Source organism: Melanotaenia boesemani, chromosome 23 (genome assembly GCF_017639745.1).
Source record: "Melanotaenia boesemani isolate fMelBoe1 chromosome 23, fMelBoe1.pri, whole genome shotgun sequence".
Lineage (NCBI taxonomy): Eukaryota > Metazoa > Chordata > Actinopteri > Atheriniformes > Melanotaeniidae > Melanotaenia > Melanotaenia boesemani.
This window is the reverse complement of record NC_055704.1, coordinates 3085332-3227058: the sequence shown is the minus strand read 5'-3', so window position 1 is coordinate 3227058 and position 141727 is coordinate 3085332. Positions and strand designations below refer to the sequence as shown.

Genomic DNA, 141727 nt, shown 5'->3' with positions numbered 1-141727 from the left:
GGTTTTAAAATCTATTCTGTGACTAACTGGAAGCCAGTGTAAAGATTTCACAACTGGTGTGATGTGTTCAGATCTCTTAATCCTGGTTAAAACTCTAGCAGCAGCGTTTTGCATGAGCTGCAGATGTTTAATGCTCTTTTTAGAAAGTCCTGTTATAGACCAGCACAGTAATCCAGCCTACTGGAGATGGATGCATGGATGAGTTTCTCCTGGTCTTTCTGGGAGACTAAACTTTTAATCCTGTTGATGTTTGAGCTGGTAAAAAGCCTCTTAGTAACAGCTTTGATGTGGCTGCTGAAAGTCAGATCTGACTCTAACAACACTCCAAGGTTGCCAACTTGGTCAGTGGTTTTAAGAGCCTCCAGCTTTATAAATGAGGCCCCTGGTGTCCAGATATCACCACAGAGTTCAAATATATCTTCCTTCCTGTGAAATCTAGTTTCAGGTTCTGAATCCCACAGTGGACTCTGTTGAGGGAAAATGGTCCACTAGAGTCCATCTGTCTGTATGGATCGAGGTGTCATGACTGTTTCTCCTGCAGTGCTGCCTGAGGACTAGAAGGCCGTGACCATCCAGCAGTGGTTTTCCTCCTTGTCCTTTCACTGTAAGTTTTTCACAGACTCCCTGAATCCTTTCCCAAAGTTTCCCTAAGTTCTTTCCAATCTGTCATTGAGAAATATTTATTAAACATATTGATGATTCTCGGATAGAGTTTGGATCAAAGTGGTGAGTGAAGCATCCTCACCTGTCACCAGTTAATCTGTTGGTTGGAGGGTCCTCCAGAAACATGGAGGATATTACTGGATATTCTAGAAACTTCCCTGTCCCTGAGTATCTTCTGTTATTTAAGAGAGGAGAGAAAAGCCAGAATTGATTTGAAGTTTCAGCTCTTTGTCATGGTCCAAACAGCATCAGGAGGGTCAAATATGTCCTGATATCAGCAGCTAGTCTCCATCACTAGAGTGCTGCTAACATTTTTATTTGGTTCATCAAATGGAAGCCTGGCAAACAGCGGCGCTGCCTGCAGATGGTGTAGAAACCAACAGCGTTTCCTGAGCTGCTGATGAAAAGATACTCTGACATTTGTAAGGACTCTGTCTTTAGACTTATGAGAGGTTGATGTAAATGTCAGCCAAGAGCAGTCGGAGAGCTGGCAGCAGAGATCAGAGCAGGAAGACGTACCTGCAGAAACACTGAGCTGAGCTTTCCGTCTGCTGTCACCTCATTAAAACCACGTCCAGTCTGAGATGATTCAATCTGTCTGAGAACACGTCGATTATGATGCCGCAGGTGTTATCTATTCACTGGGATGTCAAACTGAGCGCAGCGGAACACAGAAAGAACCAGAAAATATAAGAAAGACATTCATTAAGCGAATAAATCGTCTTTTAAATGTCTGAAACTGACTTCTGCTGCAAATTTTCAGCTTATTTCTGTTTCATATCAGCCCTCACTTTAGGGTTTGGACTGCCAGTTATCAGCCTGAAGAAATTAACAGATACATGCAGAAACCAAAGATATTCCATGTTTTGTCTCAACTTTATTTGCTCATATAATTTCATGTTTGCATTTCAGACCTTCAACATTAATCTCCAGTTTCTTGCTAAATGTGTAAAAACATAAATGAAAATTTAAAAACAATGTTCCTCAAAAGAAGTTTGGAAGAGATTTACAAATTTCTCCTTGTCCCTTGCAGAATATCATCAAACCATTCAAGCAATCTGTAGGAATTTTAGTGAATTTAATCATTTTTCTGGGTGCCTTGTGATGGGTCCTTTGCTTAGTAAATATTACACACACACACACACACACACACACACACACACACACACACACACACACACACACACACACACACACACACACACACACACACCCATATAAACTCTTCCCTCGCCCACCCTGCCATCTCCCCTGGGTGGGCTGGGTGGCTGTTCATCTCAAGCTCAGGTCCTCTGGGAGATTGAGGGTCCTGTTCAGTATCTGAGCTGTTCCTAGGACTGCACTCTTCTTCATGGAGATATCTGATGTTTCTCCATGTATCTGTTAGAGACACTTCTCCAGTGTGGGGGACATGGCCCCAGTGCTCCCACTATTAGGGGGATCTTTCAGTATCAGGACATTCAGGGTGGGTCACATCCCTCAGCAGTTGGTAATTTGTGCCGTAAGGCACTTATTGAGTGAAGTTAGCATCTATAACCAGTAGGTGTGGATCATGTCTGGGCCAGGAGCTGACCAGTTCTTCATCCCTGAGATTCTTTGCTGGATATCTGCAACTGTGATGGTAACTGGGCCTTGTTCAGGGAGGGAGCTGTGGTCCACTCTTAGTCCTTTTACCCACTGTGCTTCATTGTTACGTGATGCCCCCTTCTCCCATATGTTTTTGTTTCAGTATTGTTCAGTCTCCAGCCTTGGTAGGTTAGTGTATGTGGTATTAGCCTGCCACTGGAAATACACTTTAGCAGGGATGGTGGAGAACAGCCAGTTTATTTTCCTGGCCTCAATTTCTCTTGTGTATCTCCTCAGTCGTGCAGCAAATGCTTGGAGTCTTTATTTGGCAGTTACCAGAGCTTCAGGTATGGACACCTGGCTGTACCTCTTGGGTACCCCTTTTGTGGTGGTACCCTTCTGGAGTTCTGACAGTTGACTAACTTCCCTCCAAGTTGCCTTGACTTTAGCTTCCAACCTCCTCCTCCATTGTGCCTCCTTCTTGCCCTTCATATTGATGTTATGTTGGTCAAGCATCTCCAGGGTCACTGCTGCTGTGTTGTAGATATACATATTGGTTTCAGTGATGGGCGCAGTGGGGATTGTTCTTAGTGCTGCATTCACATCAGCTAGAAAACTTTCTGGTGGTACTTCACTCATTCTTGCTAGTCAGTGTCAGGGTTGACAGGCTCTCATCTTAGTCATGATCTTATCCCTCAGGTCTCTTATTCATCATTCATCATTGGGGCTCGGTATCCAATCTCCGTGTGCCAAGAGACTCGACCTATCGTCCTGGCTCCCCCTTGCCATAGCATTAGCGTGTTGTATCTTCTCAATCTCTAACTGTGATAACAGCTGCCGTTTGCGGATGTTGGAACACTGAGCTACGAGTTGTTTCCATGTCAGTGTAGAATGTGGGTTTCGAAGTATACATATATCCCACATTCTCTTTATGTAGCCCTGCTCACTAGGGTTACTAAAGTAGTAGCACTCCAACAGGGCCTTGTCCAGTGCTGTCTGTTTGTTCCATTAGTCCATATATTGCCCTGGCTCCTAATATATACAGTATATAGATATATATATATAGGGATATAACATCATATCTGGGAGGAATCTGGTCAGTCAGCGAGTTTATTATTGACACTTAAATGCATCAGCAACTTGTCTTTTTTCAACACTTACGTATGATTATAATGCTCGGGGTGTTGATATTTCTTTACCAACACTCCACCTTCTTCCCTCAGTTTTATAGCCTGCCCAGATCATTTAAAGCCTTATTTTATTCTGAGAATCCACTAAACCAGCTCTGCATGATTCAGACTCTCTCATTCTGCCTCTTTGTGAACTTTTGTTCAGATTCTGTCTTTTCAGCATCCATAACGTGAACAAAAAGACTGTATGCTGAGAAAGTCAAATAAGTGCATCATTGTAGTGTTAAAGCACCTGTCAGAGTTTCATGAAGCTCCTTGCAACCAGATCCTGACGGGAGGCTGGAAACTCTCCAGTAACACGGTGCTGGGAGGCAGTGACCCAGTTCTCTCACTCACAGCTTTTCTTTTTTTCTTCACCAGAAACCAACAAACACGAGTTTGCTGTAAAGTGGTTTTGGCGCCCGGCTGAGCAGATGAAGCACAAACACACAGCTCTGCTATTGAGCGAGTCGTACAGGAACAAAAGTAAGTTGACTGAGTCCCATTCTGCATGGAGGAGAAAAGTATTGTTGGGCTGGAAGTTGCCATGCAGAGATAATGTGCTGACAGAATAATGATTCACAGTATTTTTGTGTGTCAGAAGCTGGAAGATGCTGAAAGACAGCTCATGATGTTTCATGTTAAAGAAGCTGCAAAACAGCCAACGAAATATTCAGTAATAGTCTGGAACACCAATCACATCCCAGTTTTATAGTTCAAGCTTTCCTCTTCAGGAGGATGTATTGCTCAAGAAAAACATGATAAATAGTAATTAATATGATTTATAATTACATAAAAACAATATTGTTAATGTATTGTAGTGTATATATATATATATATATATATATATATATATATATATATATATATATATATATATATATATATATATATATATATATTCTTTTTTTCTATTATACAGTCATTTAGGAGACGTTTTTCTCCAAAGCGACATACATCAGTTAGGCAGTAACATTAAGGGTCTTGCCTAAGGACACAACTGGAAGGTGTAATATTTGTCCCTGTGGGGCTATAACAGTGTTGTTTTTGGCAGGCACCTCAGTTTTAGTCTCAATTTTAGTCTTCAAGATGAAAATGCTGATTAGTTTTAGTCACATTTTAGTCATTTCTAAGTTTGATAGTTTTAGTCCAGTTTTAGTCAAATAAAAAACAAAAATAATTTAGGTCAATAATATGTATTAAAAAGTGGAATCAAGGTTGACAGGTTATAACAAGTATTGTAATTCATAAAACAAGTTAACCTTAAGGCTTTTACATAATAACTAGATCCTTTAGCAGACTGAAAGCTTTAGCCGAGACTTTCCCATCAACAGGGAAGCAATGCTGCTGTGTTTTACTTAACTGCTGTTGGTCAGAAACATTTTATTTCTATATTTAAACTTTTTTCATGAATTGATGCCCTACTTCATCATACAAAAATGTCACACAAGAAAATAGCAGATCTATAAGTTCAACATATAACAACATTGTGAGCTTGTTGTTTGGTTATTTTCATCAATAATTAGAAAATTAAAAGGTTTTAAATTTAGAAGGTTTCCAACCAACAGCAGATACTTTCTGATCTACTTAGAGCTTTATCTGTGTATGTATAACCCTAAATGTGGAATCAATTACTCCTAAAAAGCAAAGGGCAACAACATCTTTACTTTGGTAACTGTTGCTTTATTTCTGAGAATTTTCTGAAGTGTAAAACTCCACCCTGAACATACACATGCCCAAAATATGAGCAAAGGATGAGGAACACATGCTCAACTTGACCTGGTCTGCCAGTGAAATTATGATGGATTATAGTTAAAATATGTCCATATATCGTTTCATCGCTTCCACCAAACCCCTTCATCCACGCTGTCGTCATGATTCATCTATGAATGAATGAGTGGTGGTGGTGGGCGTGGCCAAGGTGCAGCAGCATTGCTGACTGACAGATTGGGCTCACAACAGACAGAAATGTTGTGTTTTTTTTAATGTCGGACAATCAGCGCTTGAACATTTTAGTCTCATCTCGTCAATGAACTCTCACAAACGTCTTGTCATGTTTTCGTCATCAGAGAGACATTTTTAGCTCGTCACCATCTTCTTGTCGTCATGAAAAAAAAGTTTGTCAACTAAATTAATTCGTCATTGTTGACGAAAACAACACTGATCTATAACAGCTTCAACTCTTCTGGGAAGGCTTTCCACAAGGTTTAAGAGTGTGTTTACAGGAATTTTTGACCATTCCTCGGGAAGCACATTTGTGAAGTCGGACACTGATATTGGATGAGAAGGCCTGGCTCTCAGCATCTGCTCCAATACGTCCCAAAGGTGTTGAGGTCAGGACTCTGTGCACGCCAGTCAAGTTCATTCACATCAACTTCCTCATCCAGGTCTTTATGGACCTGCTTTGTGCCCTGCTGCACAGTCATGCTGGAACAGGAAAGGGTCATTCCCAAACTGTTCCCACAAAGTTGGGAGCATGAAAAATCTCTTGGTATGCTGAAGCATTGAGAGTTCTTTACACTGGAACTAAGGAGCCAAGCCCAGCTCCTGAGAAACAACCCCAAACCATAATACCCCCTCCACCAAACTTTACACTTGGCACAATGCAGTCAGACAAGTACCGTTCCCCTGGCAACCGCCAGACCCAGACTCTTCCATCAGATCGCCAGATGGTGAAGCATGATTTGTCACTCCAGAGAACGGGTTTCCACGGATCCAGAGTCCAGTGGTTTTCTACACCACTGCATCCGATGCTTTGCTTTGATTCTGGTGATGTGTGGCCTGGATGCAGCTGCTCAGCCGTGGAAACCCGATCCATGAAGCTCTCTTCGCCCTGTTGAGCTGATCTGAAGGCCACATGAAGCTTGGAGGTCTGTAGCAATCGGCTCTGCAGAAAGTTGCCGACCTTTGAGCCCCATGCACTTTAACACCCACTGAGGATGTATAAAATGTCAATATTGTGAACATTGAGTATAAACTATCACAGCAGCATTTTAAGGGTCTAGGTGGGTTTTTCTTGATAGTGCTCTGTCTGCTGGTTGGAGTGCAGCTCCCCACATGGCTTCTCTCACTCGCAGCAGACTGACAGCTCGCTCCCCCCATCCAGAAAACTTTCCTGTGTGTTGTTTCAGGAGACACAGGAAAAAACATGGAGACAAGGACTATGCAAATAGCTATCTAGCTAGTTTACAAGCAGCAAGAGATGGAAATAAATGCGAAATATCCATTTTAAACAGTAATTTCACATTAAAATTTATGTGGCATTATCCCGCTTATACCATGGTCCATTAAGAAAGAAAGAAATATTAAATAAATTATTAATGCATCAATGTTGTTTTTTACTGGTAAAATCGTAAGTTTTTTACAAGAAGCGGCTGAGTGGACTATTTCGTTGCCAAGGTAACCGGCTCTGACAGAGAACAGGCAGCTCCATCGGCTGCAGTTATGTTACGTGACACAAACATTTCAGAGGGCGGGTGCAGCTCTTACAGCTTGTGTGTATCCAGAGGATGATGTGACATGTTATTTCAAACAGTCAAAGTCCACAGATAGTTTCCTACATCGTTAAATAAGTCTGCAGGCTGCTCTCACAGCGATGCCCCGTCACAGATGTGATCTGCCGTGTCTCCAGCGACTCTTAACCGGCTCTAACACAGAACCTGCAGATCGGTCGGCCGCAGCTGTTGTATTAGACCAGATCAGTAGAGAGAAGGGAGATAATTGCTTAACGTTATGTCACGTGACACAAAGTGTCATTTCAGAGGGTGGGTGCAGCTCGTACAACTTGTGTGTGTCCAGAGGATGATGTGACATTTTGTTTCAAACAGTCAAAGTCCACAGATAGTTTCCTACATGTTCAATAAGCCTGCAGGCTGCTCTGATCTGGCATGTCTGCAGCCCGGTGTCCGAGTTTCTGTTGCCACAGTTACCAACTAATGTTTAGTCAGTGCAATAATTTACAGCAATAAGGCTATTTGGCCGGAACTTCCTTCATAGGTTTCCATTATCACTTTTTAATGGACACTTTCCAGCCAATCAGAATCTAGTATTCACCCAGACCATGGTATATATATATATATATATATATATATATATATATATATAATATTATTGTATTGTGTTTGAATTGTCATATTCAGCTTATTCTATTTATATATTTAACATATGTATTAATATTTGATGGAGGATGGATCAGTCTAATACATTTCGATTCTCTGATTTAATAATGTTCCATGTTTTTATTTATTTATTTTTAATTTTTTCTTGTCAGACACGGCAGACGATTTCAGCTTTTTAAGGGGGATTTTTCAGCCGAAGCTTCAGACTGTGGACAGTTTCAGTGAAAGCAGAATTAACTGATCCAACATGCAGAATCTATTAGATAAATAACCACAGAGCAGATAAATACTGTTATTAAGCAGCTTTTTGTCGTGCTGCCTGCTGCTGGTACACTGACACACATTTCTCTGGAACTCCTTTAATCCAAACTCCTGCAGCTCTCCTTGATAGGAATGAATTATTAATCAGGATAATTCAACCATCTCAGTCTAGGTATTCTGAAGTCTCTTCTGTGTTTTGAAGCCTATTGGTCCTATTAGAGCAAACAGACAGGGTGTAATCAGCAGCTTTAAAGAGTCTGAACTCATTTATCAGAAGGATATTTCCCCAGGTGGAGGATCGGCTTCACGACGGCCTGTTAGGAGCTCTGATCCACAGCGGGGGGGGACTCTCAAAAACATCAGACGGTGAGCAGTTAGAGCTGCATCCAGCAGCGAGGCATCAAAGACTCTTCATGAAGTTGCTCCAACCGAGCAGGAACTACAGGCTGCCGCTTGCTTCCTCCACCTGCCCCAGAACAGTCCACCACGCTGCAGCAAAAGGCTGTCATCATGCAACACGCATGTTAAGAAACTCCACCAGCTGAGAAACCAAAACCCATAAAACATCATGCTGCTTCTCTCTGCTTAAACTATTTGATTGATTGATTTAATTATTGCTAGATGAAGAAACATTTCATCGCACTACTTTTTCAACCAGTACAGTTAGAAATTTGACTTCTTTTAGTTTTTAACCCTTAAAATTCCAAGACTTTTTTTTCTCACCTGATTTTATTTTAAGATAACCCAGCCTGTAGAAGTTGAACCCTTTAATCCCAGCCAGCATCAGACATGATGTTTCCAGCCTCAGCTGTCAGATTCTGAGGCTAAAATGATGTAAAATGAATGTATGAATAGATTTAGCAGCATAAAGGCCGACCAGAAGAAGAAAGCAGAATTTATTACTAACAGAACTTTATAGAAATAACACACAGAAAAAAATATTGTTATTGAAACAAACACACAACAGAAACTATTTCCATGTTTCCACTTTTTCCTCATTTCCAGTTATTCCTGCTACTATTTACCTGCTATCCTCACTAAACCAACTCCAGCTCAGCTGCTTTGTGGCGCCACCGTGCATCAGAAACGTCTTCTTGGCTTCATTCCAGCCATAGAGGAACAGCAGACACTGATTATATGCACACCGGGCTCCAGCTGGAGCAAGTTCTTTCAGTCTAGAAACAGAAATGAGCTAGCTGATCAGGATGGATTAAAATTATATTATAAATCAATAATTCCTAATTATGGGGTGTGGTTCATGCTTGAGCCTTGAGCGCCACCAAGACAGCTAAAATAAACTTTTAGTTTTGCATCTGTGGGCCGCAATGCTGCGTGACTTATCAACTGAAGACATGAGACTATAATCCCGTTTCCGCCAACGGGTACGTGTCGGGATGCATTTTTTTGGCCTTTCCACCATAGACTGAATAAAAGATGGAGCCTCCATGACGTCACCCGTAGGTTTCTGAAGAGCAAAGTGAAGCTCGTTTCAGAGGGCGGGCCAAGATGGTGGCGTGTTAAGACAAACTTGTCGAGCTCTCAGCACAAACCTTCTTAAAACATATATTCTTCAGTATAGATGACGAAGTAAAGTTGAAGAAATAGCCTGAGTATTTTTTCTACTCTCACCCTGATACTGTCTCTAAACTTTTGCACCTTCGAAGATGCCCAAGTCAAGTAGAAGAAGTGACACTAGCAAAGTAGCCTTAGCATCTTTGCTAGCAAACACGACTATAGCAACAGGATGGAGTGTACTGCGGCTGTATCATTTGGTGAAGAATTCCCTCCGCTACCTGTCACTCCAACTAAGCCTCCACTGGCCAAAAAGCCTGCTCCTTCCAGACTCCACACTACAGACAACATGTTGGGATCTGACGACGCTGTCCGCTCACTTGCCAACCTAATCAACTCAAGGAGTGACGCGCTTGAGAAGATGATGGGCGCCATTCGGGTGGAGTTAAGAGTCATGAATGAAAAGATGGATATCATTGAGAAGCGTGTGGAGAAAAGTGAGGAAACTACTCTGAAATGCATGTCTCGTGTAGCCGACCTGGAAAGCTACAGAAGACGGTGGAACCTGAGACTCCATGGGGTACCAGAGGCCGAGAAGGAAAATGTTCGTGATGAGGTAATCCGGGTTTGCCAATAAGTGCTACTGGCTGAAAAGAGAAATTTCCCGACATTATTGATGTGGCTCATTGAGTGGGGGGAGAAGGCGGCAAGATGACCCTAAACAGTGCGGCATCATTATGACGTTCATCTCCCGGCGACATAAGGAGGAGCTGTGGAAAGCGGCCAAGAACAGCGCCTTTCTGCAATCCAAGGGTCTGCACTTCACTGAGGATTTGACAAAGGAGGACGGAGAAAACAGACAAAAACTGTGGCCTAAGATTAAGAAAGCACGAGACGAAGGGAAGACGGCCTATTTTGTAGGAGGAAGAGGTTTCATCAATGGTTCAGAAATACAGCCATAGTTGCGAGAAGTAACTTTTAATCTACAGGAGGAGGACCACTGGCTTGGTGCTCTCAGGTCAATCTAATCTTCTGATCTCCTATGGCGATGTGTTTACTTGTTTAAGATAACGTTCCTAATAACTCTAATAATAATAATAATTATAGCTAAGTAAAACAGTTTACTTAGCTATGTAACATCCCAATTAAAGATGAGGTACACTACTTAGGAATTCTAATAACAAAGGACCAAAACAGAAGAAGTTCCTCAAACTTTGAACTAATCATACAAAAAACCCAGCGTACATTAAACCAGTGGCTCTTACGAGACTTGTCATTGAGAGGAAGAGTACTTCTTACTAAAGCAGAGGGTATTTCTCGATTAACATACACAGCTCTCGCTCTGCATGTCAGTGATAAAACCCCAAAAGTGATTGACAAAATGCTCTTTGACTTTGTATGGAAAAGTAGAACTCATTATTTGAAGAAGTCTGTTATTATGAACCCTCACGAAAATGGTGGTCTCAACTTTCTGGATTTTCGGACTCTAAATAATATATTTAAGATTAATTGGATTAAACAAATTTTCAAAAAACCCACTTCAATTTGGAATATTAATCCTCACAATATATTGTCCAAAGTAGGTGGCATTAACTTTCTTCTTGTTTGCAATTATGACATTGATAAGATCCTGTTAAAATGTCTGCTTTTCATCGCCAGTTCTTTCTCTCATGGTGTCTCATCTACAAACATAATTTTTCGCCCCATAACTATTTAATTTGTAATAACAAAGACATTTTGTATAAACACCAATCTCTTTTTATGGAATACTGGTTTCAAAATAACATCAAATGGGTAGATCAATTATTTAACAAAGATGGTCTGTTATTAATGTATGAAGAGTTTCTTGAAAAATACAATATTCCTGTGACTCCTGGAGATTATGCAAAAGTCTTTGGAGCCATCCCCTCTGGTGTGTGTGTGCTTTTTAAATGTCATCAAAGGCTTGACGCTTACAACCTAAATCTTGTCTCTCCAGTTGACCCATCAATAACAACAGATTAATAAGAGATATTATTACACTTCCTCATGTTATTTCATACTGGAATGCATTTGTGGATGATGTACCGTGGAAGAGAGTTTGGCTGCTACCTAACAGATATCTTATTACTAATAAAGTGAAAGAGATATCTTTTAAACTTGTCTATAAATTCTATCCAACTAAATCATATATAAAGAATAAATTTAAATATATTGATGTAAATTGTAGCTTTTGTAATGAATGTCCTGAAACTGCTGTTCATTTATTTTGGCACTGTCCAGATGTTAAAATGTTTTGGCAAAAACTATGTGACTTTATTCATCTTAACATTAAAAAAGATTTTGTGTTGTTTTGGAAGAATGTAATGTTTGGTGTTTTTGAAAATGGCTTACAAAAGAGTGACTCAGTTTATTTGATAAACCTCTTAATTTTGATGTCAAAATTTCACATTCACAGTTGTAAATACTCAGGTAAAAAGCCATGTTTCGCCGCCTTTTCTGGCACCTTAAGGCAAAACATTTTTTCAATTAAATACTCTGAAAACCAAAAGGCACTTAAAACTGTTGAAATCTGCACTGTATACAATATTTTTATATGAAACCTGTCACCCCTGGCATTTGTTCCTTCCAACTCCTTTGGAATAGTTTCTGTACTGTCTCTGTTGCACTGTAATTACTGTTATGACTTACTGTTATAATTACTTCTAATAAAGAAAAGGAAAAAAAAAAAAAAAAAGTGAAGCTTGTTGGGCGTTCCCACAGTCGCCATCTTGGTACACCTATCATTAGTCCCGGAAATTCCAAATAATAAAAATTATTTCTTTGTGACTTAAACTTTAACATTGACTCACTCTAAAATGACTGCTGATGTACTATTTTATTTATTTATTTATTTTTTAATTATTATTATTATTTTCCTTTGCTCCTGAAGTTATGACTGAAGACACAACCACCATAAGAACCGCGCTGGGCTACTAGGTAGCAGTAGCTTATTGAACAGAATGACTGGCAGGTCAGATGGCCAATCACGTAGCAAGGAACCAAAAACGCAGAGCCAATCATATCAGTTGGGACGTGTTGTAAGACCAAACTTAGTGCTGTATGAAGGCGGATCTCTGAGCTGTTTGTGCAACAGAAAATGATCAGAACCAACCGAAGCTAACCAACTTCTAATTTAAACAAACCACATCTTCAATTTTATATTTAGCAAGAAAAAACATCTATGTTTTGTAACTGCTGTGCTCTGTTGCTGTTTAAGAGAGTTGTCGTATTCGAACAAAATGGAACTTTAGTGTCATTGCAACAAAAAATGCAACAAAATTACAAATACAGCAATTAATGTCCCATAAAATTAATACAAAATAAATTAATGAAATGTACATTTTCAATTTTTATTTAATCATTCATACCTATTGATATATTTAACTTAATTAATTTATTTTGTATTTATTTTATAGTATATTTATTAATTTCAGTGTATTTATTATTTTATTTTTGTATTAACATTTATTTATTTATCATTTATTTATATATACTTTAATTTGTTCATTTATTTATCAAGTTTATTTTATAATTGTATTTCATGATGGTTACAGATAACCCCACCCCTTTATTTGAATATAAAAACCCAAAATAAAAAGAGTTAAATAAAAATGGGACAATAAAATAAAAGTTATATATTTAATTAAAACTATTTTAAAATAAAAGTGATAAATAAACAAAATAAAATAAATAAATAAATAAAAGCATTTATAAATAGATAAACAATACAAAAATAATAAATTAAACATACTAAATAAATTAAATTAAATAAATCAGTAAGTGTCATTAAATTTTTTAGTCTAGAAAAACATTGCTCAAATATTAATAATATTAATAAACTACAGTAAATGTTGATGGGATGCTTACAGTCAACTATAATAACTATAACAACAATCACTGAAAATCTGCATTTAAAAAAATTCATTTCAGTATTTATTTATTTGTTATTTTTTATTTGTGAATAAAACAGCTATCCATAGTTGTTGCGTGTTCAATTAAAAGATCGTGTGCATGCTGCCCTTTGTGTGTAATATGGTTTCTATTATTGTTTGCACCTATTGTCTTCTTCTTCGGTGATGTCCACCAAGGTCAGGGCCTGTTGCAACGACAACCACCTTACAGGAACAGCAATCCAGGCCTGGACGAGGTCTTTTAGGAGTGATTTACAAAATCACTACCTGTAGGGGACGGCCAAACAAGCTGGACTTGGGCCTGTTCTGGACTTTAAGGCCTGAATAAATTTAGGCACGAAGGGGTTAATTTGGAGAAAGGTACAGACCCTATTCAGCCTCTGAATAAAAAATTAGCAGCAGTGAAATCACACAAATGTGATTTAATCATTAACTATGAGTAAACAGCATTTCAGTATTTTCAAAATTACAATGAAAAAAAAACATTTTTGACTCAACAGAAAACCTCTTTTTTCCCTTTAAAATCAAACTTAGATATCTTATATATGATTTTTCTTTTTTAATGGAGACATTTAAGAGCATTAAGAGACACGAGTTCTGCTTCATTTTAATTTGTCACTGTACTAATTACTGTCCACATGAGACGGTAATTAATTCAAGCCTATTACAGCTGCATTTGGGTCTAATTGACACGCAGATCTGAACAGACGATTAGAGAGGAGATGTATGAAATGTTGCATTAAATGAAGTCCCAGTCAGATCTTAATTATTTAATCAAAGATAATTAATCAGAAGCAGAAATATGAGGGCAGATCTGCAGCTGCAAAACATACAGAACCTGTTACCCAAACCCAGAGGTTCCTGGTCAGGTAGCCACCCCGGATATGCAGCAAGAAAAGGGATGGATGGATGGATGGATGGATGGATGGATGGATGGATGGATGGACGGATGGACGGATGGACGGATGAAGGGATGGATGGACTGATGGATAGATCAATAACAAGGACGATGCAACGATTGTCCCTTACAACCTGCAGCCATGCTGAGATCTCTGGGGCCCATCGCTGACTTCCGTGTAAAAAAAAATAAATAAAAGACTCACATCATCCCCCCTCCCCACCCTTTCGATCATCCCCCCTCCCCACCCTTTCGATCATCCCCCCTCCCCACCCTTTCTATCCCCTAAGAGGGGCCTCATATTAAACTGAGGGGCTCCAGTGAACACTGCAGGAAGGAGCTGCTGTCATGAGGAGGAACCAAATATCCGTCTGCTGTTACACTCAAATCACTTCAATCAGGGGTTTACAAAATAAAAATATTCAGCAAAATCAATGGAAACCACAGGGGGCAGTGTTGAGCAGGATAGTTGACGTGTGACCAGCGAAAGGATGGCAAGATGATATAAACACAACAGTTGTTTGAATGCACACCCTGGCTAATTAAGCAAGAGAAAGAGAAAGAACAAGAGATAAGTCAAGAGTCAAGATCAGACTGTCTTTTACTGGCTGGAGGGATCTCAGAGTGCAGGAAGGATGAAGACAGATGCTGGATTAGCCGTTGATAGGGGGGCATCACTGAGAAAATCTGCTAAAGTTCTGTTGTGCATCTTTAACTGTATGTCTGCCCTCCTAACTCCAGACTTATTTGATTTTTGGTCCACACTGGATCCACAGTCCACTGAACACAACCAACGTCCAGTTGTCTTTAGGCCTTTGTGAAAGATGTGACACAAGAAAAAAAATAAAGGTCAAATATCAGTCTAACGTGTCATGGAAATTCTTCCTGAAACCATCGATGAGAAATAAAATCAGAAACGTCATGGTTTATGTCATTTATGATGCTGCAGCAGGAAAATCAGGTTCAGCAGAGTTCAAGAGTCTGCAGAGTTAAGATAAGACATACTTTATTCAAAGTAGTAGTTAAAAACTACTATCAGTAGTACTAAAGTGCACATTAACATGATTTATTGTGGGGTTTTATAGCGGCTGAGATAAACGGCCTTCATTGAGAAGTCATTGCTTCGTTGGGTGACCACAGTGTCATGCAGGGGGTGACTACTGTTCCTGAGGATGGCCTGCATCTTGTTCCTAATGTGCTTCTCTACAAGTTCTCCAGCAGAGTCCACCCCCCTCCCCATCACTGACACACATCCTGATCAGGAGCCGTTTTCCCTCTCTGGCCATCATGCAGTTCCTCCAGCACACAACAGCAAAAAATTCAGCACCTGCGACCACCGACTGATTGAAGAGGTTCAGCATTTCGTTGCGGACTTCATAGGATTTCAGCTTCCTAGAAAAGAAGAGTCTGCTCTGTCTTTTTTTGTATGCTGCATTCACTGACCAGTCCAGCTTATGATCCAGGTGGACACCCAGATATTTATAAGTCTGGAGCACCTCAATGTTCTCCCCCTCATTTACTACAGGTAAGTGATGTACCTGCCACCTCCCAAAATCCACCATCATCAACTTGGTTTTAGATGGATTTAGGATTAGTTCACTGCACCTGCATCAGTGTGTACAGTCCGAGATCACGCTCCTGTATTCCCCCTCATTCCCTCCCTTCACGCAAGCCACCACCGCCTTATCATCAGAATATTTCTGTATGTGGCAAGATGGAGACCTGTAGGAAAAGTTTGGTGTACGCAGAGTGAAGAGAAAAGGGGATAACACAGTTCCCTGGGGGGCTCCAATGTTGCTGCTCACAGTCTCAGAAATTGAATTCCTCAGTTTGACTTACTGTGGCTTCTTTGTCAGGTAGTTACTGATCCACTCAATGAAGGCAAACTCGATGCACCGTTGTCTTACAATTCATTCTTCTTCCAAGAGCATTTTTACTCTAAGGCCGGGCTTACACCAAACGATTTTCACAGTCGCAGTCTTCAGGAAATCTTCGCAGTCTTGCTGGAGTCACAGCGCGCTCCCGTCATCTCGGTCGTTAGGTGTGAGATGGTAATCTGCGCTGTTTAACGTCAATCTTTCTCCAGTCTTGGATCTGCAACAATTTCTAACATGTTAGATATTATCGCAAGTCGCAGTGACGAAACATGTCAACAACCAATAGATGAGCGCTGACAAAAACGGAAACCTGATAGACAGTAAACAGTAAATGGACGAGCAAGAGCCGATGACGAAACGTAGATGGACTGTACAAAAAGAGGAGCGGATGGTGGAACTGTGGGCAGATCAGCCCTGCCTATTTGATATAAACTGTCCAATATCACGACAGAGTGGAGAAGGAAAAAAAATGGGCTGAGATCTCAGAAGCCCTGCAAATGCCCGATAAGTGCTCTAGTTATGCTAACAAGCTAATAGCATTACCTTTATGTTGAATGGCTTTCCATGCTAGTTACCTCTTGTGTGCTAGTGACGTTATTAAGATAAGGGAGTGAGCAAACTCTGTACACTGAAAAATGTGCTAATGCAATCCAATTTGTTTTGTAGTTGCTGAGGTTAAAACAAGAAGTCTTTCTCTGAGGACACAGTTTAGCCGTCTCCTACGACCTCAACAAAGTGGAAGGGAGGAAAAACCCCTCACTTCGAAACAGAAGTGGATCCTGAGAACAATGGACTTTCTCAAACCATTTGTGACCCCCCGCATCACTGAGACCAGCCTTGTTGTGAGTATGGACTATGCTCTATAGCAGGGGTGCTCAGACTTTTTCAGCATGGGAGCTACTTATGAAATGACCAAGTCAAAATGATCTACCCATTATATTTATGGAGATGCCGCTCCACATTTCCCTTCTTTGATATTGTAATGGTAGACTGGCAGATGAGACAAACGCACTTTGAAAATGTCATCGTGAAAAAAAAGTCCTCCTCCCATTCCATATGAAAGTGATTCGTTTTTTTCTTCTTACTTGGTCTAGCTCCCCAACTCATTTTTATATCCTGTCTTACTGTAAGTTTAAGAGGAAAAACCTGAAAGCGAAAATCTGGGAGCTAACTAAAGATTAGCTTGTTAGCTTTGCAGCGCTTAGGGGCGTTGTTTGAGCATGCACAGTGACCTAATTGTACGTAAAAAAAAATCAGATGTCATCAGACTGGTTGTCCTGTGTATCAATCAAGTGACGGGATGGATGATAGGCTGACGTCTATTTTTTATTCAAAACAATTCAACTTTATTTGTATAGCGTCAATTCATGACAATGTCACCTCAGGGTGCTTAACAGACAAGCCAAATACATAACAGCCTAGCTAAGGAAACAAACAGACCAGATCGAATCTTATTGTCATGCGATCTACCAATAGTACCTTGGAGATCGACTGGTAGATCGCGATCGACGTATTGAGCACCCCTGCACTATAGCATGTATCTTTTTTGTATTTTGTATATTATGTTCCCTTGAACGTTCCCTGTCAAACATTGAAGTGAATGTAGTGTATGAAAGGCCTTCTATTGGTAAGATTAGACCTCTTGTTTCAGTCCAAAAAGTCATATATGGATATAGCTTCATAACCCCCTTACTGGATATGGATGTTCTACACTTACCAGCACTGTATATTAAATCCAAAATCTTGGATTAAGTCTGTACATCAATAATGAAGTTAATTTATGTATAGAGATGGTCTGTGTATATGATCATTAAACTTTAGCTAATGTTAGAGTTACCAATTGCTTTTAGAATTACCACTTTTAAATAACAAATACATGTGTACAATCTTTTATCCAACAGATAGAAGACAGTGAGACAGACACACAGGGGACAGTGGCTGATGAGGCGGTGTCCTCCCTTGTTGAGGCTTCTACCCTGGACAAGGACATTGTAGAGTCTGTGCTCAGGCCTTGTACACTAGGTTCATCAAGGTCCTCAAGCCCATCCCCATCAGAGCCCAGCATCCACCAGCCATTGAACAAAAAGGCAAGACGTGTCAGTGAGAATGACATTGAGCTACAGAAGCTTGAGTTACTAAAAGAAATGTCCAAAACTGTCAGATGTGGTTTCAGCACAGAAAGAGATGGCAAAATAGAAGACGAGTCAGGTTTTGGACGGCAGGTAGCAGTTGAGGTCAGTCACATCAAAGATGTAACTCTAAAAACACGAGCAAAAAAAAAAGTCATGACTATACTGTATGAATTTCAGGAAGCAGATCAGCAACTAACAGGCAGGGCTCAATGCAGGCCACACTCTCATGATCACCTTAACTTTTGGCCACAGCAAACACCATTGCAATACATGACACAAGGTGTGCAACATAGTCAAGTCCAGCCTCAAAATTGGCCTCAGACATTACCACCACCACCACCACCACCAGCACACATACAGTGTACCTCAGGGGCAACCAAGTTCCATCAATCTCCCTGAAGACGGTGAAGATAATTAAATACATGTGTTTTTCATATATAGATGTTACATTGACATTGCTGATTGTTTACATGTTACAGTTGAGGTACTGTTTTTGGATTTCATTTGTTCTGTAATGTAAATTACATGATGCACATGTTTAAATAGTGATGATGGTCAGACACTTGCATAATTGAAACACAATGTTCAACTGGAATATATTTTTTGCCCTTTGAACTCAGCTCATGCGGCTGATTCAGCTGGTATTTTCAGTTTTTTTGTTCTTGCTGGAAATGACATTGTACTGTGAATGTCGCTTTTGTTTGTCTGGGAAGTTATATTTTGAAAGATTGTAAACCTTGTTTGCACAGTTCTGCTCCAATGTGGAAGTGCCTTGTTATGCTAAGGATAAACAAAAAATAAACAGATTTCCCATCAGTATTTGCTTTTTATTTAACTTATCTGTCCCACAAAAGAGTCACAACACTGAGTACAACAGAGGTTTTCTCTTATTTTAAATGAAAAAGGTAAACTTGAGCACTAGCATTTCCAGTATTTCCATACTACTGAGGGTTGTGTCATTATGAGAACACAGTTACAAAACATATCTTTTCATTGACATATATCATATTGAAGCACACATTAAATGTGGTCCTCCTGCCATGGAACTTGGCCTTCTGGTGAGTTGAAGTACTCCTTCATCACGTTCCTCAGGTCTTTAGCCTTTTGTTTTGGATTACGTAATGTGCTGCTTGTTAGATCACGGAACACCCCCTGGCCTTCTTGCCTCCAGGATCCAGGGATGAAGTCATGGTCATCTGTCTCTCGGTCTGTCAAGGTAGGTGGCAGATAGGGCTCTGATCCGCGTGCTCTCAAGAAATTGTGAATCACACATGAGGCAAGTGTAATTTTGATGACCTTGTTAGGATCTAGACAAATGGTTGTTCTGAAGACCCGGAGCCTGTTGGCAAGAATGCCAAATGCGTTTTCCACAACCCGCCTAGCTCTAGACAACCTGTAGTTATAGATTCTCTGGTCATGGTCCAGCTGTCGGTGTGAAAATGGCTTCTGCAGGTCAGTGCGTAGGGGGAATGCATCATCTCCAACAAGCATGTACAAGAGGCCTAAGTCGCGGCCTCTCAGCCAATCCCTGCTGAGTGCACGGACAGCGTATGCATGAAAACAGTTGGAAGTCGTCTAAGGCTGGGCTTACAACAGAAGACTTTTAAAAGATTTGCACGAGACTCTGAAAGACTACCAGCTCACATCTAAAGACCAATGTTTAGAGTCTTAAGTCTCAGCCTAGTCTCAGACTGAGATTTGACAAAGACTGTGAATCTATAGGGTCACAAATTACAAGACTGCAACTAGATTCTTTTGGCATTTTTTGTGACATGTTGGACAGTTGATATGGAACAGGGCTGATCTGCACACAGTAAAGCAAACAAGGGGAGAGTTTCCCTCCAGGAGGGAATTACACATCATCATTATTAAGTGTGGCTTTACATCTCCACCAGGTGTTACCCCGACTCATCAGAATCTGGAGGGATGGACGAGTTTTTATTCTCTTATTTGTTAGATCATTATATTGTAACACATAAATGATCCACAGCAGACATTTACTTCTAATAACCACCCGCTCCTCTTTCTGGACGCTCCACCGACGACGTTTCATCACCGCTTCTTGTTCGTCTCCCCCCCCCATCCTTTTTTGCCGGTGGTCTGAATGTCGGGATTCCTGTTTCTGCTTTTGTCAGAGCTCATCTATTGGTTGTTGATCGTGTTTCGTCACTGCAACTTGCGATAATATGTAACATGTTAGAAATTGTCGCAGATCCAAGACTGGAGAAAGATTGACGTTAAACAGGGCAGATTACCATCTCACACCTAACAACGAGATGACGGGAGCGCTGTGACTCCAGCAAAACTCCTAAGATTTCCTAAAGACTTCCGTTTTTAGTCTGCGACCATGAAAATTGTTTGGTGTGAGCGCAGCATAAACTAACTCTCACCTCACTAAGCTGCAGCTGTAGTTGGACTATAGCCTAAACCAACCTTCATCTGGAGTCAGACTGCAGAGTCTTCATAAACATACTTTGTGAGTGCCATCTGCCTGGTACTGCTCTCACATGTAACTTAACCTTAACGTTAATATGAAGATAGATTCCATATGAAAATAATCAGAATGTAAACTTCTCTAACATTAAGTTATCATATAACAATCATTTCAACCTGGTCCTGTCAGTTCCTGTGATGTGTTCCCATAAACCCCCATCCTTTCTCAGCCTCAGTCAGCTGAACTGTTCCTTCTACATAATACTCGTTTCTCTTTTTTCCACTGCCAAGTGTTTCCATTTCTGCTTGCCAGCTGGTCTGGGGTCTCCTGCTGCCGCCGGGGCCCACAGCTCACTTCCTTTTTTCTGCAGCACCTGTTCCTATTTGGCAAGGCCGGATGGCATCCTGAAAGCTTGGAGAGGAGCCATCTGCTGCCCAACTCTGAACCATTTTACCCCCAATCCCTTGTGTCTGCATGCATCCTGGTGGTTCGGCTCTGAAACACCACAGCGATGCTGAGAGATGGAGTGAAATCTGAAAAATCACACATTTTTCCTTTAGTGGAGGGGGAAAGATGTGTGCAGGTTACTGAGCCTGTTTCCAAAGAGTTTCACCTCTTGAGATGAAATGAATCAAAGTTTATCAGAAGTTGGACTTTGATTATTAAATATTGTCAGAATGAGTTGCATCACTGTGCTGCACTGATTTCCACACAGAACCTGCAAGAATAAGAATCTTACACGTTCCTAATTTCACATTTTTGTTGTATAAAAGTGGTTAAAAACACAGATTTGCAACTTTTAGTTGAAATATTTTAGAAAAACTGCAGATGCAAAATTCTGGACAGATGTTTCATGTCCTTCAGCTGCAAAAATATAGTGAAATGATCCAGAGAGCATGATTACAGGATGTAAGTCTTCAAACCATAATACTTCTTTCCAATGTGACACATTTAGCTAAAAAAAAAATGTTTTTAAAAAACTTTTTTATTTTTTATTTATTCAATTCGGCCTGGATGTGGATTACAGCAGGTCTCCTGTAGGCCAGAATTAGACCAGATGTCAGTTGTTGACCTGGACGTGGATTATTCATGGTCTTCTTTTTTTGATGTTTTTGGACGGTTGTAAACAACTTCTTAGTGGTGCATTACCGCCACAAACCGAGGTCAAAACACAGAAGTGAACTCTGAGCTTGGCACTGCCCATTTGTGGATGAACTGACGTATTACCCATGGAAACGTAAAAGACGCATGGATGTATGATGGCGGTGACTGTCCGTATTCTGCTATCTGTCTTCTGTGTATAGCATAAACGGGCCTGAACCCATTCTTCAGCAGAGTATCAGGTTCTTCACACTCAATATTCCAAATCTAGCATATTCAAACAAGACTTCAGTGTAAACAAACAAGGTGGACGTAAAGGAGGGAGCAATAGTTGTTTTTGGCCTCTTATTTTCTGAAAAACACAAACCAAAAAAAAAAAAAAAAAAAAGACTATGGAAAAATTTCTGCATATAACCTGTGATGAGAAGAATAGCATTGTCACGTTAATCAAAACACTCTCACTTGTGTTAACGTTGCTTTATGAGCCCACCACCGTTTGGTGGGTCCTGTCAAAACCTGTTGCTTGTCGTGTGATGTCATCCATAAGCGACATTGTAGTTTTTACATTCAACAGTCCACATAACAAGCATTACTAATGGCGTTCCTTTTCTCAGTAACGAGTAATCTAATTAATACACCCCCCCCCCCCCCCCCACACACACACACACACACTACAGGATCTCTAGTTGTAAATATTAAACATGATGTTCATTATCTACGATCACTCCTTCCAAGGCCCTCCAAGCCGATCGGAACGGACAAAATCACTCTTGACACACCCCACACCAGGAAAATCGGTCACGACGTTGTTTGCAAACATCAGAAAATCGGGTCTTTGCTGGTTTTGATCGTAAGGGGGAGATCAGGCCAAAAATCGGCCTGATTATCGTGTAGTGTGTACCTGCCTGTATGTGCTGGTCATGTGGCTGAGATATGGCAGCCACACTGACATTTAGTCAATGCTGCCAGTCAAGGGAACATTTGGGCCAGATGTTTTTGCTGTCTGGGTAGGTAAGTGCATACTGTGTATAAATAATGTGTGTATGATCTGTTAAAATGGAAATGAGTGAATTAATGTAAATCTCCATGTCATTTGTTAATGTTTGATAAATAAAAAAATTAAAATAAATAAAGAAAAAACTGTCCTGTTACATCAGAAATGAAAGTCAGTAGTTCGATTCCAGGCTTCCCCTGTCTCCATGCCGGAGTGTCTTTGGGCACTGAACCCCATGTTGCCTCCCTATGGACCTATCGAGGTATGAATGTGTGTGTGAATGGGTGAATGTGACGTGACTGGAAAAGCACTATGTCCATTTACCATTTAATAAGTCTTCTCCATAAAAACACATATTAAGATCTTAAGGATTTAAAACTCAAAAGTTCATACTGAAGGTAATGATGTCTCCTAAAACACACCAATAAGAAAAAGTTCATCTGCTACAACAACATCCAGGATGTGAATTAAGCCTCTCTTTATCCTTTTAAGACTATTTGAAAGGAAATTATTTGACAAATTCTGCATTTTTATAATTATATTTAAAATTAAACTTAGTGTTCAGATCAATGTTGTGATGAGATTACAAAAAGACCCCAACTCATAATTTTTAAAAAATATTTCACCGATCATTTTAGATCGAGAACATGTTTTTGTTTAATTATTTTTTTTCCCAAAGCTGAGAACACTATAATATCACTAATGAAAAACTAAAAAATAAAAACCCCGAATTTCCAGACGGTTGCTGAACCGCTGTCCATCTTTCCATCTGAGAGACTCTGCCCCTCTGAAATGCTCCTTTTATACTCAGTCATGTTACTGACTTGTTGCCAGTTAACCTGATTAGTTGTCAAATGTTTCTGATTTGTACCAGTTACTTTTCCAGCCTTTTGTTGCTTCTGTTCTTTTTTACGGACGTGTTGCTGCCATCAGATTCACATTTTCCAAGGAATGGTAAATGTGTCAGTTTTAACATATGATATGTTGTTTACCTTACTGGGAATAAAATGAGTAGATGAGATTTGGAAATCATTACATTCTGGTTTTATTTACATTCCACGCAGAATCCTAACGTTTTGGAACTAATAAATAAATAACAGGAAGAAGCTCTGTGTTACAGCCATGTTTGCTGCTCAGCTGTGATGAAAGCTGCTGTTTGCTGGTGTCAGCTTATTCTTTTTCTGTTTTGGGACTGTGATCTGCTCAGTCTTTTCTTTTGTTCAAACACAAGTGATTTTTCTGTCGCACGGGAAATGTCTCATTTCATGTGTGCAGAATGTGGTTTTTTATCATAGTGTTGAAAACTTCATGCATGTCCCTGGAAAAGATAAAGGCAGCAGATGTAAATCTTAGAGAAGTTTCATGCACTCACTGAAGAACTCCAACGCAGACCCCCTATTCCGTCACAGAACCCTGATCCTATCCCGTATCATTAGAGCCCTGGTCCGACGACATACCATAACAGAACTCTGAGTCGCGTTTGTTGGGGACTACAACTCCCAAAGTCATTCCTTCTGCGCATGAGCGGAAAGGTGGGGCGCGCGAACTCATGAAGATAATCCATTTCATAAAATGGCGGCGTGAGGAGGGTTGTTCAAAAATATTGAGTGGTGTTTCTAGTGAAGGAGTCTATCTAACGCTTCCGGGCGGTTAGTGTTACCGGGATCTGTCAGATAGTTACTGAGGAGAAGAAGTCGAGAATTACCTTCATCTAAAGGTACGTCACATTTGCCTTTTGATAAAATGACTACGACAACCAGGAGCTAGCGGCGGTTAGCTTTTAAACATGACGTTAGCCGCGAGCTGCTAACAGCTAATGTGCGGCCCGGTTAGCTTTATTGCGGTAAACTGGCCGCTAGTTTACCGGGTAACTGCTCAAACGTGGACCTTAAGCAGTCTAACGGGCATTTTAGTATCTGCTTCAATTTAAGATGAAGAACCTTTATTCTGCTGAAGTAATCATATCTGACTATTTAAATAATTTACCCATAGAGAAAAGCTAGCTAAGTTAAGCTAGATTGGGTAACTGCTAACTACCTGCAGGTATGGAGTTTTGTAGATAGAAACATCACACCGGACTCAAATCGGATATAATGGCCTTTTGATGGAGGCGGACACAAACGTGTTGGTTTAGCTGTCCATCACAACACAAAGAATTTGCCTTTAAATGTTGGACAGTTTTCTTAATCATGTATTTAAAAAAATCTGTGTGTTGCTATTATTGTAGGAAAAAAACGAGAAATTTCAGTTATATGGTCCTAAATATTCAACTGTACACACAAAGTGTTTATTTAGAAGAATAAATACTAGAAGATGAAGAAACTTTTTTTAAATGTACATTTAAATGTTTGAATGAAAAAAGTTATTCAACTGATTAGAAGAATTTAAACCTCTAAGCTAAATGTATTCTTTACAGCTGATTTTGATTAATTTATAAATTTTTGGAATTGGTGAAGTGGTAAATAGGTTTGTCTGTAAATGAGAGAATGTTAAATTCAGTGTAATGCTGTGAGGAAAATGAGGGATGTTTCTGAAAAGAAGACAGTAAAATAAAACCCGGCAGGAAAATCTTCCAGGTTCTTCTCACTCATGAAGCTACTTACACTCTTGAGCCAAAACATCTTTAAAATCAGATAAAGTTTTCTTGCATAACACCACCCTTCTATTAGGAAATTAAGCCAAAGTGAGTAGAGTGATGCAATAATGAAAGGTTGGTGTGTTGGTTGACTTCCCAGCATGCTTTGGGGCAAGTCTTTCATTGTGTGTGTTTTCTCATGGCTGTCATAGTGTTCAATGTGAAGCTGGCAGGCAAATAAAAACCTCATTGAAATAACCTGAAATTGTGACTCTGAGCCTTTAAATGATACTAAGTTTAAAGGTCTTCCTACTGATCGGTTAAATAAAGTGCAGAATGTGTTTTTGCACCATTTACAGTCCAAACTTTCAGGGGTATTTGCATTTTTGATAAACATCAGTTGAATTTACCACCGATCATGTTCAAACAACCATAACTGGGATTATATAAGCAGCCAGACGTAAATATGACCGGCCCTTCACTAATTTTATTTGAGCTTTTTGTGGTCTTTTTCTTTTTTATGTTTTTATTTTACATAGTTTTATCTTTGCCTGTTTCAGTTTAATAATTTTACAGTCCCACAACTTTCATAAATGAATATTGGTTTTAAATTATTCAGGGCTTCAGTCACACGACTCGTGGGGACGCTTCCGGACTAAAGTTGGTGCTTCACGTCAAATTTGACGTTCTTCAGAACATTTGTCCATCTACTAAACTACTAAACTCTAGATATTTTTATGTGGCACATCTCTTGTAGTTGACGTTTTTGATATGAAACTAGTTTTTTTTCTGACATCTGAGCCGAGTGAATGAGAGAAAACTGCCGAAGTGTTTTCAGCTGGTGTCTCAGTACTTTAATTATTGATCTGTTTTACCTCAGAGTTTTGTTGGCTTAATCTGAACTTTCTATGAAAACATGTTTTTGAAAGAGTTGTAGCTCTAGAAGGTTTTTAAATTACTCTGTGTATCTGACAGCTACTGCAGCTCCATGTTTAACAACTTTATTTAATATCTGATTTCTTTAAACTCGTCCAGTGGCTGGACGAGTGATTGGGAGAACTTTCTGGCTGATTAACAGCTGACTTGTTTTAGTTTCAGAGCCGGTGGGATGGCGAAGAGGATCGCTGATAAAGAGCTAACGGACAGGAACTGGGATCAGGAGGAGGAAGGAGAGGAGGTGAGTCTCGGTCTGAATCCATGGTGCTGGTTAGTGGAGGTGATGTCCTAACCTGCGATCTGCTGCCTTCCTTCAGGCCGGGACGTTTTCAATTGCAAGTGAAGATGTGTTGAAGAGTCGAGCGATTAAGAAAGCCAAGCGTAGAAACACTGGATCGGAGGTAAAAGCAGAAACAAACTTTTCTTTCCTGCTGATTTTTAGTGTGTTCTGCTGGACTATCGTCGTTCCACTGTTTTTATTCTACGTGTTATGTTTCAGAGCGAGGGTGGAGGAGCTTTCAAAGGTTTTAAAGGTTTTTCTTTGACCTCGCCGCCAGCGACCGCCGCCTTCATTCCCACCACCTTCTCTGGTTTTGGGAACGGTGGAGGGTTTAAAGGCTTCAGCGGTCTGACCAATGGGAACAGCACGGCTCCGTCGTTTGGAGGTTTCTCCTCTCCTGCAACGTCCACGGCTGCAGCTGGTGAGTGTGTGTGGTTTGTTTATCTCACATTTTCCATGATTAACTTTAGTTTTTCCTTAAGAACAATAAAGAACAACATGTTACGTCCAGCTGCCGGTAGTGAACAGTTCAGGCTATGAGTGTGATGACAGGAAGAAAACCAGTTCAGACAAATAAATCAGGGCTGGATTCACGTGATCTCTTTTCCCTCTGATGTAAGCGTTTATTTCAACCCTGGCTGGACGAAGGGGCTTTTAACTAATACGTTTCAGCTTCATGCGAAACATATTAACTTTAACATTTTCCTGCATAAACAGACACCAGCCGAACGAAACTGGAGTAAAAGATGTTCCTGTTCATCTGACCCCACCCCACTAGTTTTTTAAAGCTCTAAGCTGGATGGGGGGTAATTCATTGTTGTGTCTTCTGGTTTTCTTATTGAAGTGTAATGGAGCTGAATTGGGGGGGGGGGGGGGGGGGGGGGGGGGGGCTTTGATTCACATCACCATGTCGCTGCAGGGCAGGATGGGTGGGGGTTCCACCCTCCTCCTCCTCCTCTGTCTGCTGCCACACACATCTCTGCCCTCCTCTTCTCAGGTCTGAAGTTTAACGGCCCCTCCTCCACAAAGCCCACCACTGACATCACAGCCACACAGACCAATGGCTCCACCCCTGGTCCCTCTCAGAGTCCCGCCCCCTGCAGCAACAAGGAGTACAGCCGGCAGCTCACGGCACTCAACTGTTCAGTGCGGGACTGGATCACCAAGCACGTGAACGACAACCCTCTGTGCGACCTCAACCCCATCTTCAGGGATTATGAGCGACACCTGGCCAGCATCGAGCGGCAGTATGGAGCCGGGGCCACTGACGGGGGCTCGGAGGAGAAGAAGCAGCAGCAGGAAGGGAAGCTGGCAGCCTCAGCCACCCCTCCTCCTCCTCCATCTTCCTCCTCCAGCAGCAGCTCAGCAGCTCCATCAGCTGCTTTGTTCTCCTTCAGCAAAACCACGACAGAAGACTCGACTCAGAAAAGCTCTGGCGTTGTTCCGATCCCGGCTGGCATCACCTTCAACTTCGGTCAGAAGGTGGACAGCGCTGTCCTGGGCTCCTTAGGGTCCAAATCAACCGTCCCCAGCTTCTCCTTCTCCTCCTCCTCCTCCTCCGGCCAGACTTCCTTGTTTGGAGCTCCGGGATCTGCCGCTCCGCTCTCCTTCGGTGGGACGAAAACTGAGAGCTCTCAGTCTGCAGGTCAGAAACACGTCCGGTCTTTATTCAGACGTTTATTCTGCTTCACACAACAACCTGAAATCAACAACTCCAAATGCTTTTATTGATCGTTCCTCCAGTCTGTTGAAGATGTTGCTTATCAAAACAAATTCAAATCTTTTCTGCTTTTTAAAGAAAAGAAGCTATTCAGAGACGTTGGGAAGTTCAAATGGATCAATAATCCATCCGTTAATGGTTCTCTTGATTAAAAAGTCAGCAGCTGATTTATTTCTAGTCACAAGAAGAAAATCTGCAAATTTTTGGTGTTTTTTCCATGATTATCAAAATATTCAATTAAAAGATTCACAAATGTTTATAGACAGTATATGAACAAACTCCTGTCATTAATATTCAGGGTGTTTATTTAGTTTTTAATTCATTTTCCTAGATTAGATCATTTCTTTGCTTTTTGCATATCAAGATATAAAAGACAAGTTAAATTGCTGCATTCAGCTGAGATTCTGACCACAGCAAACAAAGCTGGAATCATCTCATTGGGTCAGATGTGAGTAGTTTTTATTTTAATTGGATTTATTTATTTAAATGAAAGCAAAAAAAAAAAACCTGTCTTGATTCTTCATTAGATTAAATTTGATATATGTTTATTTACACTTGATGTATTTTGACTTCTTTTAAGTCCAATTTGAAGGAAATTATCCAATTTTATGTGGAAAAAAGACTGAACAAAATGTTTGACCTGAGCATCAAAACAGAGGTCAGAATGAAAAATTCCTCCCAGATTTCTGCTGGGATTCAGCAGAGTTTCATGATGATTTCCATCATGGTTGCGTGTAAATAGAAAGGAAGGAGAAGAAGAAGTAAACTCTGTGGAACGCCGCAGCCGAACCGAGTTCTGTTACTGAGAGCACCGATTAACCGAATTCTTCCTCCTGTCTGCACTCGCAGCAGGTTTCTGGTCACCTGAACAAGTTGTCTCTAAAATCCTGTTTTCATTACTAAATGATAGAAACTGTACAGAGAGGATTTTCTCCACAGCCTCAGACTGAGAAGTTTAGAGATTGGTGGTGTTATGCTAACTCTCCACAAATTTACATTTTCTTTGTTTATAACTTTGTGTTCGTTAATGTATTTGTCCCCCTTTTTTAAAAAATAAGCTTTTTTTCCACAATAATGTATGAACTGGATGTTTTAAAACGGTCTGGAAAAGATCCAGACATTAAAATCTTTAAGCTAGTTTCAGGCTGAATTTAGTTCTCAGATTCTTGGAATAAATATTCAATTAAGCTTTATTTGTAAAGGGCCAGTTCACAATGACGGCATCTCAGGGCGCTTTAAGATCCGTAAATAACTGTAAAAGACCTTCAACTGTCTTCTAGGATGAAGTCAGCTGATCCTGACCTGATTCCTGATAAATCATTGTCTGATTCTCAACAACACCCTCTCCTACTGGACATTAATTTAAGCTAAACCATAAAATGTTCAGCTGCACCTGAAGTGGGACAGGTTGTTTTTTTATGTAAATTAGATGTGAAGTGTTTCCCTGTAGACTTGAAATGAATTATTCAGGTTAATTCACGGGTTTGGTTTATTCCAGTAAAAGCGTCATCGTCCTGGCATCTGCTCCATCTATAGAGGTTTTACTTTGACTCACATTTCTCCTGTTTGTTGAAACCCATCATCAATATGTTTTTTCTTTCTGCAGATGAGAACGGAGACGAAGAGACGGAGGAACCGCCCAAACCCGAGGTGAAAGAGGTGAAGGAGGACGACGCCTTTTACTCCAAGAAGTACGTCTGAAAATTCACCTCCAACCTGAGCAGAATCTGTCATTTAATACAAAGTTCGTCAGGCTGTTCGTCAGGCTGTTTATCAGGCTGTTCTGCTGCTTTCAGGTGTAAAATGTTCTACAAGAAGGAGTCAGAGTTCAAAGAGAAAGGAGTGGGAACGCTGCACCTGAAACGCTCCAGCGAGGGGAAGACTCAGATGATCATTCGGGCCGACACCAATCTGGGTAAACCAGAGCAGACACATTCAGTTCTTCACTCGAACCTTGAACCTGCAGTCTGAGGAGGAGCTGCTGTGCTTCCAGTCGGCCATCAGGGGGCGCTGCAGCAGAAAAACATAACGCCACCGATTAAGAAAATCCTGGCACTCCACATCATTTAAATCAATCATTAAGTGTTTGAAGGAAAACGATCAAGCTGACCCGATTCAGCCAGAAAACTTTATTTAGCATTAGTAGTTTTAGTTAATGAAACATTTAAAGTGTTTTAATCATCCAGTTGTTACAAAATTCTCAAAACCAGAAAGATAAAGTGGTGGATTAATCGATAATTTCAGCTCAGATTTATCGTCTGTGTTTGGTTAAAGTATTCAAAGATCAAGTTTTACCTGCAGAAATCCACTAAACGAAAAGCTGAAAGCATCTGTTTCATCTCTGAGCTGCTGTTCATCCAACAAGCAGAACAAAGAGTCGGAGTCAGCTGTGATCAAACGGCGCCACCTGCTGCTCAGACAGAAGAACTGATCCACCATGTTTACATGTTAACCAGTCCCAACGCTCCTCTTCCTCACTTTATAGAAACTTTAAACATATTTAAATAAAATTTAGCTTAATTTAGTTACAGAAGTAAACTTTTAAATAAATACAAACATTTCCTTCCAGTTTCTTCTATCTCACAAGTCTGGGATAAACAAAGGAAGGATTATTGTTTGGTTGAATGATTATTAACCAGCAGGAGTCTGTTGTGGTCTAATTTTCTTTAGCCTTCATAAACCATGTTCTCCATGTTTAGTGTGACCTCGCCTCTTTGATCTGGTGATTGTTTTTTCACTTTAACCAGTTTTATTTACATATTGTGCAGAAGATGGACAAATCAAATGTGAACTGGAAAAAACACCTGATTATCCCGCTTTACATCCAGATTCAGTAAATATTTCTGTGCTCTTTAATGTAAAAGGTCACATTTCCAGTTTTATGTGGTCTCAGAGTTTAACATGTGCGCCTTGGCGTGAACAGCGGCGCTCCAGGTGAGGTGGAGGTCATCTATCGTACAGCGTTTCTCTTTCTGTTGTATTCTGAATGATTATTGCTAATCAGGAAACTCGCACTCCTGTCGTCTCACCAGGAAACATCCTGCTGAACATCTTCGTGTCCTCCACCATGCCATGCTCGCGGGTCGGGAAGAACAACGTGATGGTGGTGTGTGTCCCGAATCCGCCTGTCGATGACAAGAACCCCAGCAGCCCCGTCCCTCTACTAATCCGGGTCAAAACCGCTGAGGATGCCGACGAGCTCCACAAGACCCTGGAAGAGAAGAAAGGCTAACCCCCCACCCCGCTAAGCAGATTCAGCTGCTCATCCTCAGACTCACCGGTTCCCCCACACACACACCCACAGAAACACACACCTGAGCTCAGCGGCCATTCGGCCGTCATGCTGTGAAACATCTGGTCGTCGCGCACTAACATTCCCGCTGGTTTCTTCACTGTGTCGGATTTTCCTGTCAGGTGACCGACAGCCGGACATGCAGCTGTTTCTGGGCCAGTCGATTTGGTTTTACAAATTAAATACTTGCAGTAAGTTAATTTTTTAATGAGCGTGTCGAGCGTCTGAGTGCATCTGCGGAGTGATTGTTCAGGAAACTATTTATTGGAGTTTTGCTCATTAACTGAAACGGTGTGTCAGAGCGAGACAGAACACGTTTACTTCCTGTTGTCCTGTAAACATGAACTGTCGCTTTCCAAGTGTCCTTTGTTCGGGATGAGGCACGCTGTCATCGTCTGACATTTGTAAAGACATTTATTGGGAATAAAAACAAACAAGCTGCTGCTTTGTGATTATTTTTCTGCTTCCAGCTGATCAGGAACAGATCTGCTCATCTTTTTCTGTCTTTGCTTCCTTTGCAACAATTCAGTTTAAAACTTAAATCTCTACCTATACTTCAGGTGCTTTCTGCCTTCAAAGACTGAATTAAACTAATTTGTCTGGATTTCCAGAGGATCCCTTCAGACACTGCCCCCCTGTTCAACTTCCTGTTAACGCAAACATCTAACCAGCCAATCACATGGCAGCATGTAGTTTCGTAGACATGGTGAAGACCTGATGAAGTTGAAGAAAAGGGATTTACAGTAAGTAACTTTGACCGTGGCATGGTTGTTGGTCTGAGTATTTACTGGGATTTACACCCACAACCATCTCCAGGGTTTCCAGAGAATGTTCTGAAGAAGAGAAAATATCCAGCGCAGCAGTTGTCTGGACCAGGATGCAGCAGAAGACACACCGGGAACCTCCTGCCAGCTAAGAACAGGAAACTGAAGCTACAATTCACACACACTCACCAACACTGGACAATAGAAGATAGAGCAACGTTGCTGGTCTGATGAGTCTCCATTTCAGCTCCACATCGAGATGCTAGGCTCAGAATCTGCTGGAAACATGAAAACATGGATCCATCCTGCCTTGGATCAACACTTCAGGCTGCTGCTGGTGTAATGGTGGGAGGAGATTTTCTTGGCCCACTTTGGACCCCTTAGTACCAACGTGGCCTGGTTTAACCAGCACAGCCTACCTGTTGTCGCTCGCTACCTGGAGCTGACATCTTTTACTGGTCAGTGTTGATGGTCTGTAGCAGAAAGTCTATTTAATTGCAGATATGTGGTCTAGTTTCTTTATTTCCACGGTTCCACGATTATTAATGTCAGTTGGAAGTCAAAGCTAGCCAGATGCTTTTCTTGCTTTTTAAAGAAATGTTCAAAAGCATATTTATAACGGTTTCCAGAAAGAAGCCTCCCAAGTCCAGGTAGAAGTCCCGTAACCTATCCATCTGTCTCTGTGTTAATATGTTTAGTTCTGAGTTAATAGGATTTAGTTCTTTACACAGCAGAGGAGATTTTACAGTAACTTTGTCATGTTGTTTTATATTGGCATAAAACAGAAATCAAACTTAAAGACCTACAAGGAGGGTTGATGTGGTTTTATACATCTGCAGTGTTGGTAAGTTAACACATAATTATAACTGTAATATTTTGGTTATTTCTGACAAAAAGTGTACCAGTGTAATCAAAAATGGAATAGAGCAGGATAATGCACCATGTCACAAAGCTCAGATCATCTCCACCTGCTTTCTAGAACATGACGATGAGTTCACTGGACTCCAACGGCCTCCACAGCCACCAGATCTCAGTCCAGTAGAGCAGCTTTGGGATGTGGTGGAACGGGAGATTCTCATCATGGATGCAGCCGACAAACCTGCAGCAGCTGTGTGATGCTGTCATGTCAATATGGAGAAAACCTCTGAGGAAGGTTTCCACCACCTGCTTCATCTATTACACCAGGATTAAAAAGGTCCGACTCGGTACTAGAAGCTGGTCCTGGCGAGGAGGACGACCCGGTAGTGGAAGGTGGATGGGGGGTGTAGTTTACAACTTCTCTGTGGAAGGTGATGAAGATGAGCTGATTGGGCTTTGGACTGTTGAATTGGACTGGTGAATTCTGTTCAGAACTCAGTGATGAAGCTGAAATGGTGGCGTTTGTCCAGCAGGTGGTGCCAGAGGACAGAGACAGTCGTCCTCTGCAGATGATTCCAGAAAACAGCCAACAAGGGAGTTTTTCTGCTAACGTGTATTTCAGTAAATAAAGGAGGAGGATGTACAGAGTTTAGAAAGAGCAACAGAGGAAGAGGAGGAGGAAGAGGAGAAATGCCAACATGCACAACAACCGTGTACAAAAGCTGTGACGTACGAACATTTTAACAAACAGCTTCCAAAAGGCTCTAAAAGCGTTTTACAGTGCAAACGTCTGATCAGCGTAGGTACATTCAGCCGGAGGATCTCTACACTACATCATCAATAACACTGATCATGTTTACACACCACCCAGGGAAACGTATTGATCAGCGATGGCTTCATCTGAGTGCAAATCAATCACCGATAACATCTGATCAATAACAGCTGACACACTGACGGTCCGTTTCCACGTCGCTCTAAAAACCAGAGACACCAGAACCTTCACGATGATCTGAGGAAATGAAGCGACACCTGATCAGAGTTATTGATCCGCATCCGTTTTACTCAAGTTTTGGTATTTTAGACTTCAGAAAATGAGTATTAGCTAAAATATTGATGAGTGATCAGAGGAGAGCAGCAGGGATGACGGGAGAAAATTCACTTTTCTTTGTTTAGACAAAGGAAAACATGGTTTGTGGTTTCAGAAGGAAACATTTACCACTGATGTTTTCTTTATATTATTAAACTATATATATATATATAAAAAAAACAGTTTAATGATTTCTTTAAATTTACATCTGAAATTTTATATTTTACTGGTTAAAGAATTTTAAATAAATTTATGTGAAGAAATTATTTAAGATTTTCTCAAACTGAGATAAAAAAAAAAAAATAGAAAAATGTCCCTTTTTTTTATAGAAAATGCGTGAAAGTGTTATAAAACATTTGGAAAAACACTTTTAGAGCAAAATTATAAATGTGAAGCAAAAAAAAAATTTGTTTAATTCAACTTATCTTAAATTCTCCCAGATGAGAAAATAAATCTTATAAAAGGTTTATTCTAAAAATGAGGCGGTAAGTTTGGCTGTGAACGGATTCTGGTGTTTCTGAGTTCAGCTGCTTAGTTTCTGACATGAAGTGAAAAGAGAAGAAAGTTTGGTCGTATTTAAGGCTTCGGGAGCACAGAGGGAGAAAATCTGATCTCTTTTCCTTCCAGCAGGTTTTAAAAACAGTTTTTTCCCTTTAAAGTTTTTCATTTGAGTCTCAGTTTGGAAGAAAAGTCGTCAGAAAGTCGGAGTCGGCTGCAGCACGTCGAGTCAAAGATCCTGAAATCTGCCTTTTAGTTTTTATGACAAAATTCACATCAAGTGAAAACGAACCAATCAGACAAGTTTAATTCTATTTAATAAAGTAAATATTTAAATACCAAACAACATATTTCCCACAGGATTAAGTTCTTTATGAATCCTTTTTGTTTTCTGACCTTTTCTCAACTTTTCAAAGTTTCTGTCAGAATTTTAATTATGTGAAATAACAATTTTTTTTACATTAATTACATTTTAATTTAATATTTAAATATTAATATTTTTTACTGCAGAATTCAGTCTGAAGTTCAGAAAATTTTATATTTTTCCATCAATTTGTCTGTTTTGTAAAAAAAAAAAATTAACAGTTTTAAAATGACAGTCATAATTAGATTTTTTTTATTCCATTTAAATTCCAGATTGAGTCAGATTTTATCCAAATCTTAAGTTTTTAACAACTATGTTAAAGTGTGGATGTTAGTTTTGTGTTTTAGTGAGCAGAAAAGGTGAACTCTGTTTGTCGTCCGTTTGTCGTGCTCCAACGTCCGAGTCCAACACGTGTCCCTTTCCCCGAACAAAGTGTAAAAAAACAAGAAGTCCACGACGTGTCAATAAAAGCACAACCTTCAGTCAAGGCGTCTCAGTGAGTAAAGCAGCAGGAATATTTACAAGAACACACACATTCTTCACTTCGCTCTCCTTCCTGGTCAGAGTTCAGCCAGTGCCTTCTCATGCTGAGGTCATGTGATCCTGATGCCTGGCCTGTTTCCGTGGAGACGAGCAGGAACTGGGCAGAAGAGGAGGCACTTCTCGGATGGCTGGTTTATCTGCGGAGCGTCTCCGGGTGAAGCGGGTGTTTGGTTGCAGGTCTCCGTCCGGACTCCGGGGGGCGCTGCTGATGTGTGGGTGGCCTGATGCAGGAGGCACTTGGTAGTGATGCTCTGAGGGCGTCTGGCTCTGCTATGTCATCAGGATGGGCTTCTGCCTCACCTCCAGGATGTCTGTCACACAAAAACAGCCGGTCAGAGACGGCTCGTCCAGCCAGTCTGGACAGGACAGGAAGTAGTTTACAATGAAACAGGAAGTTGTTTATTACGTTACAGGAAGTGGTTTATAACGTAACAGGAAGTTGTTTAACATAACAGGAAGTGGTTTACTACGTTACAGGAAGTCGTTTATAATGTAACAGGAAGGTTTACAACGTAACAGGAAGTTGTTTATAACGTAACAGGAAGTTGTTTACTACGTTACAGGAAGTCGTTTATAATGTAACAGGAAGCGGTTTACAACGTAACAGGAAGTTGTTTACTACGTTACAGGAAGTAGTTTACAACGAAACAGAAAGTCTTTTACAACATATCAGGAAGTCAGACCTTCCTTCTGAGGCTGGACAACTGAATGTTTTAGAAGACCTCATTAAGGTCTAATCTCACTGTATTAAATTTTCTGGTGTGTAGCTGCTGACGGCTTCATAATGTCAGAACTTCCGAGTTATTTTCTTCCATCTGATTTCCTGCGTGGAGGAGATGAACCTGCAGGACTGCCAAGGTCACAGTAACATTTATCAGGAACTCATTTGTTCCCTTTTTTAAATTTGTCATCAGAGACAGAAACAAGTGATAAAGAATGACTGATGTTTGTTAGAGACCAGTGGTTCCCAACTTGGGGTCCCTGACCCCCCAAAAGAGCACAGGGAGGCAGCGAGGGTCTGTGTGGTTGGTAGAATTAAGGCCATGCCCACACAGACGAGTTGTGGTTTATTTGCTCAAATTATTCATGATTTGAATGTTTTGTTCACATGGCAACAGATTTTTAGATCTGATAAATAATCAGTTGAGGGTTATCAAAATAAACCAGGATTTTAAAGCAAATATCCTGAGATAAAAATGAAAAAAACTTCTTCTTAAGCCTCATCTTGATCATCCCATCACTTCTGGTCCAGGTCCTGTGGTTTAGGAGGTCAGGGAGCAGGTGGAGCTACAGGTCATGTCTATCCTGATAACCTGCATCATTTTGTTAAAATAAAACAGCACAGAGCAGATGAGTCGTTGGTAGTCCCTTAACTCCAGTTAAATAGGACAGGACTCAGCTAAAATACATGTAGCAGCTAATGAAAGCATGCATGGTTTTTGGGGGGGTGGGGTGGGGTTGCATGAAGAGGTTTTCAGGGAAAACAGGTTGGGAACTACTTGTCTGGTGAGTTTGTAGGCTCATTTCTATCTACCAGATATCATCTAAAAACAGAGACACTCAACTAACGGGACCTTGCTGACATTTTACATGTGGTAGGTGGGAACATCCTTGTTTTCTTAACCTGTTGGTAGCGGACGTCGTTTCGGCCAGACAGAAAAAAATGGATGGATGCGTTTCTTTACTTCTACCTACTCCTTTTGGACACTTTGTTTTTGTTTTGTTTGTCTGTTTTAAGTTGTGTTTAACACATGAATAAAATAAAGAAAGAAATCTACAAATACCCAGAAATCTGTTCTCAGTTAAGGGACTTGAACCTGGGTACTCCAGCACCAAGTCCACCTCGCTGACCTCTAGACCACCATTCCCCACAACTCTGAGCATCGAGTTGCTCATTAGTAATAAAAAATCTTCCTCTTTGTTTTCTTATATATTCCAAACTAGCCAGAAAAGTTTTACTCATATTAAATCTTTCCATCACGTAAACACACAACTGATGGGATTTATCCATACTCCATGTAAACAAGTCAGCTGGAATCTGATCGGGTTGATTTCAGTCTGATAGAGGAAATATTTGTCCATGTAAACGTAGCTACTATGAACCAGATGTGTGTGTGTGAACTCTGACCTGTGGTGATGCGGTGCAGCGGCAGCGTGACGTAGGTCAGGTGTGAGTAGAGCAGGAAGTAATCCTCGGCCCGGTTCAGTTTCAGCCACGATCCGACCAGCGAGCGCCCGGTTCCCGACAAAGAGCGCGAGCGAAGGTTGGTGGCGGTGTGAAGATCTGAGGACACAAACTCATCAGTGTCCGCCAGGAAACAAAATATCATAAACAAAAACTATTTATAAAAGACAAAAGTAACAGGATCCATTTTCACTCAAACATTTAGTCGGACTTTAGACCTCACCTTCATCTTCCTCCTCCCTGAAGAACTCCTCACTGTCATTGGCAGAGTGAGACTTCTTCATCTCTGCGATCCGGTTTCGGGGCATTTTTCTTCTTAGAGATGGCGAGAAGAAGGACGGACGGTTCCTCTCCGGGGTCGGAGGTGTGCTGAACGACGTCACCTGCAGAGAAACAAACAGTTCAAATGCCAGCAATTGTTCAGGAATTAATCAGGTATTATTCCAAAATATTTAGACATTATTCAGGTATTATTCGGAAATATTCAGACATTCAGGTATTATTCAGGTATTATTCAGGAATTATTCGGGAATATGCAGACATTATTCAGGAATTATTCGGGAATATGCAGACATTATTCAGGAATTATTCAGGTATTATTCGGGAATATTCAGACAATATTCAGGTATTATTCAGGAATATTCAGACATTATTCAGGTGTTATTCAGGAATATTCAGACATTATTTAGGAATTATTCGGGTATTATTCGGGAATATTCAGACATTATTTAGGAATTATTCAGGAATATTTTGACATTATTTAGGAATTATTCAGGTATTATTCGAGAATATTCAGACATTATTCAGGAATTTTTAAGAACTGTTTAGAATCTGTAATTCGGTCCAGCTACATTTATTATTAATGATGACTTGTTTTTATCGTTTGTGGAAATGGAGCTTTGTGGAGCTCATACTAGACCTTCTGGGTCTCTGTTACAGTTTTAGAGCTGTTCACTTTGATTTGGTCCTCACCCTTTCGTGCATGGGGGACACCTGGTCCTCCTCGGTGTTGCAGGGTGAGGTGTCGCCTGTCGGCACCCTGCTGACGGCCATCTCGGCGTGACCTTTCCCCTGCGGTCCCTTCATCCTCACAAACTCCATGTTGTTGTATTTGTAGAAGCCAAAAGACATTCGCTGGGCCATCTTAGCAGCGACGCTCACCTGCAGCACAGCGACACACGTTAACCAAGTACTAACCTATCCAGAAACAGCCTGATCAACCTGTTTGTGTCTGGAAAAAGCTGGTCAGTGTTTTAGTAAAGATGATTTTTTTTTTTTTTTTTTTGGTCGCTTTAAATGGATTTCCTCTTATCTGGAATTTCACAGATAGCCAACTTTAATCAATTCATCATTTACTGACTGCCAACAAAAACAAACACTAGTAAACTGCTTATGAAAAACATTAGCAAACAGGTAACATAAACCAACTGCTACAGAAAAAAGAAAAGTAAAGACCCAACTCGTTAATTTAGCAAACTGCTGACATTAGCCATCTTCTGACAAGGATTAAAGTTAAGCAAAAACATATAAAAAAAAAACACTCACACACACACACTCGCTCCCTAACAGTAGACAGTTGCTAAGATTAGTCAACTGCTAAAAGTTAACGACCATCAGCATGACCAGAACTGCTAACGTCAGCCAACAGCTGACAATAACTAACACGACCCAACTATTAACATAGGGAATGGGAACGTGACCCCCGCAGTGGCTATGTAGTGGGTTGCCATGTCTGCACACATAATCAACAAAGAAAAAAAATAGCAAAATTTTATTCTTTTTCCTACATGGAAACAAAATCAAAAGAGTCTTGTGTCCTTAACAAGGAGACGGATGGCATGGATATCTGCTGTGAGACACACAAACACACATATCGCAAATATCCCAAGCTGGTTGAAAGTGTGCTCCAGGCATTTTCATTCGGTTAAGTGTGAACATTTTGCTTAGTGAAACGATTGATTTGTCTAGTCTAATGCATTCAGAGCCCTCTGTTGAGGGCCACAGATACAGCCAAAAATGCCTGGAAAAGTCACGGGAGGTAAGGTGTCGGGGTCTCGGGTCCACTCTTTAGCTCCCTGCCTTCGTGAAAAAGTTTCACTCCTGTATTACACATTTTGTTTATCGTGAACTTTCAACATTCTGGATATTTAAACTGTTTTCTATCTGGTCTAGTCGGTCATATGCACATCAATGGTCAAGTTATTCGTTGTGGCTTCAGAAAGATGAACCAGAAATTGTTTACACTGCGCAGTGATGTCGGTTCCCATCCCCTATTAGCCAACAGCTAACAATAACTACACTTTAACATTAGCTAACTGATAGTATCACTAAAACTGTTGGCATCAGCCAACTGATCCCTCCCCCGCCACCCTCCTCCAAAAAACCCCAAACCATTTAACAGTAGAAAATGGCTAAAATAAGCTAAAAAGATTCTTAATTCCTTCTGTTATCAAACAGCTAACATTAGCTGCTGCCAATAATCAACAACTAACCTATTTATTAAGTCTGCTAACATTAGCAAACATCTACCCCTTATAAACTAGCTTCAGCTGGCAACAATCTTGGTGTCACCAGGAATCTTGGTGTCATGGTAGACAACCAGCTGACCTTTAAGGACCATGTTGCCTCGGTTGCCCGGTCTTGCCGATTTGCTCTTTACAACATCAGGAGGATCAGACCCTACCTGACTGAACACACGACCCAGCTCCTGGTCCAGGCTCTGGTCATTTCACGCATTGACTACTGCAACTCCTTACTGGCTGGCCTGCCTGCATGCTCAGTTAAACCTCTGCAGATGATCCAGAATCCAGAGGCACGTCTGGTCTTCAACCAGCCCAAAAGAGCTCATGTCACTCCGCTGCTAATAGCTCTTCGCTGGCTTCCAGTTGCAGCGCATCAGATTCAAAGCTCTGTTTCTGGTTTACAAAACAATAACCCAAACGGCTCCGGTCTACCTTCACTCCTTAATCCAGAGCTACACTCCCTCTCCACAGTTACGCTCTGCCAGTGAAAGACGCCTAGTGCTCCCACCACAACGTGGCACAAAACCAGTAGCTAGACTCTTCTCCTCTGTTGTTCCCCGGTGGTGGAACCATCTACCAAACTCCGTCCGATCTGCAGAGTCCTTATCCACTTTTAAGAGCAAGATAAAGACTCAAGTAGTTTAAGGAACATTTCCACACTTAGATTAACTCTTCTACTCAGAATGAGTTAGAAAGATTTGTCCAGCTCTTTGGCTCAACCAAGTACTGAAGAAGCTGTGTGCACTTATGCCCAAGTTGATATTGTTTGATGAAATCGTGATGTTTGTATTTAAACAAAATGACTTACAAAAACTACAAAAAACTACAAAAAAAAAAAAAAAAAATTATATGCACTGCTCTAGCACTACATGACAGCACCTGGTCCAACTGGACTCAAAGCGGTCTGACTACCACTTAATGATGACGTCCCATCTTGTTTGAATTCATGCTTGTGTTGTTTTTACTCTCAAATGTAAGTCGCTTTGGATAAAAGCGTCTGCTAAATGACTGTAGAATAGAATAGAATAGTAGAACAATAACTAAACTTTTACATTAGCTAATGACTATACCACAGTCATAACATTACCACAGCTGTTAGCATCAGCCAACTGCGAATATAAGTCATCTGCTAAAAACTCCTTACCCCTCACACTTAACTGCTAACAGTAGCTGCTAACAGTGACCAACCACTAACCCACTCAACCTGCTAACATTAGCAAATGTCTACCCTTTAGCTACCATATATTAGCCAAATGCTAACATTAACCCTTTAAAACCTGCCATAGTCCACCAGAGCATATTTTTACATTTTGGATGCTGTAGTGTCATTTTCCTGAGCTTTTTATTTTGCTATAGATCAATACAATCCTTGTATTCCACATGTATGTTTAAGTACACAGTAACTAAATAAATTCCAAAAAAATGAAAAGTGCAGTAAACCTCAAAAAAGGAGAGAAAAAAAATTATACACATTTTTCTAAGTACAGAGATGTCAAAGCTTCATCCCTAAAAATAGTAAATGGCTGGGAACACCAGATGAGATGAGATTATAAACATGTGAATGGGACATGTAGAATGTGTGATATGCTATTCTAATTCCTCTGGTTTAATATGCAAAAAGAATTATTACTATGTCTTATGTGGTTGCTATTCTACAAGCATTCAAACATTGATATACAAAGTGGACGTTGTTACACACATTTACATGATTTCATTTTTAAAACAAGCTTTAAAAATCTAATCCATGTAAATGTGGATTTCATCTGATGGACAGAAAGCTCAAAACAAGCTTTCTGTCCATCAGCCTCATCATGGTTAGCATCATTCTGACGTTGCTGCTGTTAGCGCTGTACGTTGTGTTTGCTTGCCATCACTCACCCGGTTGTCATACACTTTCTTGAGCGCCTCATAGCGGATGGAGCCCTGGAAGATGACACCCTGGAAGGTGTTGCTCTTGTCGCTCGCCACTAGTTCCACGCAGACCATCTCGCCTTCACCCACGGTCATGTCTCTGAACACCTGCACACACAGCTTCATTTTACATGACTGACCAATAAGGCATGCTCTACTTTTCTCAGCTTTGAGGAAGCGAGCAGCTTCTTCTGACCTCTGAGGAAGCATCCATCAGGCCTGCGGGTCCAGTACACGCTTTAATCTCAGAGCTCACAGGAATTTATTCAGCTGCAGTGAAGCTCACAGTTAAATCAGGATTTTTAACTGGGGCAGAGTTTCTGCTGCAGCGAGGATGGATTTCTAGTATCGCAGGACGAAGAACTTCTGTTTATTTATAACTTGGTTTGTTAGATCTCTGTGTTTTTACGGACGGATTTCTTTATGAGCTGAGCTTTGTAACATCCGAAATAAACTGGAGGATAAAATCAGGCTCTTACAGCTGCAGTAATCTGAGCTGTTTGATTATTAATGTTTGATCATTTTTGCTCCTTTGTTAGACTTTAACAGATTTTATTCCAGCTTGTGAAAGACGATAACAGTGAAAACTCAGTTTGGATGTTACGTTTTATAATCTCCCTCCAGGATGGATGAATTATTTTCTAATTTCAAACATACCATGTTACACCTGCTTCCAGTGTAATATGATTTAACGCTACCATCTTTATTAAACTCAAGCTGTGAGAGAAGTGATGACATTAAACTGAGAATCTGTTTCCTGCACACAGATTTTATTATAATCTGATGTTGTACCGTTTTCATGCGATTAATTAAACCAACATGGAGGATGGATGAAACATGAAGCAGAGAGTGTGACTGAGATTAAAGGTGACTTCATTTCTTCTGGCTGGCGTTACCTCCTCGAAGTTGTCGATCATGAAGAAGATGTTGGGGTAGCTCATCTTGGACTCCTCTCCTTTGCTGTCCATGGCATGTTTACTGGGAGACGCAAACACTTCCTGTGAGAGACGGATGGAGGAAACACGATGAGTAAAAATCCAGCTGCGATGGCCGAGATGCTGCCGACCGCTGCAACTTCCCACCTGACATTTCTTCTTGTGGATGTGGATGTCTCCAGCGTCTGAGCGTGTGCAGACGGCGCAGGTGACCACGTAGTCCAGCTGGAAGACAACAGAGATCTGACTCACATCACAGTCACTGAAACTGAGCTTTCCAGTCCAAACCCAGTTTAACATGCAACCAGATCAAAGGATTGATCTAACTCCCAGACCAAAACAATTAAACACCAAATCCCAAACCAGTAAAAACTTAAAGAAATAACCAGTTTGGATTCAATTCCAGTACGAGTCTAAAACAACATCCAATTATTCTAAGAATAAAACTAGACTAAACCAAACCTAAATAAAGTCTAAAACTCTGAACCGGTCTACAACCAGACCAGATCCAAGTCACAAGAAAGCAAAAACTGGCTGAAATGAAAAAAGACACAAGTTTAAAGTCCAACACAGTGGAGGAGCCAAACGGCTTAAATTAAGAATAAATACAGAAATATAAAAATGACTCAAACATATTGATGCCAATAAATTATATTAAAAATATTTAATAGTTTTTCCATTAAGAAACTGTGAGAAGAATGAATCTTTATTTCTAGTCATTTTCTACAGTTTTAACTTTGTATTTATTCTCCTATTTATTTACTTTTCGTGTCATGTTTAGTTTATTTATTTGGTGCCTATAAAAATGTCTTTCCTGCTTTATTTTTATAACAATCCAGACCAGAGCCAGTCAAGATCCAGGTCCAGGAACCAGATCGGTCTTTCCTGTGAAGTTCCTCTGGTCTTTACCTTCTGAAGGATAAGATTCAGGTAGACACTCTCCTCCCAGTCGATGTCGGGGTCTCCGAGGCCAGGCAGCTTCTTGGAGTCCCTCCTGTAGACCTCCACCTCCACCTGAAACCCAGAGCGGGCCAGAATCAGAACCACAGCACGATGGTGTGTTCAGGCGTCTGAGCTTCAGCAGACAAAACATGAGGTGGCTCTTCAGGGCCGTGTGAGAGCTCTCTACATGCCAGGATTTTTATCCCTCACAAAGCATTTAGAGCACAGGAGTGGTTGCCATGGTTACACCTCTGTGTGTGTGTGTGTGTGTGTGTTTTCCTGCTTTATAAAGTGAAATAGAAAAACATGTTGCTCTTGAAGCTGCTCGCCAGCTGACTGGATGGCACTTAACTCGTCTTTCTTGAAAGAAGTGAAGGGTTTTCTGTTTTTCCTTCACAGCGGATGGAGGCGTCTTATTGGATGATGCATCATGTGATTACCATGACAACTTCCTGCTGCTGGCATTTTCAAACAAAAACAGTGATTTCAATTTTTTGCTGTATTTTTTGCTTTTCTGGTTGGAAACTGAGCAGCAGACTCAATGTTTGTTTATGTTTATAAGAATAATTTATTACATATTGTCATTTATTTTATTCCAGGCTTTTTTTCTGTATTTATTTTTTTCATTAAATTTAATCAAAGTAATTTATTAAACCATCAGAAAACAAACATTCAGGCTGAAAAGGTAATAAAATAAATTAAACACAGCCTTGTTTGTTTAAATTGATATCATCAGAAATCAGAGTCGTCTTCATCAAATTTAAATATACTTTTCAGCTCTTTAATCAGTTTTACTCATTCAGTTTTGTTTGTATATAATTTTTCTTTATTCCTTCTTATTTATTCTCAGTTTTCTTGTTTGACATCTTTTGTTTTATTACCTCGTTTTTCCTTCCTGATGAATTTATTAATCTCATTCTGGTTTGTTTGATTTTGATCTGCCTCCAGACCGGCAGCCTGTCTAGAAATGATGGACGTTTGATGCTGACTGATGGTTTATGTCTGGGTTTTTATTCCATCTGGTCAGAGTGACAGAACAGACGAACATCAGTCAGCTGCTGGGTCAAATCTCAGATCATCCTCTCAGCTGCGAGGAATCGACCAGGAGGGATGGAGGTGAATCAAGTTCAACATTTCCAGGATGTGAAGACGGTTATAAAACAGACAGTTTGGTTTCTGAGTCGGATCAATTTCCATCCAACGATCACTGGAAGAACCTGGAGTCAGAAAATTCTTGTCTCTGAACCAGAGTCCTGTCACCGGCCAAGAGTCGTGTCCCTGATCGATCTCCAGTCACCTGAAATATTCTGCGTAGGAACCACAGTTGTGTAAGTCGTCACCTTTTTGCCTTCGCTGTTGTCTGTGCTGACGTAGGCGAGCTTCCTGCGGACGTAGAACAGCATGTCGTCCTGGCGAGGTGCCCACTTCTCCATGAAGTATGTAGAGAACATCCAGGTCCAGAAAACGATGCGATCATCCTTAAAGCAGCCTGCAGACACACAGCAGAGACGGCAGGTAAACCAGAGAACCAGATCTACGTACAACCACATAAACATGATGCTTGCAGATCTGGAGGAGTTCAGAGTGAAACAGGACCAAATAAAAACAGTTATTTCCATCTTTGAGGTGTGGGGCCACCTACTGGAACATCAGTGATCCACCTTCTGTGGAGGTGAATCATAGAAAAATGAGGTTCATTTTTCTTTTTGCAGGGAAAACGTTCAGGATTTAAACACTAAAAACACCTCATTTATCAAACTGTAGCAAAGCAGACTACAGGTGGCACACGAAGGGAAACATGGCGCACAAAAACTTCCAGATTTATAAAAGAATATGCATGCACGTCCCAAACTTGTTTCCGTTTATAAATCAGAATCAACTCTAAAGTTGGTGCACATGAGGGAGCCCACATGGTGGCTATAAAAGGTCAGGTGAACGCCTATGATACATATTCATCATTTCCATGATGGCTGAGGAGGGGAAAGGAGGGAGGAAGCGGATTTTTGGGGAATGTGAGACTGAGATCCTGATGGACCACGTTGAAAAATGTAAAAAGGTTTTATTTGGTGGGCACGCTGTAGGTATTACCAGGGTCAGAAAGACAGAGAGGGCAGCAGGTGGCAGATGCTGTCAACGTCGTGTCAGAAGGCAAGACATGCCAGAGTCTCCGCATACCGGTAATGTAGTCTTTTTTTTCATTTATAAAATAAAAAAGTACAGATACATCTGAGATTGGTAGCAGTTTAGAGTTAAATAATATTTCTTTCTAGGTCCTGGTGTTCCCACTGGGTGGGCAGGGCTGCAGCTGTGGTTGGAGAGGGTGAGGCCGGAGACTCCTGCCACCACCGCAGCAGCTGTATCCTCAGAGGAAGTCCTGCAGGTGCAGAGGAAACCATCACCGCTATTAACCTGGTGAACAAGGAGCTGCGGAATATAAAGACCGTCTGGATGGAAACTGGTACACAGTAAAAAAAAGATGTGTAAAAAATAAAAACAACGCCACCTCTTACGTGTTTCATAAGTGCTGCATCACTTCTTGTACTGACTGCTACATGGTGGGATGACTTCTTGGCACCATAACGTAGTGCGGTTGTTACTTTCATTAGCCGCCTGAAGCCTTCGTCAACGGAATACGGCGCATATCCTTGCAAATGAAGTCACAATCACCTCTGTTATTGTGGACTCAGGCTGATGAGCCACAACATGGTGAGCAACATGTTGAATCACATGATTTGGACGTTTAGAGAATGAAATGGTTTGGTTAATGACACAGATTTTATCTCCAATTTGCCATTTTCCTCAGGGATTATTGTTACTTTTCATTTCGTTCTCACCTTATGCTCTTAGAGCTGTGCTCTTATTGCAACTGTAGTGCATCAATAGCAGCAATTACATCGAAGAAAGCGGACGTTTTGTTTGCCTGTTCTCCCCCAGTGTAGGAAACTTAATGCAACGTTGTGGCTGCTGTGATGGCAGCTGTGTAGGACATGGGTAGACTGGCTCCTGGTGTGAATGGATCCCCATGATATCGTTTCCTCACAGCAGCATCAAGCCAGATGTATATTGACTTTTAGTGTTTTATACTACTTTTAGTATGAGACAGAAATCAGGGAGTCATGTTTGTGCAGAACGGAGGGGGGGGGGCTGCTTTGTGTGTATATATGCATGTTTGTGCCTGCAACTGTATGAAAGACTGGTTTTTTTATGTAATCTCTAGATGCGTGCAAAGGCTTGTTTTGTTTTTAATGTGCAGAAATTGATTTTTTCATGTAAAACACTTTGTGTTGCCCCAGCATGAAAAGTGCTTTGTAGATAAAGTTTGATTTGATTTGAGGCCAAACCACTGATGTCGTCTATCTGGTCTGGCATCACACTGCTGAAGGTTTGCTGTGATATCTCCCACCTGAAAAACCAGAAAACCCAGTGATGTCAGCATTTGCAGAGGGACTGGCACGACCTGGTTCTTCCTGGTGAGTCTCTGTAGTCCGACACCATCACAGAGGTCCAACAGCACAGCACAGGGCAGTCGAAACCGGTTTATGAGCCATGCAGCAAGTCTTGCTGGTCTCTGAAAATCCACTCACTCTGGAGTCTCGCACCATATTGTCCAGCAGTGCCAGATGAGTCACTCTGCATCTTCACGCACTGGAGTGCCGTTTTATATCCAACCATCAGTTTTTTGAACAGCTACAGGTGGGAACATGTAGCAGCAGCCAGTCGCATGAGGCCCCGGGTCACAACATTCCTGCTGCCGGGATAATCAATCCGGGAAACTGTGCAAAGCACAAAACATCTGCTCCTGTAAATCATGTCAGCTTGTTTATCTAGGAATAGAAATGATGGATAATTACTAGTAGAAAAAGGAAAGGAGGAGCTGCGGCAGGAGAGAAATGCTGTGACCAGAAGAAAATCATCTGATTTGATCATTTTAATGTCAAACATTTTATTTTTTCCTAATCTTTATTTTTCTTTTGAAGAAAACATTTCATACAATACATACAGTTCATACCATGTGATCCTACAATTAACAAAACCTTACCTAATAATTCCCTTAACTAAAACAATATAACACCCTAAATTACACAAAATTAAATTAAAACCTTAAATTAATTAATAATCCTAATAATATTCTTTTCTCAAAAAAAAAAAAAAAAAAAAAAAAAAAAAAAAAAAATAAAATAGCAATTTAAGGGTAGTTATAATTTATCCATCTCTTTAAGTACAGGTGCCCATATCTCTTGAAATTTCTTAACTCTAAACCGTAGCTTTGCTGTTACATTTTCCATTCCCATTACATCTTTAACCCTTTCCCACCAAAGGTCCCTGCTAGGAGGTTGTGGCTTTAGCCAGGAGACTGTTATTGCTTTTTTTGCTATTGTGATAAGAATTTGAACAATTTTTTTATTTTTACTAGACACCGTTTTTGGTATTATACCCAGCAAAAATGTTTGCAACTCTAAATTTATTTTTTCCTTACAAATCCTTTCGATTTCTCTCTTTATATTCTCCCAATATTCTTTAAGTCTGGGACAATCCCAGAATATATGTATATAGTCTCCTGTCTGGCCACAGCCCCTCCAGCACTTGTCGGACATTTTACTATATTTGGATGTATTTACTGGTACAATAAAGTATTGCATTTTAGATTTCCATTCGAATTCTTGCCATGAAATACTATTCAATATCTTATATCCATCTTTAAAGGATTTCTCCCATCTTTCTTCCATTATTGTTATATTTCTTTCCTTCTCCCATTTATTCCTTATATCCCAGTTGTTGTCTGCTTCAATCTGTAGGGCTTTATACAATTTTGAAATTACCTTTTTGTTAGTACCTAAATTTTGCATTAACAATTCTTCTAATTCATTTGGTTTCTTCTGAATATTTTCCCATTCCTTGTGTTTATTAAGGTAATTTCTAATTTGCAAGAATTTGTAGAAATCTTGTGCAGTTAAATTAAATTCATTTTTCAATTGCTCAAAGGATTTCATCTGTTCATTATCAAAAAGTTGTCCAATGTATAATAGTCCTTTCTCTTCCCATTTCCCATATACCCCCTCCATTGAGGGTATAAAATCTGGATTTAAAACTATTTTAGTAGCCCTGCTGATTGAACCAGACATATTTAATTTTCTTTTCACTGTCCTCCATATTTTCAATGTTATTTTAACCCATTCATTTGTAATTTTTATTTTATTTTGAATTTCTTTTGTTATAAATGGCAAAGATTCTAAAGGTATCCTTGGACATGAATTTTGCTCAATTTCCCTCCATCCTGTCTCCTCATTGCTATCCATCCAAATTTTCACTACCTTTAGATGTGATGCCCAATAATATTTTTTAATATTAGGTAAGTTTAAACCTCCCTTTTCTTTGGGGCTCTGAAGTAATGTATACCTTATTCTTGGTTTTTTGTTTCTCCATATAAATTTGGACATAATTTTGTCTATTTTGATAAAGGTTTCTTTGGAAAGCAGGATAGGAAGGGATTGAAACAAGAACAATAACCTTGGCAAAACATTCATCCTTATTACTTCTATTCGTCCCATTAATGTCAAGGGGAGTATTTCCCATTTTATCATATCATTTCTAATTTCATCTATAACCTTTATATAGTTAGCTTCAAATAAACGTGATGGTTCTGGTGTAATAAAAATGCCCAAATATCTAAATCCCTCTTCTGTCCATCTAAATTTCACCTTTTCTTTTATATCAGATGGACAATTACCTGAAATAACCATAGCTACTGATTTAGATTCATTGTTCACATAACCCGAAATGTTCCCATATTCTTTCAAAATAATATTTAGTGTTGGCAGCGTTGAGGCTGGATCTCTTAAAAACAAGAGAATATCATCAGCAAACAGCGAGATTTTTGTTTCTATTCCCCCTTCATCTAAGATTCCCTTGATATTTGTGTCTTGCCTAATATATTCCGCTAAAGGTTCTATACTTAAAGCAAATAATAATGGGCTTAAACAATCACCTTGTCTTACACCTCTTTTTAAAGAAAAGAAGTCAGAACAGCATCCATTTACTCTTATTCTTGATTGCGGTTCTTTATATACAAGTTTGATCCAGTTTATAAAATTTGGATGAAAACCAAACACAGACAATACATGATACAAATATTTCCATTTCACGCAGTCAAATGCCTTTTGAGCATCTAAACTCAAAAGTACATTTGTACTTGCGCTTTTTTTGGCACATGATATAAGATTTAAAGCTTTTCTAATGTTATTGGTACCCTGCCTTCCCGGTATAAATCCTGTTTGGTCCGGTTTAATTAATTTTGATACATGTTTCTTCATTCTATTCGCCATTATGTTTGTTAGTATCTTTAGGTCATTACAGAGTAAGCTTACCGGACGATAACTTTCACATTGGACAGGATCTTTGCCCTCCTTATGTAACACAGAAATAAGAGCTTCTGACCATGATTTTGGTACACTTCCCGACTCCCAAACATAGTTAAATACTCTTTCTAATATGGGTGCAATGTCTTCAATAAAACATTTATAAAATTCCCCAGGGAACCCGTCAGTTCCTGGACTTTTATTATTTCTTAAATTTCTGATTGTGTCTAATATTTCTGTTAAGGTAATTGGTCCTGTCATTTCCATTGCTTGTTCCGTAGTCAGTGTCGGTAAGTTAATATTCTTCATAAATGTTTTCATTTCTCTCTCTAAATAATCCTTGTCTTTATCATCATATAAAATTTTATAATACTCCGCAAATGATTCTGCAATCTCTTTAGGTCTCATCTTGATTTCCTTAGTAACAGGATGTCTGATTTTTATTATTGACCGCTCTGACTGTTTCCTTTTTATTTGAAATGCTAATAATTTATTTGCTCTATTACCTTTTTCATAATACATTTGATTCATCGATCTTAGAGCATATTCTGCTTTACATGATAACAACTGATCTAATTCATATCGTTTATCTTTCAATTCTAACAAACTAGATTTTTTAAAAGTTTTAGCATGTTCTATTTCCAGTTTTTTTATTTCATTCTCTAACTGTCTCTGACGACGCTCTCTTGATTTTTTAATTCGAGATGTTATTTCAATAATTTTCCCTCGAATTACTGCTTTGCCACATTCCCACAAGGTTGTTAAGTTGATTTCTCCATTATCATTATTTTCCATATATTGCTTAATGCATTGTTTAATTTCTTGAACCACTACATTATCGGTTAGAATTGACACATTAAGCCTCCAGTATTTGAGAGAACAGAAATCTCCCTCCAATTCCATTGTAAAGTGGGTAGGTGCATGGTCACTTATTGTAATGGTTTCTATCCCGCAACTCTTCACTTTATATGCATCTTGCTGAGATATAAAAAGAAAATCTATTCTTGAATAGCTGTCATGGGGATTGGAATAAAATGTAAATTCTTTTTCTTTTGGATTGTTCATCCTCCAAACATCTATTAATCCAAGATCCTTTATTATATTATTCAGCATTTTTGACCTTTTTGTTGTTCCTTTTTCTGGTGGCGATCTGTCTAATTTCCCGTATTGTACTGTATTAAAATCTCCCCCCAATATCAGAATTCCTTTCCCCTCTTGTATAATTAAATTTGCAATCTCTCTAAAAAACTGTTCGTTTTCTTCATTAGGAGCATATGTGTTCATAATTGAAATAACTTTGTCTTTTATATGGCCCACCACAAAAATGTATCTTCCCTTTTCATCCTGTATAATCTTCTCTGGTACAAATTGCACCCCTTTTTTAAATAATATTGCTACCCCCCTCCTCTTCCCAAAAGATGAGTAAAAAACCTGATTTATCCATCCCTTCTGTAATTTCTTATGTTCCTCATCTCCCAAATGAGTTTCCTGTATCAATGCTATTGAAGAGTTCATTTTTTTAAGTTGATTTAGAATTTTTTTCCTTTTAATTGGGTTATTTAAACCATGGACATTATATGAAATAAATTTTAATCTATCCATAACATGAAACAATTCTCACACTCCCTGCACATTTCCTCTCTCTTACTTATCCTACCCTTAAAACCTAAAATAGTTATATTCCTTCTTCTTGAGTTTTTCATTACACAAATAACTAAAATATCGATAACAATAGAAAAAAGAAAAAAAAAAAAAAAAAAAAAAAAAATTAAAGTTTTTATACTTCCAACAAAGGATGCCTCTGAAAGATATAAACTCCTTCAGAGGTCTGCACTAAGTGCACTGCAACTTTCTTGCAACGAGTTGCTTAAACACTCAAATAGAGCAGTACTATTACTCTGCATCCAACATAATTTACCTTATATAAAAAGAAAAGCAGTACATATCTCGCTCCCTTCTTTTTCCCCATTCTTTTAACTCAATTACCTAGGCTAGTTTCTTTTACCTTTTTATTAGTGGGATCAGTGTCTTTCTTAGTGTCCATCTTTCCTTCCCAGATGTCTATTTCCTATTTGACGTCACCACATTCCAACGGCTACTCAGAAGATCTTTCTTTAACTTTTCCGTCTCATCATCCTCTTCCATGAAGATGCCCCTCTCTCTCAGCATTCCTGCTGCTTCCTTCAGATGTAAAAAAGTCTTTGTCTCTCCCTCCAGAAAAATCCTCAGCTGAGCCGGGTACCGCGTCTGTGCCTTCACGTTTTGTTCCTTGAGCTTTCTGGTGACCTCCCGGACTCTTGCTCGTTCCTTTTGTACCTCTGCTGTATAGTCCTGGTTGAAGTAAATATCTCTTCCCTGGTACACATTCCTTTGTTTCCATGCTGCTTGTATCACATTTTCCTTCACTCGATAGTTGCAGAAGCGTACTATAATTGCTCTCGGGGCAGTAGAGCGTGTCGTGGTCCTCTTCTGTATATTCCCGCCGACACGGTGTGCTCTTTCAATGTCCAGTTCGGTTAAAAGTTTAAGTTTGAAACTAATCAATTCCTTCACGAACCCCACCATGTCGTCCTTCTCAGACCCCTCGGGTACACCGCAAATCCTAATGTTTTTGCGTCTCTCGCGCGCCTCCAAGTCGTTGCATTTTGCCATTAATTTGGCCTCATTTTGGAGCAGATAGACCACGGCTTTCTCCAATTTGGTCGTCCTTTCTTCTGCGAGTCCAGCCCGCTCCTCCAACTCAGTCGTTCTCTTTTCCACCACCGACATCCGATTTATTACCTCCTGAATACTGTTTTCCACTCTCGAAATACCTTGTCTGTTCTCCGTCGCCGCTTGTTTGTGTTCTTGTCTAAGTGAACGTATTTCCCCAAGTAAATCCAGCTCTTCGTGTGTTGGCTGATGTTTCTCCCGGCCATCCTTCGCTTGTTGCCCACAAACATCTTGACACGCTTCTTTCATCTTATTATCCTTTTTTCTTTTCCCACTCTGTCGTGTATTCATCAGTTTTCCGTATTTATTGCTGCCTTAAGTAGCATTTAGGGAGCTTTTTGTAGTTGGCTTGTAGCGGAGTTTTTCCTACCACATGTTGCTGCTACCGGAAACGGAAGTCCCAATGTCAAACATTTTTTAAATGTCACTGAAGTGAAAAACTGTCAAAACGATCATCCAGTAAATCAGAAAACAAACAAGCAGCAGCACAGAATTTGGAAGATTCAGGATCAGTCAAACCCGAATGTTTGAAAATATTAAAAATTAATAATCAGTTCCACCGTAGACATAAAACAATCTGGACTGAGAGATGAACATCTGGTGGTGAAGAGGAGACCTTTGTTCTGATCAATCACCTGATCAACTGATCAGTCTCTGCTGCTTTTTATGTAAAATCTGATCAAACCCTGATCAGTGATGGAGGGTGAGGGTGTTTCAGATGTCCACCACCTGTCCTTCATCACTTCAGGGCCCTGCTGCCTTTCAACAGGCCCAGCCACCTGCCTGGTCGCCTGGCAACAGTTGCTAGGTGTCTGAAGGCTGACATGGCATTAAGTCTAACTTCCTGTGTGCGCCACTGCTTTCACTGAGCCCGATCAGATTCATCTGGTTTTATTAAAATGTTTTCATTTCAGAGAAAAAAGAATCCAAAGCAGACAGAGCAGCGGCCCACCGGCTGCTCTGTCTGCTTTGGCTGTCCCGGGCTTGGTACTCTGTGGATCTGCTTGGCCTTTGGGGCCTCGGGCTCCCCCCATCCCCCGCTGATGCTTCGGCGTGCGGCGTGATCGCGGCCCCCTTGCGGGTACACATTTCCTCCTTGTTGCATGGCCACACATGCATGTTAACACGTGCATGCTCACAAACGTGCTCGTCTCTCCATCCGCTTCTCACTAGATGTAGCTGATGTTTGTGTGTTGGTACGTTTATCTGCAGGTACGTTTGATGACTGTTGTAATTTTTTATATCATCATTCTATCTTTCTTTTGGTATCATGTAGTACTGTGGTAGTTTATGTTGTTTTTTTTGTGATATGTTCTGGGCAGCATAGACAACTGTTATTTCCACATTTTAATCCTGTCCTTCTCTCCCTTTTTTTTTCTCTCTCTCTCTTCCTCTATCTCCCTGTCAGGTTCGGCACTGACATATAAGACTAAAGAAAATGAGATTACAATAAAAATAATAAAAATATCAAGGACAGCCATGTATATAACATGTCTCCCTTGGTAGAGCAAATCTGTCAAGCAAATATGGCACACAGACCACCGTTCTGTATGTTAGGATGCTGGACAGGACAGGGTAAAAAAAAAAAAAAAAAAAACACAAAAAAGAAAAAAAGAAAAAAGAATTCAGTTTTAATAACAAATAATTCTGATTTTAAAATCTGAGGAAAGTTTAAATAAATGAAAAAAATCTTAACATAAAACATGTAATTATTCAGGAAGATGTTTGTGTTCCAGTGAGATGATGTAATGATTATTAGATGAATTACTAGCAATGAAAACATTGCTTTTCTTCCAAATGTAAAATATTATTTACCAGTCATTTATAAATCTCCACATTATCCCAAACGAAGCAACTTTCCCAGCAAACTGACAGGATTTGAATCAAAAAGGCTGGAGTGAATGGCTTCGCTTCTGTAATTTTAATGGCCCTTTACAAGGTTCTTGAGGTCATGACTAAGAGTTCAGAGATGGTTTTTGTGGTTCTAATAGTTTGAGGCCTGCAGGTGTCCATGGATGGGCTCCTTCAGGTTAGTCTAAGTCAAAACAGTTTCTTGGTTCTCAAGTGATAAAATATGTGTATGAAATACATAATGATGGACCTCATTGGTTGGTCATCTTCATTCTCTGTTCATCCTTGTAATGTCGGCCCAAGTACTCATCCTCTCCTCCACCCTCTCATCCAGCTTCGTGGAGCATCAGACATTAAACTGTCAGGAGGATGAAACCAGCTCACTTTCATCACATGATGTGATGGCGCGCTGCTTCATAACAGCTGATGTATTTTTAAAATGGGAAAGGCATCTAAAAATAGAGAAGGACTTTTATCAACGTCTCTGCTGCAGAGCTCCACACGGCTTCACACTTCACTAACAGCTCAGAGAAAACTTACATTTCACCAACACAACCAGCATGTCAGAGTCAGCATGAAGCAGATCACCTGTGACTGGTCCCACCTCAGATTTACTGAAGATGACTTGGAGGAGACTTTTTCCAGCTTTATTTCCATCAGATGGAACCAGTGCAGAAGCTCTGCTTGTTCAGGTCTTTTAGGTGGGTTTGGGGGTTGTCTTTCTATCAGTGGGTACTTCATGGTTAAATCATCTTTTAGTTTCTTCCAGTCATCCAGCGGGGATGTAGTTCTTTATGTGGAGCAGGAGGTCGTTTAGGTGGGGACGTTTAGTCGTTGTGGTGGTTGTCCTCATCACAGAGGAGCTTCTGGTGGTATTTCATGTAACTTTTGCTGCTCTTATGGTGGTTCTAGATCTCTGATGGAGACTGGAGGTGATGAGGAAGCTTGTACAGGTTTACTGGGAATGTTGGTGGTCCTTCTGGAGGAACATTGGGTGGTTTGACTGAACCGTGTGACCCCCTCCCCTCCCATGTCACTTCTGTCATGTGTTCAGGCTGAATGAGTGGATGACGTCATGTGACGAGTCCTTCAGGCCGGTCTGGTGCTCTCATGCTTTAGGTCTGGATAAAAGGATTTATCATGAAGATGTCACACAGATTAGTTGCTCTGCAGGATCCTCCAGCTGCTTCCTGCACCCACTAATCCACATTTCCTCCATCTTTTGTATCCAAGATGAAGTTTCTGATAGTTCCCGTCTCCTGATCGGTATTCCCAACGTTTCAGACAAGCTGCTGAAATGAGATTCAGTTTTTTAACAAACAGCTAAACATCTTTTAAACGAGGTTCCTGTGATGTAAATGTTGATTTATGTGATTTACAAAATCAACCGTTTTTATTTAGATTTTATTCAGTGTTGCAAATTTTTATGTGGGCTGGATGAGCAGAAACAGAATTTTTCAGCATCACATCTCATGTGGAGACGTCACAATTACTTACTTCTACTATAAATGATGATCTTAAATGTTATATAAATAATCCTAAAGATCATTGTTATCCTGACTTCCATGTGTGAGCCATGTGATCATATCAGGAAGGAAAACAAATTAAACAACATGAGTGTGTTAATGCTTCCGTGTTTTCGGCAGCGGGAGAGTTTCCCCTCCAAACTAACGGATTAAATCATCCCGCTGGGATTTCTTTGCTTCTAGAAACAATGAGGCAGGTGTGGATGTGGACGTCTCACCAGCCTGTGAAGCAGGACATAAAACAGGAAAAACATCCAACATGTAAAAAGATGAAAGCTAAATGTTAACACTGACATTAAATGTTATTCTGCTGCCGTCTTATTATCACACACAGCTCTGGTTGGCTTTACAGCAGCGTGATGCGTTCATTGACTGTTGCATCATATGGATGAGGAAAACTGAAATGTCCACTGGGTTTACTTTCATCCTGAACATGTTTTGGTCTTTACAGGAACTTTCAGGCTCTGAACATCACTGATGAGTCCAGGAATATTTTTCCAGAACGTTTTAACCAGCACCTGGAAAACCTCATTTTCACTGCATTAAATTAAATGAATTCCTGCAGCTAAAAGTTCAGGAACCTTCAGACGCTGTTCTTTGTGTCTACTGTGGGTGTCCTACTCTGACCCACAAAAGGTTCTCAGTACACCCAGTTACTATAACGCACCTGGAGGAGAGAGGAGGCAGTAAAAAGGTTAAATGACAGCCTCCAGTCAGTTTTCTTCTAGCAGGAGGCACAGTGGAGGTTTTTACATGTGCAGAATTTAAACTAATTCAGGGAAAGTAACTCAACAGAAGAAATCAGAGGAAACAGAATTAGAACTTTGTTTGATTCCATTTATTTAAACCTTTTATATGATTTTGAAGTTTTTATTTCATTTGTTGAAGGATTTGTCAGGAGAGATGAACGCAAATGGGTTTAGAGAAAAATCAGCTTCATGTTTGCTGGAAGACCTACGAAGACGTTTACGGTGTGAAGGCAGACGGGAGGCTTCCTGCAGTCACAGCAGCAATCCTCCGACTTCCCCGCTGGAGGGAACGCTGCTGCCCGACTTTCCCTCCGTCTCATCAAACATTCAGCAGCACATGAACCTGTCTGACTCAGATGAGCTATTTTTACTGTACAGTAACGGTTTGTGAAGAGCTGACCTCTGCAGACCTCTGGGGTGATTTATTCTGTGGCAGAACAACAAACTGGTGGACATTAAAGCAGCAAACGGATGCGGTTTGTTTATAGCTGGCAGCAGCGATTAAACCTGAATCATTGTTCATCTGCTGTTTCTGCTCCACACATAAACACAACCCTTTCCAGCTGATAACAACTGGAACTGATCACATGAACGTCTCACATGATGATTTTTCAGGCTCAGCTAACGTAGCTGAAAGCAAACATTTCCCAGCTTTACAGTTTAATCTAACACGTGCTGAGTTATCACACACTGATCTGAGATCTCCTGATCAATAGCCACGACTCTGCAACAGCTTCAACACCACAAACTGCTGCTCGGATTTCCATCAAAGAACTTTTAATTCATTCTTTTCTTTTCCTTATTCAGAATCTACTGATTAACAGCCATAAGGCCAGTTCAACCCACGGTCACAGTTAAAGACGCCCTACGTAACTTTCCAAACTACAAACCCCGCGTTTCTGAATCATTTGATGGAACAGTAGCATTTATTATGCACATTTCTGGAGCTGTCCTGTGGCTGAGAAACCACAACTTCTTAATCCGGGACGCTGCGTGATGTTGTAGCCAAGTTTTGCGTCACACGCTAGCAAGCGGCGGCCGTTCTGAACACACACCGTGGCTGGTTCAGCAAAACATAGGAAGACATCAGAGGAAGAGAGGAAAAGAAAGACAGAAAAGGACAGAACAAGAGTCAAGCTAAGACTGTCTTTTGCTGGATGGACAGGGCTCAGTACGGGTAGGATGAAGATGGATGTTGGAGCAGACAGTAGGCGGCGTGTCCCTGGGAAAAAATTCTTTAAAGTCTTTAAACCTCAAAACTCCAGCAGATCTCACCGAGGTCTCTCTTCTACCATCATCAGTGTCTCAGTGTGTAACTCTGTGGGGTAAACTGTGATGGATACCTTAGTGAGTGAAAACAAGCAGAGCAAGAAGGACTTTCTAATTGTTGTCAAACACTGCTATGCCTACAGTTGCCATGGTAACTAGCTTGGTATGCTAGAAGGGTCTTTGCTGACACAGCAGAGAGGGTCCGCGTCTCAACCTCAGGACGACCCGAGTCCGAGTCATAATCTCGGGACGACCCGAGTCCACGTCTCAACCTCGGGACGACCCGAATCCGCATCTCAACCTCGGGACGACCCGAGTCCGCATCTCAACCTCGGGACGACCCGAGTCCGCGTCTCAACCTCGGGACGACCCGAGTCCGCGTCTCAACCTCGGGACGACCCGCATTTCAACCTCGGGACGACCCGAGTCCGCATTTCAACCTCGGGACGACCCGAGTCCGCATTTCAACCTCGGGACGACCCGAGTCCGCATTTCAACCTCGGGACGACCCGAGTCCGCATTTCAACCTCGGGACGACCCTAGTCCGCATTTCAACCTCGGGACGACCCTAGTCCGCGTCTTCAACCTCGGGACGATGGGTCCTTGTTCTAAACAGGCTTTTGCCTTTTTTTGGTCCAAATTATTATTTATTTTATTTATTCATCCATGAATTTTGGGGGTTTTCCTTCTAACTCACATTTCTATTTATTGTATTTTTAATCTGGCCTCTAATTTTGTTAATTTACTTGGTTCCATTTTTTAATGCTGTGGATTAGCTGTTTATTTAATCTGTAACGTGTCCTCTAAGTAAAACGCATTGTTTATTTAATTATTTCATGAATGTTCACGGTTATTTAGTCTGCTGCTGGTATTCAAGATTGAAGAGTTTTACTTTATTTTCAGCCTTTTATTCAAATCTGCCTCTTGTGTTTATTCGTTTTAAATCTATAGATGATAAAGTCTGTGATTGATAATTGATTCCGTTTAGGTAAAAAATCTGAACCAACTATCAGTAAACAACCTGAAGCATGTCTTTCCCGCCTCCTCCGAACTTTTAAAGAAGACAACACATTTTATGGCAGAAAGCTTCAGAGCTGCTAGTTTTGTGTCACCAGAAGCAGATACAGACGTGGATCTGGCTGGAGGACGGCGGCTGGACACAGAGTTGGACATTTTCCTGCCTTCAGCAGCAGATGGGCTGACGAACACGGTGAAGTCATGGCTGCTAACAGAGCCTCATTGATCCATTCATCACAGGGACACAGAAACAAACTGCACAGCTGACACTTTTCTATCAGCCGGAGGCTTCGGCTGTTCTGGACGATCCAGTGATCCAATCAGATCAATACCAATGATTACGTGATGCTTCTGACTTTGTCAAAAGTCAGAAGATGAAAAGTTCTGGTTCAGATGGTCATTGGTTTATTTTGCAGCTCATTAAAATGTCTGTGGAACAAACAAGGACAAATTTTATTTAGCTTAAAAAAATATTTCAACAAATCTGCTTTTAAAGCTTCAAATAAATCTTAATGTTTGTTTCCATCCTTTAAAAAGATTTTACATCCGATTAACAACTCTGTTCATTTTAGCTCATTTAATAAACAATTCAGGGCGTTGTTAATCTTTAAGTCATAAAATGTGATAAAATCTTAAAAGATTGATGCTGACAGCTGTTTTAGGAGGAAAATCTGTACATTAAGCCAATTAAAATCCTTTAAAATCCCACAAATCTGTTAAAAATTTATTTAATCTTTACTGTGAGTGAGTAAAGCTTAAATCTGTCTCCTACTTGTGTCTTTAACTGATGGCCTTATTGATCCTGATAAACCGTCCTCGTCACCTTCTGCTGCTGAAAGACGAGAAACTTCTCGGCTTATTTTTCCTCTGAGCTCCTCATCAGTGTCAAAACTCCTGCAGCAACAGTTCAGTCTATAAAAAACGGATTTTTGTAGATAATAAAAGGTCTATTTCAGACTCGTATATAGATTGAGATATATAAGATTTCTTAATGAGTATATAATAAAGATGAAGCATTTGACAAGCTGAATAAATGTGTATATATATATATATATATATATATATATATATATATATATATATATATATATTTGTATGTATTTTTAATTTAAATCATCTAAATCTTCAACCTGATGAGTTAAATGCTGAAAATAAACTCTTCTCAGTAACAAATGACACCATCTTCCCTAAAATACAAGGGAACAGAAGTAAATCTGTGAAGCCGCTTTAGGAAAATATTATGAGGTAAAAACAGGAACCGTGGAGGGAAGCTGCCTTCACGTCTCCAGAGATCCTCATCATCGTTCCCGTTTCTGAGTTTTATCTGCTGAACGAGATGGAAACTGTTCCTGCTGCACGCAGCTGTAGGAGATCCGGCCTCTCAGCCCCTCTGATCCTGATCGCAGTGAGACGTCATGGTGAACCAGGAGCTGATGAACAGTTCACTGAAACTCTGTTCACAGTCAAAACTGAACCACAGCAGAATCCCGTCCTCTATGTTACCAGTCCACCTCCTGTCAGCGATAAATACAGTTTTAATATCTAAACTTTAACCCTTAAACCCCCAGCAGATCTCCCCGAGCTGATCTCTTCTACCATCAGCAGTGTCTTAGGAGCGGTGGTGTGTAGCTCTGTGGGGTAAAATGATGGATAGCTACCCTTTAGCTGATCTACACAAGTTTCCCAGACATTTCTATCCCGTCCAGGAGGTTTACAATCCAGCCACTAAATGTAGTTTTATTCAGAGACTCTATCTGGTAAATCCACAATGATCCATGATAACAGCATTATTTATCACATTTCACCATAAAAACATCACCATCACTACTATGTTGATAAGAGACCTCTATTTAGACCTGGACATGATGATGAAGCCACTTCCTGCCAGACTTTCCACCAATCAGAGAGCTTAGATTGACGGTAACGTCCAATCAGGAGCAGCCAAAGATCAACCAGTGAGCAGAAAGTTCTATGTGTGTGTGAAAAGAAGAAAAATAATGCTCCTCTATGGCTGGAATGAAGCCAAGAAGACGTTTCTGATGCACGGTGGCGCCACAAAGCAGCTGAGCTGGAGTTGGTTTAGTGAGGATAGCAGGTAAATAGTAGCAGGAATAACTGGAAATGAGGAAAAAGTGGAAACATGGAAATAGTTTCTGTTGTGTGTTTGTTTCAATAACAATATTTTTTCTCCTGAAAGCCAAGACTTGAGAGAACGATGAGATAAGAAAAGGTTTGGTCACTGTTGATCTGTGTGTTATTTCTACAAAGTTCTGTTAGTAATAAATTCTGCTTTCTTCTTCTGGTCGACCTTTATGCTGCTACATCTATTCATACATTCATTTTACATCATTTTATCTCATAATCTGACAACTGAGGCTGGAAACTTCATGTCTGATGCTGACTGGGATTAAAAGATTCTACCTTAGTAGTTTTACATGCGAATATCCGAAACCGTCACTTCAGGCACTTTCTGTAAGGAACCGAAAAGAATTGCTCAGACTGTGGCTCCATTGTGGTCTGAAGTCTAAATTTAGATTTGATAAACCTGCTGCAGGACACAGATGAGATGGAAACAAGATGCTGGGAGGATTCAGCCAATCAGAAGCCTTCTACAGTCCAGCTTCACCACCAAAAAGTACATGGAAATAGGAACCCAGGGTTTAATCTGTGAAGGTAAATCATCTCTGTTTGCGGTTAATCCAAAACTTCAATGTGCCTGTTTTCCTTCACAAACTCAGAAAACAAACCTAGAAAACTACAGAGAAGAAGCCATCAGTTCACCTGGATAACAGAGCGCAGCAGAAATCTGGCAACCTAGTTTGTTTCCCCTTACACTCAGCTCATGTGTTGTTTTCTGTTTTAGATCACAACCAGACACGGATTTAAACAGTTTTTCTCCACTGAATATGACACATCATGAGGTGAACCGAGGCCCCTGAGAAGTTGTTTGTTGCCCTGACTGGTAAACGGTTTTAAAGTTCCTCACTAATAAACTGGAAGAAAATAAAGAGGGGGCAGAATCCACACCTGTCCTCTGACTGGTTAACACACCTGAGCGCATCGGTGAAGAAATGAAGGTTAAACAGAGTTAAAGTGGTTAAACCGGCTCAAATTGCGTGAGAGCCACGGAGGATAAAACACGGTCACTCACCGAGTCCGCTGATCTCCTGTCGGCTGTTCAGTCGGCTCCTCTCGTCGGCTATGGCCTTCAGCATCTGCTGCAGGGAGCCGTCCAGCTCTCCGTTCTCCTCCTCCGCGGGCCCAACAGCCTTACACAAACCGGGGAAGGACGCCATCTCCGAGCTGGGATCATGACAGTCCGGGCTAACAGCGACCGAAGGCACCGGTTCACGGCTGCTAACTGGCGGCTAAAGGCGCAGCGCCGAGGATTCCTTCCCCGGCTCTTCTGACTCAACGTGGCGCTGCGGAAACGCCGGAGGTCGGGACCGGCGCGTTTTGCTGTGTTGCCCCAGAACAGCGCGGGCAGGTCGGTCTGCCGAGGGAGCCTCTGGGTCTTCTGTTGTTAGATCAGCTGGAAACACCCCTCACACTTCCTGTAACAACAAGACGTTTTTAAAGAGACAGAACAGGGGAACGGCGCTCACACAACGGCTGAACACGGAGCTCAGAGGGTGTTACAGAGGATTCTGTTACCCATTACAACCGATGACCAGGGAGGTCTGAATCCGCCTGAAAGAAATAATAATAATAATAATAACGAAATATTGTCATATTTTGAGACATTTTCTCCAAAACGCATTAACAATAAATATAAAATGTATGAAATATAATTAAATTTATTATTTTTTAGCCAATGCTAATTTGGAATCTCTAGTTTCCCTTTATTTTTAAATATTGACAAAGTATTTAATTATTATACATCTTTAATTAAAAAAAGAATCACTAAAATTATTTTAAAAGTCAATAAGGATAAGTAAAGTCAAAAGTATAAAATCCAAGAAAATTATACACATTTTTGAGTATGAAATTATTTGAAAATCTGTCTATGGTAACATGATAAAATAAATCTTAAATTCTCTGTTAAAAAATGGAGATAAAATCAAAACATTTACCTATTTAAATCAAAATTACATTATTAAAAATTGAAGTTACAAACCTGACTAGTAAAGGACAATTATTCCACAAGACAAACCTACATTTTTTTAAACACTGCTGCTGGGATCCTCAATCCTGGTCCTTGATGGCCAGTATCCTGCAGGTTTTAGAAGTGTTCTTGCTGCAACACACCCTACTCAAATTAATGAGTAATTAGACTTGTATCTGTATCTGAATCAAGTGTGTTGCAGCAGGGAAACCTTTGAAATCTAGAGGACATGGCCCTCCAGGACCAGAATTGGAGATCTCTGTACAACTGTAATGCTGTTTTCGACAAATAGAGTAAATCATATACCAGGGATAGGCAATATCCTTGAGGGCCACTGTCTTGCAGGTTTTAGTTGTTTCCCACTTCCGTCACACATGATACAAATCTGATGGATTCAACAGCTTGGTAAATTTGGACAATAACACAGTAAATAAATCAGGTATGTTTAACCGGGACCGACATAGACCATTCCAAATATAAACCATTCTTTGATTCATTTCATGTTAACTGTTCTCCGCATCTATCTACAATAAAGGCCTTTGGATATCTATGGTTCTCTGAACTGGATAGCAAAGTTACGTCATCGGGTACGTAGCGGCTCGCGAATCGAACATACCCCAGTCAGCGCAGCTGCTACTCGCCTGGTGAGCCGGAAGTCTCCACCTGTTCACCCGGCAGTGGCACAAGCTTGATCCGCTGCAACACTGCGGGTTGTGCTACACTGCTGCAGCTTATCTACCTACAACTAAACAAATACTCAAACGCTTCCTCCAAGAATCTATATATTTATCACTAGCTAGCTGCAAGCTAACGTTAGCTAAACCTCCCCGACGAAGTCTTCCTCAGAGGAAGCTTTCACTAGGAGAGTCTGTCTTGGGAATTTCGCGAATGTTCCACGAGACTGTCTGCACGCAGAACTGTTAAGTTTATTCATCTGTCCGTAACCTGCTTCGAGTGGGTGTTAAACCTGCCCCCCGTTGAAACCTGAAACTACACGCGCACCGGTTAAATACCGTTAAACTCATGAATAGTAAGGGAGTTTTTTTTATTAAATAACTATATCCACGGTCGTTTAATGTATAGTTTGATATCGTTTTGAAGAGGTCACGTTTTTCTGACCAGTGACAAAATTCGACGTTACATCGATGCTCCGCGGCAAACCCCGCCCGCCCGGGCTGCACCCAGCTGCAAATTAAAACGGTCCATTTAAACGAGTGCACCCATTGTTTAAAGACAAAAGATGACGTCACCTTTCCCACGAGCTCGAGGAGACCGGAAACAAATTAATTTTTAATCGTTTAACGTTTATTTTTGTTTTTAAATTAATCTTAGATGATAAAAAAAAATAGTTTACTTATTAAAGTCTTATCAGAAAAAAAATTAATTCAACATTTAGTTTTATACTGGATTATTTTCCATTAATTCATGCATCACTCCACTAGCAAAACACTGGAGTTAAAAATGTCAAAAGTAGAAAATTAAATATACCTAAAAACAATAACAAATTAGAACAAGTATGAAAGTATAACTAAAGGAGCTTATAAAAACAACGTGCCATTTTATATGTATATAATTGACAAATTACTTCAATATAATTAAATAAAACTTAAAAAGAAATTAATTTATTGTCTAAATTATAGAAACTAAATCTTTGACATGTTAATTATCTCTATGGACATTCCATTAACTTGGTGATTCTGATCCATTCTTCTAGTCCTGCTGCTACAGGCTGAGGCTCCTGGGGGACGTCCCATGATGCACTGGGCTTCTCTCTGCTGGGGGACGTCCCATGATGCACTGGGCTTCTCTCTGCTGGGGGACGTCCCATGATGCACTGGGCTTCTCTCTGCTGGGGGAAGTCCCATGATGCACTGGGCTTCTCTCTGCTGGGGGACGTCCCATGATGCACTGGGCTCTCTGCTCTCTGTGTGGAAATATCTGACGTTGTCATTCATTTGTGTTTCTCTTCTTCTTTCTCAGCAGAGTTCTGCTGGTTGACCCCTCTCTCTTGTCCTCTCTACCCCCAACCAGTCCAGGAAGATGGCCGTCCTTCCTGGTTCTGATGGAGGTTTTTCTCTCCACTGTCTCCTCGTGCAGCTCAGGATGGAGGACTGAATCTAAGAGAAGAATTGATCCAGTCCATTGGTTTTCTGAGCTCAGTCATTATTTTATGAACTGATTTATATAAACAGTTATTATAAATTGGAATAATGTGGATTATATGATGGGTTTGTTAAATTGGTTTTAATTAAGTAAAACTGGTTTTAATCCACTGCCCTGAATCCAAACATTTTTCATTCTCCCAGGAACAAATTACAAAAAGCAAAATGGAAAAATGAAGCATCACAAAATTCTGGAATATAAACAGGAATCATGTCTCGACATTTTCATTTCAAACAGTTCAGCAGTGGGAGGAGCTTCGCCTCATGCTCACCTTTAGGCCACACCCTCACCTGTCTGTCAGCTGATTTAAACAAAACAAACAGGAAGTGACCACACATGTTTATTGAGAGTCCTGGAACGAATCTTCAGATGAATCCTCGCCGGACGTCTGCTCGTCCTCCCAGCGGCGGTCTGCGCAGGGGCCGTCCGCCGGGATCTGCAATCGGGCCGATGGGGTCATAGCGGGGGCGGGGCAGCAGGCTGTAGGGAAGAGTCGGTCTTTGGTCGTACTCTCCCCCGATGATTCCTGGTATTGGAGGGATGAAGGGGCGGGGCGTCGTGATGATGTCCCGGTAAGGTAACGGTAAGTGGGGGTGATGATGGAGCACATGGCGGAGCCTAGAGCGGCTCTGATAGGTCTTTTTGTAGAGCTGATGGAGGAGAAACATCTGAGACATCATGTCTGTTTTCATCAAAATTAGCAGACATTACAGGTTTGTTATAAATGAAAGTAAAATATTCTCCTCAAACTTCCTCTCTGGAGCTAAAATCATCTGAACCCTCAGTGACGTTAAACTGAAACATTCAGCATCAGGACGATGTATCGTTAAACACACCCATCAAAGAGTTTCAATCTCATCGTTTCTGTAATTTAAATATAAAAATGCAAATAAAAAATATAGGAAGGTTTTTAAAAATCTGGACTGAATGTGGCGATTCCTGCCGATAACCTGAGATCAGCTGCAGAAACATCTGGAACAGAACCAAGTTCCTCACCTCCTTCCAGTCGGTGTCTCTGGACCTGCTGCCATCTGGATCTGAAAACAACAAACACAATTTAAACAGGATCATCTGGAACAAACAAGAATTTCTCAGAATCCTTCCAGTTCCAGCAGAACTCCTCAGTTCAGACCCAAAGTGAGCCGAGCTCTTCCAGAACCGTCTGGACTGAATGTCTGGTTCTAGTCCATCTGTGAGCTGCAGATGTTTGAACACACTCAAGACAAAAACCTGATGCCTCGTTGTCATGACGACTGCATCTCTCCTCCACATCTGGAAGTGGTGGTCAACAAGTTCATATCAGGCCAGATCAACACAGCAGAACCGGTACAGGCTGGTTATCGGATCCTGTGGACCTGAAGCTACTATTGGCTCAGAGAGCTGTCAATCAAAGCTAATACGGCTCAAACAATAAAGGGCCTTATTCATCAATGACCTCTTACAAATCTTCCTAAATAAGTTATTGAGATTTTTTTTTTAATGAAAATCCTCTAAAAATGTGGAAACGTGTTGGTAGACCATGAAATTGTTAATTTCTCTTATCTTAGACGGGTGAACACCAACCTCTCTGTAAGTTAAAGGATGGACCAGCTGCATCTACTTGGCCGGTAAACACCTGAAAACGTCCCTGTGGTCGTTGTGTCAGAAAATGCTTCACATTAAATCACAAATCAGAAGCTGTTTAAAAACCAGCTGGCTGAATTTTAAGGGGTTGATATGCAAACCTGAATTTGAATAAATGAAGATGTTTTATGGTGCTGATGATATTACTGGTTCTTTTCTGGCTGAGGTTGATTTAAATGGACCTCTGTGTTAAAACGGGCCAGTCTAACCTTTAAAAAGCCCCTAAACATGAAAATCCAAGTTCTTATTTCAAAGCTGTTTTTTAAAACATAAGAATAAAAAAACAACTTTTTTTTATTTTAAAACGTGTAAAACACTAAATAAAATTGAATAAAAACTACAAAAAAAAACCTTTGAAGCCAGAATATTTCAGCTGAAGTCAAATTTATTAATCTAAAATAATCTAATTCATTGCTGATATAAAGCTAGAAGACTGTCAGAGTCCTGGTCTCACCTGGGAAGTCCCGGCGGTACAGGTGTCTCCACAGCGTGGAGTCCGCGGCGGCGGTGTTGAAGTGGCGGCTGGCCGCCGACAGTCTGACCACCGAGCGGGCGTCCAACAGCCGGAGGACTCGGAGGAGGAGCTCCGGAGGAAGAACCGGCAGGCCGAACGCCACCGGCAGAGCCATGGCTGGAAAATAAAAGACAACCTGACTGGTCACATGATTTCATCTGATGAGGCGCAGAACTGAGCCACAAATTCACAGCCTGAAATCGATGTAAGCGTTTCTGTTCACTGGCTGTAATATAAAAATAAAGGGGAAAAAAGATTAAAAAAAAAATAACAAAACATGTAGAAACAGGCAGAAATTCAGTTTGTTTGATTAAAATAAGAAAAGTTATTTCAGCAGAAGAGGATTTATTTCATTTGAAGACACAAAACACACTTTTGAAATCATAACCCAAAATTAAATTCCATTTTCTTTCACTGTATATATTATTTATTTTTTATTTCTATATGTTTACATTATTTTCTCACATGATTAATAAGGTACCTACCTACCCACCTACCTACATACCTACCTACCCACCTACCTACCTACCCATCTATCCACCCACCCACCCACCTACCTATCCACCTACCTACATACCTGCCTACCCAACTATCTACCTATCTACCCACCCACCCACCCACCTACCTATCCACCCACCCACCCACCTACCTACCTATCTACCTACATACCTACCTGCCCACCTACCTACCTACCCATCTATCTTCCTACCCACCTACCTATCCACCCACCCACCCACCTATCCACCTACCTACATACCTACCTACCCACCCATCTACCTGCATACCTACCTACCCACCTACCTGCCTACCCACTTACCTACCTACCTACCTATACAACCAGAATTATTAAACTTGTTAACTACGTCGGGTTTTATTTAAACTTTTCTTGGAATTTCAGGATCCAAACATCATTAAGAATCTTTTCCCTAACTTTTACCTGAAGGTTTTTGGTGATAACACGTAACACAAACACAAACCCAACTTGTACTTTTTAGTGTAAAATAAAAATATATTTTTTCTGAATTATAAACAGTTTGTATAAGAAACTATAACAAGACAAATAAAAATGTGATGAAAGACGTTGGAGAGCCTCTGTAGTCTTTACCTTCTCTGGCGGCGGCAATCAGCGGGTACGCTAGCTGGTCTTTGAAGATCCGAGACAGTTTCTTCAGATCTTTGAAGGCTGCAGCTGCACTTCCTCCTGAACAACAACAGACAGACGGTAAACCACAGACGCGCCGACGCCGGGCGCCTTAAAGCGACCAATGACAGCTCTACCTGGCCACTCGTTGGTCACGTAGCTGGACACGTTCAGCTGCAGTTTTTGGACTGAATCGATGGTTTCTGTCACCTTCAGGGTCGCTGCAGGAGAGCGAACACAGCTGAGGTCAAAGAGGAGTAAAATTCCACCTGACCTGCAGATCGGCTTCCAGATGTAAAGCTGATACGGCGAGCTCACCGTTGACGACCAGCAGGGGTCCCATGCCGACGCCCACCACCGAGGCCAGGCTGTTCTCACACAGAGGATGAGTGTACTGTAGCCTGTAGACTCCGGATGCAGACCTCCACCCTGCAGGCATCTCCCCGGCCTTCACCTCGCAGCCCTGAACACAAGCAAACATGATTCCACTGTTTCCGTCCAGCGGTTCCACCGCTGTTCTGCAGCCTCACCTGCGGAGCGAACCCCGTCTCCAGCATGAGGAGGTGCGCGGCCACCATGATGGCGTCGTTTGGGCTGGTGGTCCGGGCCGTGTGATAGAGGAGGTCCAGAGAGAGCGGAGCCTGACCGTCCTCCACCTCGCTGCACAGCATGGGCTCCCAGACGGGTGGCGGCAGCCCAGAATCCTCCATCTCTGGGGTCTGTTGGGGCTCGGTGCCACTCATCAGCTGATCCAGGACCTGCTAAAACATGTTCACCAAACTCTTCTATCATCTATAAAATATACTTAAAATAACAAAATTTTGCAGAAAGAGAATAAAACTAAGAATCTAAGAGCTGTTTAAAGAAGAAAGGTTTGGAAAGAATTTCTCAGTTTTCTACAGAAAACTATGAAATTAGACATTTAGATGAATCTACCTTCATCTCTTTAAATCTGTTTAAGAGTTCAGACGGACGGAGAGGACGAGACGACCAAGTTTCAGTTCAGAGTCCAAACTACCCAAAAATGTTTAAACTCACTGTTTTTATGAAATCTAATAACTCTGCTGAATGTTTCGCTGATGAAGCAGTTTCACTTTGCTTGTAGGAACATAAATCTGAACAGTTTCTTCACTAAATCTCAACACAAAACATGTTTGATGGATTTGTTTTAACTGGATTTAACTGGGTTGAATCGCTTCTGTCTGTAAGGTGCCTTAGGATGGCTTTGTTGTGAATTTGGTGATATTTAAATTAAGCTAAATTGAATTGGTTTGTCTATGTTTTTCTTAAAACATATGAATCTGACAGGCTTTTATTAAATTCAGTCTGTAAAATTCTAGATAAAGGAGACAGGAGACTTATATATATATATATATATATATATATATATATATATATATATACACACCGCTGGACGTCGGTTGTGTTACATCTGGAGAATAGAAACTGAAGTTGGAACAAAACCCCTTTTAATGTTTCCTTTGAAATCCATTTGAACTTTTCCCAAATTCACAAGTTTTACATTTCTTTGCTCCTAAAGTTTACGTTTTATTTTGTGACCTCATCTTTTCCAGGGGAATGTATCTAATCATGTGGTGGGTGTATAAAACTGCAACTTCATTGGAAACATATCTGATTTATTTTAAGACTTTTTTGCCTCTAGAGGTCTTTATTGGACAGCTGCTTGACATGAAAGAAGGTCAGAGACGGAGGGGGTGACCTGCAGACCAAGATTTGAACCTGAGCTTGCAGCATTGAGGAGGTGTAGCTTCTGTTTATGAGCCGGCTGCTTAATCAGCCATAAGCATTAAGATTTTTGTGTTGTTGTTTTTTTAATACACAACAGTCTGTTTAGTTTGTAGTTTTCTCTACAATGATTGATTTTTGCTCCCACAGATTTTCTCCAGGACAGCCTATAGGTGCAGCTCAAACACTTGGGGTAAGTTTGATGGAGGCTGCTCTGGTTTTCTGGTGATGTTAATGAGCCAGTTTATTCTGCCTGATGCTTCACCACCCACATGCAGCTTGAGTGTTTTGGACAACTTCTGTGTCTTGGTGATCTCGGTCTGAGGTCATACGTCATCTTTCATTGTATCTGTTCTTTTATTTTCATCCTGATTTATTATTAAAATTTGTCGGAAGGACTCAGGTGGATGATGGTTTTATGTACCTCAGGACCATCCATCATTATGAGCTCTCTCCAGCATGAAAGTCAGAGCGGTTTATAGACTTTCGGATGTAAAATGCACTTGTCCTCTGAGCTCACCTGACCAGTGGTTTGGCTGGCAGTCTGCTGACTGTTAGTGGTTGTGTTGGTGGAGTTGATGGTCGGGTCTGAGGGTGCAACTGCAGCGGCCAGAGGCTGTGGAAGCAGGACACAGATCAGATCACCTGAGATGATGCCACAAGATGCCAGAGTCTGATCCAAGTCTGACAGGAGCTCCGACCCGTTCAGAGACAAACTGAAGTCTGTGTTGGCACTGGAAGGAAGGAGATGAACATGAAGCTTCACCTCGATGTGGACCAGGTCCTCGGTCCAAGCTGGGACAAGGAATCATGATTAAAACTGACCTGAGTCCATGAGAGGACAGCAGCATCTGCTTGATGAGATCTTTGAGTTCAGTCAGACTGGGTTCTTCTGACACCAGCTCCACCTTGCTGGTCTGCCGGTTGATCCGAACTCGCAGCTTCATGCTGAGGACCAAAACACATCAACGTTCCTCATGATCACATGACCTCTTATCACATAAACAGGAAGTGATGTTGCTGAATAAAGTTCTGGATTCAGCTTTAGGCACTTTTCCACCAAACTCCATTCAGTCTTCATTTAATTCTCTAAACATCAGTAACGGCTTAAATGCTCAAATGTTTGTTCAATATAACAGGTGTATGTTCAGCATTTATTCATCATGAAGCATGATTTTGCTGGGGTTTTTTTTTCTACAATGGTCCCCAAATTACCCAGAACCCATCGCTTCTGTCCATTATTTGTATCAGCACCACATCGCCTGTGGTTAAATCTTAGATTTCAGGTTAACATTTGATAAAAAGTTAAAGGAATTTGATGGCCATGTTTCACCCCCATTACCTTGAACGTTTAATACATTTAGTCGTTTATATAATTGATTTCACAACTAAATCTTTTACGAAATCTTATAATTTAAGTTTTTTAGTCGTTAACATTCCGCCTTGAGATTAACAATAAAAGAATTTCTTGTTAGCATATATAACTGAATTTACAAGAAATTATCCAAAACTCTTATTAAATTATTTTAACATTAACACCAATTATAGTTAAATAATATTTTAAAACAACATTTATACAGAATGAAATCCACCCAATACCTTAGCTACATAAAGTTAAATAACTGAAGTCAACAGAAAAACATTTCACAAGTGCAGTCGCTTTCTTTTCAGGACGTTAGCTAACTAAAGTTGCTGCGTAACAGTGGACACTGCTAAGTGATGCTAACTAACCTGATTAGTCAGCTTTTTAAGCTAGCATTTTTAGTACTTGATAGACCAAACCAAACGCTTCAAAGTCTAACACAAAACAACAACATGACGGACAAACTTGAAGATTTTTTTGCCCATTTCATGACGTTTTTCTGTAAACACAAACCTGCAGTTGTGAATTACAGCGACACAACATAGAACTTCCGCCCAGGATTTTCAAAACAAATTATCAAAGGCTAGTCAACGTATTTCTGGAATTTGGTCAACGTACCAAAATAAAAAGCTACAAATACGGCAAGCGAGCAATGTAATGCTTCATTGGTGCTTACATGCATTAAGTAGAAAAATAAATAAAATAAAATAAAATGTTAACATCAGATGGTTTTTCCCCAAAAATATTTTAAATGTAAAGGTTTTCCTTTTTTGCGTCAATATTGGAAACAAGGGTTCACGTCTTACAGGCTTCCGTAGCGCTGTGAGTTCTGCTGCGTGGCGTCAAACAGGCGCTGAATCGCAGCCTTAAAACACAGAAATCTGTCACCTGCTGTCAGTTTGGATCAGAACAATGAGCAGAAGCTACAACGATGAGCTGCAGTATCTGGATAAAATCAGCAGTAACTGCTGGAGGATTAAAAAGGGCTTCGTTCCCAACATGCAGGTGAGATTATGCTAACCGGCTAGCTTATTAGGTTCTAGCGCAGTCAGACAGGGCTACAGGCATTTAGGACATACTGCAGAGTAATGGTGGTTTAAAATAAACCAAAGAGGGCACTTTCTACGACTACAGTTATTAAATAAGAATAATAATAAACTGCAACCGAAATTAGACATGTTGCACGAGGCTCGATAAAGTAACAATCACTGATATATAGTTTAAAAAAAGAAGCCCAAGGAAATGCGAATATTCACAAAGAATCACAGCTGGTGTAATTACCAAAAAAACACACACGCATACACACGTCTACGCCGCCACTGGAACTCAGGACCAGGTTAACCGGGTTCTTTTCTGTCACTTCAGACTTCACTGAAGATGTCACTTCAGTGAAGTCTGAAGTGACTGTAATGTAGAAGCTGATGAAGATTTCCACAGTAATCCCTGTTCACGTGGTTCTAGATTCAGATCCATCTGAAAAATCAAAGATCACGGTGTGCTGCTTAGACCTTTCCATCTTTCTTTGAGGAACTATGTTTTTAACCTGCGGTTTTGGACCGGATCATCAGTATTTCTTCTTAAGTTGCTCCATCAGAGCTTCTACTGGACTATGCTGCATACTGAAATATAAAAATGAATAAATACAGACTGAAATGAAGCAGATGAGACAAAAACACAGAATATTTTTGCTTCGTTTTATCCAAACCGAACACCATGATATTTAAAATGGATTTTCTGTCGGTGCCTCAGCTTTTAAACGTTATTCATCCTGTGAAATTCTGTCTCCCAGAGTCTGAAATGCTCCAGTTGGAAACTTTGCGCCTCATGTTTGAACTTTTCTATCAGGTTGAAGGAAACTTCTACGTAAACGAATCCCTGGAGAAGCTGATGTTCGAGGAGCTTCGTAACGCCTGTCGAGGAGGAGGTGAGCTGGCCCACTGACATCATCCCCACCGTCTGCCACACATTCAGGGACTCACCTGTTCTGTGTGTCTTCCTCAGGTGTGGGGGGCTTCCTGCCAGCCATGAAACAGATCGGCAACGTGGCAGCGCTGCCTGGAATCGTACACGTGAGTGGGAATGTTTCAGATGGACTTTTAGAGGTGTGAGGACAATCATCCATGTTAACATTGTGTTTTGTGTCCACAGAGGTCCATCGGTCTTCCAGATGTCCACTCTGGGTATGGGTTTGCTATCGGAAACATGGCAGCCTTTGACATGAACGACCCGGATGCTGTTGTGTCTCCAGGTAAGAAATGTCTCAGCTTTCAATGTTTTTAACCACTAATTCACCTTTTGGTTTAAAAAAAAGAATAGAAGAATTAGTGTCCTGGTGTGTTTAAGGCGGTGTGGGTTTCGATATAAACTGTGGCGTCCGCCTGCTGAGGACAAACCTGGATGAGAGGGACGTCCAGCCGGTGAAGGAGCAGCTGGCCCAGTCGCTGTTCGACCACATCCCAGTTGGAGTTGGTTCCAAAGGAGTCATCCCGATGGGAGCGAAGTAAGCAGGGTCCATCAGGACGGAGCAAAAGGTCACAACTCTGACCTCCTCCACCTCTCTGTCTCATCTGTCTCACCTGTGTGTGCTCAGAGACCTGGAGGAGGCGCTGGAGATGGGGGTGGACTGGTCCCTGAGGGAGGGCTATGCCTGGGCGGAGGATAAGGAGCACTGCGAGGAGTACGGTCGGATGCTGCAGGCCGACCCCAACAAGGTGTCATCCAAGGCCAAGAAGAGAGGCCTGCCACAGGTAACCCAGAAGCCCTGCCCCTCACAGGTGAAGACAGACTGGGATAGAATCCAGAAATGACTCCTGTGTTTTTGTGTTGAAGCTGGGAACTCTGGGAGCAGGAAACCACTACGCTGAGATACAGGTGGTGGATGAGATCTATAATGACTATGCCGCCAAGAAGATGGGCATCGACCACAAAGGCCAGGTGTGCGTGATGATCCACAGCGGCAGCAGAGGCCTCGGGCATCAGGTCGCCACAGGTAGGAACCGCCCTAACCACGCGTTCACTCCAAAGATCATCCACGAGATGAACTTTCACCTTATTGTACAAAGAATTCAGTCCAGTTCATCGGATTATACTGGTCTGAAACAGAAAAAGTCTTAGCTTGAACATGATCAGATATAAAAACGTAAAACGGATCCTAATAAAACTTGTTGTTGTTTACAGATGCTCTGGTTGCCATGGAGAAGGCAATGAAGCGCGATAAGATCACGGTGAATGACCGCCAGCTGGCCTGCGCTCGCATCACCTCACAGGAGGGCCAGGACTACCTGAAGGGCATGGCTGCTGCAGGAAACTACGCCTGGGTCAACCGCTCGTCCATGACCTTCCTCACCAGACAGGTATGCATACCTGACACCACCCGTCCAGCTCCAGGTTTACTTCTGTCAAAGTTTTTACACGAGAGAAAGCTGTTTCTCAAGCGTGAGACGTCTTTGGCAGGTGAAGGCGGACCAGTACTTCCTATCCATGTTCACACTAGTGCTGTATTACACGCTGGGTTTCATTGAAGTTAACAAAAGTCAGACCAAAAAGTCATGTTTAGAAAGTGATGAAGTCCCAAACCTTCATCTCATCTTTCAGGCCTTCTCCAAAGTGTTCGGCACCACGCCGGATGACCTGGACATGCACGTCATCTACGATGTTTCTCACAACATCGCCAAGGTTGAAGAGCACATGCTGGACGGGAAGCAGCGGACACTGCTGGTTCACCGAAAAGGATCCACCCGAGCCTTCCCCCCGCACCACCCGCTGATCCCGGTGGACTACCAGGTAAGGCGGCATCGGACGTTCAGTCAGACTGAACTCTGCCGGACATCTGAGCTGGTTTAACTTGATGCAGGAGAAAATAGCCTAAAATGACCAGACACTCTTAAGTCATTCAGTTATTTTAAGAAAATCATTAGATACCAATAGACACAATATTTTTAGGATATATAAAATCATAATTTAAGAAACAAGGAAAGAAGGAAATCTTTTTTTGGTTGTTTTCTCCCCCTTTTTTTTTTTTTTTTGAGAGAGAGCTTAGATTGACGGTAACGTCCAATCAGGAGCAGCCAAAGATCAACCAGTGAGCAGAAAGTTCTATGTGTGTGTGTGTGAAAAGAAGAAAAATAATGCTCCTCTATGGCTGGAATAAAGCCAAGAAGACGTTTCTGATGCACGGTGGCGCCACAAAGCAGCTGAGCTGGAGTTGGTTTAGTGAGGATAGCAGGTTAATAGTAGCAGGAATAACTGGAAATGAGGAAAAAGTGGAAACATGGAAATAGTTTCTGTTGTGTGTTTGTTTCAATAACAATATTTTTTCTCCTGAAAGCCAAGACTTGAGAGAACGATGAGATGAGAAAAGGTTTGGTCACTGTTGATCTGTGTGTTATTTCTACAAAGTTCTGTTAGTAATAAATTCTGCTTTCTTCTTCTGGTCGACCTTTATGCTGCTATATCTACTCATACATTCATTTTACATCATTTTACCTCCCAATCTGACAGCTGAGAAACATCATGTCTCCATGGTAACTGGGATTAAAAGCTCCAGCTTCTACAGGCTGGTGAAGATAAAAAAATAACAAAACAAGCAGTTAACCTGTCAGGTGCCCATGTGTGTGTTCCAGCTTATTAGTGAGATTAAACACAGGTGTATGAACCATAGCAAACATCCTGATGCTTCTCAGACTGGGGGTTGGGACCCCCATAGGGGTTGCGAGATAATTTCAGAGGGTCACCACATTATTGTAAAAGATTTATTTCTCAAATAAGTTTGGGATTTTTACCAGTGCTGTCAGAATTAAACCATTAATGAAGAGATAAATATCAGAAATTAGCACCTTAAGTTTTTAAAGCATAAACAAAGAAGTTAGTACACATGCCATATTAGAAATCTGAATTTGACGTTTTCTCGAGAGAAGCTGATTTGGGGCATGTAGGTGCTTTGTCACAGCGGTGAATGACCAAAAACCACTTTATCCTCATTTATAGCCAAGTTTATTTATAGCACATTTCATGTAGAAGACAGTTCATAGTACTTTTATATAAAACATTAAAGCATTACAGCGAAGTGCAGGAAGCAATAACAAGTGCATTGAAAACAAACTTTGAAAAGAAATAATAGAAATTAAATAGAAACTGAAAAATAGCTAAAAAGCCAGAAATAAAGTTCCAGTGTGGAGATTTAACAGCAGTTCTGATAAAAGGCAGCAAACAGAAAAGTTTTTAACCCTGATTTAAAACTGCTGAGTCAGCAGACCTACAGTTTCTGGGAGTTTGTTCCACATGTGAGGAGCATAAAAGTTGAACGCTGCCTCTCCACGTTCAGTTCTGACTCTGGGAACAGAAAGTAGACCTGGCACTGATGACCTGAAGGATCCGGTTGGTTCATCAGGAACCAGCAGATCCTTCCTGAATGGATTCTGGTCCTAAACCATTCAGGTCTTTGTAAACTAACAGCAGGAAGTCAGAGTAAAGATCCGAGGACTGGAGTTCTAGGACCTAGTTTCCTGGTCTTAGTGAAGACTGGAGTTCTAGGACCTACTTTCCAGGTCTTAGTGAGTACTGGAGTTCTAGGATCTACTTTCCTGGTCTTAGTGAGGACTGGAGCAGCAGTGTTCTAGACTAACTGCAGGTGTCTGATGGACTTTTTAGGGAGACCTGTGAGGACAGCATTACAGTAGTCCAGTCTACTAAAGATAAATACATGGACCAGTTTTCCTAAATCCTGCTGAGTCATCAGTCCTTTAATCCTCCAGATGTTCTTTAAGTGATATCAGGCAGACTTCACAACTGTCTTAATATAACTGCTAAAATCAAGGTCTGAGTCCAAGGACTACTCCCAGGTCTGAGTCCAAGGACTACTCCCAGGTCTGAGTCCAAGGACTACTCCCAGGTCTGAGTCCAAGGACTACTCCCAGGTCTGAATCCAGGACTACTCCCAGGTCTGAGTCCAGGACTAATCCCAGGTTTCTGGCTTGGTTGGTAGTTTTGAACTTTGCTGTTTGAATCTGAGAACTGACTTTTAATCTTTCTTCCTTTGGCTCCAAAAACTATTATTTCAGTTTTGTCCTCATTTAACTGAAGGAAGTTCTGGCCCATCCGATCTTTAATCTGATCCATGCAGTTGATCAGAGTCTGGATCAGACTGTAGTCTCCTGGTGAGATGGTTATGTAGATGTGTGTATCATCAGCATAACTGTGGTAACATGTTTAGTTGTTTCCATAATGTGAGCGAGTGGCAGCATGTAGATGTTGAACAGCAGTAGCCCCAGGATGGAACCTTGGGGAACTCCACAGGTTAATTTGGTTCACTCAGATTTATAGTTACCTATAGACACAAAGTAGTCCCTGTCTTTTAAATAGGACTCAAACAAGTTAACTGCAGTGCCAGAAAGTCCAGCCCAGTTTTTCAGCTGGTGTAGTGAGATGTTCTGGTCGACGAAGTCAAATGCAGCACTGAGATCCAGCAGTACCAGGACTGAAATGGTCCTGCTATCTGTGCTCAGGCGGATGTCATTAAAGACCTTAACTAGAGCATCTCAGAACTGTGGTGTGGCTGAAAACCTGACTGGTCGACATCAGAACAGTTATTTAGTGTCAGAAAGTTGTGTAGCTGCTGGAAGACAGCTTTATCTAGAATCTGACTAAGATAGGGGAGGTTTGATATCAGCCTGTAGCTGCTCATGAGGGACGAGTCCAGGTTTTTTCTTTTCAGTAGTAGCTTGATGATGGCTGTTTTTAGAGTCTGAGGGAAGACGCCTGAAAGCAGAGACGTGCTTACAATCTGGAAGATATCTAATGCCATGCATCCTGAAACATTCATAAAAAACACGGTTGGCAGGGCGTCAAGACAGCAAGTGGTGGTTTTCAGATGATGAGGACCTCAGCCAGGTTTTTAGGACTGACTGGAGAAAAATGTCCTGGTGTTCATGTCTCTGAGTGGACACAGGGAAATATGTCCTCCCCTGGCATGGAAGCCCTGACTGACTGGCTGCCTGGTTTTCTGAATTTTGTCAGTAAAGAAAGAAACAAACTCATTCCAGGCCCAGTTGGACAGAAGTTCTGGGGTTACTGACCCAGGAGGATCAGTTAGCCTGTTAACAGTAACAAACAAGGCTCGAGCTTTATTGCTGTTCTTAGCAATGATGTCAGAAAGAAGGATGGTCTGCATCTCTCAGCTCCAGATTAGAAACTCTCAGTCTCTCTTTATAGATCTAATAGTGAACCTGCTGCTTTGTTTCCACCACCTGTGTTCAGCTTTTCCACATTCTGGTTTTCCAGCTCTTACCAGCGTGGCATTTTCCATGGAGCTCTCTTTTTGGCAGCGATCACTTCCACCTTGGTGGGAGCAATGACATCAATAATGCTGTAATTTTACCATTGAAATGATCCATAAGCTCATCAGCTGAAGGCCAGGGGAGGGGGTGATGGAGAGGAAGCTGGTAGAAACATTTCACCAATGTACCTTTTCTTGAAGACCTCTGTTTGGGCTTTTTGTTGACAATAACAGCATCTCAAAGAAAAGACAGGAATGATCAGACAGAGCAACATCCATCACCACAACCTTGGAAATATTCAGATCTTTAGAGACGACCAGATCCAGACAGGGTCCTCTGTTATGTGTTTTTTTTTTCTTTCGCATGCTGAGTTAGACCAGCATGTGAAAGATTCTGACCTAATATTTATAGGATGCTGCAGCATGGCCCATCTGATAAATCGCACAGTTAACCACTAAGTTGTCACATGGGGATGGTGGAGCCGTCAACACCAACTTAAGTTGTCTTGGGGATTATGGCTCAAAAAGTTTGAGAACCACTGTCCTAAAGGGCCGCAGTGCTGCAGGTTGTAGGTATTTCCTGCTCCAACACACCTGATTCAAATTAAATGGATCCAACAGTCTATTAAGTATTAAGTTAAAACAAAGTCAACTCACCTGAAGGATCAAATAAACACCTGGACAGATCAACACAAGGACCTAGAAGTGCTTCCAGTCATCTGTTGTTTTTTGCTTGTTTTTGTTCCAGCTGACGGGTCAGCCAGTGCTGATCGGAGGGACGATGGGAACCTGCAGCTACGTCCTCACAGGGACGGAACAGGGAATGACGGAAACCTTCGGCACCACCTGCCACGGAGCGGTACAAGCCCAACTAAACGCATCCAAAACTTTAGACACAGTTTTATTCACCTCATGAAACTACTTCCTGTTCACTCTTTCAGGGTCGCGCTCTGTCTCGTGCAAAGTCCCGTAGGAACCTGGACTTCCAGGACGTCCTGGACAAACTGGCTGACATGGGCATCGCCATCCGAGTGGCTTCACCCAAACTGGTGATGGAGGAGGTGAGGATGGTGCTTGCAGGCAGAGCTATGCGAACACCATCTGTATGGTAGAAAAATGGATGAGGCATCAAACCTGTGTCTATCCGTTTTCCCTTCAGGCTCCGGAATCGTACAAAAACGTGACGGATGTCGTCAACACGTGTCATGATGCGGGAATCAGCAAGAAAGCCATAAAACTGCGGCCGATCGCTGTGATTAAAGGCTGAAACAGCTCCACTACACATTCAGAGACAGTTTCCACGAAAAGACGGACAAAAAGACGCGAAGACGAGACAGACCAGGAGAAGACGTCGCTTCAGTTTGGGCTTTTTTTTGTGTTTGAAAAATGAATTTCTGTTGAGCACAAGGCTTTCTGATTGGAGCAGCTTGATTTGTGTTTAAAAAGACTGTCAGCACGTACACATTAAAGTGCATAGATTTAAATCGGGGCTGACATCACTTCCTGTTTTCTGCTCTGTGCAGCTGATCGAAGTGCCGTTTGATGTTTAATTTTACCATCAGCTGCTTGTAATTTATAAAATATGCAGCAATAATCCAGATGAACTGTTTTTCCTGTTGAAATGGGAAAATTATAAATAAAACTGTGTAAACAGGACTTTGTCTTATTTTTTTTTCTTTTAAAACAATGAATGGTATAATCACTATTGGTTCAAACAGAAACAATAAAAAAAAACCTAAGGGCATTTCTTGGGGAAATTTATCTGATAATTAAGAAAGATGTTAATTAGATCAGACTGGACTTGACTGGGTAAATGAAATGCTGATACTGGGTTGCATTGCTGGTTTTAAACGATGTCACAAAAATGGTCTCGTATGTAAAAACTATCCAAACTTTGTCAACATTAATAATTAATATTTTTGTAACAATCTCCATATTTCAGTGAATGCGTTCAGATGAGAAGAGTCAAGCTCTGGTTTGATGAACTTATTTTTACCAGATTTACGTTTAAATGACTTTTTATGAGCGTTTTTCATTCTCAAAAATAATGGACTGAACACTGTGCTAAAGAAAAGAGTGACCAAAGAAAAATAGAATAAAGAAAAAAAATCTGTAAAACACATGCTGTACATTTTTATGGAAGCTCTCAGCTGTCACTGAAAGGATTGTTTAAAAATATTTGTGTGTGTGTTTTTTTCAAACAGATAGCAAGGGTCAGTGAAAGTTTGGGGGGAATTCATCTTTATTGACAAAGAGAAAGATGTGTTGCAGGCATGTGTGTCCTTTAAGAAAGATGAGATTGGTTTAGCAACAGTTGAAACAAGGGAAAAAAAAGTTTTACATACAGATGAATAATAATTGGGCCACTTGCTTCCCAGCATTCATGATTAAAATGACTTTTTGAGCTCATTTACAGCTTCATAGATTCCCTGTTAAAGATTAATTCCTTAAAATCCATCTTTGATTTGTCAACGCCTTGAGCGTTTTGAGCCGCTTCTGTTAGCAGCATCTCATGTCTTTAACCTGAACTAAATTTATTGCCATGTCTGTACAAAATTCCTCTTTTAATTAAACATAAATGTAATTTGTTGTTTGTAACAGGAAGTAGTAGAGCCTTAAAAAAACGATCTAATCAGAGTTAATCTGAAACATTTCACAGCTAACAGCTCAATTTAGCCTAGCTTAGCACAAAACCTGAAGCACTCTAAAGCTGCTAGCAAAGAAATGGAGAAAAAAAGAATATATATATATATATATATATACATATATATATATATATATATAAAGGTCATACCGTGGGTTAAGGGGTTATTAATAGTGCTTGGCAGAAGAAAACATGCAAGTCAATTTCCCTTTCTTCCTTGGGCTAAGCTAGGCTAAACACGTGTTCATTGAAAGCTCATATTGGGTAGTACATTTTAATTACTACACAAATACAAATCTAATGAAGAGCCAAATTATCTCACGATTACCGAATGTTTTCAGATTACACAAGCAAGCGTTTTCCTTCACTTTTTTCAGTTTAGCTAAGCTAAAAATGAACAGTGGCAGAACCATATTTTCATCCAGCTCGAATAAAATAAGTCAAAACTCATGGATATACAGAAAATAGAAGCGCCCTGCTCAAACATTTCTCAGGGAGTTTTAACTTAAATATTAACAATAGACAAACTGCCAAGTCATGGATTCAAATTTAGGCTAACACTGAGGTTTATATCCAAAATAATCACAGAATTCTCAAATACTGGAATTAAATGAACTATTTAGGGTTCATAAGGATCTACTTCACCTGAAGACATGAACGTTTAATAAATATATTTATCGTTAAGGGAAAAACTTAATTAACCTGGTCATATTTTGCTTCATTGCCAAATTGTGCAACTAAACAGCTCAATGAGCAACTCGATCAAATATTACATAACTTTTATCCACTGATGAATTACCTTTAAAAGGAATTTTCCATTTCCATTTAAAAAAATAGTGTTGGTCAAACTTTTCTTTACTATTATTTGTTGCAGCTATTGCAGTTATTTTCATCCTCATGTCGGAGTTTTTAAAATTTATATTTCACAGTATAGTTGCTTAGATTGCTTTCCAAAACTCCATGATCTCATATGACTTGTTTACAATGAAAAAACTATATATTTAATAATATTTAATTATACTAGCTTTATTCAAACTATATGCCTATAAGACTTTTCTTTAAACTGAAAACAAGACATTCAGGCACTTCCACCGGAGGTTTTCCAAAGGCAACATCTCAGGAAAAACAGGGAATTTAAAGCCAAAATAGAAACTGAAGGCAAATTAATTAAATCACAAAGAATACACTGACCATAAACGGGTAACATATTTTCTCCAAGTGAGAAAAACAACATGCAGTGTTGCAGAACAGCTGATGGTTAGAAGTGGATGTGTTAGTTGGTTTTCTTCTTCTCTCGCTGATTGTTTCAACTGTTTGGCAGCTCCTTCACAGTACTGAGCTCATTGAGCGTTGCATAATCAGTTCGTGGATCATCACTTTAATATAAAACTCTTAGATGTAAACTGGTACATTCGTGTTTTGTTTTTTTTACACAAGCTGTACATGAATGATCCCTGTGAACAAATTTGTTTTCACTACGGAAGCCCATCAATGCCAAGAAAAAGAATTATTGAAAGGGTGACTATATATATATATATATATATATATATATATATATATATATATATATATATATATATATATATATATATATATATATATATATATATATATATATATATATATGATGAGTTAAAATAAAAATGTTAACCTTTCCACGTATTTAAATAAGAATTACAAGTGTTTAAATTTTTTTGTTATGATTGAATAATTTTTTTTTTCCATTTAATGCTGGGAAACAAAGTTTTAAAAGCTATAAAAATAAATAATTACCAACACTATATTAAAAAAAATCCAAGCCATATTTATAAGATAATACCTGAAAAAATTAATTTATACTTTTAGAACCAAAGTAAAATAAATTAGCAAAAAAACTAGGAAAACTCAAAATGACAGCATTTTCAGTCAAAATAAGTACATTTAAAGGTCCGCACTTCTTAACCAATACTCAAGAAATTTAACTAATTAACTCAGAATCAACAGCAAACGGTACAATCAGTAATTTAAACAAAAATAATGGCAATGAAACAAAAAATCTAAGAGTTTAGTTTCACGTCAAAATTGTTTATCAAAAAAAAGACAAAAATTGTACTAAACAAGTGTCAATATCAGAAATCATTAACCAAGATGTTTTGATGACATCTGACTTCAATGAAAACGTTAAATATTGTAATCTAAATTTTCCACTTCTAATTCATGAAAATCATAGAAAACTAAATTTTTACTAGTAATAAATATGAAGTCTAACTCAACACTTTAAAGAACTTTGAAAGGAAAAATACTAAATCAAAATTATTCAATTCTGATTGTTTACTTCAACAATTTTAAGGCTTAAATAAAAAAGTCTTCCCATTTCAACACCAGCAAATCAAACAGACAAGTCCAAGATTTGATTTATTTCACCGTTCAGATATTCATCTTCTACACTTCCCAATATTTTCTATTCTCATGGCACAAACGGGCTTCCAAATAAGGTTTTCAGATGGGAATGAATGTTTTAAAAAAACTAAAGCTAGGAACTTTATTTACATTTTAACATCTTTTCCTCTTATTTACACTTTGTTCCTCCATTTTATTTTCATTTCCATCTGAAGTTATTATTAGTGACACGTCCAGGAAACAGTAATACTCAGAGGAGTTTTATCATAAACTCCACAAGCAGCTGATGGAGCTCCACCCATTTCTGATGGAGATATTTCTGATAATTATTAAACTGAGGAGTCTGAGGAAGGCAGATGCTCAGAAATGGGCTGAAACGCTTCACTTCAAACTTTAAATCGAGCACTTCTTCCACCACATGTCAGCACAAAGCTATTCTACGCCACCTTTGACATGAAATGACAGTTCGGCCCTTTTTCTGTTCTCTGGCAGCAAACGGCACAAAAACAAAAAAACTTCCACCTAGCTGGAGTTGAGATGTGGTTTCTAATGTGTCTGACTGGAGTAAATCCATCTTTCTGTTCAGGAGTTCAGGTGATGATGATGATTACGTCGGCAGCATCCTCTCCGACTGACCTCAGTTTGTTTCCAAAAGCCCTTTCTTCACCACAACGGGTCCGGCTCCTTTTCCCGGACAGCTCATCGTTTCACGCCGGCTGAAGCCGGAGGATTTCCCAGCTCTCCCATTCTCGACTCCCAACACACACACGGGGCTTTGTTACGTGCAAAAGCAGCTTTATGCTAAGTTCCTTTTTTAACCACTTCCTTTGAAGAGTCCTTTCAGTCCCGGTCAACCTGCAGTTTGATCTCCTACAGCTTTGCTCTCTGAAAAAACGCCTGCAGAAGGAAGGAACCGTGGTTTAACAGCGAGCTGAAGGACAAGGACTCACTACGGAGAGAAAAATCTCCTACCTTTATGTAGTTTTTTAGGACTTTGACATCTGGCTGTTGAAGCACCTGACACAACTCCTGGTTGAAGAAGAAACACGGAGCATCAAAGAGAGGCAGTAAAACAGCTCAAACCCGACATTTCATCCCTCCAACATGTCACAGACATGAACTAAGAGTACAATAACTTCCTTTAATTGTAATTTTTTTAAAAACACAAACAAAATTCTAATAATATAATAGTTATGATGATAAATGTAATAAATTCAGATAAAAGCTGATGAAAATAGGAGTGCAGAAAAAATGTTTCAAGACTTGAAAATTAATTAAAGAGTGTGTGGTGTGCTCTGTAGTGCACAGACCAAACACTAACCCATCCTTCAGGAGAGTATCAGGTTCTTCATGCTCAATATCCCAAATCTCATGTAGTCAAACGAGACTTCAGTGTAAACAAACAAGGCGGATGAACAGGAAGAAGCAATAACGGTTATTTTCGGCCTCTAACTGTCCGGAAAAAAATAAATAAATAAAACACACACATAAAAAAGATGACTATAGGAAAAGTTTCTGCAAACAACCAGTGACGGAGAAAATAACGGCGTTACTAACGGCGATCTTTTTGATTTCTCTCCCCACCATTATAACGCTGTTACCGCTACTGCAGTGCGTTACCTTTTGTCCTTTACGGATCAGGAATGGGCCACAATCCTAGAGAATATTAAAACAAATGTCTGGGGAACTGAGAACAAGACTTAATCACTTCAAATTACTACACAGAATTTACTGGTCATCCCACAGATGATCCAGGGCGAACCTCATCCAGACCCCCAAACGCTGGAGATGTCAGAGTGGGTGGGAACTTTGACCCAATTGATTTGTTCCAAAATCCCAAATTTTTTTAACTGAGATTCATGAATTTGTCAAATCGGTTCCACAGCAACATATTCCCCCTTTCCCCTGTCATTCTAGGGGGGCAATCGTCCTGCTCTGAGGTGTAAACTCATCATTTCCCAGTGGAGGGCCCCCTCCACACCGCCTGGTACTCTTTGGTAAAACCAACTCAGGAGGCTGCCCGCACTAGAACCCCTTTCATACAGGCTACTGAATAAAGTGGAGTGTTTTCACAGGAAGCTGAATCCTTATCTTACCAAAGAAAAGCAGCAGCCAAACAGTTAGAGTGGGGGGCCTGGGATCCTGACTCGCTGAGTGAGGAACACTTTAAGTCTCACAAAGATAAATGTGTGTTTATTCATTTTATTTTATTTGTAATCATTTTATTTTAATTTATTGTCGGGTTCTGTTCTCCGTGCTGCTCTGTTGTTCTTGCTGAGGTCCTGTTTGCCGGATGTTGTCTGTACTTACAGCGGACTGGAGTTTTGGAAAAACTCAAAATTTTAATAAAGAAACATTTTTTTAACAAATATAAAATATTGAAAAAATATATTAATTTAAACAAATAAAATTGGAATTTTCTAAATAAATTAAATAAATGGTAAATTTATATAAAAATGGAAAAGATGATAATGTAGAAGTAGTCATTTATTAGAGAAAAAATTTATCAATTATTCTTAAAAAGTGAATAGTTTAAACACTTTTTCACATAACTTCTTCATCAAAAATGTTCTAAATTAATTTAAATATCTTTCAATATGTTCTTTAAAAATATTTTCCATACTTTAATAAAAGTATTTATGGGTTTTACTGAAAAATAAACAAACAAAATAAAAAAAAAGAACCTTAACAAATGAAAAATAAAACAGAGTAAATCTAACATTAATTTATTCAAGATTAAATTTTTTTTTTTTTTCCAGAAATTCCTGATCAGATTTAAAAGTTTCTGAATCTTCTAGATTTTTCTGAACGTGATGGGAAAAAAACTGATTATGTTGATTTTATTCTAACAAATCTCATTTTTATTAGTTTTTTTACTTTTATATATTTTAAACCTTTTATTCTGATGTTCAGTGTTTTAGAAATAAAGTTGGTTTGGACCCGTTTGAGTTAAAACAAAAAACACATGAGTGAATAAAAATGGAGGACAGACTCGTCTTTGTGTCTGAGGCTCAGGTGGGCGTTACCTGGGCGATTTCTGGTGACACCTGCAGGGACGGCAGATACTCCTGCTGGAGGAATTGGATGAACTCTGGACCCTGAAGCAGAAATGAGACGTTCAGCAGGATAAACAGCAGAGGAACGGACAAACCGACCAAACTGAAGCTGTTTTTACCCGTTTGAGATGAATCATTTTCAGCGTGAGCGCGCACTCCGACATCGTCTGGAAAACAGAGACGGTCTGACTCAGAAAAACTGGAAAAATGGGGTGTTATCAGCTGAACTCGGGTCCAGAAACTCACCAGAACCGTCTGAGCGTCTGACAGGTCGAAGGTGGGTTTGAGAGGAGCCACGAAGCACGCCGGCACGATGTGTTTGTAGATGAAGTCGGGGAAGCCCACCATGCCGTCTTTACCTCCTGCAGGTGGGATCAGAGCGTCAGGAGAAGATCAGAGAGGGGAAAGAGGAGGAAAAGGTCTGGGACTCACCCCACAGCTCTACCAGCTTGGACAGGATGATGAAGCAGGTCTTCTGGGCGATGGGGTCGGGGAAATCCACGGCGCCCTGGATGATGGTGAACAAGATCCGCTCGATGTTTTCTGCTCCTGGAAACCAGCACAGGGGTCACATGATCAGCTAACATCTGTATCGTTTCTTTCCTCAGATCAGCCCAAAGTCTTCAGGTTGACCCTCATCTTCCTCGCCGCTCACCCTGATTCGCCATCACCTCGTTCATCCCGCTTCCTGTGATGGCCTGGATGAAGCAGAAGTAGCTCCTCCTCAGCATCTGATTCTCCAGTGCCGCCGTCTGGTCATTTTCCTCCGCCGGCCGAGACAGAACCTCGAAGATAGCGAGCACCAGGGGCATGAAGACCTGCTGCAGGAAGGGGGACACCTGCCGCTGCCATGGCAACGAGAGGAGAAGCCATTAATGAGGCTCTAGGAAGTCCTTGAAGTGGTGTGTGTGCGCTCCTGCGTACCTTGAACTTGGCGGTGATCTGGCTGATGAGCGGGATGAACTCCTGCAGGTCTTTGGCCTCGCAGTCCTTCAGCATGTGCTCGGAGGCTGCGGGGATGAAGGGCAGCACCTCCTCCTCGAGGCAGATGATCATCCTGTGCAGGAAGGAGCGCACGGAGCTGCGCAGCACCCCACGCTGGACGGGGCAGCTCAGTGCAGGCAAGAAGGTGTGCAGACAGTCCCTGTAGACCTCGGTGCAGCCGCACTGCTTCACCGTTTGCTTGTTGCTGAAGGCCTTACTGGTCCGGCTGCAGACAGAGGAGGTGGACAGGAAGTCAGCCTTTTATTCTGTAACATGTACGAACAGGTCGCCACTTCGTCCTTCGACTGTTTGTCAGATGTACGACCACTGGGTTTCGTTCTTTGCTCGGTCAGGGTACGCATCCACAAGGCCCCAAAAACGGACCAATTTATGCTTGTAAATGAGGCAGAAGACAGATGAAATGCTCCGTATCTTTAACATGAAGCATAAACGGACATTTAAACTGATTTTGCAGCAACATCTGCACAAATAAGGCCGTTGTGGAAGGTCAGCAGCAGAAAACCTCTGCATCCTCAGCACAAAATCCAGACAGAAGTTTGCAGGGGAACATCTAAACAAGCCAGATACAGTTTGGAAATGAGTCCTTCTGACCGATGAGGTTAAAGTAGAACTCCAAAGGTATGTTTGGAGGGTTTCATAAAAAGACGACCTGTCTAAATGTTAAATACGGGGTGGTTCAATCATGCTTTGGGCTCGTGTTGCAGCAAACTGAACAACAAGGAGCAGGTTGTGGTTAGAAAGAAGAATGGATTCAATAAATTTCCTGCAAATTCTGGATGCAAACATCTGAGGAAACTCAAGGTTCTACCACAACCCTCACCATCTCCTGACCCAAACATGGTGAAAAATCTGTGGACAGCTCGTATCATCACGTTCTCACTTCACTGTTAACTGTCACCAGGGGTACCCAAACTTTTGCATTTCTCTTGTCCTGACAGAACCGACCAGAAATAGTCTGAATTTGGGAAGAAGGGACGTCTCCCCCAGCTTTTTATCAAGCAACTGAAACCAAACATCACATAGCTGTCATCCCCCCATGGTGCTTTATGCCCCGCCTGTCTACCAATCACACGTTCAAGCTGGATGAGCAATCAGACGGTGTCGTTGTCACAAGGAGCTTTAAAGTCTCAAGCATGGAGATGAATCTGGAGATAAAATGATCAAAGTGTGATCAAGTTTTCAGGAAAAAGTCAAAATGAACTGAATGCAAAATGTTGAATTTATAGATGTGGGCAGAAAAGTTTCCTTCGGCCGCCGCAGGCTCACCTGACGAAGCCGATGGCGTGGCTCAGACAGTCGGCGAGGGCGGCCTGACGCTCCTCCTCCGTCTCCTGCGGCAGCTTGGCGAGCAGCAGGCGGAAGGCATCCATCAGCGGCGTCAGCAGACTCCTCATCAGCGCCTGCTTCCTCTCCGCTGGACTCTCGCCGTTGACGATCAGCACGCCCGCCGCCTCGAACATGAAGAGCTGGTCGTCGCTGGTCAGCAGCGCCGGGAAGCCATTTTCCTGCACACAACCAGGACAAGTGACGATTCGGCCGAGACAAGGGGGAACACAGAGGAGGATCAGGCGGAGGGACTTACGGGAGGAGCGAGCTCCAGCAGGTCCTGGATCCTGGTCAGGATGTCCTCGATGAAGGCGTTCATGTGTTTACTGTCAACGAAGCAGCATAACAGGCGGTAAACACCTCAACATCTGTATCTGACTGCAAACAAACGTGTGGTGAAGCGACTCACTGCAGGGTCTTGATGAATCTGGAGAAGAGGTAGGCCACCCGGCTGCGGACCTTCGGGCTGTTGTGTCTCAGTCCTCTTTGGTCCAGAAACGCCATCTGACACCAAACCACACAGGGTCAGAAAAACCACCATGAACAGATCTAACCGGGAGATTTTCTCCAGACTCACCAGAACGTTGGGAATGTGCTGCGGCTCCACGATGAAGAACTTGTCGTATCGGACCACCGTCTCAAAGAACTCCAGAGCCACCGAGGAGTGCTGGTAGCTGATGACGCCACAGGAAACCAGCTGAGGGACCAACATGGAAAACAATGATGACATTTATTTTTATTTTTCCTGTAAAGGAACAACAGACGGTGAAGACACGTTTGCCAGTCGGGCGGCGAGGTTCTCTAACATCTGTAGATTTAAATTTTTCCAGATTCGTGTTTTCTGTCTTTTCCCTTTATGTTTTTGGTATTAATAACACTCAAAAGAAAAACACATTTTTCTTGGTGATCTTGTTGTTTTGTCTCTACAAGTCTTTATGGACCGAACAGGGGTACAGAGAGGGAATCGAACCTGCACCAGCTTCATGCAGGAACTGTAGTCTTGGTATAGCAGCCGGCTGCTGAACCAGCTGAGATTAGCTCTATAAATAATGCTCTTTCTTTGGTTTTTTAAAGATTATTTTTATGTTTAATAGGCTTCAGTCTCTCCTCCAGTAGTTCTGTGGACGAATATTTCTTCTCCAGGAGGAGCTTTTCTGACAACGCTCCTCTGCGTTCGTAACGCTTCACCAGAAAACGGAGGCAGCGTCTTCATTTCTTGGACAACTTTGGGGTGTCCGTTGGTCTCTGACCTGTGTCTGACTTCCTGTAAGTTCAGGGGCTGTCACGCAGACGGGAAGCTGCAGCGGTCAGAGCTAGTCACAATTATTGTTTTTCCCACAATCAGTTGCGGTTAAACGCCATGATTGATTAATCATAAAGATTCTTCTATATAATCACTTTCCATAAAAGATGTCCGAACCTCGACAGAAGATCAGAGAAACTTTTGCACAGAACAAAAACAAAGTTAATTAATTTATCAGACGGGTCATCCTGCAGCATCCTCTAAACGCAAGGCTGGAAAACTGTCAGAATATTCAGAAATAAGGAGGATAAAGTGGTTTTTTAGTGGATTATTTACAGCAGTGACAAAGCACCTGCACGCCCAAAATCACCTTCTCTCACCGAAACGGTGCCACATTCTGATTTAGAAATTAACACCAGCAATAACTTTCTTGTTTATGTGTCCTTACACATAAACTAAAATTCCACTCTTGTTCATTTTCACAGCCCTAATTAAAAGAGTGCTGATGTTATTTCACACATTTATAGTGTTGAGAATTTAACTAACACAGAATAATCCTTAAAAAATAAAAAAAAACACAGTAAAACAACATCCGCATCTGAATTTAAACCCCAAAAAACTCACTAAATCTGTTTTAAGAGATGATTTAAACCTTCTTTCTGGAACTGACCTGCAGGTGTATTGTGTCTTAGATGCAAACAATCCATAAACACATAAATGGGCTCTGAAGAATAATTCAGTCCAGATATGAACATCCCAAGTCTGGCGGTTTTTCAGCAGGACCTGGTCTAATGTGCTGTGGAGGCCAAACACCATAAAATGACCCTTATTTTCATTTTCACAAATAGAATAAAAAGTTTCACCATTTACAAACTGATCTGTGTGTTAATGAATTTTCAGTCTGGACCAGAGACCTGCACTTACACACCGCAGACATCTCTCTGTTACCTGTTACCAGACATTCACGAGTCTGATCAGCGGTATTATGAAGCTCGTGATCAACTCAGTAATTCAACCCAGGGTTTTCATTCTTGGTCAGAGCGTGCTTACAGAAAAGGGGCGGAGTTTGCAGAGCCACTACTTCACCATGAAGGAGCGGACAATTATTCTTCACAACACGTCATCCAGGCCAGAAGCAACACTGTTGCCATAGCTACAACCAGGAAGGAATGCTGGCAGAAAATTGCCGACTCTGTTAATGCGTAAATTGGTGAGATTATGTAAAGGATAATGCCTGACGAGGTGTCCATTATCATAACTTAGTGGACGACGCGGAGGCGTGGGACAAACAGACATGACTGATTATTAACGCTCAGACGTTTGGGGCAGAGCTTCATCACTTCCTGCCTTTCCTTTATATTTTCCATTCAGTTCTTTAGAGGCTCAGCACCCTGTGTCAGCAGGTTTGTGTTGGAACATTAATTCCTCACCATGACGGCATGAGTAGTAGTGGTTCCATAAATTCATGGTTCTGCAGTTCTGCCATGTGTGAGCATTATTAAGTTCATCATTTCAGATGCAACCCTAGTGGAGCTAAACGGACAAACAAACAACAAGGACAGAAACATTTTTCAAAGCTCCCAGTGACAAGTACGGCTGCTCGATTATGGGAAAAATGATAATCACGATTATTTTGATTGAAATTGAAATCTCTATTATTTAACACGATTACACAAAGAGAGAGAGAGAGAGAGAGAGAGAGTGCAGGGGGGCTCTAGTGTGACATTTGAAGCTTGTCTGTGGTGATCCAGAATAGCATCTTTCCTCCAGGTCCCCGTAGCTATTGTTTGTCTCAGACCAGCATCTATGTTCTGCCCGGTGTGATCTGGAAAAAAATAGTCTGGAGACATTTCGTTTTCACGTTGAAATCCGCATCAGTAAAACGTAGCGCGACATTTCTATACGGCTCTGGTGCAGCTTGACCACAGGTCTGCAGTGGTGGCGAAACATTGGACTGTAGCCACGTCCTTCACGACACCCCTATCACACTCATCATACAGGGCAGGGAGACGCTCCACTAACATGGAGACGAGATGGCCGTGATGCCGTTTGTCCAACGTGTTGATGAGTTTCTTAAATCCCGGGTTCTTCACTGTGTTAACAGAAAAAAGTTCTGTTTGTTTATAACGTTTGTCTCTCTGTTTCTCTGGAAGCTGGTGGATTATTTAGTTGCGACTCACAAAAATTGAACATTTCTCTATTGTGTCACGTCGCAAGCCCACGTGTGTACGTCTACGTGAACTAGCACAACATTTCACATGCACGACTGTCGCTTGGCTGGAGGAGGGCAGCGAGTTTCACCTCATCGTGCAAGTTCCATAGAAAATAAATGGAGAAGGAACGACGTCGCCTCCCGTGTGTCCAGCCCTTAACTGGCGAGGTGTTCACAACTCGCGCTGAATAAAACTAAAGCAGACGGGGCTGTGGGAGGAGTCTGCAACAGTGGGAGGAGCCTGCAGCAGTGGGAGGAGCCTGCAGCAGAGCGTTGCAATGCCAGCGGCGCTCGGTTTGCAACTGAAAACAGCACAAGAGGAAACTGTAAAGGACAAAAATAATTGGGTCATTTCATTTTTATGATTGTTGAAAACCCAGATCATAATTGTGATTAAAATTCAATTAATCATCCCGCCCTTGTGACAAGGCTTTACTTCTTCATCTAAAGGATGCATCAGTCCCTAAAAACTCTCCTAAGCCTCCTCTCTCCATCCACCACCAATGTAGACAAGATGTTCTAAGAATGGGTGGACAGAAGTCCTTGTGGCCGACATTCAGTTTGCCAGAATAAATTTGGCCCCCAGGTCCCACGTAGTTACCGACCCGTCATATGAGGACGCAGGCCTCAGAAGGTTAATGTGTCTGACCCTCCTCTCACCGCTGGTAAATGAACCTATATCAGCGCACACATCAATTTATTAAATCATTTTTTTCTTGCAAAAAAAAAACATTCCACATGCTGAAGATCCAGCACGGCACCGGAAAACTTTGGACTTGTGCTGTGGTCAAGGAAAAGGGAAATGAGCGTCTTACAGTAGAATTCTAAACTCTTTATATTGAGATGAACGATCATGTCTACTCATTTCTTCTGTAAAAACGACACTGATATATAAAATCAATATAGAACATCTGCAGATGTCGCCCAGCCCGCAGAGAAGCAACAGAAAACCAGCCGAGGGGTCGTGTGACTCACCGTCCGCATCATGTCCTGCAGGGCGCTGGTCTTCGCCGTGTCTCCGGAGAAATGAGCGCCATGAGATGCCGGCAGGGCCTCGCCCAGCATGTACAGCAGCCTGATGGCCACCTCCACCTCCATGAAGGGAGCCGTCTGCCAGTTCCTGACGACAGATACCACATGCCATGACCAGCTGACCACTGAGCTGCAGCAGCTACTTCCAGCAGAAACTAACGGTGGGCTTACTGCATGGTGTTGGTGAAGACTCGGCGCACGGCTTCCAGCAGCAGCTCAGGAGAAACCTGAGCCAGTCGGTCCAGCAGCATCTTCAGCTGCTTCCTGTACTCCACGAACATGGCCTCGTCCTCGCCCTGACAAACACACCCACAGCGTCAGACTGCCTCCTCCCACCGAGGCCATCGCCGTTTAGCTAACAGGAACTCACCTCGTTCTCAAAGTTGTACTCGTCATCGTACGTCAGTTTCTTCATGACAGCGAGCATGATGGCCTACAGGGAGAAGACGTGATGTTTTAACCATGTTAAAGAGTCGGGGTGAATGTGGAGGCGCTGCTGATGGACTCACCTCGATGTTTGCTTTCTGCTGGTCAGTCAGCTGAGGAAGCTGGAAAAAAAGAAAACAGCTCTTTTAACTTCACTTCTTTTTAAACCACTTCAACGTGAGAAACAGCCGACTCGCCTGTTTGAGCACGTGCAGATAGTCGTAACAGAAGCCGACGATGTTGGCGGAGATGTCGTCGTCCTCGTGCACCAGCAGCTGCAGCAGCAGCGGCACCTTGGCCTCCACGGCCTGCAGCGACTCGGCCGCCTCCTTCACGTTCCCGGCTTTGGCCAGTTTGGTCCAGCTCAGCACCAGACTCTGACCCATCCCGTTCACCAGCCGGGAAAACTTGGCCAGGAAGTCCACATCCTCCTCCTGAGAGGACGGAGAGGAAGAGCGTGAGGAAGAGGATGAGACCTGCTGATCTGAAGACAGCAGGCGGAAACTTGAAGGTGAGACATTAACGGTGAAATTTATAACCAACAGTCATCCACATGAAACTTTCCAGGTTTGATACGAAAAATACTTTATTATTCCCAAAGGGAAATAATTTCATGCCTTTTTATTCATGCAACTTTATTACTAAACAAATTTTATTTTACTAAATATTTATGCAAGTCTATAACTAAATGAATTTTGTTTTACTCAACCAAGATTAGAGAATTTATTCAAGTACATTTTTATTTTATTAAATAAATTTAATTAATGTCATTGCTTATAATCAGAAAACAGTTTTATTTTGCAAATTTTAGAAAATCTTGTGTTTAAAAATGCTAATTAGGCACAAAATGTAATAAATAGTTAATCCCAAAGAAAAAAATCTGAACACTGGATTAATTCAGGTTCAAACTGGTTTCATTTTAATGACATATTACAGTGGAAGGTTTTTACAGAGGGTCTTTTAGATATTTCCATTTATCACTTCACAAATTAGAAAATACTGTCAGCAAACAAAACAAAAAAACTAAAATTTCTCTGAGTTTTTGGGAAGAAATGTTCTATGACAGCTGGGGAGTGAAATAAAACAGCGTGGGGGGGGTTAAGGTTTAGGTTTTCGTCTACTCTGCGGGTGTTTTCTGGATGTTATTGGTAAAGAAAAAATATGACCTGCTCCACGTTGAAGAAGCCGGCAGACAGCAGAACTTGGCACAGAGACTCCACCAGCTTGGTTTTGTCCACGGGGTCCATCCCTTTGTTGACTATTTCAAACAGGCAGTCGCAGGCCTCCTCTCTGAGCTCCTCCATCGACATCTGATTCAGCAGCAGGTTCACAAACCTGAAACACAACCCGCGACACACACGTTAAACTCTGGATGTGATTCTGGTTTTCACAGACAAGCAGAAGGAAAGCAGAGATGCTGCCGTTCACCGACCGGTCGTTGGCGATGAGGTTCAGGTCGATCCAGGACACGTAGGCCCCCACCACCTCCAGACACTGACAGGTGAGCTCTGGATGGGACCTCTGGTACGTCTGCAGGATCTGGAACCAGGACTCCACCAGGTTGGGGATGCACTGCTCCCTCATAGTGTCTTTGATTAAAGTGTTTCTGCGAGTCTCCTGAAGGAAATGTTCAGTTTACTGCAGAGTCCTCCGTTTATCCAGTCTCTTCATCAATTTAAAATCAATCTGTGCTTCATGAGGAGAAATAAACATTTTGCTTTATTTACAGATGAACCAGTAAGAAGATCTGAAGGAACCCCTCATGCACTCGTATGCTGATCTGTGTGTGAACGCACGTTTGTCCACGCGCATCAGGTGATCTATGTGCACATATTTAAGGATCTGTATGAACAGGAACCTTTTTGAACACAAAACTCTAAGATCTATGAGGTAGTAGGTAAAATGTGTGTAAAATATTAGTGTTTGTGCATTTTTGTCATTTGTGGATTTAAATTTAATTAGTGTTTGTAATTTCTGATTCTTTCTATGTGCATTTGAACATACATTTACAAACTAAATGGTTTACAATCCTGTACAATAATGAAATAATAACACTGGGTTAGAGTTACATTGAATCCACTCCTCATCCATGCTTGGTGATGCTAAGCTACATGTGTAGCCACAGCTGCCCTGGGGCAGACTGACGGAAACATGGCAGCCAATCTGTGCCAACGGCCTCTCCGAGAACCATGGAAACATTCATACACACTCATACATCAGTGATGCCAACACTGAGCCCCTGCTGCCCTCATCTGTGTGTATTACACATGATACTGAGTCAACCTCTGTGTTTCTTTACAAATCCTGTAATAAAATATTCCTCAAAACAAATAAGAGAAATAAATTTAAATTTTTTTGTTGGAAATGAAGAAGGAATTTTCATCTTCTCCGGGCCACCTTACCTCAGGCGTGTGCAGGATGTCTCTGTCCACCACCTCGGCATCGATGGCCATCAGCGTTCTCAGGTAGACGTCCACGCCGTGCGGGTTCAGACCCACCAGGGACAGGATGTCGAAGAAGAATTTGGGCCACAGAGTCAGATACTCCATGACGAAGGTGAGGGCGAACACCTGAGCCGCCTTGTTCCTGATGAAGGGTTTCTCTGGCTGACTGTTCATCAGCTGCAGACAACAAACCAGCAGAAGGCCAACAGACTTTAAAAGCTTCACCAGGTCACATAACAGAAGTCAGGACAGGTGAGGAGGTGAAGCTGCTTCTCCAGCTTTTAAACCAGCTCTGATCTGATTGGTTGAAGGTGTCGCTGTCATCATTACTTAATCAGAAAACGCTGCATACTTTATTTTGTACATTCATTTTAAAATACTTGAGTTTCGGTGGAAGAAACACAAATAAAATACACAAACGGGCCATCAGATGATAAATAAAGCAGGATACAGAGATTAAACAAATTAAATCTTTTTAAAAGTCAAAGCTATAAAATAAACCCATTAATTTGTTTTAAAACACCACAAATAATATTTAATAAAATCCTCAGAGCAGCTGAAATGACCCAGTTTCCTCGAACACAACACAGACTCATCTCAGCGCCACACACACCTGACACTGCAGCCACTTCATCAGCGTCTCTCTGATGAGCTGCTGCTGAGCTGCACTCAGACCAGCATATCTGCAACAAAACACACAAAACATCAGCTCGGCCGGTCTGGACACAAAGCCTCTCCCCACAGCCTCTTCATCCTCCTCTTCCTCACCTGAACTTGATCTGATGTTCCAAAACTTGGAAGCAGAAGAACTTGACGTGGTCATCGCTGCAACAAACAGAAAAACACATTCAGTGGGAATCAGCTGCAGCAGGACCGTCCCTCGGCTGCAGGTGACGACACTCACTTGTAAATTCCTTTGGCGAGGGCCTCGGCACACACCTCCCAAGCATCCTGGGACTCCTTCAGCTGCTCGAAGTAAGCCATGGCCTGCACATGCACGCACACACGGATTATATCATGTTAGCATCTTCTGATAAAACTGTTATTTGACTCGTCCACAGCCTCCACACAGCATGTCAACCAGCAGCTGATGAGTTTCTGCAGGTAAACATGATGATAACTTTGTTGTAACCTCATCAGTCATGGCTCCTGACTGATATCCAGATTTAAAGAACACTCCTGCTCTTCTTTAAATAAGTTTAAATAATTCCCTTTTTAATCACAGACAACTTTTATCATGGTGTCTGTGTATTCTCCATCACTTTACTCCATCTCTGTTCATTTCCATTTACTAAATATAAAGCTATGCAATTTGATGTTTAGATTTTTTTATGTTTCTGTAACAAATGAGGCGACAATTATTGCTTTATAGTTTGCTTTATAAAACATTGTCTAATTATAATTAAGATTATTTTTAGCTGTATACTTAAAGGGAATAAACTGAGGTTTAAATGTAGCTGTCAAAATGACCACTGGCTGTTCTCGTGTTAACAACCTGGACCAGTTCAACCAACCGTCTCTGGTCCGACTGTAGATACAAAACCAGTTTGTTAGAATAAAATTGCCAGCAGAGTATTTTTCCTTCAGTCGGATGTGTTAGTCGTGGCTCTCGGGTTAGCTGCTGTTTGCGGCAGTGTATCACTGACCTCCTAAACCAGCTAAAAAGCAGCTTTTGTTCTGAGTCACTGACATTTTATCAGGACCTCAGGAAACTGCGTCAACTTGAGAAAAAAAAAACAACGGTTATTTAGGACTTTGTTCCAACATCCACAGAGTCTCACCCTCTGCCTGTAGCGGGCGTCGGCGTTGGGGTTGAGTCCCAGCAGGGCCTGCTCGTCCATGACTGCAGCAACAGACTGGCAGGCCATTCGTGGGTTAGCTTTCCTCCAAGGCAGGTTGACTCCTCTCTGCTGCTGTCGGGCAGATATCTCTCATCTGCTCAGAGGAAACAAACCCGACGTCAAAATCTCCGACACAGCAGCAACAGGAGCTCACATTTGTAAGTTTCGCTGAATCAAATATCTGATCATAAATGACCATCACTGAATTAGCTGTTTAGCTAATTATTAGCTGTCAACTGAAGAAGTCTAATAAGATTCAGAAGTGATTTAACACCACACAACCCTTCAGTGAAATGAAATATGTGACTGAAAGGTGATCACAGCACTTCAATAACAAAGTGTACAGAAAAGAAATGATTTGATGCAATAAAATCTTAGACGTGTATCAGTCAGAATATATGTGCATATGAAACAGATATGAATCGCTTCAACGCATGTCCGGGTCCAGGAAAATGTCTGCTTCTGGGATAAACTGCTGCTATTTTCACCATGCATCATTAACTGAGCAGAAGTCCTGATCCAGACTCATTTCTGTAAACACTTCCAGGAAACAACTGCCGAGATTTACTGAAACCTGTTCCAACAACCTGAATCCAATACCTGAGTCAGAACCAGTTGGTCCAGTTCTAGGAAGCTTAAGGTAAATATTTCTTATTCTTCCTCCCCGTCTGATCCCTCTTAAGGTCCATTTCTGCTTCACTCAGAAGACAAAAGGACAGTTACTTGCGTAATTTGGTCCGTTTTCAGGGACCATCGCTATCCGTTGCTTGACACCGAAGACGGAGGAATACCACCGGAAATGGCAGGGGCAGTGCTGAGCAGAATAACTGATACGCAACCAGCGACAGAAACGACCCAGAGAAGAAGAAGAGAATCAGGAAGGGAACAACAAAGGAGGAGAAAATGAAGACGAGCACAACAACTGTAGAAACTGCACGAGCTTTTAAAGAAAGACTATATGCGAAAGTTTAGGGCAGGGCTATTCAATTCGGTCCTACGAGGGCCGCCATCCAGCAAGTTTTCCATGTATCCCAGTTTCAACACACCTGACTCAAATTAATGAGTCATTGTGCAGAACTTGATTGGCTGTTAGATCCATTAATTTGATGCAGGTGTGTTGAAACAGGGATACATGGAAAACCTGCTGGATTGCGGCCCTCGTAGGTCTGAACTGAATAGCACTGGTTTAGGGCGTGTTGGATGGTCGGAAACAACTTGATAGCGACACATTACCGCCACGAAACAGTGTCTGAAACTGACGTTGGCTCGCGGAAGTGAACTCTAAACACTGCCCACTAGTGGAGGAACTGACTTAACAACCATAGCAACGCAAAACACCCATGGAAGTATGACGACAGTGACGTATGACAGAATTTGAAATGGATGTCACTATTTACATACATAGGGAGCATAAGTGGGCCTTTAGAGAAGCTTTCTGTCATTTCAGTAGTCTCCAGGAAAAGTTCTCCAGGATCCTTGAAGGACTTTCCCAAGTTCTTCTTTGGATGGTTCATCCTTTTGTTCTATTCTCTGTCCAGATGATCCCACACTGCTTCAATTATGTTGTGGTCTGGGTTCTGAGGAGGATCCATCCCTCCATCAGACCTGTTGCCACTGATCTTTAGTCCAGTTCTTGTGCCATGTGGCATACCTCAGCCCGGGGCTACTCAGTTTGGTCCTATGAGGACTGCAGGTCCTGCAAGTTTTCAAAGTGTCCCTGCTTCAACACACCTGACTCAAATGAATGGGTCATTGTGCAGAACCATTGGGTTTGGAATTATTTAACTTGGGTCTGGTGTGTTGGAGCAGGGAAACATGAAAACCCTGCAGGACAGCAGCCCTCGTATGAAATGAGTAGCCCTGCCTCAGCCTTTCCTCCCCATTTCCCTTCCTTAAGAATTGCTTTCTGACAGCCACGTTTCCATGGAGACCGTCTCTAATGAGGCTTTGGCCAACTGTCGATGGATCAACTGAAGGTCCAGATGCATCTCTCAGATCCTGGCCCAGGTCTTTGCTGGATTTCAGATCCTGTTCATCTGTAGATAGTTTATTAGTTCAGACTCTTCTTCTTTAGTCCAGGTCCTGCCTCCATGCTGAGATACACAACGTTTCCACCTAACAGCTTTTAAAATCTCTTTTCCTTCAGACTTTCTGATCTTTGCTGGTTTTAAAAATGGAAACGAAAACAAATCGTGTGTTTGTGACAAAGAGGTTAAAGATCCAGTTTAAACTGGTTCTTTACTAAGCTGTCTTTTAGGTGGTGACACAATTCTGGTTCATTCCCTGAGTTTGAAGCCCTTTGCATTAACTTTTCTTCTTTCGTTCCTTTTTATTTCCTCCATCCTTCAAACCTTTATTCTTGTTATGACTTTCACAACTATCTGTTCCTCGTATCCTCTTCCATTTTTCCTAATATTTCCTCTGCCAACACTTTCTTCCTTTTTGCTTTTTTTTTTCTTTCAAAGTTATGAGCAACGACAGATTGTTGGAAAACAATATAAATACATCTATAATTGTACACCGTTGAAAAAAATCTGTATCTGTGCTGTTCACTACCGTGAACTCTTCTTTTAACTAATGAAGACATACAAACACACCCAAGATTTAGCTTCAATCCAAAATCGAAAAATCCTTAACCACTCCGGTGGTTAAGAAACTCCGGTAGGAAACACATCTACATCAGACTGGAGTTAGTTTGGGGCTGACAGGTAAATGGCTGATCCACGGCCTCCTGAAACGTGGCTGCGCGTGAAAATGTAGCATTAAAGTGAGCTGACACGCAGATTAGAATCGCTGCTTTTGGCTAGTTGATACCACAAATAACGATCAGCCCACACAGACAGCTAATGTTCGCCTCCAACGTGGTTATCCGTGATGTAGAGAACAACATGACAGGTACATGATGCAACACAGAGCCAACGCTTCCAAAGACGACGTTGGCATTGTTGCTTTAAACGCCGCCCTGGATCAGAACTGAACCTATACTGGTGGTACAAGTGGTCAACCACTCGTTTGAATGACTCATCGTGTGGGACAGGTTAACATGCAGGGCCACTCATCAGAAAGTCAGCACTACGTCCTAACAACTCCATCCTTAGACAAATTAGCTGACAAGGCTAACTTAGGCTAGCGTTAGCCAACTAGCTTCTGGAGGAGCCGATCCAGGTGGAGAAACCCCGTTAAAACCCACGAAATTTAGCTGGTGGTTTCTGATAACAGCTCCTCTGACTGTATGTGACAAGTGGGAATAATTTACTTGTTTTTATCCGGGTTTATCCCCGCCGGGTAACGCACACCCCGCTCACGTCTCCTAAATCACATCACCGCTGTGGAAAATATCACGATGACAAACAAACTCCGCGCCCGCTACCCGTTTTTTATTTTAACCCACAGCTCCGAATCTCACCTTAATGAAACCTAATTCATCTGGTGTTTTCTCTGCCGTCAGTTCATCACGGAGTCGTTGGGAATCCTTCAGAAATCAGTCGCATGTCGGTTGGAATCGCACGGTGGATACGGCGGCGGCGCTGCAGCGTGTCCGTTTCTGGTTAGGATCCGGGTCACGGGCCCAGGAAGGCGGTTCCGACCCGGGAAGAGATTCAGAAAGAAAGATTCATCCGCACGTTTGTTTTGTCGACGTGCAGATGAAGATTTCTTTCTTTCTTTCTTTCTTTTTTTCTTTCTTTCTTTCTTTCTTTCTTTCTTTCTTTTTTTCTTTCTTTCTTTCTTTCTTTCTTTCTTTCTTTCTTTCTTTCTTTCTTTCTTTCTTTCTTTCTTTCTTTAGGTTTGCTATTGCAACCCAGGTTTCATAGCAAAATACAAGATTTATTTCAAGACTTAGGATGTAAAATGTTCCCGTGAAGCCATTGAGAAACTCTGCAACATGAGCCTATTTTATTCACCCCCCCCCCCCCCCCTCAATTTTAAATTTTAAGAATACCCCAAAAGTTTATACAGCAGATCTGTTTTACTTTGCACCAGTGATGCAGAGCAAATTAAGATGTGTTCCACATGCTGCAGCACTAACCTTACTGGTTCACAATAAGACGGAATGTCAACATAAGAAGGCTGGACTCGGTTGTATCTCTGGTACTCAGCTCAAAAATAAACCAGTCTTTTTTTTTGTAATTTAAGTTTTTATTAGTTTTGCATTTTATAAACACAATACAAAAATTGAACAAAAGAAAATAAACAAAAACAAATTGGTGAGGATAAACTGTGTGTATCCTGTCAAGTCACTTCGTACACATATAAGTGCAAAAGCTGTCCCATTGTTCCAAGATGGCTTCATTTTTACAATGCATTCTTCCCAGCATTTTTTCACAAGCAATATTTTCAGTCATTTTTTCTGTCCACATTTTAACTGTTGGAACCCGAGGGTCCTTCCAAAATTTCAAAATAAGACGGGCACATGTCACCAGTCCAGTATTTAACACTCTGAAGGTATGTTTATTCAAGAGAGGTACCTCACTTTTATCTCCTAATAAACATAGTTTGGGTGATTTAGGCAAAGTACAAGGTAACCAGCCCTGCATGTAACTCAAAATGCTGTCCCATATCGGAAAGACTTTGGGGCATTCCCAGAGAGCATGTATCAAAGTACCTCTACTCATTTGACACTTCCAACACAGATCATCTCTGCCAACACCCATTCTGCAAAGTCTGGATGGTGTATAATAATATCTATTTAAAATTTTGTACTGGATAAATTTACCCCTGGCTTCTCTAATGTATAACCCATTATTTAAAAGGATTGAATCCCACAAATCATTATCAATTTTGCAACCTAAATCTTTTTCCCATATTACTTTGAGACTTTTACTTATATCTTTTGAAATCCAGGGGCAAATATTGTACCATTTTGAGGCTTTACACAATAGTGTGGGTAATCGCAGAAACGTCTCCACCGGGTTTTGCTCCTGCAATACCTTAACCTTTTCTTTTAAACAATCCCTTATTTACAAATATTTCCAAAAATGACCAGGACCTTCCAAATTAAATTTGCATTTGATATCATCATATGACATGAACACATTTCCAACCAGTAAATCACCAACAGTTCTAATACCTTTCCGTAACCATTGTGTCCAATAGATAGTTTCTTTACCAATTTTAATTTTAGGATTATGCCACAAGGGGGCATATTTTTGAATATAAGGGATAAGTTTGTATTTCTTATGTACCTCCAACCATACCGTCTTTGAAAATTTCAAAATAGGATTTTGCAAATTATTGTCTTTACTTATTTTTTGTAGCAAAATTTCAATTGGCGTGAACGGAGATGCTAGTTCTCGTTCTATAAGAATCCAATCCAGGTTGATCTCCCCTGCCCAATGCTTGGCTAATCGAGACATCTCGAAAGAAATGCTATAGTGCTCTATATTGGGCAGGGCAAGTCCCCCTTCCTTTTTGGGCTGGTAAAGTCGATTAATATTGATACGGGGTTTTCTACCATTCCAAAGAAAGTGCTTTATCATATTGTTATAACTTAATATCAGTGGCCGCGGGATGCACATAGGCAACATTCCCGTATAGTAATTAATAAGTGGAGCTATAACCATTTTTACTGTATTAACTTTCCCCCATAATGTCAAATTTAACTTAGTCCATTTATCCAAATTAGTCTTAATTTTGTTAAGCAATTTTCCTATATTGTCAGCCATAATGTCGTCTATATCTGGGCCCAATAAAAATAAACCAGTCTTAATTTCTTCCATGACAGAATTACAAAAGTACCAAAGTTAAGTCTGTTACAAAGATAATCGTTGGACGGATAAATTAATTTCTTTACGTTTTTCCTGAATAATTTATTACAGTCCTTGTTCACAAACTGACATCCTTCAGTTATGTGATTAGATTGTTTTTAACGATACATTAAGGATAAATGGAAGCATCTTTAGACAAATGTCAAAAGAATAGCTTTTGTGACTGTTTATTTTCTTCTCAGACCACATCAAACTGGCACATTCAGACAGGCTGTTAGTACATCCGGGTAAATGGAGCCCAGAGCGCCGCTCCTCCATTTGACATGCGCAGACTCCGCCCTACTACTTCCTCTTTTACTGTGGCAGTGAGCGAGAGACACCATGAAGGCGTCCGGCACAGTACGTAAAATCTATATTTTTCCAGAACGACCGTCCACATACGACCATAGAGGGCAAAAATGTTTATATAACATTTAGCTAGTTTAAATCGTAATTTAATTCATCCAACAAATTAAGGTTAAAGCAATCATTTTATTCCTTTTTGCCCCTATGCTTCTGCGGCTACAACATGGCGGCCGCGACACCATGTGGACCGTGGTGGTTTGAGTTGAAACTGAGCAAGTAACAGTACTGAAAAGGAGTTAAATAATTGATGAAAGTACAAAATAAATAACTTTATAGCACATGTCAGTACGGTCCGACTGCCAATTAAGATGCCTTGTCAACCCTCTAGCTGATTTGCTTTAAGCTAACTGTTTTTCCAGCTTTAGTGCGCTCTCAACGTGGATTTTAACCCAGGTTAACGAGCTGTATTTTAAAAACTTGTTAGTTTGTTACCGTTCTCACTGCGGATGTGTATATGCGTATAAGGATAAATCAAGGGTTGTGTCTCAGTGTGAAAATTTGTCACTCGTTGTGTGACCAGTTATGTGAGAACATCAGTTTTTGCCATCAGGGTTGTGCGGTTATTAGTCAGGAAGAAAAGAGCACATCTGCTGCCGTCTTCTTTTATCCAGGTGTCAGAAACCATATTTATTAAAACTTGTTTGCACAGGCTTTCATATATCATGAACCTGAACGCAACACATAGCAGCGTCTATTAATCCAATGAAACACAGCGGCCTAAAATGATGCAGAATTAGCTTTAAAATAGATTTTAAGTTTCTCATTTATCTCATTAATGCAGTGATGGTTTCTGCACAGCTACGAGTTAAGTTTAATTTCAAGATGCTATTAGATCATTCAGCTACTGAAAGCTAGATGCAGAATGTATTTGATGCCTTGGTATGATGATAGTTGCTTTTCAGGGAAATGTTCATCATTTAGCTGCTTTACTTGGTATCTTTTGTAACCTTTGATTCAGGTGAAATCTTAGATTTAAGATAAACATTAATGGTATACATTTATGAAAACACAGGGAAATAAATTGCATACACGTGTACCTTTCATCAAAACATCTGCACCCAAACCCAAAGGTCACGCCGTGTTCAGTGGTGTGATTTTGTCTGGTGTGCAAACAGAAAATTGATCCTTGTCGCCTTTCTTTGATGCTGCAGTGCCTTTGAAAGTGAATTCAAGGTTCAACACGCCAACATTTAGTGTATAGACACTTAAAGTTGATGTGAAGAGCTGACATGTTTTTGTTTTTGCCTCCAGCTTAGGGAGTATAAAGTAATTGGGCGTCTGCTGCCCTCTGCCAAGAACCCCACACCTCCTCTGTACCGCATGAGGATCTTTGCCCCCAACCACATCGTGGCAAAGTCCCGCTTCTGGTACTTCGTCTCCCAGCTGAGGAAGATGAAGAAGGCTTCCGGGGAGATTGTCTACTGTGGCCTGGTAGGTGTGGAGATGAGGAGGCGTAACTGGCCTCACATCCTTGTGTTAGGTTTTAAAGGTAGAATTTACCAGTAAACATATTTTGGGTGCTTGTGTAAAATCTGAGCCTTGATCCACTTTGACAAACCTCCAATCTGTTTCTTCAGGTCCACGAGAAGACGCCTCTGAAAGTGAAGAACTTTGGCATCTGGCTGCGTTACGACTCTCGTAGTGGGACCCACAACATGTACAGAGAGTACAGAGACCTGACCACCTCTGGAGCTGTCACTCAGTGCTGTAAGTATCCCAGAAATCCCTCCTCCTCTCCTCGTAGGAGAGAGCTGCTTTGTTTCACTCCTGCACATTAAACAGGAAATGGGGGATTTTCCATATGCGTCAGCCATATTTAACGTCTGGGGTTAGGGTATACTCTGTGACAACTTCTCATGGGAGTCAGTACGTCCGTCCATGTTTGACAGCGTGCTGGCACTGTCTGTCCATCAGGTCCATCTTGGCCTCTTCATGTTTACATAAACCTTTTCTGAATCTCTTTGAAAGTTTTGTTTAGACATTTTCTAAATTTCCAAATTTCTTTTTTTTTCTTTTTAACCTCATATCTGGTCCAGTCCTGGTACTGGACCACTTCCAGATGAACTCTACTCTGACCTGTGATTCATTCAGGCAGAAGAAAGGCTCCTAACTCCAGAGATGAACCAGAGTTGTTGATGCGTAACGGACAACTTGGCAAAGAACCAGTTTAAACTGGATCTTTTTGTCACAAAGTCGCAACATTTCTTTAGTTTTCTTTAGCGAACATCAGAAAGTCTGAGAGAAAACATGATTTTAGCAGCAGCAAGGTGATTCCCAAACAATGGTAGCTGGAAACTTGGCTTATCTCAGCATGGAGGCAGAAACTTGGCATGTGGAGGACTAAAGAAGAGGAGTCCGGACTAAAAACTACCTACAGATGAACGAGGATGAATGTGTTTTAGTTGCTTCACATTACCTTGAATGTTCTCAGCCTGAGAGAAAACATGGGCTCCGGATCACCGAGACCTGCTCCAGCTGGACCAGCATGTTTCTGTCTTTAGTTGAGTCTCATCAGCTGGTAAAAGTGGGAATTGAAAGTGGTCCCACAGACTGAAAGCAGGGTCAGGACCCAGATATGTGTAGAAAATGTAGAATGAGATCTTGGCTCGGTCCTGATCAAACCTGGAGTTTGGGTTCTTTGTTTCACTGAAACTTTAATCTGGAAACGTCACCTTGTAGGTCGTCGGGGACTTCCAGCTTGTTTATTCCTCGGTTTCTGGCCTCCATTCTGGTTTTTTCTCCATATCGGATGAATCTTTTCTTTTTTTAAAGAACGTGAATTTTTACTTCAACAGAATAAGTTTATCAAGTTTTTTAGTCATTTAAGATGAATAGGGTCCCCCAGCCCCCAAATATGTATTTTATGGTAAATCCTTGATAAAATGCTGACAAATGATTAAATGCTAATTTAATGACACATCAGCATTTTTAAAGTGTTAAAATAATCTGAATAATTACAAATTTGATTTAAAAAATAATTTATTAGAATTGAAGTTGATTTGAAAGATTTGAAAGTGTAAAAAACTATTTATCTGTGATGTTTTTAAGCAGTTTTTTTGGGCTATTTTGTGGCATAATGATCTAAAAGGGTTATTTTGTGGAGGAAAAACAAACCTAAACGTGATCTGATGTGAAACTGAGTGAACCAGGTGCAGAAAGGTGGAGGCTGTTGAACGATCTGTTGGTTCACTTTGTGACCCAGCAGGGGGTGCTCTGACCTCATTATAACCTGCTAACATCTTAGGAAATGACATTAATGCGGGCTGCAGTAATTGGGGAGGAAAATGAAAAATTCAGCATCTAAAGAATAAAAATAAATGATCTAAAAATTGTTAGAAATCTCACTGAGCAACCCTGCCCCCTCCTTCTCTTCCAGATCGGGATATGGGAGCTCGCCATCGCGCCCGCGCCCACTCCATCCAGATCATGAAGGTTCAGGTCATTGCCGCCAACAAATGCCGCCGACCTGCCATCAAGCAGTTCCACGTGAGTCTCCTCCTCCCCTTCATCCCCTCTGAACCGAGGCGGGTCTCTCGCGGAGCTGCCGCCACGCTCGTCAGCTCTGTTCAAAAACCCGCCAGAAAAAAACGCCAGATTCCTCTTCCAGATTTCCAGACTCAATCTGCAAACCTGGCGGTTCAGAAACTGGCAACACAACATTTTTATCAGGTTTTACATCTGTTTATTCAGCCTTCATGTTCTGAACATGCGACCTGTTTTCTTTCCAGGACTCCAAGATCAAGTTCCCTCTGCCTCACAGGGTCCTGCGTCGCCAGCACAAACCCCGCTTCACCACCAAGAGACCAAACACCTTCTACTAAAACTGTCCTTTTTCTGCGGGAAATAATAAAACACATCTAAAGGAAACAAATCCGTCTCATTTCTGTTGAAGCCATGAAACCTGAACTGGAAAAGAACTAAACTGGTTTACTGAAATGGAGAAGATGTCGATCACAGAACTGAAACCTTTCATAGAAACGGTAGTTTAACTCCCAAACCTCCACCAGATCTCCCCCATCAGCACCAGTGTCTCAGGAGTGGTGGTGTGTAGCTCTGTGGGGTAAACTGATGGATATTTAACCCTTTAGCTGATCTACAGAAGTTTTCCAGGCATTTCTGTCCCGTCCAGCAGGTTTACAATCCAGCCACTAAATGTAGTTTTATTCAGAGACTCTATCTGGTAAATCCACAATGATCCATGATAACAGCATTATTTATCACATTTCACCATAAAAATATCCCCATCACCACTATGTTGCTAAGAGACCTCTATTTAGACCTGGACATGATGATGAAGCCACTTCCTGTCAGACTTTCCACCAATCAGAGAGCTTAGATTGACGGTAACGTCCAATCAGGAGCAGCCAAAGATCAACCAGTGAGCAGAAAGTTCTATGTGTGTGTGAAAAGAAGAAAAATAATGCTCCTCTATGGCTGGAATAAAGCCAAGAAGACGTTTCTGATGCACGGTGGCGCCACAAAGCAGCTGAGCTGGAGTTGGTTTAGTGAGGATAGCAGGTAAATAGTAGCAGGAATAACTGGAAATGAGGAAAAAGTGGAAACATGGAAATAGTTTCTGTTGTGTGTTTGTTTCAATAACAATATTTTTTCTCCTGAAAGCCAAGACTTGAGAGAACGATGAGATGAGAAAAGGTTTGGTCACTGTTGGTCTGTGTGTTATTTCTACAAAGTTCTGTTAGTAATAAATTCTGCTTTCTTCTTCTGGTCGACCTTTATGCTGCTACATCTATTCATACATTCATTTTACATCATTTTAGTCTCATAATCTGACAACTGAGGCTGGAAACTTCATGTCTGATGCTGACTGGGATTAAAAGATTCAGCTTCTACAGTCTGGCTTTATATATTAGTTGTATTTTATTAATTTATATTAGTTACATAAAATTGATTTATTATTGGTTTACTTTTTTATTTGTGAGATAAGATTTTCTTCTTTCTGCCCACTTTGAATTGATTGATTTGTTTTGTAAGGAACTAAAAAAAAAAAAAACTTTAAATAAAAATAAACATTTAATATATGTAATTAGAAAAAAAAAATTATATAAATGTGTAACTGAGATAAAATACAGTTAAAAATGTGGAGTTTAAAATTTTTTATGCTGTCATTTTACTGTCTGACCCGCTGGAGATGTGATCCGACTAGAATGTAACTGAAACCTGGTTTAGGGAGAACTGGGTTCAAAATTTAGTCTAAAAGTGAACAATATTGAAAAAAGTTTGAGAACCGCTGGTGTAGAGGACTGAGATCTGGTGGCTGTGGAGGCCGTTGGAGTCCAGTGAACTCATCGTCATGTTCTAGAAAGCAGGTGGAGATGATCTGAGCTTTGTGACATGGTTCATTATCCTGCTGGAAGTAGCATGAGAAGATGCTCCACTGTGGTCATAAAGGGATGGACATGGTCAGCAACAATACTCAGGTAGGCTGTGCTGGTTAAACCAGGCCACGTTGGTACTAAGGGGCCCAAAGTGGACCAAGAAAATCTCCCCCCACCATTACACCAGCAGCAGCCTGAAGTGTTGATCCAAGGCAGGATGGATCCATGTTTTCATGATGTTTCCAGCAGATTCTGAGCCCAACATCTGAAATAGAGACTCATCAGACCAGCAACGTTTCTCCATCTTCTATTGTCCAACGTTGGTGAGTCTGTGTGAATTGTAGCCTCAGTTTCCTGTTCCCTGGTTTAGAGGATAAACAGACAGGAAGTGATCTCTAGTTAGTTTAAGAAAATAAATCAGTTTCTTAACCCTCCGCATTATTTTTAAAAAACAAAGCCACTTTTTTTCCACCAACAATTTGACACGTACAGAGATGCATTCTTTGGGTTTTAATTTGAGTCTATTTTTAATTTTTTAAAAGGGAAAGTGCATATTAATATACACATATAATGTAAATATATAACAATAAAAAAATAAGAGATTAAGGTGCACAATTTTAAGAATAATAAATATTTTAATGTCATTTGACTTTTCATTTAGTTAATTTTTTTTATCTATTGTATGAAAATATTTATAAAATAATGTTATCATAATTATATAATATAAAATTCAATGTAATTGTAACGCAGACTCAGCTGAGACATAGGCAGTTTACCCCTTTTTATTGAGAAGCACAATACCAGGAAAGATCAGGGTGTAAACAGACCTGGAAGAGTCGGTTGGGAGATGAGCGCGTGGAGCAGAAAAGGGGTGAGTCCGTGAAGTGCTTTGGTTAAGATCCAACAAGGAATAAGGGCAGGAAGGCTCCTTATATACCTTGTGGATCAGGTGAATCCAATAGGTCCTGATGAAGATGAACTGATCAGGACCAGCTGTGGCAGATCAGGGAACTGCAGGAGACTGAGCTCCCTGACAATAATATAGCTGTGTCATTTATTCTCCAGTTTATCGCTGAAGCAAACTTGATAATTACAATATAAGGATATATATTAAATTTTGTGATATTTTTATTTATTCTTCAGTGAGTTTCAGTGTGTTGGATGACTCACTAATGTCCAGTGAAGTGGCTAATTTGTTAATATACCATCCTCAGCCATGCATAGACTAGATAAAATATTTAGTCCTGCAGCTGCAGTGAAGCCATCTGTCCACACGACCGCACTGTTGTCCAACACATGAAGGAGCTCAGCTCTAAGCATGAAACGAGTTTCTGTCTTACCATGAAGGGGGAACATGTTCCAGTAAAATCTGCAGACTGGCATGTCAACAACTCACTCTTCATCATTCACACAGCAGCTCACTGCTGGACCCTCCTTCTCCTCCTCCTCACCTGCTGATGATGAAGGTGTTCTTCCAACATGATGTCTCTTTGCATCTCTGTGGTGAAGTTTCCTTTATTTTAGCCACAGAGTCGAACTGTGTCTCTTGGTTTTGTTTAGTCTTGTGTAATCTTGTTTGCTATCTGTGCAGCGGATTTTTTATCTCTCTTTGTTAGTTGTTGTCTTTTAGAATCTGTTTTGTAATTAGATCCCAATTTTTGTTTTACATCAGGTTTACTCTAATAATATCCTACTGTATATACTGTCTATCTTATCTGTAGCATACACTGTATCAGTATCATACTCTGTATCATATCGGTATCATACTCTGTATCATATCTGTATCATATTCTGTATCATATTGGTATCATACTCTGTATCATATCAGTATCATATTCTGTATCATATCTGTATCATACTCTGTATCATATCTGTATCATATTCTGTATCATATTGGTATCATACTCTGTATCATATCTGTATCATATTCTGTATCATATTGGTATCATACTTTGTATAATATCAGTATCATATTCTGTATCATATCGGTATCATACTCTGTATCACATCGGTATCATACTCTGTATCACATCGGTATCATACTCTGTATCAAGTCGGTATCATTCTCTGTATCATATCGGTATCGTACTCTGTATGAAATCGGTATCGTACTCTGTATCATATCGGTATTGTACTCTGTATCATATTAGTATCATATTCTGTATCATATCTGTATCTGTATCGGTGTATAAAACCTTGATCAGGACGTCTCTACTTGCACAACCATGAGACAACTCTTCAGATTTACTCACGCGACTAACTTGAGGCAACTTGTGAACATAAGTTGCCTCAACTGGCCTGGAATTTTCCCTCTATTATCCGCAAAAGTTTCTTAGCGACCAAAACAACCACAGACACAGAACAAAACCACAGAATAAAAGTTGATGTTAGAGAGACAAAACAACCAGAAAGAGATATAAATAGAAAGGAAGCAACAGTCTTCAGAGAAAAGCAGCATGTTCCTCCTTTCTGCTGTTTAAACTGTGACTTTCTGTCCACCAAGCAGACCTCCGCCAGCTTCATTTCAGCGTCTGTGGGTGGAGCGACGTCCACAATGAGCTCCACTGGGAAACTTTAACTTTTTGTGGAGTCGCTGAGCTCTGAGCCCTTTAATCCCAACAATAAAAGCTCATACTGAGCCTCTTTGTGTGGAATTCATTTCTGAAGCTGTAACCTGCTTCCTCTCAGTAGTTTCTGCAAAGAGCCAGTCACAAATAGAGGAAAATGTTTCTGGATCCAACTTACAAACAAGCGTCTGTATTAGGCGTTAATCGGGTTTGCTTTAGAGGCAGTTGGACGCCAGCTCAGGCTTCTCTGTCATGTATCTGTAATGATTTTACATGTTTATGACGGTGAGTCATTGAGAGGAATGTTTTCCATCACTGAGTGAGGTCTTTCCTGCAGCCACCCACTGCTGCTGTCTGCTCTGCACACGCCCAGTCAGCTCCCATCAAACCCAGCAGCTCCTCCAGCTCGCTCCCAGCATGGCGCCTGCTCATCAGCCAACACGGCGTGTCCACAACAAGACACCAAACAGCCAGGAAAAGACAGAATGCTGAGACAAAACAATACCAGAGGACAAAGTGTTCTCTGCTGGTACATCTTAAACAGTATTTACTGTATATGAGTTCTGTGGAAGTACTGTTGAGGGTTACTGGAATATCAGGGCAGATAACCAGGGCGACATCATGTCAACAGTACAAAAATAATAAATATATAACAAACGTGTCAACAACACAGGAAACACACAACTAAATCACAGCTGTCCCCACTTCCTGCTGCTCAGAGACGAAATGAGGACAGCAGGTTGATGCTACAGGATGTTCTACAGCTGGTTGATTTACTTTTTAAGTTTTCTCATCCACTCATTCTTTAGTCCATCCTTCCATTTTCAATAGTCCCTTAATCCATTGCAGGGTCACAAGGAGTGGTCGGGGGAGCAGCTACTAGGTGACAGGCAGGTACCCTGGTCCTCCAGGTGCTTGTATGGGGCTTTGGGTTGGATGCTGACCTGCGTTGGCCATGGTGGCCGTTTGAGGGCTTTGCGCTCTGCCTGCCACTGGGGGCTGGTGACTGTAATCCCTGGCCCTCTGGGGCTTGAGCTTCATGGCCACAGGGCACTCTGGCTGGGGCCTTCCTTGGCCGTCTTCAGGGTGGACGCATGGTAGTCCTTGTGGTGGGCTGGTTGGGATTCGTACTCTGGGGTGGCTGCTGGTCTCCCAGGTCTTGAGGGCCCCTCTGGTCTTTGCAGGGGCTCGGTCACATTTGCACCATTGTTGATCATTCTTGATATTTTGCCTCCACATTCACTCACCTGCTGATCCAGTCCTGTATCAGCCTGTGGGTTCAATCACCAACAACTACAGTGTTGTTCATGTTTTTTTCTTTGTGTTGCTGATGTTTTTGTTGTTGTGATTCATGATTTTTTTCCAGCTTCTCTGTCTTTTTCTAGGTGCTCCTGGTGATTGTCAGCTTTATTTTCTTGCAGACGTTGCAGGTGGTTTTCTGTTTCCTTCCAGGAGTAGCAGCTGGTTGGCTGGTTTTTATGTTTAGATCAGGGGTGGCCAACGTCGGTCCTCAAGAGCCACAATCCTGCAGGTTTTCCATGCATCCCTCAAATTAAATGGATCCAACAGCCTATAAGGATCTGCACAACGACTCATTAGTTTAAGTCAGGTGTGTCGGTGCAGGGATGCATGGAAAACCTGCAGGATTGTGGCTCTCGAGGGCCGACGTTGGCCACCCCTGGTTTAGATTAAGCTGATGTATTTACTGTATTCTTGTCTTTTTTTTTCTTCGCCCCTTTTGTCAGATCCAGCATTAATACTGTATGTAAATTCAGCAGGGGACTAATTAAAAAAGTAAAGAATAATACTTGAGTATCAAGAGGGGCCTATTTAAAAAAGCTCCTCTTGGTAAATTAATTTGTTTGGCACAACTCAGCTGGCAAACCATCATTCTGCAAGTTTCAAGATTCAAAGTGTTTATTGTCATTTGCCCAGTAAGGCGTCAAGTTGCCCTGAACAATAATATTTTTACTTTGCCGTCCACTCTGAATGCCATAAAAGAATATAAAATAGAAGAAAAAAAAATACTTAAAGATAAAGATAACAAAAAAAAACTTTGAGTAAATAATCAATGCACATAAATGTGCAGTGTGCTACATAAAATGTTGTGCCACATTCAACAATCAAAAAACAAAACAAACAAAAAACAAAACAAATGCAACAAACAAACCTTTTTCAAAACCTTTTCTTTACCGTGCTGACACTGAGCCTCAGGTTTGTTGGAAAACACAAAAACTTTGACCAAATAAAAGGAAATTTTGAGGGATTTCATCCTGAAAACAGATTTGTTTCCCTTTCAGTACACGATTGAACCTTTGTACATTTTGTCCGAAAATATGTCCATATTCATGAGTCTGAAGTTGTTAATTGTCCCTGTCCTCTGAATTGAAGACTGTGAGCCCTCGTGCAGATACAGAACACAGTAAATTTGAGGTTTGTGCTGCAGAGCTTGTCATTGCACCCTGTTTGCTTCCATCACACTGAGGGGAGTCCTGAGGCTTTACCCTGACCACAGTCTGGTCTCCACTGCTGCCAGGTTTACTGTTCTGTGGCCGGGGTTCAACAGCTTCAGGCGTTCTGGAGGTTTTGTGGATCCAAGAACTCTCTGTGGGCACAAAGTGGCAAAGCCTCAAACCAGAGTCCCCTGGGTATTAAGGCTGTTAGTGTCGGGGCTTCAGGAGACAGCCGGCAGGAGGAGACGAGGACACGGTGACTGGGCGTGCTGATGGATGCAGAGAAGTTCATCATAATGTGATGGCAGATGAATCCAGGCCGACTTCTCTGCCAGCTCCTGATAAACCCTGTGAGACAACAGCTAAGAAAATCTGCTGCTACCTGCAAACAAACACAATCAACCAGAATGTTGTGACTGTTTTAATCCAGGACCATGACGACATGCTGCACCAATCAACCTTCTCCATCAGCTGGGAGCAGCAAAGTTTCTGATTTACGCCAGTGTTTGGCTCCTTCTCAGTGTCAGACCATATATATTATATTCCAAGGAAACCACAAAACCAATTATATAAGGCCACTTCTGTTTAGTTTTTTTTTTTTTTTTTTGTATAAGCAAAGGCTGTGAAGATGAACTGTGGCAAATCTGAATCTGACTTTAACGTTTAAGATGCAATAACTTAAGGACAAAGACTCCTGGATCAGAAATGACCCATCTCTAATGTGTGTATCTGTGTTAACACAAGAATAACATTCTGGATGCTCGGTTCAGATTAGGTTGTGAAGACTATTTATATTCCCTCGTTTGCTACTTAAAGAGTAAAAATACAAACAAACATGTCTCTAAATCTCTAAATTAACACCCACCAACCCATCAAATGTGGGTTCAAATGACATTAGGTGGGGATAAATGAGAAACTTATAGTTTGGTGGCTGATGAATTACTGATACAATCTATGGATGGATGGATGAGAGAGGGTTTAGTATAAATTGATAAAAACAGAGACGGTGAGGGTGGGTCAAGGTAACCAGATATGTACAGGTGGGAAGGCGAAGCAAGTAGAAGGTTCACCAGATGATCAGAAGTGTGATGGAGGTGTGGCCTCTTGGTGGGGGCGTGGCCTTCTAAACCGATTAACTTCACTGAAAATTTTTTATTGTCTGATCAAAAAACAAACAAAGTACAAAGACTTCGGTAGTTCTTAAATCTCAGAGGAAACGAATCGGTTACCATGGTTTCTGGTAGATGTGGTGGAAAAAAGTCAATTTTTAGATGGATGTGATTCTGAATCTACAAATTATTTTTTTTTTAACTGGTAATAACAAACTGTTGAGTATCACCAATGGCAAAACTAAACATAGTAGAAGTGCAACACCTGTACCGCGTGCGCATAACAGACTAAATGGTGAAATCCAACAGGTACCTTCTACATTATAAGCTTTGGCTTCATTTGCTCGGAAAGGAAAAGGAAAAAAAATCTTACACTTTTCCACTTGGGAATATCTACATCACCCCTATATAGTTACCAATTAGGTGTATATATGTATATAAAAGATAAGTCTTTTTAGTGCTTTTTTTATAGTGGTAAATTGGTGTGCACAGCCTCAGATGCATGTATGACTGCATCTCATTGTCATCTTGCATGCGCATGTGACAAATAAACAACTTGACACTTGATATAAGCGGGATTATGCTAAAAGAAAAAAAAAAATCAAAAAACTTTTTCTATGTGGTCTGTAAAGCCAAATCAAAAAGTAATCAAACAATCAAAATAGTCTCAGACCCCTCAGGGTTATAAGGACTTTGCTCAAGAGTTATCCTTGAATTGCGTAACAAAGTCTGAATGTGTTCCTAATATTTCTTCCATCTGATCCAAAATGGAGTAAACCAAACCAACATGGCTGAACGGGCCAGATCAGTAAGTTCATTAGCTTGAAGCTTGTCATAGTTGTCACTTGCTGGCTTTAAAATAATCAGCCCAACCCTTCAAGTGGAGGTCAGGATTTGCCCCAACGGTTTCCATGCAGGGAAAAAGACAGAAGTAGTTTTCTTCACCGAGGAGAAAGAAGAGCAGCAGCCAGCTCAGCTATCGGCAGCAGAACCCACAACCTGCTGACTCCGTTTCAGCCCGTTTGATTGACTTGCTTTCACTTTGCTCCAGCAGGAATGAACCAGGACTTAGCCCAGACCATGTCTAAGTTCTGCTGCTGCACAGGAATGTGCTAAAAAGCTCTGGTCATAGTAGCCAAACACTTTTCCTCACATTAATATTCCCCAGAACCTCCCACAAATCCTCAGAGCTGCTGGGCCAAGACGACACGTAATCAGAAAGATCAACAGAGCCGTAGCAGCCTCGACAGAGGATCACCCTGACGGGCTGGAGGCCGGCTTCACAGTGAGGTGGAAACACACACAGGCTCATACCCAGCACACACACACTTCCTTTCAGTAAAAAGGGGGACATCTAGTGGCCAAATCCTGTCACTGCAGCTAAATAAAAGCACACCATTCAGAAGATTCAACCAGAATTTAGAGAATTTAAAACACCAGCCGCATTTACATTGTGACGTCACCCACTTATTTATATTTATACAATTTTACCTGGAAACAGTCGTGATGTCCAACTTATTGGAAACAATGTGGCTCCACAGCCTAAAGCTAACATGACAAACAACAGCATCCTGGGGGGGAAAAAAAACAAAATTTTATATTGGGGAAATTCAGGAACGTTTTAAAAAATTTATTCATTGATTAATTTCCTGTACTGCTTCGATCAGTTCAGGAACGCTGGTAAGATGGAGCCTATCCCAGCAATTAACAGGTGAGAGGCAGGTACACCTGGACAGATCACCAGTCCATCACGGGGCCACCACAGAGAGACAAACAACCACTTACACCCACATTCACTCCTAGAGAGAATTTCAGAGTGACCAATTTGCCTAACATGAATGTTTTTAGATGATGTTTGGACGATACTGATTTTAAAAATTTGTTTAAAATATTTGATGGATAGAGGTTTTAATATGTTTATCGAAACATCATCCAGGCGCAGATGCTGTTTTGTGTGGAGCTAAAATAGGGATGTAAGTTTTGTGACGGTATCTCTATATTTTAAACCGTAACAAGTACAGGAAGAAACCAAGTCTAAAAATAAGTATGAAAAAATTCCAATATGGATCACATTAAGTGTGACACGAGAAAGTGGCCTAGGTCTGACTTGAAAAATCTGATTTGTGATGTTCAGACCATTATAAAAAAAATCAGATATAGTTAGATTTGAGCTACTTTTGTCTGCAGTGTGAACATAACCAAACTTTCAGAAGTTCTGGTTCTGTTCTGGGAACTAGTCTGAAGCTAACTGTCCTAAGAAAAATGCTACACAAGCTGCTGCACATGAAGGACGATTCTCCACATCCTTTACACAAGTGGGTGGCAACTAGCGGTCCGTGGGCCAGAAGTGGCCTGCCACAAATTATATCTGACCCGCCAGATTACACTAATTAAAAAAAAACAGATTGCAAGAGTTATTTCTCAGTTGTGTCGGTTGTGCAGCGACATGGTAGTGTTTGCAGCGCTGTGTTAAAAGAACAGCGTGACCCCTTTAAGAATGATCAAGTTAGAGAGGATGAAAGAAGCAGAGCACAAGGGCGAGGAGGGGGAGACGTCAGCACAGAGGAAGTGTGAGAAACTTCCTGTTTCATCTGTGAATGATTTGCTACAAGTTTTAGCAATAAACACCACACAGCTCTGCTAGTTCCAGCAGAGTCCCGTGTCTGCTTCACCACTGCTGGGTAAAGTGATGGGAACTAAGCCTGAAGCTAGCTGCAGCTTCACCCAGCAGGAATCACCTCTCCTCCGCCTCCCAACCTCGGTTAGCAGGAGGAAACAGGAAAGTTTAGCAGCTGTTTCTGTCTGAGTTTTTCCAATAGCGGAGGCTACAGACCAGAGCAGCACGGTTATTAAACCATCAAAGACATGTTGCTTCAAGAGCAAAAAGGCTAGACGGAAAGGTGAAGAAAATAACTTGTTGTTGCTGTGGGCGCGGTGCTTAGTTCATATGGCAAAGAAGCTGCCCCCGGTTCAATCCCCAGGTCTCTCTGACCAACTTTCTCATCTACTTGCTGAACAGTAAAGGACGCTAGAGTCCAGAGAAGGTTAAAAAAAATATAAGAAAGTAAAAATCCCTCATGTAGGGAACACATATACAAATAACATCTCACACATTTTTATATTATGGATATGTAAATAAATCTCTTCCCTCACCCACCCTCCCATCTCCCCTGAGTAGGCTGGATGGCTGTTCATCTAAAGCTCGGGTCCTCCACCATGGTCCTTGGAGCTTGAGAATCCTACGAAGTATCTTAGCTCTTCATAGGACTGCACTCTTCTGGATAAAGATGTCTGATGTTTCTCCAGATATCTGTATTTCCAGGTCTAAATAGAGGTCTCTTAACAACATAGTAGTGATGGTGATCTTTTATGATGAAATGTGATAAATAATGCTGTTATCATGGATCATTGTGGATTTACCAGATAAAGTCTGAATAAACTCTACATTTCGTGGCTGGATTGTAAACCTCCTGGACAGGATAGAAATGCCTGGAAAAGCTATCCATCACAGTTTTCCCCACAGAGTTACACACTACCGTTCCTGAGATGCTGGTGATGATAGAAGAGATCAGCTTGTGGAGATCTGCTGGAGTTGTAAAGGTTAAAATTTTTTGTCAGGAACTTTTTGGCCTAGTTTTCTTTAAAAATGTTTTACTTGTTATTTTCCTGTGGAAATATTGAACTCACCTGAGGTATTTTTTCAAGTTTAGTGGTGCTTTGTGGGCCTGCAGATTGTTTCTGTATTTATTTCACAGTTTATCTCAGAAATCTGTCAGATAATAAACATAAATTTTACTAAACATCTAGAACTCCAAATTAATGAATCCATCAAAGAGGAATTAGATGAATTAGAGTCATATCGAAAGATCTCTGGAGGGTTATGTAGGTGTACTGGGATGGGGGCCAAAGGGGCCCCTAACAGGCCAATCAGCCCCTGACTACTAGAACACTGTTGTCTACTGTTTGTAATTTTTCACCTAAAACGGAGAGAAAAATTAGCTCATGTTGGGTGGTGTTGGCTTTCATAAGGAGTCCCATCGGTCCGGTGAGAACACAGCAGGGTTACTGTGCAGCCGTCGGTCGGTTTGAAGAGGCTCCAGGTTCCTTGCTTTTCAGGCCTGAGAGCTGTTGAACAGCACGCTGCTCATTTGTCTCGCCGTAACTGGACTCATGCTCCTCCATCCTGACCCCAGGCCAGGCGCAAATCTCATTCTGATGAGACAAACTGTCAGCAGCCGTCGACGCCACAATGAGGCTGCAAGCCCAACACACAGAGCAGACTTTATTCCCTGAGAGGAGGCACAGGGATGAGAAGGAGGAGGAGGTAAAACCCAATGGAGTTTACTGTCTGGATTAGAGCTAAATGCATCACAGCAGAGGTGAGATCTGCACATTATGCTGAGATATGCCAAGTTTCCAGCTAACAGCTGTTTGGGAATCATCTTGTTGCTGCTAAAATCCTAAAAAAGTCTGATCTTTGCTGGTTTTACAGATCAAACTAAAGAAATAGAAACAAATGATGTTCCTTTGTGGCAAAGAACCTAAATATCCAGGTAAAACCGGATCTTTGATAAGCTGTCTGTTATGTGTTGATACAATTCTGGTTCATCCCTTCAGTTAGAAGCATGGTCGTGGGTCTGATTCTGACACTGATAGGGACAGAGGTCCACAGAGGCCCCTGGAAGCCCACTTAAATGAAAAAGGAGTTTACCATGCAAAATATTCTTTTCTGTGACTGACTTTAATTTCTTTGGTTTTCTAGATAAACTGAATATGGAATCTGTCATTTTATGAGCTGAAGACCAGCAGTTAGCACTATGGTGCAAACATCATCACATTATGGTGATGAATTATTATCAGAGATCATATTTCTCCAGTTTTATCTTCTCTTCATCGGCTCCCTGTTAAATCCAGAATAGAGTTTAAAATTACTCTCCTCACATATAAAACTCTTAGGCCCTGATCTATTAACGCTTTGCGTGTACTAAAACAGGTGCAGACGGCTTTGCTCCGCTAAAATCGGCCCAAGCTTATCTATCAAAGCCGCAAACATGGAACTGCGTCAGTTATCCTGGCAAAACTGCGCCGCTCTCCACTTTGCGTTTCTGAAGCTACTGCATATGCATTATGGGCGTTCCGGCCAGAAAGTGCACATTAGTGGGAGGAGACTATGCAAATAAATCTGGTTTGCACCATGAAAGGCGACTAAGATAATGCATTTTTTTCTATTATATTAATATATTTAGAATGCCAGAGAAGAGGATTGTGGAGACGATCCAGCGTTGCAATATTAGAATTGCTGGATAAGTTTAAAGACTTTATCATGCCTGTCTTTTATTATTATTATTATTATTATTATTATTATTATTATTATTTCTTTATAGCTTTTAAACCTTTATTATTTCTTATTTGTTCCTTGCATGTTTTTATATGTACAATACCTTGGTTCCTAAAGGTTGTTGTTAGTGTGCCTTATAAATAAATTGAACTTGAATATGAAACTATATTGCAGCATTTCTGGTGACATTTAGATTTTTTTCCTCGACTTCCGCAATATTTTTATTTGTCTCCTTTATTTGTCTCAACTTCTATCGGATAAAAGTTAATTTTGCGTTTGCGGTTTCCTTGCTCTCCAGAACCTTACATGACAGAGCAAACAGCGCCGCTAAATCCTCATTTAAATACTGCTGTTTGCTCCGCAAATGATAACAGGAGCAGTCTTAATAGATCAGGCGCTAATCGTAGAAACATAACCAGAGCAAAACTGCGCAGCAAATGTTAAATAGCGCAGCAGTTTTGCCCTCGTCATAACTCAGCCCCTTAGTGACAAAGCTCTATTGGATCTTAAAGAGTTCCAGATTTCCCCATTGGAGCACTTCACTCCCAGGTTTAATGGTGGTTCCCATGTCAGATTGCTCTAGTGTAAATACAGATGGATTAAATAGAGGCCAATTTCCCAACTGTGATTGATATAAAGTATATATTATCATCAGACTCTATTTATACAGCACTTTTAATACAAGTTCATAACACAAAATGCTGTACACAACTAAGGGAAAATCCAGGACACACTGAAGGGACGTCATCTCTGGGAACACCTCGGGATCCCTCTGGATGAGCTGGAAGAAATGTGACGGAGGAGGGATGTCTGGGTTTCTCTGTCTAGGTCTAGGCTGCTGCCCCCATGACCCAAACCCGGATGGATGGACTTGGTAAATGGACTTGTACTTTTATAGCGCTTTTTCAGTCAGTTTGACCACTCAAAGCGCTTTACACTACTTCACATTCACCCATTCACACACACATTCACACCCCGATAGGCACATCGGGAGGCAACGTGGGGTTAAGTGTCTTGCCCAAGGACACATCGGCATGTAGTCAGTGGAAGCCTGGAATCGATCCGCCTGCCTTCCGGTTGAATGACGACTGCTCTTCCTCCTGAGCTACGGCCGCCCGGATAAATGATGAATGGATGGATGGACGGACGAATGGATGGACTGATGGACTGAAAGTCCTTTTTGGCTTTGTCACTGCAGTTTGTCGTAATCAGTAAAATGAAGGATCTTACTGGCTGAGCTCCATGTGTTTGTGTAATGGTGTGTATTTATAAAGCGCTTTTCTGTACCTGGAATGATACCCAAAGCGCTTTACATTATACATCATATTCACACATTCTCACACACTGATGGCGGAAGCTGCCATACAAGGAACTCAACCACGACCCATCAGGAGCAACTTGGGGTTTGGTGTCTTAGTTACTGTTGTGTCGTGTGTAGGGCTGTGCGGTGGTGTGGTGGTTTGCATTGATGCCTTACAGCAAAATGGTCGTTGGTCTGAGACTTGGCTGGGGAGAGGTTTGAACGGTGGTCTGTGTGAACACAACTGAGTTTGGCATGATCTACCCGTTTATGTGTGGGTTTGTTCTGGCTACTTCAGCTTCTTCACACAGGCCAAATACATGCATGTTGCAATTTCTGTTCATTATTAATCTTCAGTTCATTATTCAGTCTTCCTTTCTTCCTCTTTAGGTTTGTTGAGTGTCTGTGTCTGAATTACTGTTCAGCATTAAATGTAAAGTTTATTTTCTGGCCTACTGGGTTGGAAGTGTGTTGTACTTTAATAAACAGCAGACAGTTGATGCAGACGTTGCTTTGCCTCTCAGACTGAAGGCCTGCCGGGCCAAGCTTCTTCTTCTTCTTTGGTGGCCTGCAGACGTTTGTGTTGTTGTTCATGTCTGACTGTGCGATGCTCACTTACAGTTCAAACAGTGGGCTGGTTGTTGTTGGACGGACTTCAGCTGGACGTGTGGTGCTCTGTCGGTGTGAGTTAATCAGCGAGGCCTCGTTACACGACAGGATGTTGGTCTAAAGACAATAATGTCAACAGACACTTAAGTGCGGCTCGTTAATCCCATTAACATGCGCAAACTTGTGTTTGTTCAGCTAATTGGGCTGAATTATTCAATTTGTGCATTTTAGAAATGATGTTTGGATAGCTAATGTGTGGAGAACACTTTCCTGAAGAGAGGAAAGACAGAGCTGCTGCAAGACGCCGACTTTCAGAGAAAATGAGGAGCGTCTGCAGACAGGGAGTCGTTCCCATTCTGAAATACACTCTGATTTAATCAGTGAGCGGATGCAACAGACCACCAGCGTGAAGGTGGAGTTCACCAAACACATTCGTCACCTGATGAACACGTTACGACTCAGAACTCCTGCAGCCGTTTAGCTTCATTTACAGTGCAGAGGTGGGTAGTAACGACTTACTCTTGAGTCACTTTTTGAAAGAAAAAAGTTTCTAGATCTATTGCATTAAACTTTTACTTGAGTAAATTAGTAAAGAATAGACGCTACTCTTACTACATTACATTAGGCATCACTGAACTCCTTACTTTTTTGTTTCATCATTTATTCAGTTTGATTTGCTTCATTTTTGCCTGAGAAATGCAGCTGGTTTCACCAATCAGACGTAGTAATGCAGTCACATGACCTCATAAAACATGGCAGCACTGTGGCACAAACTCCTCATACCTAACACAAAGGGAAGGAAAAACACATGTAAAACATATACACATTTACAAAACATATTTCAGTTCCACACAGTGGAAAATAAAAGTGATATAGTGTGGCGTTTCTGCTTAAACAAACCAACATTTCAGCCACAAAAACTCAAAGTCTAACCTGAGAAAAAAATGTCCCAGTAGGTTTACCTAAATTCCTCTTTTGCTGTGGTTACATGGATGCTAATCTTGTTAAGTTACAGTTTCCTAGTCTGAAAAAGTAGCCTTTCGCTTTAACCCCTTTAGTGTTTGTAAACCTTCTTTTAAATGCCGGATAAGCAAATCAGACCAATATACATTTTCTATAGAAGCTAATCAGACCACTGTACATTTTCTATACATTAATCAGTGTTGGCTACCATAAGGTATACAGGCATCTGTTTTCTATGGCTGAATGAATCAGCATTGGTCACCATAAGCTAATCAGACCACTATATTTTTCTGTGCTGGAATGAATCAGTGTTAGCTACCATGAGCTAATCAAACCTCTATATTTTTTTCAATGGAGGAAATAATTAGCATTAGCTACCATAGGATAGCCAGACCACTGTACATTTTATATGGAAGAATGAACTAGCATTTTTGACCATGAGCTAATAAGACCACTATACTTTTTCTATGGATGATTTATTATTTCCAAAATAACAAATAATATGAGACGGGCTGAACATGGGTACTGTATACTTCAACTTGAGTTATGTCATTTTTAAGTAATGTTACTCTTACTGGAGTACAGCCCTTGGCTACACTACCCTCTTCTGGTGTCAGAATGTCAGAGTTTCATATCAAACAGGATATTTATCTTCATTGATTTGATAAGACCTTCCGAGTCTTTCCTTTCACAGCAAATTTACGTTTTTGTGACTGTATTTCCTGTATGCATTATTTAGTGATGTTTTAGTTTTAGTCATAAAAGTGGTGAAAGTCTGAGTAAAAACATTAAATATGACATGTTTTCTGTCAGCAGTTTTAATGGCAATGCATTGGGAGTATTTCCAGGCCTTGTGCTGGCTGCCATGCGGCTGTCAGTGTTGTGTAAGGATGCGGTGTGGGTGTAGTCCTCCCAGCTGTCAGTTCCCAACTTTGAATGAGCGCCTTCTTGTTGTTCTGCCTGTTTGTGAGAGTTTCTGACTTTAGTTTACATGACGGTGGGTTGTAGAGGGAGAAAAACCCACGTAAACACTCCAAACTCTGCTAAAAGCTGCCACCAGAACATCAGCAATGTTTGAAGCTGAAATGTCAGTGAACTTTGTGCTCTGGACGTCCACCCACAGACCTGCCACATCTCATCACTTCAGTTCATTGACGGATGATATTTAGCTCATTAACTGGATGGTAATTACTTAAAAGTGGAGTCAGAAAACAACCCCAGTTCCAAAAAGTAATTCCAAAAGGCTGGAAAAGTAATTGGTACAAATCAGAAAAAACGGGAGGAGGATTTAATGACTAATTAAGTTAAGTAGCAACAGCTCAGTAACATGACTGGGTAAAAGGAGCATTTCAGAGAGGCAGAGTCTCTCAGATGGAAAGATGCACAGAGGTTCACTAATCTGAGACTAACTGGTTCTAAAACTTTTGGAACAATTTTAGAAAAAAATTCCTCAGACTTTGATGATCCCACGATTTGCAGTGTATAATGTCATCTACAGATTCTGAGAATCAGGAGGAATCTCTGTGTACATGGGTCAAGGCTGGATGCTGGTGATCTTCTGCATTAAAAGCAGACATGATTCTCTACTGGAAACCACTGCATATGTTCAGGAAGACTTCCAGAAACCACTGTCTGTGAACACAGTTCACCCTGAAATCCACAAATGCAGGTTTCTTCCGGCTCTCAACTGAGGCAGACGCTTTTCTTCTCCCTCCCTCTCCCACTCTGCCCTGCTACTGTCCTGTCATCTCTCTGAGCCTTTCTCTGCATTTCTTTCCGAAACTCAAATCTTGAATATGGATTTGATCAGTTGGTCCCTAAATGAAATTGACCAAATTTATTCGAACCAGAAAACAGGTGTAGGGGAGCCTGCTTGTCCTGGCGGAAAGTTTTCGGCTGGATATGTGATGGATTCCTGGGGAGTGTGGAAAGTCATGTGTCTGTCGATCCTTTCTGTTGAGGACGCTGAAGACATCTATACATTCGGATTCATAATAACTGGGTTTCTGCTGTTTGGAGCGGGCGGTTTCCTGGCATATCGCAAAATTCGGACACTGTCGGCGGTCACTGGCAAGCTGCCGGATTTCTGTGCCGGTGTGTGTCGAGCTATGAACAATCAGACTTTGGCGTTGCAGGAGCTAAATCGTAAACTGGAGGCTATTCAAGCTCTGGATGGCAAACTGGTTGCAATTTCTGAGCTTGTACGTAAGGTGGACACCAACTTGGAGAAGTTGTCGGCTCGGCTGGAAGGAAATTGACCCACAAATTCGGATGACTGGAGTCAGTGGGACCACTGAGAGACTCAAAGCAGACGAAACAGCTCTGGCCTGAACCAAAACAAATGCTGTTATCAAATTCGGCTCACTGTATTGGCCTTGGATGGCTGGTTAAAAGCTCCCTGGAATGTTTTGTTGACGGATGCTCAGTCCCCCACCCTCCCCCCACCCTCCTCACGAGCGATGGACTTTAACCTGGATCAGCTCCCAAGGATGCCCACTATCATCAGGCGGCAGAGACTGTGATGGAGAACTGGGGCAAAGTTCATATGCTCACTTCTACGCACTCACACGCACCACACTCAAGTACACCACTACAGATACACCTCCCCATGATTCACTGCCTGGGCTGTACCTTTCCCCCTCCCTCCACTCCCGGGCGGCGGGTTGATTGGACGCGCTCAGTTGTGTCTGCACTTGCTGCGATGGGAGACCCCCGCCCCCCCGCCACGTGTTTCTGACGTTGTGAATGTCTGAGTTATGTTCTTTATGTATTGAGGAGTGTTTTTTGTATCTCAATAATGTGTATCTCAAAAGTGTGGAAGTGCTGTTTTTTATTCTCTCCAGCTACATCTTACTCCCCTAATGTTACCTTTCTCCTATATCTAAGACAAAGGAGCGCTGTAGAAACGGCTGCTGCCTCAGTATGCCTGATCCTGTTTGTGTTATATGTTGTTATTGTCTAGTCTTGGATGGGTTGTACTGGAAACACAAATTTCCCTGAGGAATTCCAAAGGGATTAATAAAATATTCTGATTATTCTGATACTGATTAAAGCTCCATCATGCAGAGAAGAAGCCAGATGTGAACAAGATCCAGAACCGGCGCTGTCTTCTCTGGACCAAAGCTCATTTAAAATGGTCTGAGGCAAAGTGGAAACCTGGATGAAGATGTGAACTAGTTTGTGGAAAGCATGGACGGCGTGTCCTGCAGACTAAAGAGGAGAGGGAGCATCCAGCTTGTTATCAGTGGACAGGTGAAAAGCTGCATCTCTGATGGGATGGGGCTGCATTAGTGTCTATGGTTTGGACAGCTTCCACATCTGTGAAGCTCCATCAATGCTGAAACATGTACATGGAGGTTTTAGAGCAACATCTGCTCCATCCAGACAACGTCTCTTTCAGGGAAGGCCTTGCAGATTTCAGCAAGACGATACTGAACCATCTTCCAGAGGTCTCTATCTTCTATCATCAGCAGTGTCTCAGGAGTGGTAGTGTGTAGCTCTGTGGGGATGTTACCCTTTAGGTGATCTACAGAAGTTTTCCAGACATTTATTTCCCGTCCAGGAGGTTTATAATCCAGCCACTAAATGTAGTTTTATTCAGAGACTATCTGGTAAATCCACAATGATCCTTGATAACAGCATTATTTATCACATTTTATCATAAAAACATCACCATCACTACTATGTTGATAAGAGACCTCTATTTAGACCTGGACATGATGATGAAGCCACTTCCTGTCAGACTTTCCACCAATCAGAGAGCTTAGATTGACGGTAACGTCCAATCAGGAGCAGCCAAAGATCAACCAGTGAGCAGAAAGTTCTATGTGTGTGTGAAAAGAAGAAAAATAATGCTCCTCTATGGCTGGAATAAAGCCAAGAAGACGTTTCTGATGCACGGTGGCGCCACAAAGCAGCTGAGCTGGAGTTGGTTTAGTGAGGATAGCAGGTAAATAGTAGCAGGAATAACTGGAAATGAGGAAAAAGTGGAAATATTTTACATAATTTTAACTTCACAATCTGACAGCTGAGGCTGTCCTGGAAACATCATGTCTGCATGCTGACTGGGATTAAAGGGTTCAGCTTCTACAAACTGGTTAATATAAAAATATAACCAGGCAGAGCAAGAATTATCAAAAATGTCTTTGCCTTTCTCTTTTAAAACATAACCTGTTTGGTTTCTGGAGTCAGCAATGATGCTTCCAACTGCAAGTCTGGACAGGAAGAAGACAAGATGAAGCAGTGGAAATGTCAAGAAGGTTAAATATCAGACACAGAAAGAGTATATGACGAGAAATGAGTCAAATCAAACAAAATAATGCAGAAGCCAGGAAGTACAAGTGCAAATGTCAGGAGAAAAATTATATTGGAGCACAAGGAAAAATAAAAATGTGTAGCCTAAAAAGTGTGAAAGACAGTAGAAAGAAAAAAAAGTTAGCAATTACAGCACAAAGACATATAAATGTTACATTATGGGAATGATGCAGAAGATGGGAGAAGCTTCTTTTGCGTTTGTGTTTCAGGAATAACTGCAACAGGGTTGTAGCGCCACCTTCAGGTTTTCCTCTACGTTTCCTCTGGATGTCTGTTGTGATGTTTCCGTCGTCAGGCTGGTTGGATGGCGTCTGGTGACCTGTCGTCCGGACTCAGCAGACTCTCTAGATCCTGAGTCTGAGTTGGAGCCACTCCCTCACAATCAAAACAAGGAAGAGGAGCTTTCAGCACCCAGTTCCCCACCCTCAGAGAGAAACCTGAGCAGGGTGGATCACAAACACCGATGAGGTCCAGATCTGCTGAGACGGTTCAAATCAGGCAGCTAAAACCTGAAGACACAAAGTTAAATTCACCAGTCAGTTTTGTGCGTTTCAGTTCAGATGCTGCACAAACTTTTATCCACAATTTCACCAAAATATATCATGGAATGGAAAAAAAAGTATATCCTTTACTCCTTTGATGGTAAAATGGTGCAAAAGATGGGTTAGAAGAATCAAAAACCAAGCTCTGCAGAACTCCTGATAACCAGGATTAGTGTTTTTAAAGGCAAAATCTTCATCAGATGGTAATGATGAGCTCAAAGTGCATGGGAAGTAGTTTAACTTCAGGGTCATTGTGATCTTATCTGGGTTGTAGTTGTTTCCCTGATGCTCCCATTCATTCATACTCTCCTCATGTTTTCCAGATTTCTTTTGCATTACTTTTTACACTAATAAGTTGGGATGGGGATCACCACTAATTTCCTGTATCGATTTGATTAACAACAGCCTCATTTGATAAAATTTTAAATTAAATCCGATCTTATTCAGTTCCAGATAGTTATGCAACACCATTTTGAATATTAAGGACATTCTCAGATAACTATATTATATAAAACACTAAGCCCATTTACATGACAACTAAAATCAGGTATCTGGGAATCAGATTACAGTAATAACCTGATCTGATGTGTCTACATGCAGTTTGGAAATACAATATTCGAAAGATTGCTGTTTATGTTTACCAGTCCATTATCGGATTTATTTTATCATTAACCTTTAATACTTCTTGTATCTACTTTATGGAACAATGAGGCAAGTATGGTGGGCAGGGGTTAAATAGGATAAACTCATGCTTACCCTTTTTTATGGTATTTTATCTTATATTTTACTGTATTTTACTATGCAATGCAGTTTTTTGTATTATCTATATGTGTTTTGTATTTTCTATGTGAACCGGTCCGTTTCCATGGTACTCCTGACTAAGCTAAAGCTGATTGTACGTCACTTTAGATAAGAGTCTGCAAAGTATCCATAAAATACATATAAACATAAATAATGTTTGCTTTCAAATAAACTGCATTGTGTTCACCGTAGGTCACTGTGGCATCAAACTACCGAGCCAGTAGTTGCACTGAGGCATTTACCGCCTGGGGCTAGCATGCTACTGTGGAGAAGAGGAGGCAAGAGAGAAATACTTTAATAAAAAGTTTCAATAAAAACTTTGCTGCATCCCTGTGTTTTAGCCTCTTCATTACTGCATTTTATATTTTAAATGATGATTTCTAGTATAATCAGTTTCCTGTTGCCAGACGTGAACGGTATCAGTGTAAACACCAGTGAAAACAGATGTATATGATGTAAAGTACTCTAACTCTGTGAAGATATCATTGCATATTCAAAAGCTGTTTTACCGCTGTTTTAAATTGCACTTTATACTAACAGGTATGAGGGAGACATGCATAGACACATGAATGTGTGCTGATGGTTTCTATTGTTATCAACTGAGGTAGATTAATACAGTGGAGGCCACGGTTCTTTGTTTAACTAATGAGGACTTTTAAAAGGTATTTAATAGCATAAATGTATGATAACATGCAAAAACGTATGTGAACCTGATTTTGGATTTGGATTTTGAAAGAACTTGGACGGACTGTTCTAAAGTAAAAAAAAAATCAAAAAACAAAAAAACAAAAACATAAAAAAAAACAAAACAAAACAAAAACAAAACAAACAAACAAATGGAGCAGTGCTGCCATCAGGCAGCACGTAGGAGGGTCATATACTATAAAATAAATATATAAGCATACGTTCTAACTTATGTTCAGCCCGAGGAGGATCCTGAGTTGGCTTTGAATGCGACAAAGTTTACAGGTGGGGTTAAGTAAGGAGTAAACAAAAGAAAGTAAAATCAAGAGTTGGAAATTCATTCTGTAAATTAAAGTGGGCAGGAGAATCGCCGTCAAATGTTGGTACGTCACTACCAGTAAGTGAAAAACATTAGTGCTCAATTTGGATCAGAGCTTACCCACGATAGTGCACTCTTGTAAGTGCACAGTTTGAGACACACGTTTAGTGTTAGTTGCTAATGTGAGAGCTTGTGGTCTTAATGTAGCTGCTATTGTGAGAGCCCACAGCCTTAGCATTAGCTGCTCATGTGAGAGCCCATGGTCTTGGCATTAGCTGCTACAGTGAGAGCTTGCAGTCTTAGCATAGCTGCTGTTGTGAGAGCGCATGGTCTTAGTGTTAGCTGCTAATGTAAGAGTCTAACGTCTTCATTCATTTCATTTATTTATTTCTCACATGGCTATGCACAAGTAACACAAAATTTTACAAAAACAAATCAAAAGCACATCTTAAGGCACAACCATGCTTGAAAAGGAGCAGGAAGAAGAAAACTTATAATGCCTGCCCCTTTTTAAAACACAATACACCAATAAATAATTTATCAGTTACCTATCAGTCCTCAATGGAATTACTCATATATGTTACATAATAGCCGTCATTCAGCAGATTCATACACTCTAATTATATTTATACATATACACATATATTCACATACATACACACATACATACATATACTTATATATACATACTCATATACTCATATGTATATACTTATAAATATATACAGATACATACATACATGGGCATGCACGTACATATACATACACATACTTGCACTCAGACATACATACATATACATACATACATATATACATCAAAATGCTTCTGTCCTATATTTATGTAGTATATGATTTTTCAAAGTACTTTTAAGTTTATGAAGAGTTTGACATGATTTCATTTCATCACTTAAAGTGTTCCATAGCTTAACTCCTTTAGTTGTAATACAATGATATTTTGTTTTCGTTCGTACCATAAATGTTTTTAGCATACTTGTACCTCGTAGAGCATATGTACTTTCCCTTATCTGAAACAACCCCTGGATACTTTGTGGTATTTTTGATGAATTACTAAATACATAAATTGTATTATTTTAAAGTCAACTAGATCTCTGAATTTGAGTGCTTTCAAATTGTCTGTTGTCAGTTGTCTGTTGTCTGTACGGAGCATTACAAACAATTCTTATTGCTTTTTTCTGAATAATATATGTGAGTTCTGTATTTGTTTTGTAGGTGTTACCCCAAAGTTCCACACAATAAGTCAGGTATGGGAGTATGAAGGAGCAGTACAAAGTATATAGTGAATTTGAATTTATAAGATTTTTGACTCTAAGTAATATTGCAATTGATTTGGATATCTTTGACTTGATGTAGCTTATATGTGAGTTCCAATTTAATTTATCATCAATTATTACTCCAAGAAACTTGATAGCTGTTACTCTTTCTATTTCTATTTTATTTATTCTTAGTTTCTTGTTTGAGTTAATTTGACGATTTCCAAAAATGACATATTTTGTTTTATTTAAATTCAATGTCAATTTATTGTTGTCAAACCATCTCTTCAATATTGAGACTTCTCTTTCCACTGTATCCAGGAGCAGTTGCCTGTTCCCCCCCGCTACAAAATAAATTTGTGTCGTCTGCAAATAGTATTGGTTTCAGGTTTTTACAGGATTCTTTTAAATTATTTATATACAAAATAAACAGAAAAGGGCTCAGTACTGACCCCTGGGGGACCCCACAGGTAAGATTCTGTATTTCAGACTTTACTTCTTGTAGTTGTACATATTGTTTTCTGTCCTGTAAATAACTTCTAATCCAGTTTTGTGCTGTCCCTCTAATTCCATATTTTTGTAATTTTTTAATTAATAGTTCATGATCAACCATATCCAAAGCTTTTTTCAAATCTAAAAATACCCCTATTGCATATTCCTTCTTTTCTATAGCCGAGGCAATCTTCTCTGTAAAGTCTACAAGTGCATGTGAAGTTGTCCTGTCTGCTCTGAATCCATATTGCTGATCACACAGTATGTTGTGCTTTGTAATAAAGTTCTCCAGTCTAGTGAGGAAGATTTTCTCCAGTATTTTTGACAGTTGTGGCAACAATGAAATGGGCCTGTAATATGATAGCATCTGCTTGTCACCTGATTTATAAACAGGTATAACTTTAGCTAATTTTATTTTCTGGGGAAATTTTCCTGTTATCAGGGACTGATTACAGATATGTGTGAAAGGTTTGACGATGTATTCGATTATATCTTTAATCAATGACATGTGAAATCCATCACAGTCGATGGATTTTTTACCTTTGTGTTTTCTGACAATGTCAATGATCTCCTCTTCATCTGTTCCCTTTATAAACATGGTTTCTTTAATACTTGTACTTTCCTCCTCTAGTGTCTGTTTATCTCCGGTGTTTGCAATGTCCTTAGCCAGATCAGGACCAACACTTAAAAAGAAATTATTAAATTCATTAGCAGCTGTATTTAACACTGGAAAACCTAAAAGGTAACAATTGGATACCTTATAACCCTAACTACTAAAGAGGTATCACTTTGATACCCCTCTCCAGAACCAGTCGGACCAGTTTTGAACCTGTGCCGACCATTATGCTAACCAGTATGCTAACAATGTTGCACTGCTTTATTGGGCGTTGATGGCCGATCGTCAGAGCAAATGCAAATGTGAAGACAAAAGCAGCAAGTTTTTATAGCAACTCAAACTAACTTCATTGCTTCTGACTCCAATCTTCCTCTTGAGAGCTTGAATCTTCCTGGTTTTTTCGTAAATATTTTGCATTGCTTAGATTGGACTACATAAAAGTTCAATTTAGTAAGAGAATGAAAACACAAACTAGAAACTGCTTATTTCAAATGGTTTATTGAAAAGTTTAAACAAAACAGAAAATCCAAAAATTCACACAACACAACACAATAAACTGTCCTTAGTCTGCGCAGACCTTGCAGCGCCATGGCTCTTCTTTTTTGCACATTCCACATGTGAACTTGCTACATTCAACACATCTTTTTGCAGCAAGGTTCTTTCTGCACTGGTTCCTGACTTGGCACTTTTTCCTTTTGGCAGGTTCCTCTGGTTCAGCAGCCTGTTTGCGAAGACCGTTGTCCCTTTCAATCTGCTTCGCTGTCACGTGAGACGCGGCCAACTCACTGGCAAGCTGCATCAAAAAATCTGGCCGCCTTTCCTTTCTTCCTGTGCAGGCTTGATAAAGCACATAGGCGTTCAGGGCTGCCATGTCCACCATGTTATAGAACACAGCCACTGGCCATCTTCTTGTTCCAGCTCGTACGGAGTATTCCCGCACCATCTGGTCCATGGAATCCACCCCACATTTTGTTTTGTTGTACTGGGTGATGGTGGTTGGTTTTTTTTTGTGTGTGTCCTCAGTCTGAATGAGCCCATGCATGCTGCTCATGACATAGACCGTCTTCTTCCGGCTGGCTGTGTAAACAGTCAATGTGGCGTTAGTTGTTGTAAACACCTGAGTGCTGAACTCACTGCAGTTTTTCACTTTCGCAGAAGGAGGAATTTCTCTGCGAATCTTATTGACTGTCCCAATGATGGTGGTTTTCCGGCTGAGCAACTTTTTGGAAAGTGAAATTGACGTGAAGAAATTGTCCGTTGTGACGGTTCTGCCCTGATCCAGAAATGGTTCAATCAACTTCATAACCACACTCTCAGACAGTCTCTCTTCTTTGGGACGACTGGGGTCTTTGCCAACATAGGGATAAACATTGCAGATATACTTGGATTTCAGGTTGCACGCCACCCAAAATTTTATTCCAAACTTATCTGGTTTTGTGGCAATGTACTGCAGAAAAGGGCAACGTGTTTTTGATGGGTACAGCTGTTCGTCAATGGTGATGTGCCGACCAGGTCTGTAGAATTTGACACAGTTCTTCCGAAATGATTCCCATAGTTCTGAAATTGCTGCAAACCTGTCTGTCTGCACTCGCTCATGCCGGGTGTCCTTGCAATCAAAGCGAAGGTGTTGCATGATTTTTTGGAAGCGGTCTCTAGCCATTGTTGCCATGATCTCTTTGTTTCCATACATCTTGGACCAGTTGTCAGACAAGGATGGAACCTTCTTCACCCCTCGCCAGATGATAATTGCTATGAATGCCATCAATTCTGGAACAGCCATGAACCAATCCACAGTCTCTGTGTCTCTTGCATGCTGAATTGTGCAGGCTTGAATGGTGCGAAGCATCTGGAGGGAAAGAAAGCAGAGGAAGCTTTGGAGGCGAGTTGTGATCCTTGTTCTGGCTTCAGGTGTTGGCTTTTGTGTCCTCACATTTGCATTTGCTCTTGACGATCGGCAATCAAGTCCCTAGCAAGCTGTGTTAGCTTACGAATGTGCATTGTTTTTCCAGCAGGTTCGTGGTTGGCCATTGAATTGGCCATTGAATCTCAATAGGGATTAAAATTACTTCCTCATTCCACAATATTCAGTTCTACAGGGTATCGGCACGACACCAGACAGGAGAACAAGTTAGTACGGAAAAACACCAGGTTTCCCAGTGTTAAGTCGTTAGTTACAGCATTTTTTTTTATCCAGAAAATTTTTGGGATAATCTGTTTTCCCACTTCTCTTTTTAATAATATTATTGAGTATGTTCCATGTACCTTTAATGTTGTTTCTATTGTCCTCTATCAATTTACTATAATGATCCTTTTTACAGGTCTTAGCGTAGCTGCTAGTGTGAGAGCCCACTGTTTTAGCGATAGCTGCTTATGTGAGAGCCCATAGCCTTAGCGGCTAATGTGGAAGCCCATTGTCTTAGTGTTAGCTGCTAACATGAGATCCCACTGTCTTAGCGTAACTGCTAACGTGACAGCCAACAGTCTTAGTGTTAGCTGCTAGTGTGAGAGCTCACTGTTTTAGCAATAGTTGCTAATGTGAGACCCCATGGGCTTAGCGTTAGCTGCTAATGTGGGAGCACATGGTCTTAGCGTTAGCTGCTAATGTGGAAACCCACAGTCTTAGTGTTAGCTGCTAATGTGGAAGCCCACAGTCTTAGTGCTGATAAATAGTTTACAGGTGAGTTTTATAAATCGATGTTTCATTAATTAAATTAGTATTTCTTTAAATTGAGTAACTGATTTTTTTTAGTTGTTGGCAGTTTGGCTAGTAACAAACAGAGATATAAATTTGTTGTGTGGGAGGCTTCTTCTGTGAACTTAGCTCAACTGTTTTTCTGAAAGTATTTAATTGTTTATTGGATAACTGTCATAAATGCATTACAAATTTCATTTACATCCACTTGTGATTGATGTACAGACCAGTTGATTTTATTTAGAGCAGCTTCCAGGTTGCTTATTTCAGGGTCTTAAAAAGTCTTAAAAGTCTTGAATTTGCAAATATGCATTTAATACCTTAAAAAGTCCTTAAATTAGACAGTTTTTTCCTTAAATTTTATATGGTAGGTCTGAAATTATGTCGGCCTAAAGTTGTACGCTGTGTTAACGTTAAAATATGTCGGGGAAATGTCCGAACTGCAAAGTGACGGAAGTGAAGTCATTTTGTCCCATTCCAACCTGACCATTATAGAAAAATTAGGAACCAAGTATCGCTGACTTTGCAGAGAGAAATGATTGGGGAACATTTAGCCCAACACACACAAAGCCTTTATTTTCGTGTGAAAGAAATCTGCCTGACAGTGACTTGAGAATTTAGTGGATTCGTTGAGTAAAGGCGAAAACAGCAAACTCCCTCTGTATTTATGTCTGGGCTGTCAGGTATATGTACCTCGCAGACACCATTTGGCAGTGTGACAAGTTCAGCAGCAACATCGACATCGACTCCGCACAATATTTGGCTTTACCCTCCAACCGTGAGAGCCGAAGTGCTATGGACATTAAACACCGTTACCAAACATATGTCGTACATGTGTCCATATAGCCTGTGTATGAGGCCCAAAAAGGGAAAATTCTGCTATCTCTCTCGCTTGCTCCACTTTTTTAGCGAATCTGTGCTTAAATGGGTGAGTCTGAGATATTTCCCTTTGTGACTTCACAAAGGGAAATAACCACAGCAAATTCCTGGAAATAAATCCAGGAACTTGCTGCTTCTGTAGCTTTTTATGCTTAATAAGTTCTGGTTCTACATCTCGTCTCTTAGTCCTGCATTGGGGTCGTTGTCTCCTGGTAACCATGATGATGAGGAGGGTGAGGAGTGGGCATGTTGGGAGGGACAAAAAACAAACTTTTAGTCCAGCATCTGATGAAAGGATGGAGGCGGGTGGATGTTCTGAGCGCCGTCTGCTTCTCAGATAAAAACAGAGGATGATGGGGACCCGATGAAGAGCGGCGCTCATTAGGAGGATAAATTTAGAGATGGTTTGGGACAGGAAGGGTCTGTCAGCGGCCACCACTAATGAACCCCCCCCCCCCCCTCCACCCTGACAGGAAGTTTATCTCCATCCTCTGATTTCAGCTCCGTACATAGTGTTCTGGAAAATCCCCCTTTTTTCTGAAATAATCAGATTTCCCAGCAGAACTATGGAGGATCAATTCTGACAAAACTATAAAAGCAGATTTAACTTTTGTCTTGATTTAAAGCTAATAAGATGAAAACTAAAAAATATGAATAATTTTAACTTTTACTTTGTCGTTGAAGTTGATTTACAGAAAATTTTAGTTTGATGAAAATTCAGGAGATTTTTACTTAAATCTTAAATTTTCAACCTTTTTGGAAGGTAGTGACTGCGAATAAAATTAATTTTATTTGTCTTTTTATTTATCTGGTGAAACAGTAAAATTAGAAATTGGGAAGAAAAAGTTTGGATCGGATTTCTGTCTATTTAACTTCTTTTATTGTTTTTAGTTTATTTTAATTTTTATTTACATGCTTCTGTAATGCTTTTAGTGTTTGATTTAAAACACTTTGAGTTGTCTTGTGCATAAAATGTGATGCAGATGAAAACCTGCCTCGCCTCATGTTGCAGACACATTACTCTTTTACAGTTTTTGAAATGAAACTTTTTAAATTGAAATATTTCCCAGAATAATTTAAATGACCTTTTTTGTAGATTAAACGATGAAAGAACTTTTACTCTGTTCATTTTTCTTTTTCTTGTGCCTCCATAAAAAAAAGTTCAATGTAAGTTTTGTCTGTTTTGTTTAAAAAAATAGAACATTTGAGAGAAAAAAAAAAAAAAATGATCCCATCTCCATCTGTACCAGCTCCCAGTTTGGCTTCAGGAAGCAGAAAGATTAAAAATCAGCAAAGCTAAAAACCAACAACCAAACCAGAAATCTGGGAGTAGTCCTGGACGCAGACCTGGATTTTGGCAGTTATATTAAGACAGCTGTGAAGTCGGCCTGTTATCACTAAAAGAACATCTGGAGGATTAAAGGACTGATGACTCAGCAGGATTTCGAAAAACTGGTCCATGTATTTATCTTTAGTAGACTGGACTACTGTAATGGTGTCCTCACAGGTCTCCCTAAAAAGTCCATCAGACAGCTGCAGTTAGTCCAGAAAGCTGCTGCTCCAGTCCTCACTAAGACCAGGAAAGTGGATCCTAGAACTCCAGTCCTCACTAAGACCAGGAAAGTGGATCCTAGAACTCCAGTCCTCACTAAGACCAGGAAACTAGATCATAGAACTCCAGTCCTCACTAAGACCAGGAAAGTAGATCCTAGTACTCCAGTCCTCACTAAGACCAAGAAAGTGGATCCTAGAACTCCAGTCCTCACTAAGACCAGGAAAGTAGATCCTAGAAGTCCAGTCATCACTAAGACCAGGAAAGTAGATCCTAGAAGTCCAGTCCTTATTAAGACCTGGAAAGTAGATCCTGGAACTCTAGTCCTCATTAAGAGCAGGAAAGTAGATCGTAGACCTCCAGTCCTCATTAAGACCAGGAAAGTAGATCCTAGACCTCCAGTCCTCACTAAGACCAAGGAAGTAGATCCTAGAACTCCAGTCCTAACTAAGAGCAGGAAAGTAGATCCTGGAACTCCAGTCCTTATTAAGACCAAGAAAGTAGATACTAGAATGCCAGTCCTCATTAAGAGGAGGAAAGTAGATCCTAGAACTCCAGTCCTCACTAAGACCAGGAAAGTAGATCCTAGACCTCCAGTCCTCACTAAGACCAGGAAAGTAGATCCTAGAACTCCAGCCCTTATTAAGACCAAGAAAGTAGATCCTAGACCTCCAGTCCTCACTAAGACCAAGAAAGTAGATCCTAGAACTCCAGTCCTTATTAAGACCAAGAAAGTAGATACTAGAACCCCAGTCCTAACTAAGAGCAGGAAAGTAGATCCTAGAACTCCAGTCCTCACTAAGACCAGGAAAGTGGATCCTAGAACTCCAGTCCTCACCAAGACCAGGAAAGTAGATCCTAGAACTCCAGTCCTTATTAAGACCAGGAAAGTAGATACTAGAACTCCAGCCCTTATTAAGACCAAGAAAGTAGATACTAGAACTCTAGTCCTCAATAAGACCAGGAAAGTAGATCCTAGACCTCCAGTCCTCACTAAGACCAGGAAAGTAGATCCTAGAACTCCAGCCCTTATTAAGACCAAGAAAGTAGATCCTAGACCTCCAGTCCTCACTAAGACCAAGAAAGTAGATCCTAGAACTCCAGTCCTTATTAAGACCAAGAAAGTAGATACTAGAACCCCAGTCCTAACTAAGAGCAGGAAAGTAGATCCTAGAACTCCAGTCCTCACTAAGACCAGGAAAGTAGATCCTAGAACTCCAGTCCTCACCAAGACCAGGAAAGTAGATCCTAGAACTCCAGTCCTTATTAAGACCAGGAAAGTAGATACTAGAACTCCAGCCCTTATTAAGACCAAGAAAGTAGATACTAGAACTCTAGTCCTCACTAAGAGCAGGAAAGTAGATCCTAGACCTCCAGTCCTTATTAAGACCAAGAAAGTAGATCCTAGAACCCCAGTCCTCATTAAGACCAGGAAAGTAGATCCTAGTACTCCAGTCCTCACTAAGACCAGGAAAGTAGATCCTAGAACGCCAGTCCTCACCAAGACCAGGAAAGTAGATCCTAGAACTCCAGTCCTTATTAAGACCAGGAAAGTAGATCCTAGACCTCCAGTCCTCACTAAGACCAGGAAACTAGATCATAGAACTCCAGTCCTCACTAAGACCAGGAAAGTAGATCCTAGTACTCCAGTCCTCACTAAGACCAAGAAAGTAGATACTAGAACCCCAGTCCTAACTAAGAGCAGGAAAGTAGATCCTAGAACTCCAGTCCTCACTAAGACCAGGAAAGTAGATCCTAGAACTCTAGTCCTCATTAAGAGCAGGAAAGTAGATCGTAGACCTCCAGTCCTCATTAAGACCAGGAAAGTAGATCCTAGACCTCCAGTCCTCACTAAGACCAAGAAAGTAGATCCTAGAACTCCAGTCCTAACTAAGAGCAGGAAAGTAGATCCTGGAACTCCAGTCCTTATTAAGACCAAGAAAGTAGATACTAGAATGCCAGTCCTCATTAAGAGGAGGAAAATAGATCCTAGAACTCCAGTCCTCTCTAAGACCAGGAATGTAGATCCTAGACCTCCAGTCCTCACTAAGACCAGGAAAGTAGATCCTAGAACTCCAGTCCTTATTAAGACCAAGAAAGTAGATCCTAGACCTCCAGTCCTCACTAAGACCAAGAAAGTAGATCCTAGAACTCCAGTCCTTATTAAGACCAAGAAAGTAGATACTAGAACCCCAATCCTAACTAAGAGCAGGAAAGTAGATCCTAGAACTCCAGTCCTCACTAAGACCAGGAAAGTAGATCCTAGAACTCCAGTCCTCACCAAGACCAGGAAAGTAGATCCTAGAACTCCAGTCCTTATTAAGACCAGGAAAGTAGATACTAGAACTCCAGCCCTTATTAAGACCAAGAAAGTAGATACTAGAACTCTAGTCCTCACTAAGAGCAGGAAAGTAGATCCTAGACCTCCAGTCCTTATTAAGACCAAGAAAGTAGATCCTAGAACCCCAGTCCTAATTAAGACCAGGAAAGTAGATCCTAGAACTCCAGTCCTCACTGAGACCAGGAAAGTAGATCCTAGTACTCCAGTCCTCAATAAGACCAGGAAAGTAGATCCTAGAACTCCAGTCCTTATTAAGACCAGGAAAGTAGATACTAGAACTCCAGCCCTTATTAAGACAAAGAAAGTAGATACTAGAACTCTAGTCCTCAATAAGACCAGGAAAGTAGATCCTAG

The 141727-nt window shown here is 41.0% G+C and overlaps 7 protein-coding genes, 1 long non-coding RNA gene and 1 other non-coding gene across 12 annotated transcripts; 4 read left to right on the top strand and 5 right to left on the bottom strand.

Moving 5' to 3' along the window:
* Positions 1–6870: 6870 nt before the first annotated feature.
* Positions 6871–16200, bottom strand: LOC121634571. The gene is made up of 3 exons (XR_006009259.1): positions 16076–16200; positions 10450–10453; positions 6871–6880 (listed from the first exon to the last, which is right to left on the bottom strand). It is a non-coding gene; the product is annotated as an uncharacterized LOC121634571 (long non-coding RNA).
* A 7955-nt stretch (positions 16201–24155) lies between these two features.
* nup50 (nucleoporin 50) lies at positions 24156–31897 on the top strand. The gene is made up of 8 exons (XM_041977304.1): positions 24156–24374; positions 26325–26409; positions 26486–26569; positions 26668–26869; positions 27446–28093; positions 29775–29859; positions 29965–30083; positions 31201–31897. The coding sequence occupies exons 2-8, from the start codon at positions 26341–26343 to the stop codon at positions 31398–31400; spliced, it is 1407 nt and encodes a 468-aa protein (XP_041833238.1). The 5' UTR covers positions 24156–24374; positions 26325–26340; the 3' UTR covers positions 31401–31897.
* Positions 31898–34948: 3051 nt separating this feature from the next.
* kiaa0930 (KIAA0930 ortholog) lies at positions 34949–63103 on the bottom strand. Its single transcript, XM_041977310.1, has 10 exons — positions 62701–63103; positions 45410–45558; positions 44037–44141; positions 43275–43352; positions 43089–43190; positions 42160–42300; positions 38732–38920; positions 37983–38142; positions 37703–37858; positions 34949–35885 (listed from the first exon to the last, which is right to left on the bottom strand). The coding sequence occupies exons 1-10, from the start codon at positions 62843–62845 to the stop codon at positions 35845–35847; spliced, it is 1266 nt and encodes a 421-aa protein (XP_041833244.1). The 5' UTR covers positions 62846–63103; the 3' UTR covers positions 34949–35844.
* Positions 63104–65876: 2773 nt separating this feature from the next.
* Positions 65877–73084, bottom strand: fbxo7 (F-box protein 7). Of its 4 annotated transcripts, none has more exons than XM_041977308.1 (10): positions 73011–73084; positions 71667–71789; positions 71362–71575; positions 69626–69856; positions 69414–69558; positions 69233–69316; positions 69060–69155; positions 67895–68071; positions 66814–66854; positions 65877–66467 (listed from the first exon to the last, which is right to left on the bottom strand). In XM_041977308.1, the coding sequence occupies exons 2-10, from the start codon at positions 71786–71788 to the stop codon at positions 66183–66185; spliced, it is 1395 nt and encodes a 464-aa protein (XP_041833242.1). In that variant the 5' UTR covers position 71789; positions 73011–73084; the 3' UTR covers positions 65877–66182. The 4 variants fall into 4 exon arrangements, with proteins under 4 accessions (XP_041833242.1, XP_041833241.1, XP_041833239.1 ...); XM_041977307.1 differs by lacking the exon at positions 73011–73084 and adding an exon at positions 72718–72791; XM_041977305.1 differs by lacking the exon at positions 73011–73084 and adding an exon at positions 72573–72711.
* Positions 73079–81597, top strand: rtcb (RNA 2',3'-cyclic phosphate and 5'-OH ligase). Its single transcript, XM_041977303.1, has 12 exons — positions 73079–73209; positions 74050–74128; positions 74206–74273; positions 74353–74452; positions 74548–74704; positions 74795–74951; positions 75034–75193; positions 75382–75557; positions 75799–75987; positions 80226–80336; positions 80419–80538; positions 80637–81597. Exons 1-12 carry the CDS (start codon positions 73117–73119, stop codon positions 80742–80744), a joined length of 1518 nt encoding a protein of 505 aa, XP_041833237.1. The 5' UTR covers positions 73079–73116; the 3' UTR covers positions 80745–81597.
* Positions 81598–84426: 2829 nt separating this feature from the next.
* On the bottom strand, positions 84427–102664 carry xpot (exportin, tRNA (nuclear export receptor for tRNAs)). Its single transcript, XM_041977302.1, has 25 exons — positions 102492–102664; positions 99026–99179; positions 98149–98231; positions 98013–98069; positions 97858–97927; positions 97203–97421; positions 96233–96417; positions 95967–96135; positions 94998–95234; positions 94884–94922; positions 94745–94807; positions 94546–94670; positions 94318–94462; positions 90465–90584; positions 90297–90391; positions 90144–90213; positions 89828–90066; positions 88481–88766; positions 88212–88401; positions 87989–88105; positions 87803–87918; positions 87676–87723; positions 87527–87598; positions 85473–85529; positions 84427–85397 (listed from the first exon to the last, which is right to left on the bottom strand). The coding sequence occupies exons 2-25, from the start codon at positions 99110–99112 to the stop codon at positions 85371–85373; spliced, it is 2916 nt and encodes a 971-aa protein (XP_041833236.1). The 5' UTR covers positions 99113–99179; positions 102492–102664; the 3' UTR covers positions 84427–85370.
* A 2409-nt stretch (positions 102665–105073) lies between these two features.
* On the top strand, positions 105074–109062 carry rpl18a (ribosomal protein L18a). Its single transcript, XM_041977311.1, has 5 exons — positions 105074–105189; positions 106447–106626; positions 106773–106902; positions 108572–108681; positions 108924–109062. The coding sequence occupies exons 1-5, from the start codon at positions 105172–105174 to the stop codon at positions 109014–109016; spliced, it is 531 nt and encodes a 176-aa protein (XP_041833245.1). The 5' UTR covers positions 105074–105171; the 3' UTR covers positions 109017–109062.
* Positions 106247–106379, top strand: LOC121635139. Its single transcript, XR_006009355.1, has one exon. It is a non-coding gene; the product is annotated as a small nucleolar RNA SNORA68 (small nucleolar RNA).
* A 25409-nt stretch (positions 109063–134471) lies between the features above and the next one.
* LOC121635084 (piggyBac transposable element-derived protein 3-like) lies at positions 134472–135599 on the bottom strand. Its single transcript, XM_041978144.1, has one exon. It carries the CDS (start codon positions 135597–135599, stop codon positions 134472–134474), a length of 1128 nt encoding a protein of 375 aa, XP_041834078.1.
* Between the last annotated feature and the right edge of the window lie 6128 nt (positions 135600–141727).

Bases quoted from the DNA above. Each gene is read 5' to 3' on its own strand.
- nup50 (XM_041977304.1), top strand. From the start codon at position 26,341: ATGGCGAAGAGGATCGCTGATAAAGAGCTAACGGACAGGAACTGGGAT. The intron at 26,870-27,445 runs GTGAGTGTGTGT...TCCTCTTCTCAG, and splicing joins AACGTCCACGGCTGCAGCTG to GTCTGAAGTTTAACGGCCCC. The intron at 30,084-31,200 runs GTAAACCAGAGC...TCGTCTCACCAG, and splicing joins TCGGGCCGACACCAATCTGG to GAAACATCCTGCTGAACATC.
- kiaa0930 (XM_041977310.1), bottom strand. From the start codon at position 62,845: ATGGCGTCCTTCCCCGGTTTGTGTAAGGCTGTTGGGCCCGCGGAGGAG. The intron at 42,301-43,088 runs GTAACGCCAGCC...CTGTGTGTGCAG, and splicing joins TGATCGACAACTTCGAGGAG to GTGTTCAGAGACATGACCGT. The intron at 37,859-37,982 runs GTGAGGTCTAAA...TTGTGTCCTCAG, and splicing joins CAGGGAGGAGGAAGATGAAG to ATCTTCACACCGCCACCAAC.
- rpl18a (XM_041977311.1), top strand. The intron at 106,627-106,772 runs GTAGGTGTGGAG...CTGTTTCTTCAG, and splicing joins AGATTGTCTACTGTGGCCTG to GTCCACGAGAAGACGCCTCT. The intron at 108,682-108,923 runs GTGAGTCTCCTC...TTTTCTTTCCAG, and splicing joins CTGCCATCAAGCAGTTCCAC to GACTCCAAGATCAAGTTCCC.
- rtcb (XM_041977303.1), top strand. From the start codon at position 73,117: ATGAGCAGAAGCTACAACGATGAGCTGCAGTATCTGGATAAAATCAGC. The intron at 74,129-74,205 runs GTGAGCTGGCCC...TGTCTTCCTCAG, and splicing joins TAACGCCTGTCGAGGAGGAG to GTGTGGGGGGCTTCCTGCCA. The intron at 74,274-74,352 runs GTGAGTGGGAAT...TTGTGTCCACAG, and splicing joins CGCTGCCTGGAATCGTACAC to AGGTCCATCGGTCTTCCAGA.
- fbxo7 (XM_041977308.1), bottom strand. From the start codon at position 71,788: ATGAAGCTGCGAGTTCGGATCAACCGGCAGACCAGCAAGGTGGAGCTG. The intron at 71,576-71,666 runs GTCAGTTTTAAT...CCTTCCTTCCAG, and splicing joins CTGTCCTCTCATGGACTCAG to TGCCAACACAGACTTCAGTT. The intron at 69,857-71,361 runs GTGAGCTCAGAG...AACATGTTTTAG, and splicing joins CCAGCCAAACCACTGGTCAG to CAGGTCCTGGATCAGCTGAT.
- LOC121635084 (XM_041978144.1), bottom strand. From the start codon at position 135,599: ATGTATGGAAACAAAGAGATCATGGCAACAATGGCTAGAGACCGCTTC.
- xpot (XM_041977302.1), bottom strand. From the start codon at position 99,112: ATGGCCTGCCAGTCTGTTGCTGCAGTCATGGACGAGCAGGCCCTGCTG. The intron at 90,067-90,143 runs GTAAGTCCCTCC...GGTTGTGTGCAG, and splicing joins TGCTGGAGCTCGCTCCTCCC to GAAAATGGCTTCCCGGCGCT. The intron at 88,106-88,211 runs GTGAGCGGCGAG...GCTGGTTTCCAG, and splicing joins CGAGGTGATGGCGAATCAGG to GAGCAGAAAACATCGAGCGG.